Below are 144,179 nucleotides of genomic sequence, written 5' to 3'. Positions count from 1 at the left end.
AAAGTCACCCGTGATAGGCTACGTGACGATTTACGTAGCCTATCACGGCTGACTTTGCAAATCTAGCCGTGATAGGCTACGTTAATCGTCACATAGCCTATCACAGGGGCGTTTTTTTTTCTTTTCTTTTCTTGGAATGGCGGCGGCGGCAGCCGGTCAAAAGACCGGCTGCCGCTCCCCCCCCGGACAAACACCCGCCGAACCGCCGGCCGGACCCACCGCCGGGAGGGACATTCGCCAAAGGTAAGTCCCGTCCCGGGGGGGGGGGGTGCGGCGGGTGCGGAGAATTTCTCCCCGAAACTTGTTCGGGGGGCCGAACACGTTGGCGCTCGGCCCCCCGAAGTTTCTCCGCCAACCCTAAGCAGAGTACCATAAAACAATGAGGCCAGGTAAGCTATCAGAACAAAGAAGCCTCATTCCAGACTGTAAATATGCAGGAAAAACAAGCTCGCAAGACAGGACGATATCAAACAAACCTGTTTGTGTCAAAAACATACCTGTAACATGTCAAAGCAAGCAAAAATATTTAGATAAGTATGTTGTGACGCGCATTAATTGCGATAAGAAGCTTCAAAATTTGACAGTCTTATTTAGGAACATAGGAAGCTGCCTTATACTAAGTCAGACCCTTGGCCCATCTAGCCCAGCATTGTCGACACTGACTGGCAGCAGCGGCTCTCCAGGGTTTCAGGCAGGATTCTTTCCAAGCCCTACCTGGAGAAGCTGGGGATCGAACCTGGGACCTTCTGCATGCAAAGCAGGTGCTCCGTCACACTGAGCTATGGCCTCATTTAGACATATGAAAATTTAAAGTAGAAAGTTTATCTTTAAAATTCTTAAATAAAAAATATAAATTGTAGTAAAAATAGTTTGGACATATTTTATAGCTTCCAAAAAAAGTATATAAGGGAAACTCAGGACACGCAACCGTAGAAGCTATCCTTTAGGATCAGCTTTCCCTAATGTGTTGCCCATAGAATCAACCTGGTAAGCTTGATATTCTCATTGAGAACTAGCAAATGTACTTGAGCCTGCTTAGAAGCCTTGTTTTAAAATCATGTTAAAAGTTTCATGTGTTTGCATAAGCTCTTACATTCAGTACTGTTATGCTAATACTTTGTAGTAAAAAGACAAAGACAAATCTTGTCTGAAAGAGTGTTTCTTAAGAAACAGAATTCTGTATCACCCATATCAAGAGCAAAGTATTGAGTTTACTCTTACTTTTAAGAGAAATCTGGCTGTATACAGAGGAAACAAATAAGCAGTGGTTGCTAACGTACTGACAGTATAGTTTAAGAGAATCTGCCACGGTCAGTTAAAATATTGTTCAAAAATGCATTATATTAGGAAAATTGCGTACAAATTGCATAGAAAAATGCAGGCTTAAAAAACATTCTCGAAGTTCAGGATGAAGCGTAAGACTGGAAAAACTGAAAACTGAGAGAAATTGATCGATCTGTCCATCTCTGGTGGAGGGTAGGGATGCCTGGGGAATTCAAACTTTGGACTGCCCTGATCCACACCTCTCAGGTCTAATGTACGCAGGGCCGGCCCTACCATGATGCAGACTGATGTGCCCACATCAGATGGTGGAGCAGGACGAGTAGTCAATTGTACCACTCCCCCCCACCCCCCACGAAGGCCCGCCACCCTGCCACCGCCAACGGGTGCTCCAGAGAGCACCACCAGCTGCTTTCCCACTGTGGCATTTGCCAAAGGGAGAACATGAATGGCGGGGCTCTCTGGAGCAGCCAGCCACCCTCCCATTGTGTGTGCCTGACTTTCCCTTACTGGTGGGCCCTGGGAGATTGTATGCCCAAATCTCAAGAGACCTGTCCAAACTCTTGTGAGAGTGCAATCTCACGAGAGTTCGAGCACGTTCTCTCAGGATGTGTCCAAGCTCTTGTGAGAGCCCCGCAGCCAGGGAGGGCATGAGGTGGCAAGGTAAGTTGGGCCGGGGCGGAGTGTACAGATCAGATCTTGGCTATCCACATAGCTATTTGTGTTTCTTGGATCATTGCGACACCATTCTCAGCTCCAAAAAGCCTCTCAAAATATGTTTAGAAATGTATATTTTGAAACACGGTTTGCCTATGCTTCTGTAAATGGACTGAAGTCAGATTTGACTTTCAGCTTGGCAGATGGACCAGTCAGGGATGTCTCTTCAAACCACTGTTATTTGCTAGTACAACAGAAATAATGATGTCTCAATCATTAACAACTGGGAGATGCTAATACTGGATTTTGTATAGGTTGGAAAAAGAGTGAGAATCCCGGCTAAACAATGTATATGGTTAAAGATTCAGGTGGTGTGTGTTTTCCCTGATTTAACTGGTAGAATTAGAGCAGCTAACCCGGCTTACTTACACACCTACAGTAATTATTTTTTCAACTTGCATCTATACATATACATTCGCATCTGTCAATTGGGTGCAGATCTGTGTCCTGTTTTGCCCTCTTTTTGGATGATGCATTTCCTCTGTTTTGACAATAAGTAAGGGGCCATCCTACAAGGAAAACAGAAACACTTTTGCCTGGCACCTAAGCAACAGGAACAAGGCCTCCAGGCCTCCACTGGGAGGGCATTCCAGAGGCAAGGAGACCCCACTGTCTGAATTCAACAGGGTTTTGTTGCCATTCACTTTTGCTGAATTGCACTGCCAGGCTTTAGGGCAAGGCTGTCACTTCTCCCCGAATGAATACTTCCTTTCCCCTCCCTGCCATTCTACCCTTGCTAGTGCTTTCTTTGACTTACCTTTGTCTGGGTCTGCAGTGGGCTGCTGAGAGCACCCAGCACGGATGCACTAAGGTCCCTCCGCAATTAATTCTCCAGTTACCACTCCGTCCACCCACAAGGGCTGCCTGGAAGGCTCTGGAGTGTTGCGGGCAGCTATACCCTCCGATGATTCGGTCCCCTGTCCCTTGGTTCGCAAAGGCTGAAATAAAACACACACAAAAAGAGCAAATCACCGTAGCATCACCACTTGCTGGAAATGTCCCACTAGTGAGACAATGGTCTCCATTCAGACCATTCTAAAGCTGGCTTGGGCGGAAGGTTGATCACAGCTCTTCAGTCCCCGACTGCCTGCTGGCTTGAGACAGCAATATCTAAAGCAGGGTTTGGAGGTCCAGGGACCATTTTTGCCCAGGGACATCCTCCCGCCCCCCAATGGGCTGCAGTCTGAGGGGCAACCCGAAAAGCAAATGAAAACATGTAAGGGAAAAAAAGGCATTCATAGCTGCTATGGTGCACCAAAAGCATGACCCTTTGGCACTCCATAGCAGCTGCAGATGCCATCCCGCCCCATGTAAAATTTTTGGATGGTTTACTCCAAATTCAGCATGGGATGAAGTGGGGGGCAGTAGCAACGGCCACTGGCTGCACATTGCCTGCCCCTGATCTAAAGGAATATCTCCCATATATACAGACCCTTAGATAATCTTCGGAGGCCTTCCTCTGGGTGCCCCTGCTGAAGGAAGTCAGGTGGGTGATTACAAGAGAGAGGGCCTCCTCAGTTGTGGCTCTCCATTTATGGAATGCCCTCCCCAAAGAGGCCCACCTGGTGCCTACACTGTTATCTTTGCAACCCCAGGCAAAGCCCTTTCTTTTCTCCCAGGCATTTTAGAGACTGAGTTTTTAGAGCTTATGGCTATTTTTATATATGCTGTGCTGTTTGTTGTGCTGGACTCTACTGTATTTTATTCTTTTAACTATGGTAATCCGTCCAGAGAACATTTGTTATTGGGTAGATTAAAAATACCACAAACAAAAGGGAGAGGGCGTACCCAGGATCATATCATGTGAGACATAATTCAACCGTGAAGAGTAGTTTTCTGCTGTGGCACCCTGGCTGTGGAATGAGCTCCCTAGAGAGGTTTGCCTGGCGCCTCCATTGTACTCCTTCCGGCACCAAGCGAAAGCCTTTTTATTCTCCCAGTATGTTAGCATTTTAGCTTCCTAATCTTTTAGCTCTAGTATTTTAAATCCTGCATTGCTGCTAGGTTTTACTCTGTTATATTGTGGTTTCAAGCGTTCATATTTTATATTGTTTTATGCTGCACTTTGTGCTTTTAATTTTTGTGAACTGCCCAGATTGCTTTGGCTATTGGGCTGTATAGAAATTAATTATATTATTTATTTAATTAATAATTAATAATTTCACCAGCTCCCCCTGCTGGCTGGGATGTACTACGGGGCAACCAGGAAGAGGGCCTTCTCAGTGGCAGTGCCCTATTTGTAGGCTTGCCTGACACTAGGACTGGTGTTGGCACCTGGTCTCCTTGGGCAGCTGCCAGATCACCAGCAGGACCCAGTGCTGATACCTGCTCTGAGCCATCCGTTAAAAACAACAGCCACACAACCACACCATCACTTAGCATTGTGGGCAAACCAGGCCATTGCTCTAGCCAATTTATACATCCTCTGTAACCTGTAGGGTGTTAAGTACCATATATAAATTATCTTATAAAAATAATCTCTTGCAGCAAAATGCATATATTGTTGTCAGCCTCTTGTACATAAATCCTTCCATTGCTTGTCCAATATATTCAGGTCTTTCCCCAGCTCATTTTAATCAGCATTTTTTGCTCTTGGTGTTCCAGTAGTATAGCCCACGTTGCTAATGTTTCAGCATTAGACAAAACCCTTTTTTTCACTGCACAGGGCCTTAACATCCATGCACATGTATTTAAGACGCTGAACTGCAGACTGGAAGGTCGGCAGGTCAGCAGTTCGAGTCCCGAGTGCTGCGTGACGGAGTGAGCTCCCGTCTTCAGTCCCAGCTCCTGCCAACCTAGCAGTTCGAAAGCAAGAAATTGCAAGTAGATACATAGGTACCGCCTCGGCGGGAAAGGTAACAGCGTTCCGTGCACCTCGGTGTTCAGTCATGCCAGCCACATGACCACGGAAGCGTCTTCGGACAGCGCTGGCTCTTCGGCTTAGAAACGGGGATGAGCACTGCATCCTAGAGTCGGACACGACTGGTTGGGGACACCTTTACCTACTATGGTTAAGGAGCAACCAGCCACCACGCATAGGGTGAATTTCTATAGACTGGCGTGGTGGTGGTGGTAGAGAGAACTGACCCCCGAAGAATGGCAACGCACTGGGACCAGGATACTAAATGGAGCATCTTCTCCCATATAAGCCTTCCTGTTTGACTGGGCTTTCCTTCATACCCCGTCAACATTTGAGGTGCAACTGGCTGGAACATGGGAGAAGGCTTTTTCTTTGGCCGTGCCCAGGATTTGGAACTCCCAGCAGTGCCGGCCCTACCATTAGGCAGAGCGAGTGTCAGGGTGGACACTGAGCCCATAGAATCCCAGAGTAGTTCTGATTCTGAGGAAGAGGAGCTGCTCCTGGGAGAGGAGCGCGCTCATCTTTCCCAGGGCCAACAGCTGACAGAGATTCCTCCCACTGGCATTCCTAGCTTAGATAGCAGTCCTGGGAGTGACAGAGCGCGGGAAGCAGACTTGCTGGATGCACGACGCCGACGCAAAGAGCGGCGGCAAATGGAGGGCGCGGAAAGGAGGCGTAGTGCCCGGTTGGCACGCAAACAACGGTTGCACCCAGAGGATCCAAGGGAAAAGGGGAGGGACTCTCCCTAGCCCATACGTTCAGGGTCTACCAGTGATTCCCTTTCAAACGGGGACCAACTCTTCCAACTTAGGGCGTAGGTACTCTGCTGCTCATATCTAGTTGCTAACAGTAAAGTTGTTAAGTTGTAAAAGAGGAATAAAGCTTTGAAAAGAATCCCTTTGTCTGTGTCTGGACTTGGCTACTAGATTAGACTGAGAGAGGCCTCCAAGGAGCCCTTGACAGTGAGGTTTCCACCTCAGGCAGCTGATTTTGAGTGTCAGAAAAGGGTAGAGTGGCCACTTATGGATCACCAAAAAAGAGGAAATGCATCACCCCCAAAAGGACAAAAGATAACACAAATTTGCATAAAATTTGTAGCTGCTGATTTGTATGTACTGATGCTGTCAGGGTTCCCCTTTTTACCTGGACCCCTTCATCAACTTTTTAAGGGTCTCTTGCCTCCTTAAGAGTCCCCCCTTCCCTCTTTTCTCTTCCCCTTTCCAATAACATGGAGATGTTAGGCTGTAGATGTGGGGGGGGGGAGTTGGCACTCTAGACATGGGGCTTAATAGTTTACTGGTAAATTAAAGCAAGCAAATTACAACTAAAGGTATTTACAGAATAGAGCTGAGTGATACAAAAGGCATTAAGAGAAAATAAAAGTTGCAAAATGCAAGTTCCTTTGCCCTAGCTGTACTTGGACTTCTCCAGGCTGCTTCTTCCTGCTCCCTCTTTAGGATCTTCCCAACTCTGCTCTTACTGGCTTTCTCACTCTCTTTATATACCCTTCTCCCTCAAAACTGAAAGTACTGCTTCAGACATGAAGAAATGAAACTTAACCAGAGAAATGAAACTAGCCCTCTCAGGGAACCCCCTCCCCACAGAAAAACTGAGGCCTCTAGGTCTGATCTTTTTTCCTTGCCTTGCCTCTGTAGGCCTCAAACCTTCACAGATGCAAATTTAGAAAATTATTATAATTTAAATAGAAATATAGTAAAACCCACCATAGTGTGGAAGACTGTGACCAAGTGACCTATTTTAATCTCCCTGGCAAATCAGTCCTTGATGGGTTTTTACCTGCTATCTCTCTTTCTTTTTATCTTATTCATTTATATTTTTATTGTTATTTTAAAGTTTTATCATGCTGTAAGCCATCTTGAGCTTTTTAAAGTCAAGGTTAAAATATTTAAAAATAAATATGTTTCCCAAAGCCAAAACAGGTGCAACACAAGGAATTTTGATGTTCCAGGGATAGACTACCAGTTGGTAAAAAGGGATCGTTGGAGCATATGTATATTGCCGTTTGTCATTGGGTATCATTTTATATATCTAGCTGGTTAAATGTACAGCATGTTTATAATCTTCATCTTGTATATCATCACACCAGTCTGCCTGGTAGGCCATTATTACTTCCAGATGAGGAAATGAGGGAGTACTCCTGGGCCTTCCAGCGAGTTCCTGTCTGAGAACCCAGGTCCATAGCCTACACATGAGGTCTCCAACGTAGTCCTCATAGGCACTAATGCACCGACACACTTCTCTTGCCACCCACAAGGCTTTCTGCCCCTCCTGATTTTTATTTTATTTCTTAAGATTTTAAAAAAAAATTATGCTGGGAGGTTGGCATCCTGCAAGGTAAAGTTCTGTCCTCCAGCACCAACTTTACTTGGGTTCAAAAGAGTGTTTTTGTATTTTGGAACTCAGAACAACATCTGCCTTGTACTTAGTTTCTTGGGCAAGTTATGTTTCTTTTCATCTCACCGCTTTGCCTTCTGGGCAACGACTGTTTCGTGACCAGCCACGCATACCATGGCAGCCATTTTATGAAAGGGCAAGCCACCCAATGGCAGCCATTTTGTGAGAGCACCCAATACACTCCATCAAAATTCCAAATGTGCCCACTGAGTCAAAAGTTGGGGAACAATGTCCTAGACTCCCCCCATATAAGGCTCTCCATTTAAAATGTAGGTATATCTTTAATCCATGAACATATGAAGAGTCATTGTCAGGGTTGCCTCTGAGCATATAGAGTGTCAGAGTAGCTCAGATTCTGAGGAAGAGCTGCAACATGTGGGGGAGGAACTTTCCCAGGCTCCAGAGGCACAGCTGCATGGAGAGCCCCCCCCCCTTCACACATCCCTCGGAGTGATAGCGAACAGGGGGAGGTGAGGGAAGAACAACCTGAACTCTTAGACGGAAGACGCAGACACAGGCACAAGCAGGAAATCACAGGGGCTGAACTTTGGCGCTCTGCCCGATTGGCTCAGTGTCAACAGCTGTGCCTAGAGGTGTCACGGGAGAGGCGGAGAGCTTCCCCTCCCACCCCTTAAGTTAAGAGAGCTTGCCGCCTTTTTCCCAAACAGAGATCAACTTTCGAAGTTTCCCTTTGAAATCCTTGAAGGCTGTTTCCTTTGTAGTCTGTGACTCTCTAGCAATTTGCATCTGTATGCCTCATTAGGGTAAATGGAATTAAATCCTTGGAAATGCAGCCTCTTGTCTGAGTGTTGATTTGGCTATTGGAGTTCCCAGCCAGGCAAAAAGAGAATCCTGACAGTCATGCTGGATCAGACCAAAGGCCTATTTGGTCCAGAATTCTCTTCTCAGTGGCCAACCAGTTGTGAGAAGCCTACGAACAGGACTTGAGTGCAATAACACCTTCCCACTTCTGGTGCCCTGCAACTGGTATTGAGAGGTATGCTGCCTCTGATACTGGACGTAATATATGGATCTCATGACTAGTCGCCACTGATAGCCTCAATATCCATGTATTTGTTTAATCCCTCTTTAAAGCCACCCAAGTTGGAGGCCATCAATACATCCTGTGGTAGTGAATTCCATAGTTTGACTATACACTGTATAAGGGAGTTATTTATTGTATGTATTTCTTTAGAACATTTTTGGATCCCTCTTCATTCAATGAGTGCTTGAAGCAATGACCCACAAAAATAAAGACTTCATTTTGTCTGTCCTGAATCCCCACCTCTCAGCATCATTCTTCTCCTGTTCTCCCTGAAACTGTTTTTGTTAAGCTGCTTTTGTATCATTTATTTTATTGTGTGCTGGTTTGGTGGACGATTTATTTTTTTCTGAATTTTTGTTAAACCCATCATGGCAAACTGCCTTGATTGTCTTCAGAAAGGTGGTATGGAAATGCAATAAATATATAAATAGGCACCTTGGAGTTCCCATTGTCACAGACCTCCCACATCACTTGTAGTTTGGCCTGAAAGTTATCTGTCTGGGCTGGGGTAGCCATGTGTCCTACTTTACAGAGGACAGAGTCCAGTTTAAATATAACAAAACTCTAAAGGAGAGCAGGGAAGGTCCTTGAAATGGCCCATCACCAGTTGTTAGTCCCTGGACAGCAGAGTGAGCAGGCAGGTAGGTTACACAGGTCACCTGGTCACAGTCTTCTCCACTGTGATGAGATGTATTGTATTTCTACTTAAATTATAGTAATTACTTGCAAATGTGTATCTATACATCAATCAACGTATGCAAATGTTATGCAAATCCATGTCTTCTTTTGTCTTCTTTCTTTTGGTGATGTGCAAGTGGCCACCCTAGTCTGGGTCCAAGGCTTGTATGATATCAGAGCAGTTATGTCAATAGCAGAGGGGCTATAACACTGGGGTGGCATTAGATCCCCTGATGTTATAGCAGGCCTTGCAGCCCAGCCTAGGGTGAGATATTTGATTAGCACCAGCAAATCTCACAAGATCTGATAATGAGTGCATACATACGGGGATATTTAATAAATATATTCAAGCATGATCTACCATATAGCCTTATTCCCTGCACCCCATGGTAATGAGGTTGCATCCTAGCCTGCTCCCCGCCCCGGATTTTCTGGGCCCAGCAAAGTGTCTTCTTCCCCTTCCATGGTTGGGCCCTGATTACCAAGCATGGTTTAGGGCAAGGGGAAATGGCAACACCCATGGCTAGCAAAAAAATGGCAGAAGAGACCAGACACAACAGCTGCCACCTGCCCAAGGTAAGCATCCTGAATATCTTCAGAAATTTTGCCCCTCCCCCTGAAAAAAAACCAAACTGGAAATGGGGCATCTTTTGACAGCTCTAAAAGCCACATTGGAGGATAAATCTACCACAACTAAAGCTCAAATGAAAGAAGAAGGGGAAAAGGGACCAGCAGCCAATCTTGTCTGCTCCCCGGTGTTACTTTTGGTTACCTGCAGAGTTCATCAGAAGCAACCCAAAGACCAACAGCTTCATCATAGTTGCAAATCAACAGGAGCCCGGTCTTCTTGTCAAATTTGCTGCAGGGCAAAAGAATTGCAAGGAACACTTCATGGATGTCTGTAAGTTTAAGTCACTGATACTGGCTCCTTATCGGGCCACATGCATACCCAAACGATGATACCGAACAACATTACCACCAGTAATTTTTTATGTCAACAATTTTCCAGTAATTATTATTCATGATACATTGTCATTAATGCTTACTCTGAGTCAAGAGGAGTTATTACCACCAAAGTAAACACTTCCTTTCGGTAAGGACACGTGTGAACTTCATGGGGTCAAGGAAAGGGGTCAAGTTCAAAAGAGGAAACTATTTCTTTTCTATCAGTAATTTATTCAAGTTTTTTTAATTGGCTGTAACAATAACAATCAAATAACAGAAGGACAAAAGCAGTAATATCAATAGAGAGGAAGGACAAGACTTATATTATTTTAGTTGTTAAGTACTCAGAGAACCCTTTGAGGAGGGGCTGAAGAGCAGGATCTAAATATATACAAGAAATATGTAACTAAAATTCATGTCGGACTGTAACTCCCATCAGCCCCAGCCACCAGGCTCAGATGTCTGGGGTTGATGGGAGTTGTAGTCAGACACATTTGGCAGATGTTGGGCTGGGAAGGCTGAGATATATCATCCCTTATGGTACATAACTATGTGTTTCAGCCTGTTCTGGATGGGGTTGCATTCCCCCTGAAGGACCAGGTTTGTAGCTTGGGGGTTCTCCTACAACCATCCTTGTCACTTGAGGCTCAGGTGGCCTCAGTGGCACAGAGTGCCTTCTACCAACTTCGGTAGTTGCCCAGCTACGCCCCTATCTGGACAGAGTGCCCAACTATGCCCCTATCTGGACAGGGATAACCTGGCTTCAGTTGTCTATGGTCCAGTAACCTCCAAGTTAGATTACTGCAGTGCACTCTATGTGGGGCTGCCTTTGGAAACAGTTCAGAAGCTGCAGCTTGTGCAAAATGCAGTAGCCAGATTGATAACAGGGACCAGAAGGTCCACACATATAAGACCAACTCTGGCCTGCTTGTACTGGCTGCTTGTATGTTTCTGAGCCTGGTTCAGGGTGCTTTTTAACCTATAAAGCCTTACATGACTCTGGGCTGTAATATCTGATGGAGCACCTCTCCCAGCTCAAACATACCTGTACACTATGCTCAACATCTAAGGTCTTCCTCCAAGTGCCGACTCCAAGGGAGGCTCGGAAGACAGCAACAAGGTAGAGGGCCTTCTCTGTGGTGGCCCCCCAATTGTGGAATGATCTCCCCAATGAGGCCCGCCTGGCACCAACATTGTTATCTTTTCAGCACCAGGTTAAGGCTTTTCTCTTTTCCCAGGCATTTGGCAGCGTGTGATGAGTTTTAATTGATTCTGGATTTGTTTTATGGTTTGGCTGAGTGCTCAAAGTTGTTTTTAGATATATGTTGTCTTTGTGTATACTGTCTCTTTGTGTGTTTTTCTATTTTAAATTTTGCATACTGTATTTTTAATGTTTTAATCTTTGTAAACTGCCTAGAGTTTACAGGCTATAGGGCAGTATAGAAATGTAAATAATAATAATAATAATAATAGTACCATAACTATGAATGAGAACATGATGGGTAGGAGAAGGGCTGAGGCAGTCTGGTGGAATGGCTAGAACAGGGGTAGGCAACCCAATGCCTTCCAGATGTTTTGAAGTACAACTATTAGCCCCAGCCAACATGGCCAATGGTCAGGCGTTCTAGGAGTTGTAGTCTAAAACATCTGGAAGGCACCGTGTTGCCTACTCCTGGCTTAGAACGTTGGACGAGGGAGATCCAATTTCCAATCAACAGGGCTGTTGTGCCGTGGCAGCATAGGGATATCCCCTCCCTTCCCCAGTATGATTGCTACATATATTTTTTTACTGGCAGGGCCATTGTGCACTTATCAGCTGCACAGCAGGCAGAAATTAAACAGCTGAAGCTTTTCTTGGGCATGGAGATGGTGTGGTTGGAAAAGCATCAATGGCTGAATTAATGCCTGTTTCAAGAGCTGTGCCATGCAAAAATGGTAGCAACCTTACCACCAGGAACTTTGGGCTTGCCTGCTTTGTGAGGGGTCATCCCTGGTCTCCCCAGCCTTTAGGATCTCCAAAACAAACTACCAAGTATGCTTAGACTAGAGACTATCTGCTTTTATATATTTATATATGTTGTGTTTGTTTATATGAGCTCTAAACATCCAGCAGCAATTCACCTCTGTTGGAAGTAAGCCAAATTCCTAAAAGTCCTTCTGTGTTAGAAAAATCAAAGCCACCAAAAATGAGAGGAACACCATTAAGTACTTTAAAATAACAAAGTCCCACAATGTTTCCATAAAGTTATCCAAATGGTTGAACTGTAATTCTAGGAATTATATTACTTCTTACCTAGAGATCCACAAGTACAGTCGCCAGTGCTACCATTAATTTAATCTGGTGTGCAACAAAGAAAGCCTCTAGTACACCTCACCATAGGAAGAATACTTTTAAAAAGCTACTGGCAGCACAGAGGGCAAAGTGCCTCTTTCAGCATGACATTAGACCTTCTTGGTGCTGGCCCCCCAATTTTAGAATGATCTCTCCAGCTTAGCCTGTCTGGAGCCAACATTGTTATCTTTTCAGCAGCAGGTTAAAACTGCCCTCTTCTCTTGGGCATTTGGCAGCATATAATGAGTTTTTAATCAGGTCCTGGATTGTGTGTTTTTTATTATTTAAAAATGTTTTTAGATATATGTTGTCTCTCTGTGTGCTATCTGTTTATATGTCTTTATGTAAATGTTTTTGCACTTTGTATGATGTATTTTAATGGTTTTAATTTTTGTGACCCTCCCAGAGAGCTTCGGCTATGAGGTGGTATGGAAATATAATAAAATGAAAATGAAATGTATCTTGTGCCAGGTCACAGCAACAGTGTTATGGGCTGGAAGGGAGCAGGGCTGTTCTGAAATGGCCTCCAAATATTGCAATCCAATTTGCAAGCTGCACATTTGGGGGCATTTTCTCCAGTTTTTGAAGGGGAAGCACTCTGAAATTCACCCCTTGCCTTTTGCGCTGGTGGCCAAGGTTATTACTTAAAAACAACATTAACAACTTAGGGCACAATCCTATGCATGTTTAGAGAGAGAGAAAGTCCTACAACTCCCAGCATGCCCCAGCCAGCAACTGTGGCAGCAACGTACTTCCATTCTTGGCAGCTGGACATCTTTTCTTTCACCCCAAAATAACCCTGGACACAGCATAATTCTGGTGCATTTCAGGGAAAAAACATGGCAGCCACCACAACAAAAGACGGTGGTTCCCATTGGAGAGAAAATTCTTAAGAAGTAAAAGGGGGAAAAATATGGATAAAGCTGTTCTAACTGCCAAAAGGAAGGCAGAGCACACAGCACGCCTGCCCACACAACTGAACTCACAACCCAGTTCAGGGGTCTGAATTTGCTTTTTACACACAGATACACAGACGCACACACACATGGATTTCCTTCTTCACATGGAGCTTTTATCCTGCTATTGAGTTTTCTCACTCACGGAAGTTTGCGGGCCCTTTAGACGACATCATAAACCTCCAGGGCGTCTCCTGCACTAAATGACCTTTATTCCATTTTTTAAGAGATAGGAGATAATGAGCTATCAAATTACAGCGCTTGAGTTCCCACTATGAAAAGAGGAAAACTCACAATAAGAGGAGCTAGACCACAGCACCATCCAGTGGCTTATGAGCTGCAAACATATGGAAGACTCAGATAAGGGGGGAAAGGAGGAAGGGAAAGGAAGCGAGTCGAAAGGGCATCTGCCGTGGTCCTGCATTTAAAGCAGAAGCAGAAAGCCCCGTTTTAAATGTGGGATTTTAGGCTGGTATAGAGATGCTCTAGAAGAGAAGAGCACCCCAACCCCATCAGCTGCAATAATCCACACAAAACAACGGAGGGAGCAATCCTATGTGGAGAGGCAGCTGCCTCCGAACTCAGAGGCGACCGCCTATCCAATGCATGATGGGAGGAATGCGGAGGGGACCCTCTCGTCCGCACTCCAGCTGCCCTACCTTTGTGGCTAGATGTCCAATTCTGGCTGTCTAGCCATGGGACCTTGAAGCGTGGGGTGGGGAGGCTGGATGACACATAGGAAGCATCGTACCAGCCCTTCTGCACTCTCCGCCCCTCCCCTGCCTGCCCCTGGGAACACCCCCTTTTGCCCCGCTCCATGCTGCTCTTCCGAGCGTAGAGCCCAGGGATGATCCACACTGCCTACAAAGCAATGGGGGAGGCAGTTCTCCAGGAACCAACCTTGGAGTGCAGTCTCCGAGGCCAGTTCCTGGAAACCAACCAATCCTATGGCCATCTAGCTGCTGGCTAGCTGCCATAGGATTGTGCCCTTATTCTCTCAAATGCATTACTGGGACATAAGTGGTGCATGAAAACTGGAATAGTAACTGGAAGCAGGAAAACAACTGGGAAGAGAAATGGTTCTAGATTTTAAATAAGAGGGCACCTTTTTAATATGCCAGTTTTCAATAGAATTAAAAATGAATTCATGGCTGGGAGGTGAACTGAAATCTTCATATGCAAAATTCTGGAATTTAACATTCCAGAATTTGAAATTTAGAGTTGTACATTCTAGCACGATCCTATAGATGTTGACTTACTTATAAGTCCCATTCAGTTAAATGTGGCTTACTCCTAGGTAGGTGCATATAGGACTGGAGCCTTAGGGAAATGCTGGGAGTTGTGTGACATTTTTTCCATCTAAATATGCGTAGGATTGCATCCTAAGTGGTTATTTCTAATTTGGAATAGATTTGAACACACTCTAAGACTTGGCAGCAAGGCTGAAGCTACAACAACAAAAGTTCACTCAAATTCCCAATATTCTGATATTCATTCAGAAATTCACATTTTGAAATCTGAAATTCTTATATAGAATGGGGATAATTTAGGGTGCAATCCTGTGCATGTTTAGAGAGAAAAAAGTCCTACAACTCCCAGCATTCCCCAGCCAGCATGGCTAGCTGGGGAATGCTGGGAGTTGTAGAACTTTCTCTCTAAACATGCATAGGATTTCATCCTTAGCGATCTGGATGTACTTTACTGGGCAAATCTGAAATGAGTGATGCTGGGGGGATTCTCAAGTTATCAGGTATGTTTCCAAATCTGGACTTCAGATTGTAAAATCCCCAGCATTCGAATTCATGCAAGATTTTGCCTGTATTCACAAATCCAACTACCCTTAACCTTGAACATATTGCTGAGCCACCTTTGCCCACAACTCCCTCCTACGCTATGGTGCCTATTTATAATCCAACCCCCTATTCCAGGGATTTATTTATTTTTTTTTGAAAAACCAGTGATTTTTACAAAAGTTATTTGTCGCTGCTCTTCCACTTTAGCAAATTCACTTAGGATGCAGTCCTAGGGATGTTCAGACAGAAAAAAAAAGCTGTACAACTCCCAGCATTCCCCAGCCGGTCATGCTGGCTGGGGAATGCAGGGAGTTATAGGACTTGTTTTCTGTCTGAACATCCCTACGACTGCACCTTTAGCATCCTTCCTTCCCTCAGCCTAAGGAGCAGCATCATTATGAACCAAGGAAGAATCTCCCCTGAAGGCTGTATGACAAATAACATGAACAGGTGGAAGTGGTGAGACCATTTGCAGGCTAGCCCATTGTGATGGTGGCAGTAGCAGCAGTGCTGATGGATACAAAATTTATTTATTTAAGCAATTTATTTATTTTGCCGTTTCATCCAATAGATCCCCTAGACAGCTAACCCTTCCCTGCCTCTCTCTCGCTATCAACCTTTTCCAGCCCGGTGCCTCCAGATGTCTTGAACCACAACTCCCAGAATTCCAGATCATTGGGCATTTTGGCTAGGGATGGTGGGAGTTTAAGTTCCATCATGTGATGGAGGGTGCCAAGTTGGAGAAGGCTGCTTGCGCGGTCTCTCTCTCTCTTTCATTATTTATTTCATTTCTATACTGCTGAGGCTCTCTGGGAGGTTCGCAAAATAATAATAATAATAATAATATAAAATTAAAAAATAGAAAGCACAACATTATAAACACTATGCAACATCACATCATACTACATTATAATAAAACATAGTCTAAAAAATTTTAACATACAAAATTTAAAACAGTATAAATAGCTAAAAACAATTTTAGTACGCAATTTCAATAACAGACCTGTTCAAGAAAGCTGATGTAATGCCCCATCATATGCCATTAAATGCCTGGGAGTACATGCATTCGTGCGCCCGCGCACACACAATTGAAAACTATCAACACATTAACAAAAAAAGACCACAATGATTAATAGCACAGCCTCTTGCCCACAGACCAAATTCTAGACAAAACACTAACGGTGCAATCCTATGTCTGCTCAGATCTAAGTCTTGTTATGGTCAATGGGCATTACTGCCAGGAAAGTGGGTATAGTATTGTAGCCTCAGAGTGTATCCATATAACCTCTCACTCACCTGCAATTCTTGGTGAAGCCCCAGATGGAAGATGCCTTTATGGTGTTACCTGGAGGAGAGCAGGTGAGTAACTAGTGGGGAAGTTATCATTTAAATGCCAGGGGAGTAGGATGGCCCTGATGGATTCCCTGTCTGATGCATCACAGCTCCAGAGCCTCTGGCATGACTCAAAGCCACGGCTGTCTATCTTCTGATCTCTACTTCAACAAGAAACCCACGTTACGTGTTGAATGGGCCAACCTGCAGATGGGTCCACCCTCCACCTCTTCATCACATTATTATTTTTCTTGCAGCCTTGCCAAGGGGCATTTTCAAGTGAAGTGCTCATCACAGGGCGTCACATGCACTAAGAAGTGAATTTCCACTGTGATAACCTTTCAAAAGGAGGGGGTGGTGATGATGGAAGGGGAACATTGGAAAGTAATTCTTTGCACTCACAGAAAGATCTCTGCACCAGGGAAACTGGAAATGCAGGCTCTTCACCTCCAAAGGAAAATCAAGGGCCCTTGTGTGTCCCTCAAAAGCATGTATACAACCCACCCTCGTTGGAAGTTTCTGTTAGGCAAAGCCACTTTTAACTTCCTGCCTTGACTCGGAGTCTATATCTCCAGAACACCAGTATGGTTAGCAATGTTTGAACCAGCCCCTGCAGCTGTCCCTTTTATTGCTGCAGTTTGATCAGCAGCAATTAACAAGTGCTTGTGTTTACATCTGTGCCATGACAAGCTTCACAAGCTGATTCCTGTATATCAAACTTCTGTTGACAGGACAGTGTGGCCCTTTGGGTGTTGTTGGACTTGAATTCCAAGGCCCCTGGAATTAAATGGGATTAGGCTGCAATTCTACCTGGGAGTAAATCCCTTTGAACTCAATAGTTCTTACTTCTAAATAGACAAGCATAGGAGGATGCTGGAACATCATCCCCTATTGGGTTTGCGTAGGGATGTACAAAAGTCACCGTATTGCAGATCTGCTTTGTGGTGGTGGGGGGAGGCGCTCTGTCCCTCCTCCCGGAATCCTCGATCGGGGGGGGAGGCGCTCCGTTCCTCCCCCCGGAATCCTGCCCGGCCGGCTCCGCACCGCAGGGATTCCGCGGAGCCGCCAGCCAGCTCCACCTCCAGCCGGACATCCGGCCGCTGGGCAGCAGGGACGCAAATGGCGGCGGCCGTAGCTGCTGCCGTTTACATCCCTGTACTTAACTGTGATAGGCTATGTAAATATTTACATAGCCTATCATGGCAAAGTAAAAAAAAAACGCGTACGCAAATGGCGGCGGCTATGGCCACCACCATTTGCGTTCGCTGTTTTTAGCCGTTCTAGCCTATGTAAATATTTACATAAGCTAGAATGGCTAAAAATAGCAAATGCAAATGGCATCCGCCGTAGCTGCCGCCATTTGCGTTTGCTGCACCCAGCAGCGGCTGCCCCCACCCCTGCCGCACCTGCCACCCCCACCGCCCCCACCGCTGTACCTTCCACCCCCACCCACGCCGCTGCCACACTTGCCACCGCTCCCCCTTCCACCGCACCTTCCACCACCGCCTGCCGCCACTGCTGCACCTGCCGCCCCCACCACTGCCCCTTCCGCCGCCACCCCTTCCGCCACCCCCACCGCCCCTGCTGCCCCCGCCACCATCACCGCTGCCGCCCCTTCTGCCGCTGCACCTTCCTCCACCCCTGCCACCGCCCCTTCCCCCGCCACCGCCATGCTGCCGCCGCCGCATCCGCCGCAGGTAAGCTTTGTCCTGGGGGGCTCCATGGAGTGGGCGGGGGGGCAGGATGCCGTTCCGCCATGGATTCCAGGGGACCGAATGCCAGTGCATTCGGCCTCACTGGAATCCGTGGCAGAATTCTCCGCCATCCCTAGGTTTGCGTGACACAGAACATGGGGCCGATCTACATTTATGGGGGTTTTTGCTTCCAATGAGGCTTCACTGCCTGTCTTTCACACTACGCAGTACCCACCTTGAATTGGAACCGGAATTTCCCGCTTCCGTGCTCCCACTTTCAATACCCTGATATCCCGGTATTTCCCCTTAATGTGCTCTGATTTTCTGTCTTCGCTACCATATCTGGTCGTAGTCCCCTCCCCTGCCTGTCCATATATGGTGGTTTCTATTTCCCTTCTGTCCAATCACAGCTCTTGATGGCCCCATGTCATCTTACGGCTACTGATCACATAGCTTCCTCAGCACTCAATGTTTCCTAAGCAACAATCAAAGGGCTGGATGTGCACTTGCTTGTCTGATCTCGGAAGCTAAGCAGGGTCAGCCCCGGTCAGTAGTTGGATGGGCGACCGCCTGGGAATCAGGCTTCCTGCACTGAGCAGTGGGTTGTTCTATCCCTTCAAATGAGACTAAGTTTTACCCCCTCCTATCCCCCGCTTTGGATTTTTTTTTTTATTAAGGCGTTATCTTCGAAGAATCGTGGCTTCTCTGCGATTTTTTTTTCTAATTCAGGCATATCTTCGAAGATTCGAAAAATCTATTTGAAGCTTCAAATCTTCAAATTTTCAAATCTTCGAAGATCATGCCTGAATTAGAAAAAAAAAATCGTGGAGAAGCCACGATTCTTCAAAGATAATGCCTTTATTTAAAAAAAAAAACTGAAGCGGGGGATAGGAGGGGGTAAAACGTACTCTCATTTGAAGGGATAACCCCCGCTCAATGCAGGAAGCCTGATTCCCAGGTGGTCACCCATCCAACTACTGTCCGGGGCTGACGCTGCTTAGCTTTCGAGATCAGATAAGTCTGCACACATCCAGCCCTTTGCTTGTTGCTGAGGAAACATTGAGTGCTGAGGAAGCTATGTGATCAGTAGCTGGAAAACGACATGGGGCCTTTGAGAGCTGTGAGCGTGGTGGGCATGGAATCAGCAGAAACAGGAAGAGTTTCTGATCCTCCAATGAGAGCCTCCATCTTTAAGAGCAGGAAAACAGCACAGCACTCAAGTGTGAACCGAGCTCGCACATTCGATGAAGCATCGCAACAGGGAAAATGGGTGAGTGTGAATAATAATGTTTTAATGCTAGAGCGTTTAACCCGACAGGACACTGAATTCATTGCGATGGCAGGCACAATGTAGATCGGCCCATGGTGTGTTTTCAACCCCTCCTGAAAACATACTTGTTTCTGGTAGCTTACTCTGGTTTATCATGGGTTATCATGACGCTACTTCATTTTACAATCTCTTTTTACCGTAGTTTTGTTCTAACGCAAATCTGTACATTTCCAAGCTTGCAGTATGACTTGAGGACCAAAAGAAGAAGAAGTGTTCAACAGCATTCATTTGATCTACACTTAATCTACATTGGAAAAATGCACCTGAAAAAATGAGTACCTTTGAAAAATGCACACAGATACACTTTAATCAATGGGAAAAGAATGCATACATTTCAAAAAAGTGCACAATTGATGCATACATTTGGAAACATGTGCACCAGAATGCACTCAGATTTTCATGTGAAAAGAAAAAATGTGCACAATTGATGCGTACATGAAAAATAGGCACAAGAATACACATGGATTTTCATGGGAAAAGGGGAAAAAAGCTCGCAAACTGACACAGGCTCAACTGATACTGGCTCAAGTCAGAATGAGCTTTGAGATGGAATTCGGAGAATTTCAGCGAGTTCAAGTTTTGCTGATTCGCATATCCCTAGCTCTCACTAAGTCCCAATTCCCTGTTTGGTTAACCCAACTCTCTTGAGGATGAATGCGATACGAATGGCAAGGTACTCTGTGCATCTTAAGGTTAGTAATTTTGATGATGAGTTTTTGATGATGATGAGGGGTTGATGATGAGTTTTTGTTATTTTCAACTTTGCAAGATCAATTTGATTTGCCTGCTACAGCGGAATGACAGTACTTGCAACTGAAACATTTGTTGGTATCCAGATTCAGTCCTGCTGCTTTTACTGCTTTGGAGTCTCCTTCGCTATTGGAAATATTTATTGAAGCTGATCAGATATATCGACCTATCATTCATGTTTATAAACATTTATTATCAATGAATAAATATGATACAAGTGGTTTACAGCAGGAATGGAACAGGGAATTGGAACGTCCTGTTTTGTTTAATCAATGGACTGCCGCCTTGGCGTTTGTATCGGACATTTCAATGGATCTTCCATTACACTTTATTCAGCAAAAACTTTTGTTTCAGGTCTATTGGACACCACAACGTCTTTTTAATAAGGGCTTGTCAAATTTGGCTAACTGTTGGAGGCATAATGCAGTCAATGCTTCTTTTATTCATATGTTTTGGAAATGCCCAATGGCTGCCTCCTTTTGGGAGGAAGTTAGTATACGGATAAATTTTGTATTGGAAAGCTCTTTAATATTTACTGATGTAAATGTTCTTTTAAATTACTTGCCTGCTTCTTGGAATGTAACACATGGTCAGTGTAAATGGATTTTTCGCACCCTTTTGGTTGCTAAAAGACTGATATTATGATACTTGAAAGATAAAAGCTCACTGCCTATAACGCAATGGACTGAAGACTTAACAACACTTGAACAACATTTGAAAGGGTGGTATATAGCATAACTTGCAGATGGACTTATATGTGGATATTTGGTTTGCTTTTACTGAAGTTTATGTGTAACCTATTTTTTCCCCATTTTTTTCTCTTTCTCGACTATTGTAAAATTTGAAACAGGATTTTAGAATATGTTGTTTTATTTTTTCTATTTTTTAATTTTTCTTTTTGTTTTGTCCTTTTTTGTGGTTTTGTAATTTTTTTTGGTTAGTTTTGTTTTGTTAAGATTTACAATTAAAAAATTGAAAATAACCATAGGGTATTATTGTTGTTCAGTCGTTAAGTCGTGTCCGACTCTTCGTGACCCCATGGACCATAGCACGCCAGGCCTTCCTGTCCTCTGCTCTCTCCTGGAGTGTGCGCAAGTTCATATTCATTGCATCGGTGATGCTATCTAGCCATCTCCACCTCTGCCGTCCCCTTCTCCTTTTGCCTTCAATCTTTCCCAGCGTCAGGGTCTTTTCCAGTGACTTTTCTCTTCGCATTAGATGGCCAAAATATTTGAGCTTCAGCTTCAGTATCTGTCCTTCCAATGAGCACTCAGGGTTGATTTCCTTTAGGATTGACTGATCTGACCTCCTTGCAGTCCAGGGGACTTGTAAGAGTCTTCTCCAGCACCACAGTTCGAAAGCATCAATTCTTCAACGCTCAGCCTTCCTTAAAGTCCACCTCTCACAGCCATACGTTACTACTGGCAAAACCATAGTTTTGATTATATGGACCTTATAGGGTATTATTACCATAGTAATAATAATACTTAATAATTGTTTCTTAAATGTCGTCTAGAACTTTCTACTGAGAACTCATATCTAGCTACAGAATCAACATCAGAGACCCTCTGCCCATCGTTAGCAAGAGTACAATTGGCAGGTTGCAGGGACAGAGCCTTTTTGGTGATGGCACCACAGTTGTGGAATTCTTTCTCTGCAGAGCTCCACCAACTCCCCCTCTGTTTTTAGATGGGTTGCAAATACTTATTTTTATTCCAGGAAGCTTTTGATGACTGATTCCTACTATGCTGTTCTGTATGCTGGCTTCATGGTTTTTGATGCTGATTGATTTTAATTGTTGCTTTATCATCTATATACCAATACTGAGCCAAGTTTTTGAGTGCTCGCACTTATAGACAAAACCACTCTGCCGACGCACAAGAGGGGGGGTATCAGCAAGCTCGGAGTGACCCCAAGGTTTGCAGAAGCACGACAAATCTTTAGGGGAAAGCCTCAGAGGAGAAATTGAAACAGCCCTCCAAAACAGTCTAATGAGGACTGAGCATGCTTAGTTGGTGTGTAATGATGGCTAACTGGTGCGTGTGTGTGTGTGTGTGTGTGAGAGAGAGAGAGAGAGAGATGGAAAACCCAGGGGAGGGGGGAATCTAGTGGAGTGGCTGAAATCCTGAATCCTGAACTTCTTGTATTATTTGTTATCTGCTTTGGGAAAAAAACCTTTTCAAAAGCAGGTTATACATGAATAAATATCAGTCAATCAATAAAGAAGCAATTCCTTTGGAACTGTGTTCTGCACAGTTGCTGAATAAGAAATTATGATTGCTGCCCCAAAGCCATTCCAGTGACTCATTGTTTACCAGCATGGCTCTGTAAAGAAGACCCATGATTATTTCAGAGGAGAACCCATTCAAATGGCTTCCTGAAAGATGTGCTTCTGTGGTGATTTGCTGTATATATAGATCGACTGATTTACAAATTTCTGTGAGGTCCAACCCAAGGCTATGACTAATTTAAAGGACAGCATAAACCATGGCCTAATCTCCCATCACAGTATGGGCTGTGGCATTTCAGAGTTTGGGCAATGCCTGGGTTTGGGCGATTGCAGGGTCAAAAGAACCCATCATTGGTTCTTTCCCCACCCCCAGGTGTGCCTGTTGCATGACTGTGATTTACATAATTACCCATGATTAGGGATGTATGAACCGTGTAAAATCGCTCTGTCTGTGTTTCGTGGATTGTCAGGCACCTTTTGTTCCGTCGTCTGCTCACGGATGGATGTGATTTTTCTTCCATCATGAGGAAAAATACACAACTAATTACTTGAGAAGTTTTGTAACAGTTTGCATAATTTATCGTAGTACATAACATTTAACATTTGTTCCCCATTTCATTCAACTTTTCCTCAGCAGAAACTTGTGCATTTTCCTACGAATAAATATGCATAAACTTTGGGAAAGTGAAAAGAAAAAAAAAACATACGAAAGTCCATGAAAGTCACTCCACAGCGAATTCCATAGGTGGGATTCTTAGAAATCCGAGCTCACTTTAGTTTGTCTTGAATTTCTTCAGCATCCCTACCCACAATGCAGCACGAGTTACCGTGTCGTCTGAACCCAGCACGCAGTGGGGCGGTGGTGGCTTTGGATCCACCCTACAACCCAAGACTTGCAGTAGGGGTTCTGGGGTGAGCATGAAGCAGCTGAGCTATGCTGCACGCTGGGTTCAGACAACACGGCAACCTACACTGCACTGCGGGTAATTATGTAAACTGTGGTGTGTGCGACTGGCTTGGAAAGAATCAACAATGGGTTATTTTGCCCCTGTGATAGTCCTAACATGATCAGCAATGTGCAGCACCATTCTGGCCAACCAGAAAATACTTTGCCAATCATTGCCAAGACTTTTTATTTTATTTATTTACAATATTTATATGCCGCTCCACGTCACAAGATTTCAGAGCAGCAAACAGTGAGATAAAAGAATAAAACAGCACGTTAAAACAATCAAAACATTTTAAAAGAAACAAATTCTGAATTTAATAAACTTCAGCTGGTCGCTCAAGGAAGGCCTCTCAAAGTAACCATGTTTTCATGAGGCGCCGGATGCAACACGACATTGGCGTCTGCCTGACCACCGAAGGCAGGGAGTTCCACAGGAAGGGGGCCACCACACTGAAGGCTCTTTTCCTGGTGGATTCCAGCCAAGCCATGGGTCCAATAGCACTATTGCAGTAATAGCACCACAACGCAGATAAGAAAAGCAGTCAGAGTCTGGCCAAGGTGCTGGGTAATAGGTCACACACTCCATGGGACAGACCTATATTTAGAAATCCCTGCTGTGATGTTGCAAGGAATCTCTATGAAAAGAGAGGCAGACTTCATGGGGGCATTACTCTGGACTGATCCTTAATGCAAATGGAGGAGGAGAATGCTTTAGCTTCTGTGCAGCTGAGGATAGTGCTCTGGAGGTCAAGGACACCTTAGAGCAGTCGTTTTTCAAACCATGCTCTGGGGTACCAGGGGCTGGGTTCCTCAGAAGCTATCCAGGGGCTCTTCAATGAGAACGACAAGCTACACATGATGCTCAGATGCATTGATCTTTTTCCTGATGTGTGTGTTTGTTTACACAAAGCAGCTGCCATCCCTTTGTCTGTGAGCCATTTGAATGCTTTGATGGTGAGCATTCAAAAATGTGCCCCCCAAAATCTGCCCCAGGAGCTGCCCCTTTTCAGCATGTAAGTCCTTCGCTGAGGGAACTGCACTGGCTGCCTATTCACTACTAGGCCACGTTTAAGGTATTAGTACTAGTGTACAAAGCCCTAAACAACTTGGGACCAGGATACCTGAGAGAGCGCCTTCTTCTTTACCAACCTGCCCAGTCACTGAGGTCATCAGAGGGCACGTCCCTGGTGATTCCATGATGGACCCATGGTCCGGCTGGAGTCCACCAAGAAAAGAGCCTTCAGTGTGGTGGCCCCCTTCCTGTGGAACTCCCTGCCTTTGGGGGTAAGTCAGGCGCCAATATTGTGTTGCTTTTGGTGCCTCCTGAAGACACTGTTATTTTGAGAGGCCTTCCTTGAGTGACCAGCTGCAGTTTATTAAGTTCAGAATCTGTTTCTTTTAAAAAGTTTTCATTGTTTTAATATAGTGTTTTATTCTTTTATCTTGTTCACCACTCCAAAATCTTTGATGTGGAGCAGTATATACATATTGTAAATAAATAAAATAAATAAATCTGCACTCTGAAGTGGTATACACCACCCTTCTCCAATGTGGCACCCACCAGATGTGTTGGACGATATTTTCCCATCATTCCTAGCCAACATGGCAGGGGACCAGGTTGGGAAAGGCTGGTATAGTCCAGCCTATCATCTCAAGACTCTACCACCTCATTCTGAGGCATGTGGTAGAGCCAGCCCTGGATGTGCTTCTATACTTTTGACCAAATTTGCCTTTTCAACCCAGCCCTTAACTGTGAAGGGGGGGGGACTACTCCTACCTCTGACACCTTATACCTTTCCTATCAATTGTGGATTCAGCTCCCACAAAGACCATCCCCATAGAAAGGAAAAACCCAGATTGGATGGCCATATGTCCTACTTTACAGAGGACAGTCCTCTGTTTTGAAGGTGTTCTCTATTTGAAGGGCTGTCTGATTCAAGTCCAGGTAAAATATTTTTAAAAACCTAAGAAACGAGAGCAGCAGGAGCCTTGAAATTGCCCCTCAACCTATGGTTAGCACCTGGACAGCAGACTGAACAGGCAGGCACACAGGTCACCTATCTACAGTCTTCTCCACAATGGTGAGATGTGTTGTATTTCTCTTTAAATGATAGCAATTCTCTTCAAATGTGCATCTCACTCTATACATCAACATATGCAACTTTCATGCCAATCCATGTGCTCATTTTTGGTGATGTATTTCCTCTTTTTGTCTGAGGCACAACCACCCTAGGCACAAAGCCTGGGTTTTTTGTGAACAGGACTACATCGCAACATCTCTGACTGGGTGAGAAGACCGAGATTCAAGCAGGAACAGGATGCAGGCTGTTGCAATCTCCTCTTAAATGTAAAGTTTCTTGTATCATAGGAGGGCCTGTTAAGGTCGGCCAAGGAAGGGTTCTAGGATGAATAAGGACCTGGAAAAGAAAAGAAAAAGCCAGACCGATGGGCAGAGCATCAAGGGTGACTAAGAGTAGGCAGGGATGGCAAATCCGCCTGTATGCTTATCCAAGAAGTTTGACAACACAGGAAAGATGTAGATGTAACTGCTGTCGGCCTCCAGGCCCTATTGCCACACGCACGGAGATCGTATTGCAAGCAGTTGGCTGAGAGGGTGTGAGTAAAGCCCATAATTTCTGGGTGTGGTTGGTGGTGGCAATGGCAACAAATGTTTGGAGAATGGGAAGCATGAATATGAAAATAGCTCATGCAAGCACTCTCAGGCATGGATAGAGAATCTCGGCAGTGGGGTTATTTTCTGCCAGCGCTGCTCGGATGATTGTGGGAAGCCTTCCTTATTCAAGAAAGCCTGGTCTGTTTCAGCTGTACAGATATTGTCTGACTCCTAGAGGTCTAAAAACTTCAGAATAGCACTGCTGGATCAGACCAAAGGCTTGCCCAATTCAGCATCATCTTCAAAATGATCAAGTGTGACACAAGGTGAACTGATGTATGTGTGCAGGAGTTCCATAATTCTAACGTGTCCCACCTCCTAGTTGGTGGGGTCCCAAGACAGGGCCTTTTGTGTAGCAGCACCCAAGTTGTGGAACTCTCTTCCCAGGGAGGTTAGGTTGACTCCCTCATTATTGGCCTGCACACAGTGAGTAAAAACAATTCTGCTCTGCTGAGCTTTTACTGATTAATGTTGCTGTTTGATTCCCCGGTTTTATTGCAACATGTGTTCTTTGTCCGGTTTTATTTAGTATTGTTTGGAATTGTTGCATTTTAGGGTTTATTGTAAATTGACTCAAGCCCTCGTTAGGGTGCCCACTTCTGAATTGCCAAAAGAGAGGAAATGCATCACCAAAAAATTCAGCCCAAGGGCTGAATTCTATTTCAGAAAAGCTCTTGGCCCTACATTCTGGTGCTGGGTGGGGCCAAAGGCAAAAGGGGTGTGGCCATTTTTTAAAAAAAAATACCAGGCTATTGCTGCTTACAGCTCTTACTGCCAGTAACTATCATCATCATCATCATCATTAAATTGTATATACTGCTTTCCAAAAAGGTATCAAAGTGGTGAACATAAAATACAATGGCATAAAAACAACAATAAAAACAACAATAAAAATAAGGTAATACAAATTAATCAGCAATAAAACTACACACTCTACTGTGTGCTACATACCATAGATGGCTGGGGGCTGATCTACAATGCGCCCGCCATCGCAATGAATTCGGTGTCCTCTCGGGTTAAACGCTCTCTCATTAAAATGTGATTATCCACACTCACCCATTTTCCCCGTTGCGGTGCTTCATCGAATGCACGAGCTCGGTTCACACTTGAGCACTGTGCTGTTTTCCTGCTCTTAAAGACGGAGGCTCTCATTGGAGGAGCAGAAACTCTTCCTGTTTCTGCTGATTCCACGCCCAGCATGCTCACAGCTCTTGACGGCCCCATGTCGTCTTCCAGCTACTGATCACATAGCTTCCTCAGCACTCATTGTTTCCTCAGTAACAAGCAAAGGGCTGGATGTGTGTGCACTTGTCTGATCTTGGAAGCTAAGCAGGGTCGGCCCCAGTCAGTAGTTGGATGGGTGACCGCCTGGGAATCAGGCTTCCTGCACTGAGCAGGGGGTTGTTCTATCCCTTCAAATGAGAGTAAGTTTTACCCCCTTCTATCCCCCGCTTCAGCTGTTTGTTTGTTTTTAAATTAAGGCATTATCTTCAAAGAATCGTGGCTTCTCCATGAAATCCAAATCTTCGAATTTTTGAATCTTCGAAGATCATGCCTGAATTAGAAAAAAAAACCCACATCGCAGAGAAGCCACGATTCTTCGAAGATAACGCCTTAATTTTTTAAAAAAACCCAAAGCGGGGAGTAGAAGGGGGTAAAACTTACTCTCATTTGAAGGGGTAGAACAACCCCCTGCTCAGTGCAGGAAGCTGGATTCCCAGGCGGTGGCCCATCCAATTACTGACTGGGGCCGACCCTGCTTAGCTTCTGAGATCAGACAAGCACGTGCACATCCAGCCCTTTGCTTGTTGCTGAGGAAACATTGAGTGCTGAGGAAGCTATGCGATCAGTAGCCTGAAGATGACATGTGGCATTCGAGAGCTGTGATTGGACAGGGTGCAAGCACTGAGTCATTACTAACCTCTAGAGGGACGCCATTTTTCCTTGGCATTTTCCTGGCAGACTGTATAGTGGGGTGGTTTGCCATTGCCTTCCCCAGTCCTAACTACCTTTCCCCCAGCAAGCTCATTTTACCGACCTCAGAAGGATGGAGGGCTGAGTTGACCTGAGCCGGCTACCTGAAAACCAGCTTCCGCTGGGATCGAACTCAGGTCATGGGGAGAGTTTCGGTTGCATTACTGCTGTCTACCACTCTGCGCCACAGGAGGGAAATACAAACACTGCTGTATATGGACAGGCAGGGGGAGGGGACTACGACCAGATATGGTAGCGAAGGCGGAAAATCAGAGCACATTAAGGGGAAATACCAGGATATCAGGGTATTGAAAGCAGAAGCATGGAAGCGGGAAATTCCAGTTCCAATTCAAGGCGGCTACTGCGTAGTGTGAAAGATGGGTGGTGAAACCTCATTGGAAGCGAAAAAACCCGTAATGTAGATCGGCCTGTTGTCACACTTCAAGGAAAGCCTGTGTAAGAAGACTAACTAAAGGTGCAATCCTATGCATGTTTAGAAAGAAAAAAGTCCTACAATTCCCAGCATTCCCAGGCTGGCTAGCTGGGGCATGCTGGGTATTGTGAGACTTTTTTCCATCTAAATATGCATAGAATTGTGCCTTAAGCCTTAGGAGAGGCATTTCAACCTCTTAGAATGGGGAAAAGCCATCCAAAAAAGCCAGGAAATCAGCATATGATTGGAGTGCAGGTGAAAGGGGGCGGCGCCATCTGGCATCCCACAGAGGGCCACGTTTAGACCCCAGGTGGGCCAGATTTTGTCTGAAGGCCCCAAGTTTAATGCCCGTGATCTAATCCTATATCCCATAGTGGCCAACCACATGTCTCTGCGAAGACCACAAGCACAATACGAAGGCTATAGCCCTCGCCTGTTGTTGCTCCTCAGTACAAGAGGTACTCAGCAGGAGTGCAATTCAGGGCCAAGGGCGAGTGGGGTCCAGCCCATCTAGTCATAGAATCATAGAATCATAGAACAGTAGGGTTGGAAGGGGCCTACAGGACCATCACATTCAACCCCCTGCTCAATGCAGGGATCCAAGTCAGAGCATCCCCAACAGATGGCTGTCCAGCCTCATCTTGAATGCCTCCAGTGTGGGAGAGCCCACCACCTCCCGAGGTAATTGGTTCCATTGTCGTATTGCTCTAACAGGAAGTTTTTCCTGATGTTCAGCCGGAATCTAGCTTCCTGTAACTTGAGCCCATTATTCCGTGTCCTGCCCTCTGGGATGATCGAGAAGAGATCTTGGCCTTCCTCTCTGTGACAACCTTTCAAGTACTTGAATAGCACTATCCTATCTCCCCTCAGTCTTCTCTTTTCAAGGCTAAACATGCCCAGTTCTTTCAGTCTCTCTTCATAGGGCTTTGTTTCCAGTCCCCTGATCAACCCTCCTCTGAACCCTTTCCAGCTTGTCTGCATCCTTCTTAAAATGTGGTGCCCAGAACTGGACACAGTACTCCAGATGAGGCCTAACCAGTACTGAGTAGAGGGGAACTAATACTTCCTGGGATTTGAAAGCTACGCTTGTATTAATGCAGCCTAAAATAGCATCTGCCTTTCTTGCAGCCACATCACATTGTTGGCTCATATTCAGCTTGTGATCTACAACAATTCCAAGATCCTTCTCGCTTGTAGTGTTGTTGAACCACACATCCCCCATCTTGTAACTGTGCATTTGGTTTCTTTTTCCTAGGTGCAGAACTTGGCATTCATCCCTATTAAATTTCATTCTGTTGTTGTCTGCCCAGCGCTCCAGTCTATCAAGATCACTTTGAATTTTGTTTCTGTCTTCCAAAGTATTAGCTATCCCTCCCAATTTTGTGTCATCTGCAAATTTGATCAGCATTCCCTGCACCTCCTCCCCCAAGTCATTAATAAAAATGTTGAAGAGCACTGGGCCCAGGACTGAGCCCTGTGGCACCCCGCTCGTTACCAGTCCCCAGTTTGAGGAGATCCCATTGATAAGCACTCTTTGAGTCCCATTCTGCAGCCAACTGTGGATCCACCTGATTGTTATTTCATCTAGCCCACTTTGAGCTAGTTTGCTCATCAGGATATCATGGGGCACTTTGTCGGAAGTTTTGCTGAAGTCAAGATATATTATGTCCACAGCATACCCACAGTCCACAAGGAAGGTTACTTGATCAAAAAATGAGATCAGATTTGTCTGGCAGGATTTGTTCTTGACAAGTCCATGTTGGCTTGTTGGCATGTCATCACTGCATTGTTGTCAAGGTGCTTCCAGATGGATTGCTTTATGATCTGCTCCAGAATTTTCCGAGGGATTGATGTCAGACTGACTGGTCTGTAGTTCCCAGGTTCCTCCTTTTTACGCTTTTTGAAGATAGGAACAACATTAGCCCTCCTCCAGTCATCTGGCACTTCACCCATCCTCCATGATTCCTCAAAGACGATAGACAATGGTTCTGAGAGTTCTTCTGCCAGTTCCTTCATTACTCTAGGGTGCAGTTCATCTGGCCCTGGAGATTTGAACTCATTCAAAGTAATTAGGTGTTCCTTGACCATATGCCTCTCGATCTCAAGCTGCAATCCTGCCCCTTCAGCCTGTACTTCGCCTTTGCCAGGGGGGTCATAGACACTCTTTTAGGAGAAGATTGAGCCAAAGTAGGAACTGAGCACTTCTGCCTTTTCCTTGTCATCTGTTATCATTTTGCCATCCTTATTTAATAGCTGAACCACCATTTCTTTCCTCTGTCTTTTACTATGCATGTAGCTGAAGAAAGCCTTTTCATTGCTTTTAGCATCCCTCGCTAACCTCAGCTCGTTCTCAGCTTTAGCCTTCCTGACGCCATCCCTGCAATTCTGTGCTACCTGTCTGTACTCTTCCTTTGTTGCTTGGCCTTCTTTCCACTTCCTATATGTGTCTTTTTTTGTTTTAAGGTCATCCCTAAGCTTTTTGTGAAGCCACATTGGCTTCTTCTGTTGTCTTCCACCTTTTCTTCTTGTTGGAATTGTTTGTGATTGTGCCTTGAGATTTTCCTTTTTTAAGGACTCCCACCCATCTTGGACTCCTTTTCTCATTAGCGTCGCTTGCCATGGGACCTTACTGATCATTGTCTGAGTTTATTAAAATCAGTTTTCCTAAAATCCAGGGTACGCATTTGACTACACTCAGCTTTTGCTTCCCTTAGAACCAAGAACTCAAGTACAACATGGTTGCTTTCACCCAGAGTTCCTGTAACTGCTACTTTATCCACTAAGTCAATTTTTGTCTTGGGGTCAACAGGGTGTATTTAGGGGAAGGCAGTCTGTGTTGGAAGTGTGGGTGCAACTCAGCTAGCTTCAAACAGAAAAGAGAAAGGCTGATGTGTGTGCATGGAAAGGGAGTAGGTAGAGAGAGGACCTCCAAGCTTTCTGGAGTGTCCTCTGATCTGTGCTGACCTTCCTTCCAATGCTAAACTGATACTCCTAGGACTGCTGACCTCACTTCCTACTTCCTTCTTCTTCATGCTCTTGCCTCTCAGGGAGGAGACATCTCTTTGGGTCTCCCTCCATCTTGAGTTGGGGACCCTCCTATACAACATGTATTTCCTGCAAAAATTGCAAGCTTTCTTATTCCTTTGGCCCAGAGTTTCCAGTGTGATTTATTCAGGGTAAAATGTGCTCCTTCAGCTAGGATTCTACACTGATCAGCCCTTGTCAGGTTCTTTCTGTTCTGCCAACAGTCTGCTAGGTATCCTGGGCCCAAGTTATTTAGGGCATTGTAGGCCAACAGCAGAACCTTGAGCATGGCTCGGTAGCTAACAGGCATCCAGTGCAGTTCTTTTAACACCGGTGCAATGCGTATATAGCTAAGTGCTGCATTGAGCATCATAGTTGCTGCATTCTGCATTAGCTGCAGCTTCCGAACCAGGCATAAGAGCAGCCTCACATAAAGGGATCAGACATAGGAAGATGCTTCATGCTGAGCCAGACCATTGGTTCCTCTGGCTTAATATGTCTTATTTTAACTTTCTACTTGTGCTAGGCAATAGAAATATTTAGAAAAGGTCAATTTCAGTTTATTATTCTTTTAATCAAAAGATTATATAGTCTGAACTTGGAGATTGCATGTGGCCGTCACAACTAGTAACCACCGATAGACATCCCCCAGGAAGAGTAGAGTGGACACTGGTGACTCTGATTTTGGTGGGACTGTGATCCATTCTGGGTTTTAGTCAGAACCAGCCAGAACACTAAAGGAGCTATCCAAGGTGCTATCCTTGGATAGCTCCTTTAGAGTTCTGGCTGGTTCTGACTAAAACCCTGAATGGAGTCACAGCCCCACCGAAAATGGAGCCACCAGCCTCCACTGGAAGAGTCATCTCTCCATGGTAGAGCATATGTTTTGCATACAAGAGATCCCAGGTTCAATTTCCGGTCAGGGCTGGGAAGCGATTCTGTCTGAAACCATGGAGAGCTGCTGCCAGTCAGGTGGGGAACCTGTGCCCCCCCCAGTTCCCATCAGCCCCAGCCAGCTTGGCCAAGGGTCAGGGGTGATGGGGGTGGTAGTTCAACAATATCTGGAGGGTCACAAATTCTCCATCCCTGGTGTAAGGAATTCTAAGCCAGAGGAACCAATGGTCTGGCTCAGCATGAAGCATCTTCCTATGTCTAATCCCTTTATGTGAGGCTGCCCTTATGCCTGATTCGGAAGCTGCAGCTAATGTACAACGCAGCAGCTATGATGCTCAATGCAGCACTTAGCTATATACACATTGCACCGGTGTTACACGAACTGCACGGGCTGCCTGTTAGCTACTGAGCCATGTTCAAAGTTCTGTTGTTGCCATACAGTGCCCTAATTAGCATGGGACCAGGATATCTAGCAGACCGCCTTCTCCTAAATACACCCAGTCAGCTCTTGAGATCTTCAGAGGTGGGCTTACTGACTGCTCCATGACCAACAGAATGTCGCCATGTAATAGCATGACAACTGGCCTTCTCAGTAATGGCATCCACCCTCTGGAACACAGGCATTCTCCCTGTGGCAAGTTTCAAAACCATGTTATTTATTCATTTTAATGTATGTATATCCTGCTTTCCACCAAAGTAGCTAACACCAAAATCCCCATTAAAAACAAAATCTCTAATAAATTAAAAACACAAATAAAAACAGAGCAATAAAAGTAATGAACAGCAACAACCCTGTTCGGCAACAGACCAAGTTATATGACAAAGGCCTGCCTGAATAAAAACTTCTTTGCCTGCTAGCGGAAAGGCAATAGAAAGAGGGCCAACCTAGCCTTCCTCAGCAGGGAGTTGCAAAGCCTGGGAGTGGCCACCAAGAAGGCCCTTTTTCACACCCCCACCAAATATGCCTCCGATGGCAGCGGGACCAATGGAAGGGCCTTAGACCTTTCGAAAACATATTTGTTGACAAAGACGCTCCCTGGCTTGCAATTGACTGCTCTGTTTGACTGTTTATTGTTTCTGCTGTAGGCTTTTAATTATTGATTATTTTTATATTGTATTATGTAAACAGTTTAGAGATGTTATTATGTTAAGCAATATATGAGTATTATTTATAAAGAAAGAAACGGTAAGGATCATCTTGTGGATGCGTGTGCACAGACACACACAGGATCCCCTGCATGGTTGGAGCAGAAACTAAGCACATCTCGCAGGCAATGCCAGTTATGTTGAAAGCAGCGTACGATACCAGATACTTTGGCTTGCAAACGGTTTCAGGCACTGCTGGCTCTACACCTGTGCCCAGAAATGTGCAGGAGTGTAGCCTGGCCAGTTGCTGCCACTTCTGCAGTTCTTCCACATCGTTCCTCCCCCACTTAATCCCAGACAGACAGGAGGAGGCACAAAGAGGCCATAGGAGATGCTGCAGCAGTGGCAACAGAAAACTCCTCTTAGTCCCGGCAACTCCTCCACCACCCAATGGAGAAGTCAATCTGGGAGAGCATCTCAGTCAAGGAACTCCCTGTGAGGAAAGGCTACAATGTTGGGACTGTTTAGCTTAGAAAGGAGGCACATGAGGGGAGACGTGATAGAGGTGAACGAAGTTATGCATGGTGTGGAGAAGGGATAGGGAGACATTTTTCTCCCTCTCTCATAACACTAGGGCCCAATGGGGTCATCCCATGAAGCTCTGTTGGGAGCTTCACAACAGATAGAGATACTTATTCACATGGTACATAGTTAAACTATGGATGGCCTTAAAAGGTGGTTAGACAAATACATGGAGGATAAGCCTACCAATGGCTATTAGTTATGACTGCTATATATTTCTGCCTCCAGTATCAAAGGCTCTTGGCTTATGTACACCAGTTGCTGGGGAACATGGGCGAGAGGGTGCTGTTGCACTCAGGTCCTGCTTGTGGCTGTCCCACAGGCAGCTGGTTGGCTGTTGTGTGAACAAAATGCTAGTCTAGATCATCTGACCCAGTAGGGCTTTTTTTTTAATGTTCTCAGTTGCTCTCTTGTTCTCTCCACAACAGTACTGATTTCCCTTCAGGGAATGATGCAGTCTGTGTCGCACCGACATTGTTTATGCCAAGATGCCAACCACGCCAGCTGCTTTGGAACAGCAGTCACTCCCACTTGGCTTGTTGTTCAGGAATAGGGAGCCCAGCGCCCTCTAGATATTTTGGACTACAACTCCCATCGGCCCCAGCCAGGATGGCCAATGCGAGGGCCCCACTTGCCTGCCCCTTCTCACTTGGGGTGCAAATGGTTCTGAGTTCATATCCTATTCAAGCCCTCCCTGGCAGAATAGAATGGATTTACTTTCCAGGGAAGGGACTATAGTTCAGTGGCAGAGCACATGCTTGGCATGCAGAAAGCCCTGATTTGATCCCTGACATGTCCACTTTTTGGGAAGGCCAGGAAAGAACTCCACCTAAGTTAAGACCATGGAGACCTGTTGCTAGAGTAGATAGTACTGAGCTGGCTCACTATAAGTCAGCTCCAGATGTTCATATCTGCAAAGGAACTACAGCACCACCATGAGGTAGCAAACCAATTCAAAATCCATGCAGTGGGGATGCACCATTGCTGTTCAGTGGTGGAGCACATGCTTTGCACATCGAAGGTCCCATGTAATTTTTTTTTTTTTTAAGGAAAAATGGCATCCATAGCACTTTGGAACCTGAAAGGGGTCAAAGTGGCCTGACTGGAGTCCACCAGGAAAAAAGCCTTTTGTGTGGTGGCCCCCTTCCTATGGAATTCCCTGCCTTTGGAGGTGAGGCAGGTGCCAACATTGTATTGCTTCCGGTGCCTCCTGAAGAGACTGTTATTTCATGAGGCCTTCCTTGAGTGACCAGCTGTGGTTTATCAAAATTCAGTTTAATGAGAACTCTGTTTCTTTTTAAAACATATATGAATTACTTTAACATGGTGTTTTTATTCTTTTATCCTATCTGCTGTTCACCATTCTGAAATCTTTGGATGAGGGTAAACAAATATTGTAAGTAAGTAAATAAATAATTTAGGTGTTCCCAAAGGGTCAAATTTAGGAGCCTGAAAGGATCCAATTTAGGAGCCTGAAAAGGGTCAGATTTAGGAGCCCCCAAAAGGTTGAATTTAGGAGCTCCAAAAGGATCAAATTTAGCTAGCAAGCAAGCTAAATTTGAACTTTTTGGTGCTCTGTAGTGCTATAGACACCATTTTCCCTTATTTTTTTAAAATTGGTTTTAGGATGTCCAGCAGACTGTGGCCCACAGAGGTGTTGGGGGGGGGGTGTTGGGGGCAAAAATGGAACCTCTCAAATTTGCCCATCCATGAACTACAGACTTAGCTCCCAGAGAGAGGGAGCTCCCTGAACTTAAAGCCACGCTGCAAGTTCCACTGATCAGTTCCTAACCACTCAGCCACAGCAGTAGATATTATTAGATTTCCTGTCTCTTTAAGAGCATCTCTACACCAGCCTAAAATCCTGCATTTAAAACGGGGCTTTCTGCTTCCGTTTTAAATGCAGGATCATGACGGACTCGCTTTACATGCACTTCCTTTCCCCCCTTATCTGAGTCTTCCATACATTTTATTATACAGCCACTAGATGGCACTGTGGTCTAGCTCCTCTTATTGTGAGTTTTCCTCTTTTCATGGAGGGCTCAAGTGGAACTCAAGCACTGTAATCTGAAAGCTCATTATCTCCGATCTTTTAAAAAATGGAATAAAGGTCATTTAGTGTGGGAGACGCCATGGAGGTTGACGACATCATCTAAAGGGCTCGCAAACTTCCATGACTAACCAATCTCAATAGCAGGATAAAACTCAGTGTGAAGAAGCCCTAAATCCATTTTTAAAGCCACCATGGAGAGAGGGGAGAGGACTGAATCAGCATTGCTGTGCCAGGAAATGGTGCTGTTTTTAGTGTAAATGTTTCTCCCCTCCTGCACACGTACAGCTGCTATTTGCTCTGTTAGGGAAAACTACAGGACAAATAGCAGTTTTCATTCAAATTAGAAAAAATGGCAAAGGAAAGGGTTAAGAACATAAGAACCTAAGAAGAACCATGCTGGATCAGACCAAGGGTCCATCCAGTACAATATTCTGTTCACACAGTAGCCAACCAGCTACCCACAGGAAACCCACAAGCAGGACATGAGTGCAAAAGCACCCTTCTGCCCATGTTCCCCAGCAAATGGGGTCCATAGGCATACTGCCTCTGGTGCTGGAGGTAGCATATATCCTTCAGGACTAGTAGCCATTCATAGCCTTCTCCTCCAGGAATCTGTCTGGTACAGGGTTCAAAAAGTCCTATACCATGGTCCCAATCCAATTCTCCCCCCTTGCTCTGCAGGTTAATAATAATAATAATAATAATAGAAGAGACAGGAGATCCAATTACTGATTTCTAATGTACTCATCTAATTTGGCTTTTAGCCTATTGCGCTGTGGGTGCTTTAGCAGTTCTCAAGGCCCCGGGCTGGTGCACAGAAGTCAGACATTCTCCATCTTCCAGTTCACGGGCAGACAACCTTGTGTCCTCCTGATGTTTTGGACTGCAAATCACCAAAGCCCCAGGCAGCATGACTGATGGTCAGGGATTAGGGCAGTTGTATCCAAAACATCTGGAGAGCACCAGGTTGCCTGTCTCCACATCCAATTGTTTACTCTCCCCCTTAATCTCAAAAACATCTGTCTCTCTGTCTTTCCACGCATGACCTGAGGCTCTAATGAATCCCTCTTGTACCCACCATAACCTTTGTGGACTCCCAATTCTTGTTTTTCCAACAGTGTTTTTATTTAGAAAAAAATAGTTGCCCCCCTGCACCCCCCATCCCCACTTTTGCAAAACAATTTAACTTGCAATAACAAACCTGTGTTTCAGTACGAGAAAGGAGGGAGGACTGGTTCATGTATTAGGTTTTGCTAAAGCATGAATCACCCTGCATTTGTTACACAGAAGAGAATGTAATTAGTGATGTGGTTATGGTTGGATTTGGGGGTGGATGCCCAAGGCCCTGCTCAGCAGAATGAAGAAAAGTGCCCCCCAAATTGCAGGGCTGGCTTCCAACATTTTGAAGTAAGAGAGAACTCTCTGGAAAAGACCCTGATGCTGGGAAAGAGTGACGGCAAAAGGAGAAGGGGACGGCAGAGGATGAGATGGCTAGATAGCATCACTGATGCAATGAATATGGACCTGAGCACGCTGCGGGAGAGAGCGCAGGACAGGAAGGCCTGGCGTGCTATGGTCCATGGGGTCACGAAGAGTCGGACACGACTGAACGACTGAACAAGAAGCAATACACATTGCCTCAATCCTATGGTCCCTTGCAAGGCCTCCAAGGGGCCATGGAATAGTTTGGAGCACCCTCTCCCAGGAAGAGATTGGGTGCTCCCCTCCAGTTCCTGTGGAAACTTCTGATGTTTGTAGACAAAAAAGGGGAGCAGACTGGAGGCATGTCATTGGTGGATCCAAAACCCTCTCCTGGTCCCCAGACATATTTCCAACATGAGGGGAAATGTATGCCAGACCTGAAGCTTTAAGGAGAAAGGAGCCCCAGAACAGGAAAAGAAAGTAGGACAAAGGTCGGAGTTTCTGGAGCCTATGATGTCAGAGCTCTGCCCCCCCACATGGGTAGGAGTGCTCTGATTGCTATCTAAAGTGACCCTCCATCCACAAAAAACGTTAAGGGCTCAATGCTATGCATAGAGAGAAAAAAGCCCTACAACTCCCAGCATTCCCCAGCCAGCCATGCTGGCTGGGAATGCTGGGAGTTGTAGGGCTCCCCCCCCCCTAAACATGCATAGGATTAAACCCTTAGTCTAGAATCGAAGGGTGCTTCCAGGAAAAGGGCTCCTAGCACTACCAGTATGAAGGCATTGTGCAGCTATTCTGTTTTTTTCTTTCTTAATAGATTATCTGCCATAAGAGAAAAGACGGAACAAGAGATGGGCAAACACGGAAGCGTTATCAGTGATGTCTGGATCCCACACAAAATTCTGTGAATGGGGCAATGCGATAGTGCCACAAAAGCCTCATCTGGAAGCACCCTACATTTACCTCACTGTGTCACAGAAGATAATGTATAAAATGTGATAGAATTGCTCTATCTTATCCTAGTCGAACCTTCCCCAAATTGAGCTTGGACTGGGTAGTCCTTCAAACAGAGGATACCTTCAAATAGACGACTGTCCTCTGTAAAGTAGAACACATGACCACCCTATCTGTAGTGTTATTGTGATTAAGTAGTTTTTCAGCCCATCTTTGTCTCTGTGGTAAGTAAGAGAGGTCTCGTGTTGGTCAAATGGGACGTTTTGACCCCAACCAGCTTTAAAAGCATTTTTAACAGCTGCTTGCTTTGTTTTTGATGTGTTTGCTGCTGCATTTTAGAGTAATTGTCTCCATGTTTTTAGCTGCTCCGTTATCTCTGCTGAATTTTTGTTGCTGCATTTGAAACAGTACTTTCCAATGTCTTTTATTAACGATTTTATCATTGGTATTATTTTTACAGCTTTTATTATGTACATCACCCGGAGAACATCGGCTATAGGGCGACTTATACACTGAATAAAATAGCTAAGAGCACAGTTCTGTGCATGTGTAGACAGAAAAAAGTCCTACAACTCTGGGGCATGCTGGGATTGTTTAGGATTGTGCCCTAAACAAACAAGTAAAACCTCTGAAGCAGGTTTCCCCATTTACCAGGGACTTCACCAATCTACGTGGCAGCACTGAAGAAACTGACCCCAAGTATATTCTGACAAATATGTGTGTGTGTGTGTGTGTGTGTGTGTATTGCAAAACAATACAGAGCAGTGTATGTGAGGATGACACATACAACTTCCACTCCTTGCTAAGGGTTGAAAATCAGGATGTAGAGCACACGCACACACACACACACACACAAACAGAGAGAGAGAGAGAGAGCAAGAGAGAGGAGTGAAGCAATGCTAAGGTGTGGCCTCCACTTTGACTTTCCTGTGTCCCAAACTCACATGTAGCAGCCCAGTAACTTGTGAAGTCGTAATATTCCTGATAAAGGAAGGGTGAGGCCACCAGGAAATGGCACATGGCTGCCCTCCAGCTGCGCTCTGAGGTCAAATCCTGACACAATGCTGGCCATGCATATGAGAATCTGTCCACCCAAATGTCCATCCATTGATATTTTGAAGTGCTTAACCATACAGGTGCCATCCCTGATTGATACAAAATATTTGTCTGCAAGAACAAGTCCCTTACGTGGACATTTTAATGTTTGAGTGGATCCTGCATGCCAATGGAGACATCTGAGGATTCCGGAGTTGATGATGTAATCTTGGGTATGTGAATATGAGAGAGATACATGAAACCATTTGCTGAGGTGTTCCAGCAAAAGGACATAGGCATGAAGGCCGCGGATTAAATTTTGTATTCGTCTTCCTGTCTTGTTACATCCGGTCTGCGTATCTTGTGACCAACCAACAGTGAGGGAGGAGGGGGCTTAGCAAAGTTCCTTCTCATGGGCCCCCTCCTATGTCAGTGGGGACCCAGCCCAGTGGTAGGCTTGTCTGGTAGCAGCTGTAGGTGGCTTTGAGCTGCCATCTTATATTTCCCACAGTGCTCCCAATGTAGCATCACTATGTCAGGGGCATTGTGGGAAGTTTAGAATGGCAGCTTGGAGATTCCACCAGCTGGCATAAGGGGCTCAGGGCAGACATCAGTGCTCATAGGCACTGGCAGCTGCCAGCTGCCCACGAGAGCAGTTGGCTGATTCTGAGCATGCTCACTGAGCCAAAGTGGTTCCAGGGCATGGTCTGAAGGTGCAAGAGGGAGCCACTTGCTGAAGCTAAGTAGGTTTAGGTCTGGTTAGTGCTTGGAGGGGAGACCACCTGTAGCCATCTTGCAGAAAAGGGCAACTAAAATGATCAAGGGGCTGGAACAATGTCCCTGTGAGGGAAGATTACAGCAGCTGGGACTGTTTAGTCTGGAAAAAGGTGAGTAAGGGGAGACATGATAGAGGTGCACAAAATTATGCATGGTGTAAAGAATGTGGATAGGGAGACATTTTCTCCCTCTCTCACAATACTAGAACCCAGGGTCATCCCATGAAGCTGATGGGTGGGAGATTCAGGACAGATAAAATGAAATACTTCTTTACACAGCACATAGAATTCACTACCACAAGATGTAGTGGTGGCCACCACTCTGGATGGCTTTAAAAGGGGGTTAAACAAATTCCTGGAGGAGAAGGCTATCACTGGCTACTAGTCCTGATGGCTATATGCTACCTCCAGTATCAGAGGTGGTATGCGTATGTATACCGGTTGCTGGGGAACATGGGTGGGGGGGGCTATCACACTCGTGTCCTGCTTGTGGGTTTTCCCTGGGCAGCTGGTTGGCTACTGTGTGAGCAGAATGCTGGACTAGATGGACCCTTGGTTTGATCCAGCAGGGCTCTCCATATGTTCTTATGTTCCTATGAGTTCTACAATGGAAGAAAGGTGGGATATAAAAGAAATTAATAAATAAATAAATGTAATAAATAAAAACAATTAAGTTCAGATCACCAGGTATGTATGGAGGCCAGCCAAGTGCTTGATAACTCTATGGTTTTTGTTGTTCCAGGCAGCCAATGAAACCTGCAAACATTGAGGCTTATCAAAGCAGGCTTATCAATGAACTAGGCATGTTTTACATCCTAACCATGAGGGCATTGATTGAGAAAAAATTGTGCCTACGCCCTACTGAAATCAATGGGGCTTTAGGTTTTCACAACCAACATCCCACTCATTTCAAGGAGACTTCAGTCTCATTAACGTTTTTTCAATCAGAGCCATTATACAGAAGTAAGGCTGCATTCCTGTGCACACTTACTTGGGAGCAAATCCTATTGGACTTAGTGGGGCTTACTTCTGAGTAGACATGCTTAGGATCATGCCACCCATTTCCTCAATGAAACTGCAAAAAATAAGAGTGACAGGTGATAGCTCACACATTATAATCCAGTGTATTAGTTTAAAAAATGCATTGCTGGTTTTGCCAGTAATTGCTTACTTTTTTCTAGTGACTTACTTGCCAAATTGGCAGAACATACTGTGACTGAACGCCCACATCACCTATTAGAAAGCACAGGAATGAATGAACACCAATCATACCCAGACCACAAACAGCAAAAAAATGGAAATTAAAAAAGACAACAAAACCACACACAGAGCTCTAATCACAACGAACATAACTTGGAAAATGGCTCCGTTTTTATGCTCTGTTCCTGCTTTCACTTTTCATCGATTTGAAACTGTCGAGAGTTTGAGCATAATATCTGTTGGTGGAAATCCATGTAGGACATTGTGCATTGGAGGAGATTCACGGCTAACCAACAGGATGTAACTGAACTAGGGTGGCCATGCACTCTACTTTACAGTCCTCTATTTGAAGGGCTGTCATAGGGTGTCTTCTGTTTGAAGGATTATCCAGTTCAAGCCCAGTTTAAACAAACAAACAAACAAATAAGGGGGAGCAGCTGGGGGCTTGAAATGGCCGACAGTTGTTAGCACCTGGATAGCAGACTGAACAGGCAGGCCACATAGGTCACCTGTCACAGTCTTCTCCACTCTGGTGAGATGTGTAATATATTTCTATCGAAATTATTAGAGCTGTGCACAAATGGCCTCTCAAAATTCTCCAACCTACATGTGGGCAGGGAAACTGGGGACGGGGGGGACGGGATGACAAGTTCAATGAATTTTTCTCAGGGGAGGAAAAATTCTCCCACAGTTTCTCACAGATAGGGCTTACTGTTGGTATGGGTTGTAGCATAGGTTCTTCCTTTTTTCCTGAGGGTTTTTGGTTTATTGCACTGCTTCTGCAGGTGGCAAAAACATCAACCATGTTGAGGCTTCCACTTTTCTGAGGCAGAATTTTGAATTTCTTTTGGTGGTCTTTTTGGGCTTACCTAATCACTGCGGGGTACACATCTTTCCATTGCTCTGCAGCCTCCCAGGCCACCTGCACTTCCTGAACTGAAAAAGCCCCATGGGAAGAATTGCCTCATGAGGTCTCCCTCATTATGGCTTTAACTACAGTGTGGGAAGCCGAGGAGGCTATAGGCTGCCAGAGAGATTACTGTACAATGACAGGTAGGAGACTCATGCACACTCCTCAGCCACCTCATAAGTGAGGTAAGCCCAAGAACCCCAAACCCAACCCATGAGAATTTCTTCAAAATTTCTCCTCCTTTGAATTTGTTTTTGAAAGCAATTTATTTTCTATCAAATTGAAAAAGAATGGTCAAAAAAAATGTAGGAGAACTGTTCATCACAGCACTGGAAATTATAGTAACTTTCTTCAGATTTGCATACATTTTATGCAAATCACTGTCCTCTTTTGTCTTCTGTTTTGGCGATGCATTTCTTCTTTTTTGGTGTTTTGTACGTGGCCACCCTAAACTGAGCCAGAGGGTCCAGTTTGCAGAAGCCACACTGCCCCAGTATAATGGCATCCAAGTTCCACAGCACTAAAGCCTCACTGAATCGTCTTTGTACCCCACCATTTCTGTCTGGAGTATTGTCCCTCCACCCTTCCTCAGACATCATGCCTCAGAATACCAGTTCCTGGGAAACAACAACAAGAGAGGGTTATTGCCCTCGTGCCTTGGGCTGTTTCCCATGGAGGGCTCCCAGCACTAACAAACAGGAGGCATTGTGCAGCTAGTCTATCATTTCTTCCTTAATGGGTTTTCCGTGGTGGGAAAACCGGGGGGGGGGGGGAGGGTTATGAGCAGTGTGGGCTGGTGGTTCCAATTTCAATGGGGCAGTGATTCCATTCTGGGTTTCAGTCAGAACCAGCCAGATCTCTAAAAGCGCATGGGTCCCCAATGCTGGACCCATTGGGGGAGTAGGGTTCAGCACCTTGGATAGCTCCTTGGGGTTCTGGCTGGTTCTGACTAAAACCCAGAATGGATCACAGCCCCACTGAAATTGGAGCCACCAGCCTCCACTGGTTATGAATGGAAGACAATGACATTTGGGCTCTCCATGCCTCTTTGTCAAGATTCCCTTAGCCCCCACTTTACTTCAACGCCCAAACATACACACATGAGAGGCTTCAGTCTATAGCTATCCATTACTTCACAGGGTCATACAGATGCAAATTCTCAGACTCTCCATCTACAAAGGAATGCCTTCCGGGGATTCAAATGGGATTTGTGAGAGTTGCTCACCATTTGAAGAGGGAGGTGATCTGGCTAGCCTAACTTAGTTGGGGGAGGTCCCTCTCTTCTCGTGAAACCTCTAAGTGCAGCTTTTCACGCAAGGCCAATCAGGTAGACCGTCTAAGTTCCACCCCTGCCTTCTCTCTCTTTGCTCTGCATTTGCGTCTAGCATCTATTAGGCCATCTTCCCCAAACCCCACCTCCTTCTGTTCACTGCTTCTCATGGGGGTGGGGGGAGGGTAAGGAGGGACCCTCATGTTCAGCCATCTGGACGTTTGTAACCTGAGAAGCAGGCCTACTCATATCTGGACTAGCCTGGGAAAACACCTCCCCCATGTCTGATGGTTCTCCTTCAGAATCTGAACTGCTATCCCACTCCCTGCGCTCAGAAACACTCCTGACACATTCCATGAATAGGCAGGGCAATGGCATGATGGAAGCCTCATCTGGAAACTCCCCTGCTTGGGGACTTGCCATAAGCATCTGGTTGGCTCCTGTGAGAAACAATGCTGGACTAGATAGGACTTTGGTCTGATGCAGCAGGGCTCTTCTTACCTTCTTATCATTCTGTTTCTAAACAATTGCAGCCAGAGAGGCGAACACAGCCTTAGGATTAGAGCTGCCACAGGCTGAAGAAGGATGCTTCCCAGATACAAATATTTCTGGCACTTACAAACAACGCCAGTGTAGTGTAGTGGTGAGAGTGACGGACTGGGAGCCGGGAGATCCGGGTTCTAGTCCCCACTCGGCCATGGAAGCTCACTGGGTGACTTTGGGCCAGTCACAGACTCTCAGCCCATCCTACCTCACAGGGTTGTTGTTGTGAGGATACAACGGAGAGGAGGAGGATAATGTAAGCCACCTTGGGTTCCTTGCAAGAGGAAAAAAGGCGGGATATAAATGCAATAATAAATAATAATAAATAAATAAACGCCAAAGACCAAGAGACGTCTGGGCTCAGTTTTGTTGCCTTTCAGTATACCAGGTTCCAGCCCCCAAGTGACTCTTTGGATCAACGGAGATGTGACATCAATTGCATGAAATCTTCCGAGTGCCTATATGTGAATGTAATAGGATGGCCACTTACGAATGGACAAACAAGACGAAATGCTCCACTAAAAAAAAGAAGACAGCTATTGGCATAAAATCTGCCTACGCGAAGTGATACTTGCATGTGCTAATTGATTCCAGTTTAAAGAGCCACATGGACTGTTGCCCATCGACAGTTGTTAGTACGTGAACCACAGATTGAGCAGGCAGGCACACAGGTCACCTGGTCACAGTCTTCCAAACTATGGTGAGATGTATTATATTTCTATTTAAATTAAAATAGTAATAATTAATACTTATTAATACTTCCAAACTGGATTCTGTACATACAAATTAGCCCATGCAAAATTTCTGCAAACTGCTGTCCTCTTTTGCCCTCTTTTGTGATGCATTTCCTCTTTTTTGGTGATTCGTAAGCGGCCAGCCCAGTTCTACTTCCCAGCAAAGAGCCTGCAAGAGGAAACTGAAAAGGTGCATCTCCCCTTCCAGGTGTGTAGCAAAGAGCAGAGAGAATCTGCCAGCCAAGGGCAGTTCAGCCAGGCAAGTTCCAACAGGCGACGAAATAGCCAGAGCTGCAAAATAATCACCTGGTGATGAGGATTTATTATGACAACAGCTGCGACATTCCTCTTTCGCAGCTCTGCACATGGAGGAAGCTTTCCTGTTTGGTGCAGGTCACAAACCACTCCATTAAAAACAACCAGCTCCTGCCCTCCCCCCCCCCCCCGCCCACCAAAGAACATTTATCTGCGGTGGATAAGCATACAATAAAATCTCCATATCGCCCATAATTATCACACCGCTGCCTTAGGTGTGTGACACGCATTAGAGGTAGCAACGCCTCCACGCTGACCTGCTGGTGGGTCTGCAATTGGAGTGCTGTCACTGCATCAACAAGATGATAATTACGCCATGCAAATAACAACAACAGCTCGCTCAGCAAATCCCGCTTCCTGCACTGGAATGTTCTCTTGTAACTACTTTGAGAGAGAGAGAGAGAGAGGGACCTGTTGCCTGCCAGAGAGGCTATCATTTAGATTCTGTCTTCCAATTTTATATTCATTGGTCGGAGGATCTTACTGCTGTCTCTGCATTTGAGTGTATATCATATAGTCATCCGTCTTGTTTGGATGTTTATTCAGATATATAGACCGCTTATATCAATATATACTGTTAAGATGGTTCTTCCTTTCTTTTTTTACTCATGTTGCTGTGAACATGATTTCTCTTTTGATTTTTGTTTTTCTGTTTTTTGTTTTTTATCCATGCAAATAATTTTTAACAACCACAAAAAGATTCCGCCTTGGCTCGGAGTCCCTTTGTACTGTGGTTTCCGAGCCTCAGGCACTTAGATTCCATCTCCCAAATCAGCTGTTGTGGCTTGTTTAGATGCTTCCCGCATAGCGCCCTGTGCCCTCTGCAGGAGACGTACTTTGTTGTGTTTAAACGTTACAAAATGCATGCTTCCCCCTACCCTTCACCCAATATATGTAGCTATGGAGCGGCTTTCATACTGCCCCCCCCCCAACTCTACTGGGCAGGTCTGTGCCAGTATGGTTGCCACAGTTTTGTCTAACCCTGCTGCTGTGCCTTTAACAGCAGCCTGACACACATACATTTAGCCAATGAGGTTTTTTCTTAGCCAGTGATGTGGTTAGAGAAGAGCCACCTGGTCAATTTGTTCTGTGTCAAGCTGCTGTTAACAGCACAAGACCAAGACAACCTTGTGTTACTTGAAAGTTTACACTGATGGTTTTAAAAACGATGTCCCAAGGAACTTCCTTGGAAGCTTATCAGAGTTTCCACAATGAGGTCAGTGATGACAGACAAAGCTTCCTCAATATTACCACTCCTTCAGCACTCGCGCTGGAACACTGGATGTGTTCTCTAAGGGTGCTTTTATTGTGCAGTTGCCCTGTCTCTTTCACAGAATATTACAAAGGGGTTCCGACGATGGCATCTTCCATTTGTCACCCTCCTGTGTTTTCCCACCGCTTCTTCCCTCTTTTTTTTTTTGCCAGAGGAAATCTGTTGAAGAGGGAAAGCTAGAACTGTGCAGCTGCACAATGCATTTTGACTGCTGGCATCAGGAGCTGTCTGTCTGGAGGCCCCCTAAGTCTTCTTCTATGCAAGGATAAGCAGTTGGGGAAAGGGCCTTTTCAATGGTGGCTCCCCCATTTGTGGGATGCTCTCCTCAGAGATGCCTACTTGTCCCCAAATCTTATATCTTTCCCCACTGCCAGGCGAGTTACCTTGTTACTTGCCCTATTATAATATCTTGTAGATCTTCTTTAATGGTGCTGATGTGTTTTTCTCTTGCTTTAACGTTTTTAATAATATTGATTGCTGTTTTGTATATATTTTTAAATGTTTTAATTGTAAGTTGCCCTGGAAATAGTGAAACTGAGGGCTTTTCTAGATGAGGCTTTTACTGTTCACTTGGCATAACTCAGTTGCAGAGCTTAAGGGTGCAGTCCTATGCAGGTTTAGACAGAAAAAAGTCCAGCAACTCCCAGCATTCCCCAGCCAGCCTGGCTGGGGAATGCTGGGAGTTGTAGGACTTTTTTCTGTCTAAACCTGCATAGGATTGCGCCCTAAAGGGTCTTTAGACAGCTTCATCCCCCTCTTATGTTTCTCCTGTCATTTCTGACTGCTTTCCCGGTTTGTTTTTCCCTGAACAGGAAAAATCTGGTACTGGGGGGATCATGAAACCAAACCGACCACATCCACCAGTCTAGTTACACCATTCCGCTTTGTTCCACTGTGTGTTGGGGGAGTGATTGCAGTGCCAACAGTGATGTGTGCAGTGGGAATGTTCCCTTGCCACCCTCCTTCATTCCAAATGACCAAAGCTGGTCAGCAAATAAGAATGGGGAGGAACCCCCTGAGCAGTTCAAAGCACCCTCCCATTCATCAACATCGGTGCCAGCAAAATGGAAAAATGGACACTGAAAGTTGCACAGTCCCATGATACATGTATAAGAGGAAGGCGTGGGGACGGATGAGGCAGCCATCGCAGGTATTGCTTTGTCCTTGTGGAGGAAGGCTTAGCTTAAGAAGAACATAAGAAGAGCCATGCTGGATCAGACCAAGGTGGTTTCTCCATGAGTGATTTACTCCAAGCTGGCTGCGTTTGGAGGTTGTTAGGGATACAGGACATCGTGACCATCCAGCAGCCCGACCTTATCACGGAAAAAGCAGATTTTCTGAGATCACTTAAAGTCAGATTCTTTTCCTTAAGTCAGGTTCTTGGCAGTATAGTCACTGTGTGCCCCAACCCCTGCCTTGACCTCAGGTGTGCTAGCCCTGCCCAGGGCTGTGCCTTTCACCATGACCCCAGTCAAGGGGTGTTTCCTGTCTCCCGCCCCTGTGTTTCCCAGCACAAACCAATTAGTGTCTACTCAGAAGGAACTCCCCTTGTGCTCAATGAGGCTTGTCCCCTGAATGCGCACATCAGAATTTACAGAGATCCCCCTCAATTGACGTGGCGCAGTTTAAAGCCCAATTCCCTAAAGGCTGTAAAGTGTGATCTCAAGGCTCCGATTCTCTGTTGTTTGGTTTATTGCCTTAGGAAGTAACTACCTCACACCTTCGTTATAGGGATCCTGCGCAGCGTTGGGTTAGAAAGGGGGCTGGTTTCCCATCCTGTGTGTGTGTCCCCCAGTCTTTCCCAGCACAAGCATATGTGTGTCTACTCAGAAGTAACTCTCATTGAGCTCAATGAGGCTTGTCCTCAAAATGCACACTCCAGGGAGTCACGGAGATGCCCATGAATCGAAATAATGCATTTAGGAGCCTCAATGTTGAAGCTTCAATTGATCCAGCAGGGCAGCTAGAACATTGTGTTCCTTCTTTACTGATTGTTTATTTAATGAAGTAAATAATGCATGGGAGAGGAAAGAGAGAGAGAAGGAGATTGCTTTGCAGGGAGAACACACTGTTCTTTTAATGATTGTCACTTTAAGAAAGTACTTCATGCAGGAGCAAGGAGGGGAGATAGAGAGGAGTGATTTTTATCGAGATAAAAGGTGTTTCCCGTTTCCCAGTACAAACATATGTGTCTACTGAGGCTTGTTTCTGAAATGCAGGTGCATCTGGAGCTTCAGGGGAAAGGGGAAAGGGGGGAGGGAGAGTGGGGGGAAAGCCTCTCTTGTTGGTTGAGCAGCCCCTGCCAGTCAGATGACGTTCACTCCGACTCCCGACCCCACCCAGAAGTATGTTCTGTGAAGCAATTTTTACTGGTGTGGAGCCCTTGCTTGTGGAGCCCTGCATGGACCAAAGTGCAGCAAAGCTGAATCCTTTTTTAAAAAATCCAGTACTCCTCCATTAGCTTCTCCTTCCATTGTTGTGGAAACACCCCCCAAGGGTCCATCTAGTCCAGTATTCTGTTCACAGAGTGGCCAAGTAGCTGCCCACAGGAAACACACAAGCAGGACATGAGTGCAACAGCACTCTCCCACCCATGTTCCACAGCAATGGGTGTGCACTGGCGTACTGCCACTGATACTGGAGGTGGCACATAGCCATTAGGACTAGTAGCCATTGATAGCCTTCTCCTCCAGGAATTTGTCTAATGCCCTTTTAAAGCCACCCAAATTGGTGGCCATCACTCTGTCTTGTGGTAGCGAATTCCATAGTTTAACTATGCACTGTGTGAAGAAGTCTTTTCTTTTATCTCTCTGAATCTCCCACCAAACAACTTCATGGGATGACTAGGGATGGCGGAGAATTTCTCCCCGAATCTTCGGGAGGCCGAGCGCCGACGCATTCGGCCCCCCGAAGTTGGTTGGGAAATTCTCCGCCGGCCCCCCGACCCCCCCGGGACGGGACTTACCTTCGGCGAATGTCCCTCTCGGCGGCGGGTCCCGGCGGTGGTTCAGCGGCATTTCGTCCTGGGCGGGGGCGGGGGCCGGTCTCCCGACCGGCCGCTGCCGCCACCATTGCAAAAAAAAAAAAGTAAAGTAAAAAAAAAAACACCCGTGATAGGCTACGTGACGATTTACGTAGCCTATCACGGCTAGATTTCCAAAGTCAGCCGTGATAGGCTACGTAAATCGTCATGTAGCCTATCATGGGTGACTTTGAAAAGAAAAAAAAAGCGCGTACGCAAATGGCGGCGCCCATGGGGCGCCGCCGTTTGCATTCCTTATTTTGGCACGTCTAGTCTACGTAAAGATTTACGTAGACTACGGCGAAAATAAGGGCATGCTATTTGCGTTGCCCTTATTTTCGCCGTAGTCTACGTAAATCTTTACGTAGACTAGACGTGCCAAAATAAGGAACGCAAATGACAGTGCCCTATGGGCGCTGCCATTTGCGTACGCTTTTTTTCCCCCCCAAAGTCACCCGTGATAGGCTACGTGACGATTTATGTAGCCTATCACGGCTGACTTTGGAAATCTAGCCATGATAGGCTACGTAAATCATCACGTAGCCTATCACAGGGTCTTTTTTTTTTTTTACTTTTTGTTTCACGGATGGGGAGACCGGGCGCTTCTCCCCGGCCTGAATTTCGGCCGGGCGAGGCGGGGTGCCTCCCCCCCCGGCCGGAATTTCGGCTGGGCAAGGCAGGACGCCTCCCCCCCCTCGCCTGAACTTCGGGGGGAGAAGCGAAGCGCCTCCCCCCCCACCGTGAAGCCAAGCTGCGAAAACCCCACCCCCTAGGGATGACCCCACATTCTAGTATTGTGAGATATGGAGAAAAATGTCTCCCTATCCACATTCTCCACACCATGCATAATTTTGTACACCTCTATCATGTCTCCCCTTACCCTATCAGGGTGTTAGCTGAGAGCCAAAAGAAGACAGAGACACACACCCCCTCCTTTTTCTCTTTCTCTGTGTACTCTTTTTATCTCCCTCCCTGCTCCCGTTCCATAGTTTAACTATGCACTTTTGAGCAGACTGAAAGAATATGCAAGGGGGGTGTTGTGGGGCCAACTTGTCCTCTACATGTTCTGGCCATGCCAGAAGGGGTGGGGGAGGAAAATGGTGGCCAACTGTAAAGAGGATGCATGAGGAAAAGCAGAGAGGTGGGAAATCCAGGCTCCCGGTAGAAATGCTGCAGCGTACGAAGGCCAAGAGGCAAATGACACAAGGATATACTTCCTCAAATCTTTATTTTGCAAACAAGTGTTAGGGTGGGAGGGGATGCAAGATTGTATTCCACAGAGATGCTAAGCCGAAGCCATCGTCTGCTGCAGCCAATTGATGTAGTTGCAGACCCTGACAAAGACACTGGGACTTTCCACCTGGGAGCATTCTTCAAAACCCCAGGAAGTGATGCCCTGCAGTTCATTATCACAGACGAGTGGTGAGCCTGGATCGCCCTGCAGAGACATTACAAGAATACCATTATGGAGTAACCGAAGCCATAAGATTCTTTTCCAGTCTGAAGAGAAGCATTTGCGGGGTGGGGTTGCGTTTTTCTTCCTTTTTGTTTTTGGCCAGCATTACATTCCCTAGGGTTGCAACTTTTTTTTTCTGAAAGGCTATTGTGCATTTAACAGCAGCATAAGAGGCAGAATCAAAAAGTAAAGCTTTTCCTATTAATGCATCTTCAGGCCAGGAGAAGGCTCACCTGCTGATTTATGCCTGTTATGGAGCAGTTAAGCAGAGCACGGCAACCCAGCTAGAATCTTTGCAATGCCAAGCTAGCCCTTCATTTGGTCTTGTTGTACTATCCTATAATCATGATGCACAGAAAATAGAGTTGTCATGATTTTCTAGGAGGGCCCTTGCATGGAAGGCAGAAATTCAACAGGGTAAGGTTTCCTCAAGTACGGAGATGCAGTGATGGGGAAATCATCACTTGTTGAATTTTCAGGGAGCTGTTAAAGGTGCAGGAGAGCCTAGCCATTAAAAAATAGTACAAACCTAGTAGGAACTGAGACATTAATGTGTACAATGTGGTTGTAAATTCATGTATTATACAACCCTTGGGGTTTAGCATAGAATAAACTAAGGCTGGATATTGATGGTACACTTACATCACTCTAATACTGAACACAGGTGAAGAGTACCAATACAAATGGAGCCAAAATGGGCCACTGAGAAACAAGAGGGACCTATCAGCTTGCTTGGGTGAATCTTGAGGTATGCAGAAGTACAAAACATTTAAAAGGAGGAGCAGACCAATGAGAACTGAGCATACTCAGTGGCTTCCAGGAACCATGGACAGGAAAGGCAAAGGCTGTGCAAAGTTGCCAGGAATTGTTGCGGGGGGAGGGGAGCAGATACTGCAACTCTTTGTTTTAGGTCCCACATCTTAATCATTTTTACCAGTGATGCCAAGAATTACAGAAACTCCTGTATCTACAAACTGAATAGTTAGGTAAATTAGAACTCGCATTCAGTTTTGAGATGTATCTTGGCTTTCTGTATTTTCAGCAATAACCTTTGGAATATGGTTGCCAATTTTTCAAAGTTCAACTGTGACTGTGCCATAAAAAGCAGGTGGATGTGCAGAAACTAGCAGGTGAACATATTTATCTCCATGCAATGAAAAGCTTCACCTCCTGATTTCTGCTGTACCTCAAGCTGCTGTTTAAAAGGCATAGGAGTAAGACAGGCCGGGGTTTTCTACCCATTTGGCAACCCCAAATCCAGAAGATTCCTTTCCTTCAGCACAGCCCTATGCATAGGACTTACTCCCAAGTAAATGCGTGTGAGATTGTACTTTCAGTGTCACTTGAGAACACCCCAGACCTTTTAGATCCCTTCCAATTTTAATTCCATGTTAATGAGCACAAAATGCTAGCAAGTTAAAGAAAGAAAATAAAATCTGGCATGAAAAATAATAAGACAACATCTGAGCAGAAAACATAGTGCCCTGGTTCGCACAATTGCAGCGTGGTTTATAAGCCATGGTGGCTTGTTAACCACCCTGTGCATTCCAGTCGCATGCCAAGGGGATTAGCATAATTACCCTCTGCAGTGTGGCTTGTTGTTTCTTGTGAACCTGGCCTGGGTGGCTTGTTGCTGTGTGTTACAAGCCATCCAGAACCCTACAACAGCCCATGGATTCTGGGTGGCTTGTTACCTACGGCTTATTTCCCCAGCCGCAATCATGAGAACCGGGTCACTGTATAAAGAAAGAAGATGGAAACGGCTTCCATTAGCAGAGAGAGATTCATTTTGGTGCATAAGGCTGTGAACTTTTTTTCTGGCACTAGAGGAAGAGCTTCACCTGCTGAATTTCTGTCTGTCATGTAACTGTTAACGGCAGCCCTACTTCCCAAGAGACCTGCACTAGTGTTCTGGTGCTGAAGATGGGGATGGGGGTGACAGCTTGGTGACTGGTGGGGAGAGGAAGCATGACTTGGAGCCAAGCATGCAGCAAACTTAGCAATGGCTCTCCCAGGAGCCCTAGTGGTAGGTGCCATTTTTCCTTCTAGCAGTCCCTGAAGTGATGGCAATGAACTCTGATCTCCATCTGATTGGCTACATGACAACTACATGATGATGTCGCACCATCAGGAAGCCAATCAGGGCGACGGCAATGTTTCCTGCCCTAATTCTAGTTGCTGGGTATAAATATTGCTGGGTATATTGCTGGGTATAAATCTTAATATTGGGTATAAATCAAATATTTACTGGGTATATACTGGGTATAAATCAAATATTGCTGGGTATAAATCTAGTTGCTGGGTATAAACATTGGCACTTCCCAACTGTTGGAACGCTAGGGAGAGCCATGGGCAGAACCATGAAAGCAACACATGGCGGCAGTGAAAAATGTGAGCTGAGGGGGCGACTTTTTTCACTGAGGAAGTTCTTGAAAGAGCGTTCGGCTTAGCTCTAGCAGACAGGGCGCTGCAGAGGATTAATGGTGCACAACACACCCATGGTGAGTAGCAGAAAGCGACCACTAGGTGGCAATGCAATAGCTGCTTTTAGCCACTACATTTCAAGGTAGTATCCTTGAAACCAATCTCCTCTCCCACTCCTCACATAAAAAGGGAATTGTTTAGCCAGAACATTGAAACTGCTTTCATTCAGCCATTTAACGTATTGTCCGCTTTGGCCCTGAGACCCTGGAGAGCTGTCAGTCAGAGCAGACAATACCAGGTTAGATAGACAAATTGTCTAACTTACACTAAGGCAGCTTCCTGTCTTCACATGTGCCACTGTTTTCAATCTCTCCCTCTAAAAGCAAACGCAGGACTGGAGCCAAAAGAGGGCCATTGAGAATAAGAGGGAGGAGTTTAAATTTAATCCTTTTAAGTAACTTTCATTTAGAAAGAGAGAGAGAATAAGAGGGAGGTATCAGTATACTCAGGGAGAACCTCAAGGTTTGCAGAAGAACAACCCTGCCCCCTCTCCATTTTGAAACTTAAAAGTATCAACTTTCCTCCCTGCCCCACAAAACAGTCTAATGGGGACTATGTTCAGTAGCCTCCAGGATCCATGGGACATTGTCAGTTGGAAAAGAAAAACAGGAAAGTGAGGAGGGGGCATAGAATGGCCTGGCTGAGCCCCTTACAGGGCTCCTTCACACGGAGTTTTTATCCTGCGACTGAGATTGCTCCTTCATGGACGTTTGCAGGCTCTTTACATGACGCAGTGATCATCCCAGGCATCTCCTCCATTAAATGCCCTTTGTTCCATTTTTAAATAGATTGCAGATAATGGGCTATCAAATTACCCTGTTGTGTTTGTTTTAGTACCCTCCGTTAAAAGAGTTAAAAGTGTCAAGAAGAGGAGCGAGATCAATGAAAGATAATGGAAGACTTAGATAAGGGGGAGGAGGGGAGGGGAGGGGAGGGGAGGGGGGGAGGCAGCACATGTAAAGGGAGTTTGTTGTGATCCTGCTTTTAAAACGGAAGCAGAAAGCCCCATTTTAAATGCAGGATTTTAGGCTGCTGTAGAAATGCCCACAGCTTTCCTGGAGGAGGATGTGGCTGGCTGGAACCATGAACAGGAGCATTCCTCTTAGAAGGTGAGATACACTACAACATTTTGTACACTCTCTACTTCCAGCTTTCAGTCATGTGCATGAGCAGAGAATCTCTACTAACAAAATGATAATCTGACAATGCGCACATTGTATGTTTTCTCTTTTCGGCTGGAGAGGGTGGTGGGAATAGTCAGTCGCGCTTGCCTTACCTGGCAGGAATCGGAGCCACCTTGCTTTACAGTGGCGCATAACATGTGCCTCAGTTGGACTGTGGGATAGACATTCAAGCATTCCTGGTCAGTCACGGTGGTGATGTTTCCACAGTATAGGACATCTGGCAGAGACTCTAACGGTAATGAAGTGAGGGAGGGAAGAAAGAATGACGATGTTTTTTAAGGACTGCTCGGGTTTTTAAAATGCTTTGAGAACTCGCGGTGTCTCTCTTTGCATGCTCCCCTCCCCCTAAAGGTTGTCTCCTGCTCTCTTGGGACTGATTCTCATGGTGTCAGCTAGATAAACCCTCACCTCGTATAATGCAATGGATTGAGGACTTAACAATGCTTTCAACATTTGAACGGGTGATCTATAGACGCCATTTGCAAGTGGATACTTACTTATATGGATATTTTATGTGCTTTTGTTGAAGTTTATGTATAATTCTTAGAAAGCCATATTTTCATTTGATACCCAAGTATTGAAACTGATAGATTCAAATTTATGTAGCTATGTTTTTCCCCTCTTTTTGTTGTTGTTGAAATTTCACAATAAATAATTAATTTAGAAAAATCATGGTGTCAGCTCCAGATTTTGGGGGGACCCTTGGACAAGATGCATTCAGTGGGTCCCCTCCCTGAGTGCCTCCCTTCTTGCCACAGTTGCATTTGTTTGCCCTAGTGGCCACCCTGCCATCAGGAGTTCACCTCCCACTCCCCATCTAGTGTGTATCCACCCAGCCTCCTTAATTAACTCCTGAACATGGTGCTAAGGATGGGAGCACAGGAAGCTGTTCTATTCCTGGTCAGACTCTTTGTTCATCTTGCTCCCTATCATCTACCCTGTGTGACTACCTAGGGAGGTAGTGGGCTCTCCCATACTGGAGGCATTCAAGATGAAGCTAGACAGCCATCTGTCAGGGATGCTTTGACATGGATTCCTGCATTGAGCAGGGAGTTGGACTTGATGGTCCCATAGGTCCCTTCCAACCCTACTATTCTATGATTCTATGATTCTATGATTCTGTGACTAGCAGCCATTCTGCCAGGTCCTTCCCATCACCTCCTACATGATTCTGCCGACAAGATATGCCATTGAACCTGTCACCTTCGACGTGCAAAGGGTGCATTGAGCTACAGTCTCATCTCAGGATAAAGTGTTGTTGGCCACACTTTTAGTTTTTAATGGAAAGGTTGCCAAGTTTTCAACCAGCTTCTGTTGCTATGTCTTTTAAAAGCAGCTTCACCTGCACATTAGGTTAAATGGTGTGGGAACAGAAGTCTGTTGAAAAGGTGGCAGCCCTATTTGATCAGCTTTCAAGCATCCACATTGCAGCCCATCCTTAATTTCTTCCTTTTCTCTCTGTCATCTGCACCTCCATTTCCTTCTTGGGGTTTCAGCCTCCTTACCTTTCTGCAGAATGGTAGTTCCCCAGCCAACAAGCACACAGTAGCTGCCAGGAGAGACGCAGTTACTCGGCAAGGCGAGTGGCCTGACATTCTTGTTGATGAGGACAGGGGTGAGGAGTTTGACCAACATGATGTCATTATCCTTGGTGTAGCTGTCATAAAAGGGGTGCCGGATGGCCTTGGTTGCAAACTTGAACTGCTCTGTCGATTCCAAGTGCCACAGACTGTGTTCTCCGAAGGTCGCAAAGAGAATGCTGAAGCACAAGGAGCAGAACATAAAGGGCAAAGACACACCCAGCAGTGCAGTGGTAAAAGTCAAAGTGCAGGAGCTCATCATGGCAGCCCCCATAGCCACGCCCCCAGGAGAATCTATAGCCATGCCCCCGGGAGATATAGATAAGATACAGTGGTGAGAAAAAGTTTGTGAACCCTAACCCTCTTCTCCCAGGCATTTGGCAGCATATGATAAATTCTGATTGATCCTGGAATGTCTTATGGTTATGGTTGCTTGCTTGTGATTGCTTGTTTGAAATGGTTTTAGGTGTTTCTTTTGTGTATATTGTCTGTTCATGTGGGTTTTTTTATGTAAATGATTTTTAATCTCTGTATATTGTGTTTTTAATGTTTTTAATCTTTGTAAACCACCCAGAGAGCTCCAGCTATTGGGCGGTATAGAAATGAATGAATGAATAAATAAATAAATAAAGATAGTTATGGAAATTCCACAGTTTCATCATGATAGCCTGAGTGAATCAAAACCAGTCCTTTTCTAACCATCCAAAGGGTTTATATTAGCCAATTCCGTGAAATTAAAAAAAATGTATAAATTAGGCAAACAATGAATACTTAAGAGTCAGGATATGTGCAAAAGTAAGTGAACCCCTGGTTGCGTCAGCTCAGTTAAAGGAAATAATTAGAATCAAGTGTTTAAGTAATTAGGTAGATCTTCAGGGGTGAGTTTGGGAGGCCCCACCCTATAAAAGGGTCAGAAACTTTGCAAGATTGGTCTTCACTACGTGGTTGTGTGGAAACACGTCATGCCACAATCAAAAGACTCTCTGAGGACCTCAGAAATGCTGTTATTGCTGCTCATCAGTCTAGAAAGGGTTGCAAAACCATTTCTAAGGATTTGGGGCTCCACCACTCCTCTGTCAGACAGATAGTCTACAAATGGAGAAGGTTCAAAACCACAGCCACTCTATACCCAGGACAGAGAGAGAGAGAGAGAGAGAGAGAGAGAGAGAGAGAGAGACTGCTTTTCTATTTATTTATACACAAAACAACCTACATTCTGGTTAAAAACTCTATCATAAAACACAAACAACCAAAAACCAACCAACCAACCAGCCAGCCACTAATAAAATCTTACAATCAATGGAGGATGTCTACAGTCATATGCATAGTTACTTGGGACTACACTCCATTGAGCATAGTAGTGCTGAATTTTGACTGCATGGGTTGAACTTGTAAAACAAAAGCTTTAATGAAAGATCAGAGAGCTGAAATGCAGCCTTTAGCGTTTAATTGGAAATTCAAACCAACTTGCAAAGAAGTGTTTAAGCTACTAGTGTGAAGTAGGAACTCCATCAAAGCAAAGAAGTCTCCAGCCTCTGCTTGAATATTTTTCTCATTCTCTGGACTTCCCCATGTTAATCCATCACAAACAGTTGTAAAATGTGAAAGCCTTGTTATCGTGTCATTCACTTGCCAGAGCAAGGAGGGTCCGTCAGTTACCCTGGTGCTCCAGCAGATGACGTAATTGCTCACATTCTCAAAAAATGTCCTGGAGCTACACTTCCCAACATTCCTTCTCCACTAAACCACTAGACACACCTAAAGGTTTTAGAACAGCAGGGTTGCTCTGGACATGTCCTTGCCGCATGCTGTTCAAATGTATTTGTTCTTCTTCAAGATGAAAGTTCAAAGAGTTCTGCAAGTTTCAAGCAAAAGCTAACTATGCACAGCACTGACTGGCTAGTGACCCACAGCATCACAAAGTAACTCCAAATATACAAAAAAGCCAGGAAATCACCAAATGGTTGGTGGTCGGGAGGAAAAGGGCGGGGCCAGGGGAAAGGGCCATAGCTACATGGGAATCACCAGAGGGTCAGATTGGGAACTTTGGAGGGCCGGGTTTGGTTCTCTACCCCTGTCCTAAGTGGATACAGCCCCTGCATCCTGCAGGCACACATACCGACCCGTGTAGCATTGGGCAGCAGTGACCAGCCACTGTTTGTGGATCAGAGTGCCCGTGCAGTGGAACTTAAAGTCGTCAAAAAGTGCTACTGTCCAGGGCTGGGAGTGTTCAACGCATTGGAAGCCCCTGAGCATCCTGGGTCCAGTCTGTGCAGCTGCTGTCAAGAGAAAGGATGGGTGTTAGGTGTAGCAAAGGGCTGGAGGAAAGCGAGGAAACACTCTTTCAAGCTGTGCTGGCAGGCATGGGTGCATTTCCACCCAACCAGAGCAGAGTCACCGGGCAAAAGGGGTGCCCACTGTCAGGGCTGGCATCAGGGATTGGCACTGCTGGGCACCTGTCAAGAACCACACTGCCAAAAATGCCTAGAGCAGCCTTTCCCCAACCTGGTGCCCTCCAGATGTTTTGGGCTATGACTCCCAGCATTCCTGAGCATTGGCTGTACTGGCTGGGGCTGATGGGAGCTGATGTCCAAAACATCTGGAGAGTACCAGGGTGGAGGAACACAGCCTGAGAGCTGCTCTGGCACCTGCTGTTTTTCCTGTCTGCTGTCCACCTGCCCTCTCTGAACGAGCGAGGGGTGAGCAGGAAACTCCATGTACTGTATCCTCTCTCTAGGGTGGGCTGGACACTTCAGCACTGCCAAAAAAGAAAATGCATGATTGAAATGGAAGGTGCTGTTTGCATAAAAACTGGGATATGCTAATGGACGGGTATAGATGCAAAATTAGAAATAACAACTATCATTTCAATGGAAATACAATATATCTCACCATAGTGGGGAAGTGTGACTAGGTCTGCCTACTGTCCAGGTGCTAAGGGTGGAGGGGCAGCTTCAAGGCCCCTTCCTGCTCTCCCTTCTGAGGGTGCTTTATCTTTAAACTGGACTTGGACCAGATGGCTCTTCAAATAGAGGACTGTCCTCTGGAAAGGAGGACATGTGACCACCAAGTTTGGGTAACGACACACCTACGGGAAGTAGTGACGATTGGGTTTAGGGATGGCAAAGAAATCAATTTGTTGGGTGGAGATTGGCGTGTTTCCCTAGGTTCGGCCTCCTGGACTGGTTCCTGCTGCGGCACGACTCGGTCAGCAGTGAATTGGGCCAGTTCATGGATTTTCTGGACATTTTGTACATTTTCCCCCACCACCACAGGTTCTGCAATTTACACAAATTTCTGAGCAATTTGCAGACTTACCTGTGAAATGTGTGCAAATTACAGCCAAATTGCGCAGACTCAGACATAATTTGTGCAAATTTCTCAGAAATTTGCACAAATTAGTCCAAAATCTGCACAAATTGCTCAGAAGTGTGCAGAAATTGCAGAACCTGCAGAAAAAAAATGCACATCCCCCCCCCCCGAGTTCAGGAAAAAGCCCTCAGCTCAGCTTGCAAATGCAAATCAAGTCATACATGCTGCAGAACTCTTGTCAAGTAAAAAAAGAACCAGATTTCCCAGCGATGGACATTCCTAACTGAGCCTAGGAAAAAAGGCAAGCAGATGGGCAGAGGCAACAGCAATGAGGAGAAGCTGGGCTCACAGAGGACCTCTTACCCAAGGGCCCACCAAAACCTGAAACTGGCACCAGTGATGAATAGTATGGCCAAAGTCTCTCAACCTGGGGAGGTATCACTCTCTAGCCAAACTTTCTCAGGTAGGTCTAGGTGATGATTCATGCCACGTCTTTGGTTGGTTCCCAGGCGCATATAACCTCTCTTCTTGCTATAACTGTAGCCTTTTCAGGTAAAGTAATCATTGCCTTTGCTTCCCCAGGGAGTAAGCAAACAAAAAACACCTCCCTGTAAGTAGAAAACTTGCACAACAGAGAGAGGGCTAAACTTGAAATGTTGTCCTTGATGTGTTACTTTTCTTCTTGCATGGTGTTTTCATGACAATGAGCATTCAAAAATGGTATGTCCTACCTGTAGTCTGAAATGGTACAGCCCATTCTACTACCTCATACTGCTGCTTGTGTATCATTCCCTCTATTTCTGATGTTCAGGCATGAGTGCCAATGCATATATAGCCAATACAGCACTATCCATGCATAAGAGGCAGTTTCAGCAGACACGAGGGAATTTTGAGGTTTGAAGAAGTACAAAAACAATCTTTAGAAAAAAACCCCAAGGCCCAAAGACTAGTGAGTGTGCTCTGTGCTCATGGAATGCTAACTAACTGTTAGGGGAGAGTGAATGGAAGACTGGCTGGGAGGGGGAAATGGAGTGGTGTATCGTGGAGAAAGGTGTGGCTGGCTGATTGGAATGATAATCAGACCACTTCACATTACAACATTTTGTTGCAGGGCACATTTGTACCAGGAGTTACTCTTTATCCTTTGCTTACTCATTCTGCATTCCATTCTTGGGTGTCAAGTACCATATTTCTCCCTTGGTTGGAAGGGCATTATAATAATAATAATCCTCCTAGAACTCCTCATCTCTTCTACCCAGACGAACCTAACCCTACAAGCCTATCCACTCTCCAGCACTAGCCCCTCATATACCACCTGCATGGGATCTTACCTGCACAGATCAGAAGCACAGCTATTGCTAGAAGGCCCATGCCTGCCATGGAAACAGTCGGCAAGAGAGAACTGCAGGGTCAACTGGCTCTAGAAATTTTCTGAAGGATTGAAAGGAGAAGGGCCATTGGCAACTTGATCATGAGACTCCACAAGCTTTCGATCACCGACTACAAGAAAGATTTCCAGACTTTGCCACAGTGGGCTTCCTCATGCCAAGAGATACCTGCCCCCAGACTTCCCAAATGTAAGATGGACAGTTCAGCTCACATAGTGTGGTGTAGTGATTAGAGTGTTGGACTGGGACTCAGGAGATCCGGGTTCTAGTCTCCAGTCAGCCATGGAAGCTCACTGGGTGACTTTGGGCCAGTCACTGAATGTCACCCTCACAGGGTTGTTGTGAGGATAAAGTGGAAACAAGGAGGACCTTGTCAACTCCCTTTGGTTCCTTGCAAGAGGAAAAAAAGTGGGATATAAATGTAATAACAAATAAATATAAAAATAAATAAAACCTACTATTTACTTTAGCTAAAGCTCGAGATGAACAAGATTGTTAAAAACTGTAACCCTATTCGCACTTACCTGGGAATAAATCCTGTTGAACTGCACAGGACTTGCTTTCAAACAGACTTGTGTAGGATTGTGCTGTGAGAGAGTTTAAAAGGGGTTGAGAGAGGCTTTGCTTCTTATGGTGCACCCACATTTCTTTTGTCGCCCTATGGTTCTGGTCAAATGGGCAGGGTCAGCTACCGGTTTGATGAGGCCCTCCACAAAGCACACTCTGGGGGTCCCCCCTCCTACATGGGTAGGCTCCTGGGTGAGGGCTTACCTGCCCTGATGTAGCATCGCTCCGGGGCATTGTGGGAAATTATTTCACAATGCCGTGGAGGAACATTACCATCCATGGGCCCTCAAACACCTGGACTACCTTTGTCAATGGTTCGATCTACAAAAAGCAGCCGGTGAAACTTGGCATGGCATGATGAGAATACAGTGTGATCACTTGCTAACTCCTGCAGATCAAACTGCTGTTAAAAGTGTGTCATGGGGTGGAAAGTTCAAAAGCTGGTAACCCTACAACAGGGGTGGACAACTTCCGGAGGTCTGGGGGCCATTTTCACCCCCTGGACCACCACCGTAGGCCACAGTATGCAGAGTGATGTGCAGTTCATGGGGCACCCCCCAAAAAAAAGGGGGGAAAGAAAGGCCCAAATTAACTTCTCTGTAACGTGACAGGGTGCTACAACAGGTAAATTTAGCTTGGTTGCAAGCTAAAGTTAACCCTTTGGGAGGTATGGAACGGCTACAGAGAGCTGAAAGGGCCAAATTAGCTTGCAAATGGATGACATTTTTAATTTTTATTTTATTTTAGGTGAGCATGGGGTGACGGCAGGGACTGTGGCTGTGTGTTGCCCACCCCTGCCCTACAAGAACAAAAAACCCTAGCATCTCTCTCCAGCCTGAAGGGCAAGAAAAGCCAAGGAATGGGGAGGCAGGAAGGCTGCATGGAAACACATCATTCTTTAAGTGAGGTATGAGTAGGGATGTCCGAGAAATCCATTTGGGGGGTGGAATGTGATGGATTTTCCTAAGTTTGACTCCCCAGACTTTGGGCCAGTTCCTGCTGTGGCGCCTAATTCAGTCTGCAGTGAGTCAGGCCAGTTCGTGGATTTTCTGGGCATTTTGTGCATTTCCCCCCACAGGTCCCGTAAATTCTGATTACTCTGAGCAATTTGCACAAATTTCTGAGCAAATTGTGCAAATTACTTGGGAATATGCACAGATTGCGGAACCTGTGGGGGGGAGGGAATGCACAAAAAAAGTTCCTGGAGTTCGGGGAAAAGCTCGCAACTCAGCCTGCAAATGCAAATCAAGTTGTACATGCTGTGGAACTCCATCAAGTCAAAAAAGAACCAGACTTCCCAGTGATGGACATCCCTAAGTATGACCATATGCAAGGAAAGATCGAGCACCAATATAATTAATACTTGTGTAGAAGAGGAAATCAACAGATGCCACCTTTTCACCCCTGCACAGCAAACCTATGGGCCAATCCACGTAGGTGTCAATCCATGGGCCAGTTCACACATAACAATAACCCAATTTTTTTAAAAAAATTGTGGGTTGCCGTGAACAAGGCCATGTGCTGGTGCAAGCTTTCCGATCACTCCTGCTGCAAGAAATAGCAGCTAAACAACCCATGAACCTTCTGTCCATGATTTGTTTAGCATGATAGGAGGCCAGAGAAAACCCCCAGAGAACAAACCATTTCTTAAAAATTCTGGCTTGACATTACATGAGAACCAGGTGTATCACTGCTAAAACTCCATTCTCTTCCTTTGCATCTGATTGTCTTTAGGGATGAACGGTTTGTGTAAAATCTGTTCTGTGTTTTGCGGATGGTCAGGTACCTTTTGTTCCACTGTCTGCCCACCAACGGAATCGGATTTTTTTTGTTTCCAGATTTGCGCAAATTTGCACATGCAAAAATGTGCAAACTCCCCCAAATGCACATTTTCATGCTTCAGCTTATGGGAAAGATGCATATTTTTGTGTGCGGGGGTTAATTTTGCATAATTTTCAATGACAATATTTGCACAAAATTTGGGAAAGTTAGAAAACCGGTCTGCAAGTCCACAGAATCCACCCAACAGGGGAAACGCTGATCCGCTGCGGAATCCATAAGTTGGATCCATGAAAATTCGAACTCATTTGGTTCCATTGTGGATTCCTCTGACATCCCCAATCATCTTTGGAATATTGGAGGCTGCCTTTGGGGCCAACAGTGAAAGAGGATGTTTGGCCAGCACCAGACTGACAGATGACCAGACTGCTAATAGGTTTTCCTCAAACCATAGGAAACTGCCTCATATCAAGTCAGTCTATTGGTCCATTTAGCCCAGTATTGCCTCCTTTGATGGGCAGTGGCTCTCCAGGGACTCAGGTAGAGATGCTTATCACCTGCTTCCTGAGATCCTTTGAACTGAAGATGAACTTGGGACTTTCTGCAAACAAAGCATATTGTGCTTAGGGATGTACGAAAGTCACTTACCTTTTGCGGATTATGTTGATGGTGGGGGGGGAGGCACTCCGTCCCTCCCCCCAGAATCCTGGCCATCTGGCTGTGCTCCGCAGGGATTCTGCGGAGCCGCTGGCTGGCTCCGCCAGCAGCCGGACATCCGGCCGCTGGCTAGCAGGGATGCAAATGGCAGCAGCCGTGGCCGCCACTGTTTGCGTCCCTGCAGTCAGCCGTGATAGGCTACATAAATGTTTACGTAGCCTATCACGGCTGACTTTAAAAAACAACAACAATGCACGTACGCAAATGGCGGCGGCCACGGCCACTGCCATTTGCGTTCCTTATTTTGGCACGTCTTAGTCTACGTCAAGATTTATGTAGACTAAGACGGCGAAAATAAGGGGAACACAAATAGCGTAGCGGACGTGACGCTATTTGCATTCCCCTTATTTTCACCGTCTTAGCCTATGTAAATCTTGACGTAGACTAAGATGTGCTAAAATAAGGAACGCAAATGGCGGTGGCCGTGGCTGCCGCCATTTGCGTACGGGCGTTGTTGTTGTTTTAAGTCAGCTGTGATAGTTTTTTTTTTAAACCTAGCCATGATAGGCTACGTAAATCTTTACGTAGCCTATCACGTCTTTTTTTTTAAAAAAACTGGAAATGGTGGCGGCAGCAGCTGGTCAGAAGACCGGCTGCTGCCGCCGCCAAACCACCACTGCAGCCGCCGCTGCCGCCGCCGCCGCCAGGAAGATCCGCCCCAGGTAAGTCTCGTCCTGGGGGGGGCGGGGGGGCAGACCGTTCCACCACCGATTTTGGGGGGCTGAATGCGCTGGCATTCGGCCTCCCTGAGATCCGTGGCGGAATTCTCTGACATCCCTAATTGTGCTCTATCCACTGAACTATGCCCCCTCTGCAAGGACAGTGGCAGGCAGGGGCAGGGAGAGTTGGTGTTAGTTACCCCATTGATGCTTAAGGATGTTGGAGAAATCTGCAACAAATTCAAATGCGCACGGATTTCTATGAATCTAACCTCTGGATTCCGCAGTGGACTGGCTTTTTCTGAGTCACATGCATTCTGTTGACTTGACTGGTTTTTCAGTTTTGGGGTGGGATTTGCACTAATGCACACTTATGCTAATGTGCACTTGCGCTAATGCAAATTAGCCAAAGTAGAATGAAATTCTGGTTAAAAAAATCCAATTCTGTCACTGCGTGGACGATGGAACAAAATACGCCTGGCAATCCATGAAACACTGACGAAACAGGTTTAACAAAAAACATACATCCCTACTGACGCTCCAGATAAGCAAACAAGATAAGCAGACAATAAGAGCTTTGTCATTCTGATTCCTTTCAAGATGTTCTGGAAGGCAGGCAATCAAACCACTCCTACCCATTGCCACCACATCACCTAGGAGGCTGACCTTATGTTTTAGAATTACTACCATAGACCCATTTTGCAGAATTAGGGCTGAATCCACCATGTCATTTGGCACTTGAAGTAAAAAATCCAATGCCCTCCACTCCAGCATCTGGTCCATCCCCTAGCCTAGGGCGAAGGCTGCCCTAACCAATAACACATACTATACATAAATAAAAGGGACCCTTGGGGCACCTTACAAACTAACAGCTGTAATGTTAGCATGTAATGCGTGAGCTTCTGTGAATAATTCTGCTGGTCTTCAAAGGTGCCCTGTGTGCCTCATTTTTGTTCTTGCTGAAACAGGCAAACATGTTTACCCCTCCAGAATTGGTCATATCATACATCAGAGATAGACAACTTATGGCTGTCCAGATGTTGCTGGACTACAGCTCCTATCATCCTTCACCAATGGCTAAGCTGGCTAGGGCTGATGTTGAGAGGTTGTTGTAGTCCAACAACCTCTCAAGGACCACACACTCCCCACCCCTGTTGTACATAAACAATCATATGTGTATTGATATGCATTCGATCATTTGCATGCATAAATATTATAATGCCCAACCCCACTAGCCTGAAAGAAGATGTAAATCCATCAGTCACCTGAAGTCTTTCTCTGGGATTTTGCTTCGAAGGAGGCCTTGCCAGTCACAGGTACATCCACCCAGTGCCAAGGATGGAGCCAGGAGAGAGATACTATTGTGCTGGTCCCAAGAGCTGAAGAGGAAACCATTTGGAAGACGGTCGCACCTCCCTTACCGGCTGGACTCAGCTTTAGGACAAGCGGCATGAACCCGCCCACTGTATAATGCCCATTGCACTGTTCAAAGACCAACCCATCTCTTTCTTCGATAAATACACACTCCCTTGATTTTAACTAGCTGCCAGTCACCCATCTCGAGAGCAGTGAAGATTGGTGCCTGAAACATCTGGAGCCTCTAGGACACCACTCCCTCTCCTCTTCCATTGTTAAACTTGCATGCTCATCTCAGTAATGCCACACACTAAGTTGGTGACCCATTTTTATTTGGGATGTCGTTGCTGCTTGGGCCAAACTCACAAAGCGGGATTAATGACACTAGTCTCATGTCACAGATATGCCCTGAGTGAAGACGCTCCCAATTTACTGCCCATCCCTCACATAAAGCATAACCAATTATTGGCATTTGGGGTGAAACCAGAGACTATGGATGGAGAGGCAGCCAACACCCTACCATGGAAATTAAGATGAAAAGTGTCACCTCCTGATCTTGCCAGATCATGCCGTAATTAACTGCAGAATGGGGCGAGGTCATTTATTCTCTGGTCAGCTGGTCATCTTGTGTAACACGAAACCCTGTGAAGTAAGTTGGGCTGAAAGTCTGTGACTGGCCCAAAGTCACCCGATGTCAGGAGTGCTTCTGAGCACAGGGAGTGGGAGAGTAGTTCAGATTCTGAAGAAGAACCACCAGACATGGGGGAGGTATGTTCCCAGGCTAGTCCAGACATGGCTAGGCAGGCTCCTCAGGTTTCAAAGGTCCAGCTGGAGGAGGAAGGTCCCTCTTCACTCCCCACCCCGTGAGAGACAGCGAACAGGGAGAGGTGGGGTTTGGGGAGTCTGAATTAATAGATGCAAGACACAGATGCAGAACCAAGAGGGAGAAGGCCGGGGCAGAACTTAAAAGGTCTACTCAATTGGCCCTGCATGAACAGCGGCACTTAGAAGCCGAGAGAGAGAGAGAGAGAGAGCTCACCCCACCACTTAAGTTAGGCCAGTGAGACCACCTTGGCAACTTCTTCGTAGCTACCTTTTGAACCCCCTGAAGGCATTTCCTTGCAGACTGAGAGTCACTGAGAATTTGTGTCTGTATGACCCTCTGTGGTAATGGATTAAAAGCTGTAGATTGAAGCCTCTTGTCTGTGTTTGATTCGGTGTTTGAAGTTCATTGTGGGTAAAAGGAATCTGACATCCAATGAGCTTCCATGGCAGAGTGGGGACTAGAACCCTGATCGCTCCCAGTCCAACACTCTCACCATTACACCACTCTGGCTCTCCTTACCTGAACCTTGAGATTGTCTTCAGAGGCCCTGCTCTGAGTGTCCTGCCAAAAGAAGTGAGGCGGCTGACCACTAGGACAGCAGTTGGGAACCTCAAGCCTGGGAATCAAACCTGGCCTTCTGGTGTTCCCCAGATGGCAGCACCACTTTCTTCTGGCCCTACCCCTTTTCCTCAGCCACCAGTGCTTGGTGAGTTCTCTGCTTTCAGGCAGTTTGTTTCCCCATTGTAAAAGGTTGAAATGCCTCTCCTAAGACTTCATTACAGACAATAAGAGCATTAAGCTAAAATATGTTTTAAGAGCTTTAAGCTTTAGTAAGAGCTTTAAGCTAAAAAAAGCTTCACAACTTCGAAGCTTCGAAGATCATGCCTCAATTAGGAAAAAAAAAACATCGCGGAGAAGCCCCGATTCTGCAAGGATAATGCCTGAATTTAAAAAAAAACATCTGGAGCGGGGGATAGGAGGGGGTAAACTTAGTCTCATTTGAGGGGACACTACAACCCCCTGCTCAGTGCAGGAAGCCTGATTCCCAGGCGGTCGCCCATCCAACTACTGACTGGGGCCGACCCCGCTTAGCATCCAAGATCAGACAAGCGTGCTCAGGAAAACAGCAGGAAAACAGCACAGCGCTCGAGTGTGAACCGAGCTTGCACGTTCAATGAAGCACCGCAATGGGGAAAGTGGGTGAGTGTGAATAATTACATTTAATGCGAGAGCGTTTAACCCGACGGGACACCGAATTCATTGCGATGGCGGGTACAATGTAGATCGGCCCTATGTTTCGCAGATTGTCAGGCATTTCGTCGTCCACTCATTAACAGAATCAGATTATTATTATCTTTACCAGAATTTCATTCTACTTGTGCAAGTACCTTTTAGTGCAATCCCCCACCCCCTGCCAAAAAAGTGAAAAGCTGGTCTGCACATCCGTGGAATCCACATGGCTCCGAAAAAGCTGATCCGCTGTGGAATCCACAGGTCGGATTCACAGAAATCACTCATTTGAATCCGTTGCGGGTTTCTCTGACATCCCCACCCCTGAGCTAGGGAGAAGGTCTTTTCAGAGTAGTGGGTGACCACTAGGGAGACGTCCTTTTTGGTAGTGACCAGTTACCGACCAGCCTCACCAAAGAGGTTTGCCTGGCACCATCTTTATGGTCATTTCAGTGCCAGGTGTCCTTTTTTTATTTACTCAGGCCTTTTAAATAATGTATAGTTTAAGACTGTCATCTTAAAATCCATGTTGTAATTGTGTTTTGGTTTTAATCACTTTTAGGTTTTCTTATATATTGTATTTTAATCTTGCTTTGGTTTTGCAAGCTGCCCAGAGAACTTGTGTTATGGGGCAGCTATGTCACTAAAGTAAATTAACACATAAAATATCCATTTCCAGCATGTTGTCCCTGATTATGGCTTGGTTTTCAGTGTTGAATTTGATGTGACACCGGCAAACCACAGATAGGAGCCTCTGCTGTTTTTAAAGGGTTAATAGCCACTGGGAGAGGGATTTCGATTGAGACCTCAGCATTGGTGAAGGGTGGGTTATTCCTTTGTGCACACCATTTCCCTGTTTAAAGTGGCCGCCCTGATGCTTATATTTGCCCCATGGGAGGACATATGGTGGAGATGTGCATTTTCCTCTACAAAGGAAATAGCAGTTTCCAGAGTGGGGAGAGGTGTAGGTCAGAAAAGGGGGAAACATTAAACCTCCCTCCAACACCACCAATCTGCTTAGGATGGCCATTTATGAATTGCCAGAAAAGAGGAAATGCATACCCCCCCCAAAAAAAAGGGGGGACAAAAGAGGACAGCAGTTTGCATAAAACTTCCATATCCTAATGTATATGTATAGATGCAGAGCTAGAAATAATTATTAAGATTTAAATAGAAATACAGTACATCTCACCATAGTGGCGATGATTGTGACCAGTAATCTGTGTGTCTGCCTGTTCAGGGGGTCACTGCTGATCAGAATTCTTGTGGTTCTTTAAGCCAAAATTGGGCAGGACAGCCTTTCAAATAGAGCAGGGGTGGGGAAACTCAGGCCCAGGGGCCAAATCCGGCCTGCCGGGGTTCCTCGTAGGGCTATGTCCCCTACTCCTGACCTCACCCCCTTTCCCTCAACCATTGGGTGGTTTCCTGGCTTTTGTACTGTTTTCCCCCCATTCTAAAAGGTAGAAATAGCTCTTCTACAGCTTAGTTAGTGGCAGTAAGAGTGTTAAGCTACAATATGCTGTTTTGTTTTGTTTTTTGTATTTTTGGCCCCATCCCTTTGCTTTCAGTCCCGCCTGCCACTGGAATGTGGCGCCTGAGAGCTCCTCTAAAATTGAATTTGGACCTTGAAAGAGGTTCCTCCACCCCTGAAATAGAGGGTGCCTTCAAACAGAGGACTGTCCTCCATAAAAGAGGACACGTGGCCACCCCACATAACCCACAGCTAATCACAGATTCCCCCTGGTCTTATTTATTTATTTATTTATTGCATTTATATCCCACCTTTTTCCTTCTTGCAAGGAACCCAAGGCAGAGTATATAATCCTCCTCCTCCTCTCCATTTTATCTTCACAACAACAACCCTGTGAGGTGGGTTGTGCTGAGAGTCTGTGATGGGCCCAAAGACACCCAGTGAGCTTCCACGGCCGAGTGCGGACTAGAACCCGGATCTCCCAGCTCCCAGTCCAACATTCTCACCACTACATCACACTGGTCTCATTTGGGGCTGAGAAATAAGCTTATATTGGCTTGGATCATATGGTGAAACAAAAGCAGAACAAGGTTAATGTCAGGAGTAGAGATGTAAACTTTCTAGAAATTGTGGGGCAGGGGAGGGGAACTTTGGCTAACTGAGGGGCAACTGTGTTAAGCCAGTTGCATCAAATACAGCGAGGAGACTTGTAGTGTTGCCATGTGCTTAAAATAATCCTTTGTCTGTATTGTCATGCAGTGTGATAAAGAACAGCATGTTAATCAGCTCACATAGTTAATGTCTATGATGCCACCCAACAACTGTTTACAATCCCCCCCCGCCTCCCCAAACCAGGTGTATATGTACTAGTAACTGAGGAAACACTCCATGCATCTGTTGAAGTGGGCTGAAGTCCATAAAAGCTTATGCCATCATAAACGTGGTAGGCTGTGTTTCCACCAGCGATTTACTCCAACCTGGCTGCGCGGTGAGGTATCTGTGTTTCCATGACGTCATGGCCATTCAGCCCCAGCGCCGCATTTTATCGCTGAAAAACCACTTCTTCTGAGACTGCTTTTAGTCTCACTTTTCCAGCTTACCGCAGCTCCATTACTGACCTGTTTCCACAATTGCACTGGGTCCGGTATCATAGTCCTGCCCATGGGGCGTGTAGCCCAGCCTTTGTGGGTGTGTTGGGCTGGATCTACACTTACCACCTTTTTTCGCTTCCAATGAGGTTTCACCACCCACCTTTCACACTACGCAGTAGCTGCCTCAAATTGGAACCAGAATTTCCCACTTCCGTGCTCCCACTTTCAATACCCTAATATCCCAGTATCTCCCCTTAATGTGCTCTGATTTTCTGCCTTCGCTACCATATCTAGTCATAGTCCCCTCCCCCACCTGTCCATATACAGCGGTGTTTGTATTTCCCTCCTGTCCAATCACAGCTCTCGACGGCCCCACGTCTTCTTCCGGCTACTGATTGCATAGCTTCTTCAGCAGCCCCCATTTCTTCAGCAACAGCAAAAGGCTGGATGTGCGAGCGCTTGTCTGATCTCAGAAGCTAAGCGGGGTCGGTCCTGGTCAGTGCTGGGATGGGAGACCGCCTGGGAATCAGGCTTCCTGCACTTAGCAGGGGGTTGTTCTATCCCTTCAAATGAGATTAAGTTTTAGCCCATCCTATCCCCCACTCAGGATGTTTGTTTGTTTTTAATTAAGGTGTTATCCTCATAGAATCAGGGCTTCTCTGTGATGTTTTTTTTTTCTAATTGAGGCATGATCTTTGAAGATTTGAAGTTGTGAAGCTTCACAACCTCGAATCTTTGAAGATCAGGCCTGAATTAGAAAAAAAAACATCGCGGAGAAGCCCCGATTCTATGAGAATAATGCCTTAATTTTTTTAAAAAAACATCCGGAGCGTGGGATAGGAGGGGGTAAAACTTAGTCTCATTTGAAGGGATAGAACAACCCTCTGCTCAGTGCAGGAAGCCTGATTCCCAGGCGGTCGCCCATCCAACTACTGACCGGGGCCGACCCCGCTTAGTATCTGAGATCAGACAAGCGCGTGCAGGAAAACAGCACAGCGCTCAAGTGTGAACCGAGCTTGCACACTCGATGAAGCACTGCAACGGGGAAAATGGGTGAGTGTGAATAATCACGTTTTAATGCGAGAGCGTTTAACCCGATGAATTCATTGTGATGGCGGGCACAATGTAGATTGGCCCATGCTCTGACCTCAGTGACCCAACCCTTTCCCTCCCTGTTTTCCAGAAGTTTCATCGCTGTTTTGGAGCAGGATGCCGAGGGACCAACATTTAAAACATTATTGAAAATAAGCACTAGAACACAGCCCATGACCCCAGTCAAGGGGTGTTTTCTTCCATTGTGCTGAATGAGGCTTGCCCTCTCAGTGACCACAGAAATGACAGAGAAGCCCCTCAACTGACACCGCACATATCAAAGCCCTCAATTCTTGAAATGCAATTAAGTGCGATCTGGAAGCTTCGGTCCATTGCCTTAGGACATAACTCATTCACAGCTTCTATATAGAGATCCTCTGTGTGAAAATGGGGACTGGTTTCAGTTTATTTCCAACAACAACCCATTAGTGTCTCCTCAGAAGTAACTCCCATGTGGTGGATGAGGCTGAGATTCCCCCTCAATTGAAATGGCACACTTTTAAGCCCAGTTCCTTAAATGCCATTGCCTTAGGACGTAACTCATTCACAGCTTCCATATAGAGATCCTGTGTGTTAAAATGGGGGCTGGTTTCACTCTCTTTCCCACAACAAACTCATTACTGTCTCCTCAGAAGTAACTCCCCTTGTGGTCAATGAGTTCCTCTGGGTTAAAATGGGGGCTAGTTTCCCTCTTTGTGTTCTCCCCCCCCTTTCCTAGCACAAGCATATGTGTGTCTACTCAGAAGTAACTCCCATTGTGCTCAATGAGGCTTGCTCCTGAAATGCAGGTGTATCTGAACTTTCAAGGGAAAGGAGAACGGGGGGGGGGGGGGCTCTCTTCACAGCAAAGCTGATTCCTTTTTAAAAATCCCACACTCCTCCACTGGCTTCTCCTTCCATTGTCCTGGAAACATGGCCGAGGAGGCAGGAACAGTGAAGTTGTGTGAGGGAGAGGGGGAGATGATCCTGGAAGGAGCAGTCAGGCAGAGATGACAAGATACACACACAAGCACCCATCTTAGGGGTAAGAAAGGAAGCATAAAGGGGTGTGGGATGCTCCAGACACAGCACTGTTATTTTTCGCTCCTTTTCTAAAGCAAAACAAAAGAGCTGGGAAGGCAGGGAGGAGACTGGCTGCAACACTTTGCTTTTTCATCCCTTCGTTAATGCACAGTTGCAGCTTAAATCATCGTTTTAGGGTCAAGAAAGTAGGTTTAATGGGGTGAGGGATGGTCCAGACACAGCACTTTGATTTTTTGCCCCTTTGTTAATGCACAATTGTGGTTTAAATCCCTGTTTTAGGGGCAACAAGGAAGGTTTAAAGAGGGGGAATGCTCCAGACACAGCGCTTTGATTTTTCGCTCCTTCTCTAAAGCAAAACAAAAGGGCTGGGAAGGCAAGGAGGAGACTGGCCAGAGTGGGAAACTTCAGCTGGGCAGAGGGGGCAAGAGAGGGTGGAATCGGAAAGAGGATGGGGTGGGAAAACAGACCCAACCCACTCCAAAAAGACTCCACCCAGCCATCAAGAGAATAACACGATTAGCGCTCCATGGAAACAGCGCAGACCCCCACAGTACAACAATGATAAACCAGGTGTTTTAAGACAGCAGTCCCCAACCTTTTTGGCACCAGGGACTGGTCTCGTGGAAGACAATTTTAATTTTTCCACTGACGGGTTTTTTTTTCCCACTGGCGGACTTCCGGCCACTGGGACGCAAATGGTGTCTGCATAGCAGACATCATTTGCGTCCCTATTCTTTGCAGTAATCGGCTATGTAAAGATTTACATGGCCTATTACTTGAAGAACAGGGATGCCATTTGCGTCCCAGGGCCAGAAGTCTGTTAGTGGCTGGAGCCGGCTGGCAGCTCTGCGGACTCGCCATAGAGTGGAGCCGGCTGGGGCCGGCAAGGATTCTGGGGGGGGGGATGGATCACCTTCCCCCCTCCCCCTGCAGACCCCTGTGGCCCCCCGTGGACCCAAGGTGAGGAGGTTTCACACACCCCTGTGGCCCGGTTGCTAGCAGGCCACGGACTGCGACCGGTCCGCGGCCCAGGGGTTGGGGACCCCTGTTTCAGAACATGGAAACACGTGCGAGAGAAGATGCGACTGGGGAAACATTGCAACAAAGTTGGACAGGAAGTGAAGCCGATAGCGTGGAAACACACCCTTAGTTTTTAAGGTGCCAAAAGACTCATTATTATTTTTATTTTTAGACATAAAGAGACATTTGGGGCAAACTGAAACATAAGCAAGACTTGTTTTCTTATCAGTTCTTAACTTACTTTACTAATTTAAGTACATAAAATGTATTTTGTACAACTTAGCAAATACAATTGTATTGTTTGCTATATTTTTAAAGTTTAGGGTATAAATGTCTTTGTGTTATTCAAAGAATAATCACAAATATAGCCAGTGTTAGGGGTGGAACTGCAAGTTGCTGCACCCTAAGGTACCAAACGTACCTTGACTTTTGTCAGCAGGGAAAACAGAGATTAAAATCAACATTTGTAGTAAACAAAAACAACTTTTCTCATTTGGGTTAAGAAACAGTCCCCTCACCACAATAGGTATTTTCCAGAAATGCATGAGACTTTTAAAAAAGAAACCTGCGACACTTTGGGCATGGCCAGCCCAAGTCATTTGCTGCCTGAGGTGAAAGAGAAGATGGCGCCTCCTCCAATTTCCTATGCAAAAAAGCTGATTGGACTGTTGGCTGAATCTTTCTTCAACCCTGGCAATGGGACAGCATCCTTCACCATACATGAAGGCAGTATGCTAGCTTTGGGGGGGGGGGTGCAGGGCAGGCCATGTCGCCCACAGCTCTCTCCTCCTACACCTTGCTGCCATCTCCTAGCATCTGCCACCTGAGGTGACTGCCTCACTCTGCCTAATGGTAGGGCCTGCCCTTCCATGAGGCAACAGCAGGACGACTGTATACATGATCACAAGCAACAGCTCCTTTTTCAAACTGTTTCCAATTCTTTTTTAAAAAAAGTAATGTCCCTCTGAAGCCTAAAAGAAACGAATTTGAGTTGTAGATGTCTACAATATGTAGTGGGGAAGGACGGTAGGTCAGCGGCAGAGTGTATACTTTCACAAATTGGAACCTTTTGCATGCGATGTCCTCTTTAAAATGTGGGCCCCTGAACTGGACACAGTACTCCAGGACTGAGTAGTGCACAATAGAGTAGAACTATGATTCCAGTGCTTTGTGAGAACGCTGGGGGCAGCAGGGTGGGGAGGGAAATTATGTATTTATTTAACAACATTTGCTAAACAGATTCTGGAGCAGTGAACCTAAAAGGTAAAATAATAAAAAGAATTAAAACACCATATTAAAATTGTTCTTTTAAAAACAAAATACCAATAAAAACTGTGGCTGGTCAGTTATGGAATGTTTCCTGGAAAAGAGCTGTTTTCAGGAGATGCCTGAAGCAGCACAGGGTTGGCGCCTGCCTGACCTCCAGGGGGAGTGACTTCCAAAGAAAAGGTGCTACCACACTGAAGCCTTCTGGTGGCCTCCAATCAGGCCATAGATCCCTATGGAACCACCAGGAGCATGCACTTTGATGACCTAAGTGACCCAAAGGGCCGGAGCCTCCAGAAATCCAGTTTGATCATAAGAGAGAGCATCTGTCATTAGATTGTTAAGGCTTTAATCCTAAACATATGTATTAGGGAAAAGGTCTGTTTTTATCTCAGTGTCAGTTGCTTCTGAGTAAACTGGCTTAGGACTGTGCTGCACAACGATGTGATGTATATGTGTATGTAATGGATAGATATTTCTGGATGTGGTTCAACTGACACACTTCCCACCAAGGAGTCCTGGAGATTGTAGTTCTGTTAAGGCGCAGCACACCTTGAACTTCCCAACATTTTGCACAAATCAGCCAGAAATCTTCCCATTACAAAAAGGAGATGTTCCAAGTTCCCACAAAACAAGATTCATGTTGCTGAGAGCTGGTAAAATGGGAGAGGGTTAGTGAACAGCTCACATGCTTTGGGGTGGTTTCAGAGGCCAGCAGAAGACTCGGTGATCAAAACCACCCTTTATTATTTCACATTTTTTCATAGCACCGGGGAAGTGGCAAAAGCGCCACAGAAGGGTCAAACCAACTTGTGGGAGTCCAGTAAACAACAAACAAGTTCCCCCTCCCCTCAGAGTTCATTCTGGATTGCTGCAAGACTATGAGTTGTTTCTGATAGTGTCTCGGATCCATCCCACGTATTTGCAGACATTCACATAGACACCTGGTTTATTCGGTTGTGCGCATATCTGGGGCCCCCAGGATACAATCCCTTGCAGCTCCCCGTTGCAGACAAGGGGGCCACCTGAATCTCCCTGCAGGAAAAGCAAAATGTGATCATTTCTGCATATCCACTCCTGCACCGAGGGCTACTTTGTGAGATAAATTAAATTGAAAGAAAGACAGACAGACAGACTTCCCCAAGGCCACAAGCAGGGCCAGCATCAAGGGTAGGCATGGTTGGGCACCTGCCAAGGGCCCCGCATCCCAGCAGGGGCCCACTGACAAGAGCCTCCTGGAGTTGCTCCTCCTTTTCACCATTGCAACCTGCTTGTTCACCCACCTTTTGCTGTGGCCCAGACAACAGCAGTGGTGAGAAGGAGGAGCAGGAGATGCCACGGCCTCCTTGCTCCCTGGTTCTCTGCCTGTCAAGCAAGCCAGTGGTAGCAATGATGAGATAGAGGATGAAGAGCAAGAGCAGCTGGTGACAATGGCAATGAGAAGGTAGACTCAATGAGGGAGGGGGCCCAGGGAGGGTGTCTTGCCCAAGGGCCCTCAAAAACCTGGTACTCAACTCACCTGGCAAGCATCTGTGCCTCCCTCCATCCTGCCAGCACAGACCATGTTCTCGTTGACATAACTGCGATAGATGTTTTGGCAAACATTGTGACTGACAACTGTGATGTTTGCACAATGCAAAACATCTGGGAAATTTACTGGAAAGAAAACCACAGTGTTTAGAAAAGGCACCTAATAGTAGAAAGTAGACAGAGTGACATTTCACCTGCCCCCTCAGTACTAGAACCCAGGGCCATCCAATGAAACTGACTGGCAGGAGATTCAGGACAGACAAGAGGAAGTAATTCTCCACCCTGTCCATAATTAACTTAGTCCAAGGATTTAAATTTGCTTCCAAAAGATTAATTTATTTAATCAGTGAGATTAACAATTCATCTTGATTAGTTAGATTAACAATTAGTCTAGATGGACCTTTTAACAATCAATTAATTAATCAAATTATAATCAAAATTAACCAATTAACAATTAATCTAACAATTAATCTAAATGGCTTTGGTTTGGTCCAGGAGGTCTTTCCTTATGTTATTAGCACACCATCACTGTAATCATCTTATTTACCCAGTCATGTCTGCCTTGTTCTCTTTTGTGAATTTACATTATCTTGAAATATCCCAAACAGATTACACAAGCAGAAACTGGGGCTCATCTCCACCATTTACTTTCTTAGGAAACCCCCAGAAATCTTTCATCTGAAATCTCCTGCACCCAAACTGCAATGAAGGACGAGTTGTTTTTTTCAAGTGATACCAGAAGCTGACAATAGTTTTTTAAGATAATGGAAAGAGATTTGAAAGTGGGGCTTTTAAATTTAGAAAGTAACCGCACAATCTTATACATGTCTACTCAGAATAAAGTCCCACTGAGTTCAATCAAGATTTCTCCCAGGTAAGTCAGTATAGGATTGCAGCCAAAATTGCAGTGTAGATGATGTAGAAATGCATAGTGAAATTCTGTGGGTACTGTCTACTCAAAAGTAAGTCCTTTTGAGTTCAGTAGGGCTTACTCCCAGGTAAGTGTGTACAGGATTGCAGCCAAAGACTGGGTAGAGAGAACGTTTTCCCACTTGCCTTGTAAGATTAGAACTTGGGCTTATTTTATTAAATATGGCATGATTGTATTTTACATATAAATCAGAGACATACACAGCAATATTTGTCAAAACCTTTCCTCAGATTATGGAAAAGAGACCCTGAGCATTTCTACACAAGGTTTTTATTGCACACTCTTGATTGGTCACTCACGGAAGTTTGCAGATCCTTTACATGACGTCTCAAATTTCAGGGCTTCTCCCACACTTTCTGACCTTTATCCCAGTTTTTAAAGAGATCAGGGATAATGCAGTAATAAATGTCATTCCCCTTTAGTGGCCATGAGAAATTGCACAGTTCCACTATATCACAGCACCATCTAGTGGCTGTATAATGAAACAGATAAAAGAAGTCATGGGAAAAAAGCACATGTTAGCTTGTGGAAGGAGCTGATCTTAATCCTGCAAAGAATCTGGAAGCAGAAGCCCCATTAAGTTGTGTTTAATTAAGCCTGGTGTGGAGAAGCCCTAAATATAATTTGTTCTTATAAAGAACCATGAAGAAAATCTCCAAACAGCCAGTGGATTCCACCTATATTTTTGTCTGTAAAGTTAAGGGGAGGGGGGAATGTACTACCCTCTGTCAATAACTACATTTAAATTCAATGTATTTTTTTCTTTGTTTGTTAGTCTTTGTATTTGGGAAATTAATAAAAATTAAGAAGAAAGAAAGAAAGAAAGAAAAGAACTTGGGCACAAACGACATGTGGGGCATCTCTACACTGAAGAAAAAGAAACCCCAGTCCTACCATTGTGGAGTCTTTCCACGTTTACTGTGGGCTCCCAGACGGCGACCACATGATTGCTGAGAGGGGAAGTTTTTAATTTTCAATGTTCCATAGATCTTAATGAAACAGTGCCATCTAGTGGCTGTTTAATAGCACAACAATGAATGTCCACAGTAGGAAAAATCTGGGATATTTAAATGCGTCATTGGGTGTTTCTACATTAAGCAAAAAACTCGCAAAAATCCACATCCTTTCTGGAGTGTCCTGCTTTCGGTTTCTTTGCAGGATTAGGAAGGGCTCCTTTACACAGCAGACATGTGGTTTGAATGGAGGGAGTGCCTCCCTCCCTCCCTGGCATGTGTGCAAAAGAGTGATGGGTGCTGGTGGGTTCTTGTTTCCGTAGCTTAACTTCTGCTGTACTCTTTTCTCGCAGCCCCCAGGAAACCTTTGACTTCTGAGTAGACATAAAATGTAAGATTGTGCCATAAGTCTGCAACCTTCTGCACACTTATGTGGGAATAAACCCCATTGAACTCAATGGGACTTACTTCTGAGTAGACATAAGATCACCTTTCAGTCTGCAACCCTCGGCACACTTACTTGGGAGGAAGCCCCACTGAACTTAATGGGGTTCTCTGAATCAACAGAGGACGTTGCTTCTGAGCTTGGTGGGGTGGGGGATCAGATGTGTCTCCCTTCATTGAAGGGAGGCATTTTACCCTCTTCTCCCTCCAACTGAGAAACGTGCGCAAGCATTTACATGGCAGACACCTGGGAATAGGGATGTACGAAAGTCCCTTACCTTTTACGAAAGTTGATTCGCGGTGGGGGGGAGGCGCCCCATCCCTCCCCCCTGAAATTCTGGCCGGGGGGGAGGCGCCCCATCCCTCCCCCCCAAAATTCTGGCCGGCGGGGAGGCACCCCGTCCCTCCCGCTGCGAATCTTGTCCTGCCGGGACTGCAAATGGCGGCGGCCATAGCCACCGCCGTTTGCGTCCCAGCAGTCAGCCATGATAGGCTACGTAAATGTTTACGTAGCCTATCACGGCTGAGTAAAAAAAAAAAAAACCCTGCGCGTACGCAAATGGCAGCACCCATGGGCGCCGCCATTTGCGTTCCTTATTTTGGCACGTGTAGTCTACGTAAACATTTACGTAGACTATGGCGAAAATAAGGGGAACACAAATAGTGTAGATGCTATGCTATTTGCGTTCCCCTTATTTTTGCCGTAGTCTACGTAAATGTTTACGTAGACTACACATGCCAAAATAAAGAACGCAAATGGCGGCGCCCATGGGCGCCGCCATTTGCATACGCGCTGGGTTTTTTTGTTTTTTTTTAACTCAGCCGTGATAGGCTACGTAAACATTTACATAGCCTATCACGATATTTTTTTTAAATCTAGCCGTGATAGGCTACGTAAATGTTTACGTAGCCTATCACTTTTTTTTTTTTTAACTTGGAAATGGCGGCAGCGGCAGCCGGTCGGAAGACCGCCGAACCGCCACCGGAGCTGCCGCCACCAGGGACATTCGCACAAGGTAAATCCCATCCCGGGGGGGGGGGGGGACAGACCATTTCGCCACCGATTTCGGGGGGCCGAATGCGCTGGCATTCGGCCTCCCCGAGATTTGTGGGGAAATTCTCTGACATCCCTACCTGGGAATCAAGGAAAGTCCTTCCTAAGCAAGGCTTGAGCAGAGGCAGGAGTTGGCGGGCGATTCTTGCCCTCGTGCCTGTCAAATCTGCTCCTGCACGCCCCGCTCCCATCCTCAATGCCTTTGTCATCCTGACTGCGCGTGCCCCCAACAACTGAAAATAAATGTCCATAGCAGGCAGGCAGAGCGGTTTCTCCCGCTATTGGAGAATTTAATGTGGAGGTCATGGCACTCCTGTTCTGTGGGCTGGAAAAAAATACTACTTTTTTGTGTTTGGGGAAAATACTAGATAGGCTGGAGGAAATGGAGGGTATACACCCTGGAGGGTAATAGCATCATCTAAAGAGCCCACAGACTTCCATGACAGAGCCATCTCAACAGCAGGATAAAAGCTCCGTGTGATAAACCCCATTGTCTCCGGATCTTTTTAACATGGAATAACCGGGAAATACTGCTGGATGTGCCCTGGAGGTTGATGACATCGTGAAAAGGACCTGCAAACTTCCATGAGTGACCCACCATAAGCGCACGATAAAGGCCTCATGTGATGGCGCCCGTGATGTGAAGAACACATTTTATATGTTTCAACAAACCTTGGGGGCTTGTTGTTGTACCCCATCCCGAAACAAGGCACTTGGATCCAGGCACAGGGCAGCTTGTTGGCAAGCGGAGGATTTTGACATTGTTGTTTAACCAGACTGGGGTCAGTAGCTTGACAAGCATGATGTCGTTGTTCTTGGTCTGAGGGTCATAGCGGGGATGCACAATGACTTTTGACGCCAGTTTTAGCTGTTCAGTCCAGTCCACATGCTTAAGGTCGTGCTCCCCAAGGCGTACGGGAAAAGGACTAGGAAGGAACAAACACCCAAGCAATCAGTCTCTGCTGGGAAACCTGCCTGGTAGCATGGCTGGCAACTTTTTTTCAGGATTTGCTCTTGTGCTTTTAACCGCATACCAATGCACAGATATTTAGCAGGTGAAGTCTTTCCCAGCCTGAAGTACTAGTTATTTTAAAATGATAATGCTTTAATTTACAGGAAGAGAAAGCTTTAATTTCTGCTGTTGTTAAAAGCACAGGAGCAGCCTCAGTTTAAAAATTTGGCAACTGGAAGGGTAGTGAAAGGAGATGCAGTTCAGTGCAAACTTTCTTTTGTTTCTTTTTAGTTTAATCATTGAGATAAGTACAAAAGGGAAAAATCCATATAGCTGTAAAGTCTCACCACTTTTTAAAAAAATCATGTTTATTACAGTCTTTCAAAAATACAAAGCTGTAATAAAGACAACTGTAAAAAAAAAAAACTCCCCCCGAAACCCTGACACATTCCATCACTTTTAGGACACAATCCTATGCATGTTTAGACAGAAAAAAAACCTCCCAGCATGCCCCAGACAGTATGGCTGGCTGGGGCATGCTGGGAATTGTAGGACTTTTTTCTGTCTAAACATGCACAGGATTACACACTTAAGGCCATTTTCATGACACCTAACAGTCCGATCCTACCATGTGTACACCACCATGCAGGATAGTGTACACCACCTTTCCTCCGCATGCAGGATGGAAAGTGGAAGCAACAAGACATTCACATGCGGGATCACATATTATGGTCTCATATGGGATTTATATTATTGACCAGATGGAAATGCCTGCTATGTTGACATTCAGTAATGTGTGGTCTTGAGTTTCGTCTACACATATTTCTATATTATATTATTATCCCACATTTTTCCCAATACTGGGACTCAAGGCAGCTTTACAACATTAAAACCTATACAGTTAAAACATTTAAATAGAAATATACAAAAGTTAAAAATATAATTAAATCATCAATAATAGTAAAATTGTATAAAAATATCAGAATTTTAAAAACAACAACAATATAAACAATAGTACCCATCCATCATATGTCTCACAGGTCCAGACTATCTGCCCCCAAAGGCCCGCCAGAAAAAAGGTTTCGCCTGCCTCTGGAAACATACCAAGGAGGGTTCCACTCTCGCCTCCCTGGAAAGGGAATTCCAGAGCCCACCCACCCACCCACAAATCATAGAATCACAGATTTGGAGGTGGCCTTGTAGGCCATCTAATTCAACCCCTTCCTCAGTTCAGGAAATCCAGAACTAAAACATCACCAGCTGATGACTGTCCTGCCTCTACATGAAGACCTCCAATATGGAAGAGTCCACCACCTCTCTAGGTAATCACTTCCTTTGTCAAACTGCTCTTACCATCATGATGTTTCTCCTAATGTTCAACTGAAAACTACCCTCCTATAACTTACGCCCATTTGATCTAGTCCTGCCCTCTGAGGCAGCAGAGAACATGTCTTTGCCCTCTCCGGTGTGGCAGCCCTTCAGGTATTTGAAGAGTGCTATCATGTCCCACCTCAGTCTTCTGTTCTCCAGGCTAAATATACTTGGTTCTTTCAATGTTTCTTCATAGGATTTGTTTCCTATACCATTGCCCATCTCCGTTGCCATCTGCCAAACTGTTTCCAGTTTGTCTACACCCTACTTAATGTGCTGTACCCAGAACTGAACACACAATGGAACATAGGAAGCTGCCCTATACTGAGTCAGACCCTGGGTCCATCTAGCCCAGTATTGTCAACTCTGACTGGCAGCAATTCTCCAGGGTTTCAGGCAGGATTCTCTTTGCCTTACCTGGAGAAGCTGGGGACTGAACCTGAGACCTTCTGCATGCAAAGCAACTGCTCTGCTACTGAGCTATGGGCCCACCTCAATACAAATGTGTAAGTAAACATACACACACACACACCCTGCCCAGTCCCTGCTCATGTACACTTACGTTTTCATTTTACAATGGGCAGCACTGAGCACCCAGGACCTGTTGATCAGGGTCCCTCCACAATTCAGCCTGAAGCCAGAAAAAAGCGCAGCCTGCCATGGTTGGGAATTGCGGGGACAAGGCTTTCCACCAGGTATCCGTTCTCCTGCTCCAGTGGCTGGAAGAGCATAAACCAGAAATAAACACTGTTAGAAGGGTTACAGGCAAAAGCCCTGTTGCCACAAACCAAAGAACATAATTGTCTGTGATGATGTTACAGTTTAGTTGAGGAACAGACAAAGGGCTACTTACACCCAAGGACTACTTTACAAGCTTCTTTAAAAAGAAAAGAAAAATGGAGGTACCAGCTGCAACACAAGAAAACATACATATTTCAGGGCAAAGAAGGGTCAAAGTGCATTGGGGGCAGTGCTGGCTCCAGGTGGTTGAGGGCTCTTGGGCAAGACACCCTCACTGGGCCCCCTCCCTCAGTGAGTCTATCTTCTCACCGCCATTCTCAGCAGCTGCTCTTGCTCTTCATCCTCTGTCTCATTATTGCTCCCACTTAGAATCATAGAATAGCAGGGTTGGAAGGGGCCTACAAGGCCATCGAGTCCAACCCCCTGCTCAATGCAGGAATCCAAGTCAGAGCATCGCCAACAGATGGCTGTCCAGCCTCGTCTTGAATGCCTCCAGTGTGGGAAAGCCCACCACCTCCCTAGGTCATTGGTTCCATTGCCGTATTGCTCTAACAGTCAGGAAGTTTTTCCTGATGTTCAGCCGGAATCTGGCTTCCTGTCACTTGAGCCCATTATTCCGTGTCCTGCACTCTGGGATGATAGAGAAGAGATCCTGGCCTTCCTCTCTGTGACAACCTTTCAAGTACTTGAAGAGCGCTATCCTATCTCCCCTCAGGCTTCTCTTCTCAAGGCTAAACCGAGAGCCAGAGAGCATGTAGGCAAGGGCATCTACAGCTTCTGCCTACCACCACCACTGTCTGGGCCAGAGCAAGAGACAGGTGAACCAGCAGCTTCAATGATGAAGAGAAAGAGCAAGTCCTGGGGGCTCTTGTCAGTGGGCCCAACCTGGAGTGTGGGCCCTTGGCAGGTGCCTGACCATGCCCGCACTTCACACCAGCCCTGATTGAGGCAGCGGGGAGCTTTGTTCCCCATGTTAGATTTTTGAAAGAAAAAATAGTATATTTCATAGTATATTTCATAGTATATTTCATAGTATATTTCACTTGCTCTTTAGATAGAGGACTATCTTTTGTGAAGTAGGACACATGGCCAGCTTAGTCCTCCATTTGAAGGGCTGTACACTCCAAGTCAGGTTTAAAGATAAAGGACCATAAAGAGGGAGAGCAAGAAGTTGCCCATCCACAATTAGCACCTTGACAATGGATTGTGCAGCAGATACGAGCTGTGGATGGGGAACTTCAAGGTTTCCTGCTGCTCTCCCTTCTTAAGGTTCTTTATCTTTAAACCTGACTTGGACTGGACACACCTTCAAATAAAGGATGCCTCCAAATGGAGGACTGTCCTCTCTAAAGTAGGACACATGCCCAGACTGTATATAAGCCAGGCCTAACTTTCTAGCCATCATTTCTGTTGTCACTATCCCTGCCTGGTGCTGTCAAACTTTCCTGCCTAGTTAGTCTGAAAAAACAAATACATTAAGAAATATTTTATGTTTTTTACCTGTACAAGAGGGTATTCCTAAGAGTAAGTGGCTATCTCAAACAGCTGAGTTTTGGTGTCATGGAAGGCAACAATTTCTTAGTTATTACATTTGTTATTATTGTCTTTTTCCCTCCAGGGATGGCGCTGGGATGCTGGTGCGATATTCTGCCTCAAGTGCCAAAATAACTGGACCGTCCTTGCATCTTCACTTGGGGGTAGGATTTTTATTCTGCCTCAGGCAGCAAAAGGTCTCAGGTTGGCTCTGGATTTGCCCCTCACAAACTAACACTCAAACAGATTCACCGCACCTCAAAAAAACCCACATGCTATGCCCGCCCAAGACCTTACCAGAAGACACCAGGAACAAAATGGCAGCTAGCAACTCCAGGAAAATAGATGACATGGTGGTTGTGAGGTAATTCTTTCCTATAGGAAATGAGATTATATGGCAATCATTCCTTTGTTCTAAGTTCCAGAGACAAGGATGAAACAGTGGGAGAAAGGGGGAGAATTAGAGAGACTGGGGTCTCCAAAGAACTCTCCAAAGTGGTACTTCTTTCTTACCTCCACCCACACAAAATAACAGTGGAATCAGTTTTCAAAGAGAGCCAATCTCCCCATTACACAGAATGAGGTAGTAGACTGAGATGGCAGGATGCTGGACTGCACTATTTCAGACCGCAGACAGAGGCCCTATTTTTGATTGATCCTATACAACAAGGGTGGGCTATTTGTGGCCCTCCAGATGTTTTGGCCTGCCCTAGCCAGCATAGCCAATGGTGAGGGATGATGGGAGTTGTAGGCCAAAACATCTGGAGGGCTACAAGTTGCCCACCCCTGCTATACATAAAAAGCTGCCTACTTAGTAAGCTAGCACATTGCAGAGAAAGGTTTATTGGAGTCTCCTCTCTCCTGGATATCTACATTACTATAAGCAAAAACATTTTTATGAGGACAGAGCATTCAAAACTATAATACACACACACACACACACAACACACACACACTTTGAAGTGATACAGTTCATCAGTTTATCACATCATTCTGCATAATGTGTAGAAAGTGTAGAGTTCCTAATTAACTTGAAGAGGACTAAAATCTGTTCCGTTCCGTTCAGTTGTTATTTCTGATCTTTATCTTGTGATTGAGATAGAAATTATGTCTGCTCATTTTGCTGGTGGAGAAGCCAGGATCTAGACCTGATAAATCAACAATTGCAGGAGAGAACACCGCCCGCCCCCATGCCCAGCGCTAACAACACACACTTCAGGTTGAATCCATCCATGCCATTCTTATCATCCAACATAAACAACTTTTAAATAAATCCCAATCGCACAGAAAGCCATCAGAGCTATAGACCCAATAGCCAAGAGATCCCTGTGGTCCACAGAGTGCAAGCAGAAAGCAGAAACCTGTCTCTAGTTGAGTCTCCTGAAGGCAGCTCCTGTCTGAGAGGTTATGCTGGGGAGACCCTCCTTAGCAGGAAGCAGCAATTTATGGCCTGCCCAAATCTGTCAGATTTATAAGCCAAAACTGCAGATATCCAAGATTAGCCAGCAGGAACAATAAATCAGGGTGTCAGCTGTCAAGGCTGAGATCTCCTGTCAGCCAACTCCCTCTGCCTCCAGAGGAGATTGCAAGAGGGATGCCCCAGAGAGACTGCACTCACTCCTCCTTTCCCCAAGAAATAATGCACCTTTCATAATGCATATTAAGGGCTCTGAAAGCCATCCGCAAGAAAGCAACAGAAACATAGGGATTTCTTACCCCCAAGCCTGCCGGAATCCTACACACTGTCTCCCTGTCCCCTCTTGGCTTTTATTTCGAGTCCTGCCCCGGATTAGCTGAGCTGTGGTTTATCAGGAAGTACTTGTTAACACCCCCACCTTAAGTGACTAGGACCAAATCCAGCTTGTTCAAACTTCCTGATGATATAACAGGCGATTGTCAGAGAAGGAGGAAGATGTCAGCCAAAAGCTGCCATGTTGAGGGCCGAGTCACACAACCACCTCTCCACTCATCACTGTTCCTTCCTTGCACACATGGTCTGAATCATGTTTGTCCCTACCATCATCCACAGGTTGGTTTGCAGCAAGTCATCCCAATGTGGTTTGAAAGCAGAGCCAGCCCTCCCATGATGAGGCAAGGTGAGCTGGTTTGCCTCAGGTAGCATATTCTGGATGCCATGACTGATGTCTCCATTTATTCATCTGTATCCCTATAGAGATTTTCCTTGCACATCTGACCCGCTGTCACATTAGGGCAGCCTACTTTACAGAGGAGAGTCCTCTATTTGCAGATGGCCTTTATTTGAAGGCCTTCCCCATCCAGACCTAGTTTGAAGACAAAGAACCATAAGAAGGGAGAGCAGAGGCCTTGAAGGTGTCCATCAACAGTTAGCACCTGGGCAGCAGACCGAGCGGACACAGAGGCCACCTGGTCATAGTCTTTCCTACCAGGGCTGGTGTCAAGGGTAGGCATGGTTGGGCACTTGCCAAGGGCCTGCACCCCAGCAGGGGCCCCATGGATTTGTTCACCTGCTCTTGCTCTGGCCCAGACAATGGTTGTGTTGAAAAGAAGCAGTAGATGCCACTGCCTGCTTTCTCACTGGCTCTCTGTCTGCCAAACAAGGAAGTGGTAGCAATGTTGAGAATGAGAAGAGCCAGCAGCTGGTGACAATGGCAGTGACAAGGTAGACTCACTGAGGGTGGGGGCCCAGTGAGAGTGTCTTGCCCAAGAGCCCTTAAAAGCTTGGAGCTGGCACTCTTCCCCACTGTGGTGAGAAGTATTATATTTCCATTTAAATTATAGTTTGTTTATTTGTTTAAAGCATGTTTACCCAGCTCTTCCGCGAAGAATAACTTCCAAAATGGATTACAAAGATTAGATATCAGACAGTGTCTGCCTGAGGCACAGGCTTGCAATCTAACAGACATGACACAAAAGAAAAAGGGATTAGGATGGAGAAGGAGAAATGCCAACTCAGTAGTAGTGATTTCCAAATTTGCATCTATGCATATAAACTAGCATATGAAAAAGTGATGCAACTCTGCGTCCTGTTTCGGCCTCCCTTTTGGTGATGCATTTCCTCTATTTTAGAGATTCCTAAGTGGCTACCTTCATCATGTTTAAATCAGTCCTAAATCAGGGTCATTAGGGGTGATGCATTTTCCAAGCTGCACACGCAAAGTAGTTACTAACTTGTATACAATCCAGATGACGTCCTCCAAGAAAGTATTCTTGGTGTAGGGAAATTGAATACACTCCAACCACTAACTCTAGCTCAGAAGTGGGCAACCTATGGCCCTCCAGCATGAACAACCCCATGTGCAATGAACCTAAGAACCTAAGAAGAGCCATACTGGATCAGACCAAGAATCCCTCTAGTCCAGCATCCTGCTCACACAGTGGCCAACCAGTTGCCAACCAGGAACCCACAAGCAGGATACAAGTGCAACAGCACCCTCCCACCTATGTTCCCCAGCAACTGGTGTACATAGGCATACTGTCTCTGATACTGGAGGTAGCATAGAGCCATCAGGACTAGTAGCCATTGATAGCTTTTTCCTCCAGGAATTTGACCAAACCCCTTTTAAAGTCATCCAATTGGTGGCTATCACTACGTCTTGAATTCCATAGTTCGACTATGCGCTGTGTGAAGTCCTTCCTTTTATCTGTCCTGAATCTCCCACCAATCAGCTTGTTGGGATGACCCCAAGTTCTAGTATTATGATAGAGGGAGAAAAATGTCTCCCTATCCACATTCTCCACACCATGCATAATGACTTGTTAGTTTTTTAAAAAATTATCTAGAAAGGCCTTTGGGATCACCCTCATGCCATATGTCAAAAGGGGCATTCCCTCCATCAAGGGGAACATGTTATTTCTTGCTACTGTTGGAGGAATTAATTGTTTCCTTACAGAAAGCTAAACCCACAATAGCGGTCTACAAAAGTCTTCTGGAATGCAGTAAGGTAGATGTTCCAAGGTCAGAGATGAATGGAATAAGGAACTGGAATGCTCTATACAGTTTAATCAATGGAAAGTTGCCTTAGCTTCCATATGTACTATTTCTGTAGATTTAAAATGGAGATTGATTCAACAAAAAATGATATTTTGTGTATATTGGACCCCACAGAGGCTTGCTGAGAAGAAGCTGGCTAGTGGTGCCAGATGCTGGCAATGTAACGAAGACAATGCCTCATTGAGGCATATGAAGTGGGCATGTCCTACAGTGACTTCTTTGTGGTTGGAAGTCATTGCTCATATACATTTTGTTCTTGAAAAGCCTGTCATAATAGCGGATGTACATGCACTTTTAAATTACATCCCTATGCTATGGGGATTAACAGATGGACAGCAGAAGTGGGTTCTGAGAGTTGCAAAGAGATTTATTTCAAGATTGGAAGGAAAAACACCCACCACCTATCAGTCAGCGAACTGAAGATCTTACTGCTCTTGCTACATTTGAATGTACTTCCTACAACCATCAAAGCTGTATGGATGCTTACTGAGATATATGGACTGCTTATATTAATGTATATATTTGCAGTGGAAATGTTAATCCTTTTTCTCCCTCTCCATGTGTGTTCTTTCTTTCTTTTCCCAATAGGTAATTATTATTGTATATTGATATGTTCCATGATATTATTTTTTCCCTCCTTGCCCCTTCCTTCCTTCCTTCCTTGGTTTGGTTGTTGTTGTTATCACTGTGTTGCAAATAAAAAGATCTTATTTTTTTTTAAAAATCCCACTACTTTCATCTGAAAAGAACAACTTGACACCATAAATGTAGCAATTATAAACTTCATTGATCCCTGTTACCTCACAGGATGATTATAGTCCCTTCTTACAGGACCAGAGACACTTCTTAGGTTACTATGTAAGTATTCACAGGATAAGGCAGTATGGCATGGTATAATGCTAGTAAGTACTTACAGGACCCAGACCAATGTCTGTGGGTAATAGAGGTAAGTATCTGCAGGACCAGGATGGAGGTTCACTGAGTGATGCTGAATGCTAATGGTGATATGGATAAGAACCTGCAGTACCAGAAAGGTTGCACATCATTGTGTAAGCCTTTGTAAGTAGTTGTAGGGTCAGGATGAGCAGTTATGGAGTTTGTTGCAAAAATGGCTAAGTCTTTTCACATCAACTCCTTTTTGTATCTGTCTGTTGGTTGCTTCTCTGTGCTAGAAGGTTTCTCCTACTGTTCTCAGCAGCTAGTCATCTGTTTCAGCTCTTTGTCTTTTAGTGAGCCAGCAGGTGCTGGGGCAGCCTTACTAGGGCCACTGGTTATGATTCAAGGGAGAAGTACACAACTGTGCATAAGCCAGTGAAGAGGTTGGTAATTTATTACCGCCAGCAACCCACCAGTGCTTTGGGATTCTCTGTTATTTTAGTTCAATTGCAATTTCTCAGCTAAAGGATGAAAATGCTGTCACAGACTGCAGAAAATCTATAAATTGTCTAATGCATTATGTTGGAGATGTGGTCAGGATTTTGCAGAGTTTAGAGATATATGGTGGACCTGCAAAAATATAAGTGGGGTGTTTTTTTTGACAAATGTAATTATGAACGTAGAAAAAGTACAGGGTATAAATTGTCCTTGGATCCAGTGGTTTTATTATTAGGTAAGATAGATGGATTGGTAGCAAGTACAAATGAACAGATGACTGCAAATGTGTTGGCTCTAATAGCCAAAAAGAAGAAGAAGAAAAGAAATACCATCTTTAAGGGAATGAGAAGATAATATTTGGCACAGAGTATTAATGCGTAAAATCTCATATTATAAAAAAAATGTGGGAGGGTCAAGTTACAAAAATGGGGGAATAGGCATTAAAAGCGCAAACACGGATCAACATAAGCAAGTATAAAGTGATGCGGCCTGAGCTGGCAATGACCAAGAAACAGATATTTGGGTTGTGAATTGCTCAATCCAGTGTGAAAAAGCCAAACTCCATGTTGGGGATCATTAGGAAAGGAATCGAAAATAAAACTGCTGGTATCATCACGCCTACATATAAATCTATGGTTCAACCACACTTCGAATACTGTGTGAAATTCTGGTCACTGCACCTCAAAAAGAATATTGTTGCGCTGGAAAAGGTGCAGAAAAGAGCAGCTAAATACCCTGTGAGGAAGGATTACAATGGCGGGGCTTTTTAGCCTAGAAGAAGGAAGAGTAAGGGGGAGGGATACGTTAGAGGTGTATAAAAGTATGCATGATGTTCAGGAAGTGGGTAGGAACACAGGAAGCTGCTCTACTGGGTCAGACCCATGGTCCATTTAAGCCAGTATTGTCAACACTGATTGGCAGCGGCTTTTCAGGGTTTCGGGCAGGAATTTTTCTAGCCCTACCTAGAGATTGAGCCTGGGGCCTTCTGCTTATAAAGTAGGTGCTGTACCACTGAGTTATGGTCCTTCCCTAACTCTTCATACTAGAACCCAGTGGGGTCATCTAATGAATCTGATTGGGGGGAGATTCAGGATAGATAAAAGTAAGTTCTTCACACAGTGCAATGTCATTTGCTACAAGATGTAGTCTGGGTCACAATTTTACTGGGACTGCTGAAAAGAAGGAACGGGCTTCCTTTGTTTTATTTATCACATTTTTATCTCGCTTATCCTTCAAGTAGCTCTCAGGAGGGTGGACTTGGCTATCTTTCCTCCCCCCACTCCTAGTTTATTCTCGCAACCACACTGTGAGGTAGGTTAGGGTGAGAGATTGCATTTGGCCCAAGATTACAGGCATTTGAACTCGGGTCTCTCCCAGTTTGGGGCTAAAAACTCTAACTCTTACACCACACTGGATGAAGACCAAGTGGCAACCAGATGGGACATGTGCCTTGAATAGCTGCACAACCAAGAGAATTTTTGCAGATGCAGCTTCTCCCACAGGTAGAGCAGGAGGACATTTATATCCCCACCTCCTTTCCTCTTGCAAGGAACCCATGGTGACTTAAATGGTCCTCCTCCTCTCCATTTTATCCTCACAACAACCCTGTGAGGTAGATTAGGTTGAAAGTCAGTGACTGACCCCAAAGTCACCCGGTGAGCTTCATGGAAGAGTAGGGGCTAGAACCCAGCTCTCTTGAGTCCCAGTCCAACAGTCCATTACACCACACTGGCTTTTTCTGTGTACCAAAATGCATACATTAGGAGAAATATGTATCAAAAGGTTTGTGTGTTTTTGTCCAACCCCCCCCCCCTTTTATTAGTTTGCAAATTTCTCTGTAAACAGGACTGAAAGAACCTGTGGTTAAATTATCGCGTGGGAGAAAATGAAACTGACAAGAGTCACCCATTCTTAGATCCCACCAGGTTGGTAGGTGGCAAAGCGCGCCAAGTGCTCTGAAAGGCGAACTTGGCACGCACAGCCAAAAAGCCCATGGAGCGCTGGAGGCCGTGAAACAACCCAAATGAATCACACAATGTCAGGAGCTGGAGTATGCGACTCAAAGGAGCTTGCCAGGCAATGGAACAGAGCAGCTTTTTGGATGCTTTGTTGTTGTTGTTGTTGTTGTTGTTGTTGTTCAGTCGTGTCCGACTCTTCGTGACCCCATGGACCATAGCACGCCAGGCCTTCCTGTCCTGCACTCTCTCCCGGAGTGCGCTCAAATTAATATTCATTGCATCGGTGATGCTATCTAGCCATCTCATCCTCTGCAGTCCCCTTCTCCTTTTGCCTTCAGTCTTTCCCAGCATCAGGGTCTTTTCCAGAGAGTTTTCTCTTCGCCTTAGGTGGCCAAAATATTGGAGCTTCAGCTTCAGTATCTGTCCTTCCAATGAGCGCTTATTTAGAGGGGCACACCTGCCGTACCGGGACAAATTTCAAATCCACACCATGCTTGCCTTTGTCGACCCTGCCCGTCGGTGATCCTGCCACGGTCCTTGCCTGTGCAATCAATTATTGCAATTATTTTTTAAACAAAAAATTGTGGATTTAGAGCTTTGGAGCAGTGAAAATTTACACCCACACGGTGCCAGCTCCATGTTTTTTTTTTGGGGGGGGCTTGGGCAAGACACCCTCATTGGGCCCCCTCCCCCAGTGAGCCTACCTTCTCACTGCCATTGTCACCAGCTGCTGGTGTGCCTCATCCTCTTTCTCAACACTGCTACCACTTCTTGGCTTGACAGGCAGACAGCCAGTGAGAAAGCAGGCAGTCACTGGCATCTCCTGCTCCTCCTTCTCTCCACCACCATTGTCTGGGCCAGAGTAAGAGACAGAGGAACAAGCAGGATGCAGTGGTGAAGAGGCAGAGCAACTCCAGGGAGGCTCTTGCCAGCGGGCCCCTGCTGGGGTGTGGGCCCTCTGCAGGTGCCCAGCCGTGCCTGTCTTAGATGCTGGGAGCAAGATCTCGTGCTGCTGCCTGAGGAAGGAGGTTGTGCTGCCACCCTCTTGTCTCCCTCCACTCTGCCCCTGGCCCTGGCTGCAACAACAGTTTGCTGTGGTGTGTGTAATTTTTACCAATATGCAGCTGGGGAGTGAACGCTTACAGTGCGGGTTGTGAACCTGTTTCAGCCTGAGGGCTGAATTTCATTTCCAAGAAACACTCAGGAGTCCTGTTCCCATGGTGGGCAGGGCCAAAGTTAAAAGGAGTGGGCCAAAAATGCTCGCATATTTTAGCTTAAAACTCTTACTTGGCCAGTAACCAAGCCTGAGGATAGGGGTGAACAGAAAAAAGATCTCCAGATGTTCTGGACTTCAACTCCAGCATTCCTGACCATTGGCCATGCTGACAGGGGCTTCTGGGAGTTGAAGGCCAAAACATCTGGAGATCTACCTTCTGCCCATCCCTGCCTTAGGAGATGCATTTCCACCTTTTAGAATGGGGGTGTGGGAAACTGCACAAGGGGCAGGAAACCATCAAACAATCGGTGGTTGTGTGAAAGGGGTTTGGGCTGGGGTAGGGGGCATGGCCTTCTGGGAAACCCCAGGGGGCCAGATTTGGATCCCTAGAGGGCCTGATTTGGCCCCCAAGCCTGAGGTTCTGAACACCTTGCTTAAACCTTCCCATGACTGCAGTGGTGATCACCCACCTACACCACCCCACAGGCCCAGTATTTCATGTCCAAAAGCCTATGACATTGTTAAGGTAACATGTAGCTTGGCCCCCAGCAGAGGCCTTTTTCTTCATCAACTGCTACCTGATCCTTTTCACTGGAGAGGCCAAGAATTGAACCTGGGACCTTCTGTGTGCAACGCATATGCTCTGCCTTTCTGAGCCAGAGCTCCCACAGGCCCATGGCTCATTCAAGTGCCAGGGCAGAAAGTACGGCTCTAAAATGAATCCCAAAATTGGGGCCACAGACACGAGGCAATCTGGGGCTGGGGTCTGTGGGGTTCAAGAATATCCCAGGCTCTGTCCTGGAATTCTCCCCTTTCATTAAAAGGTCTGTATCCCTTTTACTTATGGAGATTTCAGGGAAAGCAGGCAATGGGAATTTTGCCTACAGATTTCCATTTCCCTCACATATCTTTTTGAGCCACCCCTAATTTCCTAGCATGCCCTCAGTGCTCTGTGGCAGGCTCTTCTCGCATGCATACTTTGACAAGGTGTCAACTTCATGCCTACATTCCAAACCATAATTAAATAAAAACTGGAAGCAATTTTCAGAAACTGGTGTGTTCGCCTTGTCAGTTTGAAGCAGCAGTGTCATAATTCGAAATTAGCTCTACTTGGAAACTGTTTAACCTCCCCATGCTGCACATTGACTGTAGGGAAGTGTTAGAATATGAAATTTGTAAGACGGTGGGTGGTGGCTGTCATCAGACATTTTCACAATAAATAATCCAAAGGGGAAAAAAATTGGGGTGAAAGAGAGCAGCACAATGTTGAGAAATCAAGTTAGGTTAGGAAATGGTCGATGCGTACGGTTCAGCCTAGGGATGGGTGAGAGTTTCATTTGGTTCATTTAAAACAAAACAAAAAGACCATGCCCAAATCTACACATCTCTTCATACCTGGGACAGAAAGAACTTTAGATTTTTAAGGGGGGGGGAAAGGAATATGTTTTGAGAGAGTGAAACTGACAGATTTCCAGACAGAGGGGTCTGAGTGCTTAGCTCTTAAAAGTCAGGATTTGCATCCCACTGCATTCAACCACGTTTGTGGTGCTAAATTGGGGCAGCCACCCCCTTTTTTTTCTGAGGGGCTCTTCATCTTGAACACTGCCTTAAACTGGGGCCTGGCCAAGGCCCACCCACTGAACAGATTCAAGGATACCAATATGACTCAAGTCCACTTGTGTGAAAGAATGATGTATTGATGGAAAATGGATGCAGAGAAAGCAAAAGAAAGCGTACACTCCCCTTACCTCTTGGTTCAGTCACTTTGGTTCCCAGGGGAGTGACGGGGCACCGTTCCTCGGGGCTGGTTATCTGAGCAGGTGGTGCACTTTCCCCCTTTCAGACGAGAACAGGTAGCAGGCCAATTTGCTCAGGGTTTTGTAGGGCAAGCCTCACTAAGAACACCGTCAAAAAGTGCACACGCGTTCCCCCCCCCCCTTTACCAAGACCTTTCTCTCTTGGCAGCAAAGTACGTTTCTCATAGTACAGAGAGAAGCATCCCTTATCATCAGTCAGAGGGTACACAGGGTGAAGAGCAACTACTGTGCATTGTTTTAGCTTCTGTTAGAAGCAAAAAGCGTAGCTTTCACCGTATGTGAATACAGCTATGAGAACCCATTCTAAAATCATGAAAATTGCCAACTCTCTAGCAAATCAGTGTATTTATGCTATTAAACTCTGCATTAAATACTGCCAATGTCTGGGTAAATTCACTTCTGATTGCCCACCATTCTTCTGAAACCAAATCCAGTACAAACTCCTACATGGCAAGCAGGAACAACATGGTCTTCTCGATGTTGAGAACAGCTGTACCTATTGAACTTGGCCAGTGCAAATGGGTGAGAATTTCCTTTGCTTCATTGTTTGATAAGAACTGACCCAAAATTGCAAATGACTTCCAGTGTGGGACAAAGCAAAACTCACTGATATGTCCATCCATAGTTCAGCCACATATTCTTTTGGGGATGTTCAGCTTTTATACCCCCCTTTTCTGGCTATTTCTTATGGCAGCCTTCCCCAACCAGGCCTCCTTCAGATATGTAGGTCTACAACTTCCACCAACCCCGGCCAGCATGGCCACTGGTTATGCTGGTTGGGGATGCTGAGTCACAGCATGCCAGGCGCTTTCTAATCTACCCATAAGTGCTCCTAGCCTGAGTTCTCCACAGAGAGGAACTAGGGGCTTCTCCACACGTGGTTTTTATCCTGTGATGGAGGTTGGTTACTCACAGAAGTTTATGGGTCTTTTACATGACATCGTCAACCTCCAGGGCCTCTCCACATGGTTTCTGACCATTTCCACATCTTAATTTGAAACAGAAATAATGAGCTAATAAAAAAGAAGCACTTTGAATCAAATTGAATTTGTCTGTGTAAAGAGGAAGTGGTGCTATAACAACAGCACCATCTAGTGGCTGAATAATGAAACATATAGAACTTGCAGATAAATGGGGAAAAGGGAGGGGGAGGGAAATGCATGTAAAGGGCCAAGCTTAATCCCGCAAAGAATCCGGAAGCAGAAGCCCTGGTAAAATTATGAGATAAAAAGCCTCTGTATGGAGAAGCTCTAGATGTTCAGTGGCCAACACAGGTTTGGGAACCCAGGCTGCTGTTTCGCTGGTGCAAACCAGCACAGGTGGGGGACAATTTGGAGGGAAGAAACCATGGCCAGGCATGCCCACCTGTGGAGCACAGCAATACCTGGTCCGGTGGTGCAGCTAGGTAATTTGAGACCCTGGATTTCAGGTGCAATCCTATGCATGTTTCGACAGAAAAAAAAAAAAGTCCTACAACACCCAGTGTAGCTGGCTGGGGAATGCTGGGAGTTGTAGGACTTTTTTCTGTCTAAATATGCATGGGATTGCGCCCTTAATGATCTTACGGTGACCCCTTTGGATGGCCATGTGTTTTACTTTGGCTGTGAAGCACAAAACTAATATTTCTCCCCTCCCCTTTGCAGGTTAATTTAAGTCAACACACCATCATGACTACAAGATTAAAAGGGAGTTTGCTTCTGCTGCCCTGATGCTGAACACATTTCCTGGGGGACAAGCACCATTTTGTGGTCGAATAGGATGAGATGGGTCATGACCAATGCTAGTCTAACTGCAGTCCCATTCATTTCAGTGGCTTTCCTCTAACCCATTGGACTCACACTGGATTCAACCCTATGTAGTTACAGTGAAAATAATAGCATGGGCATCTGGAACCGTGTACATGCCCACAGTCAGCTGCTCCCTAACTCTAGAATATTTATAAATAGGGAAGAAAGGATGCTGTGGCTTTACCAGTTTGCCTTTTCCTGTGGCTTTACCAGCTTGGCTCTACCACTGGCTTTACCAGTTTGAAGCTGAGTGCACACTCACCCACTCCTTTCCCCTTTTGGAGCCAGACAGTGGGCACAGGCTGCATAGACTGAGTGTACAGAGACTGTACAGAGACAGAGGGCACCGACTATAGAGACAAACAGCAAACAGATCCAGGGTGAAAAGAAGCGCTGGCTCACTGTGGTAAAATGAAGTTCTTTGCTACCAGGAGGGTTTGGGAGCTGCCGGCAGCGCCCCAGCACCCTGCCAGGGCCCACCAGTGCTGATGTCTGTCCTGGGCCCCCATACCTGACCTGTCTTCAGGACCTGGATTTACTGACAGGATGGCCATGTATGCATCACCAAAAAAGAGGACAAAAGAGGGCACAGATTTGCGTAAACATGTGCACATGGTAATTTATTGTCAGGGTTGGATCGGAGCCCAGAGAGCCCCAAAGCAGTTCTGATTCTGAGGAAGAGATAGAAACTGTGGGAGAGGAACCCGCGTACTGTTCAGAGGAGCAGCCAGGGGGAGAGCCCCTCCCAGTACACATTCCTGAGAGTGATAGTGACCCTGGCAGGGAGAGGGAGACACGACAGCAGTTTCTGGATGCTAGGCACCGGCACAGCGTCAAGCGGGAGATGGCGGGCGCTGAGAGGAGGCGCTCAGCCTGCTTGGCGTGACAGCAACAGCGGCGCCCTGATGCCCCACGGGAAAAGGGTGGACTCTCTTCTCCTAGCCCATAGGTACAGAGGTTTCCCGCCTTCCCCTTCAAATGGAGATCAACTGATTCCTAAGGTTAGAACCCCCGAGTAGGCAGCTCTCTTAAGTCTCACTCGTAGGATCAAGCAATTAGCATCTGTAAGCATCATGGGAATAAAGCCTTGGAAAAGAGCCCTATTGTCTGCATGTTGATTCTGGCTACCTGAGGATTTCAGAAGGTGGCACGGGCGACCTCCTGACATTTATATGCCAGGTGCTAATTTAAGAATAATGGCTAATGTTTAAATAGAAATATAGTCCATCTCACCATTGTGGGGAAGACTGTAACCAGGTGACCTGTGTGCCCACTCAGTCTGCTGTCCAGGTGCTAGCTGTGGATGAGCAACTTCAAGGCCCCTTCCTGCTGCTCCCCCTTGTTAGGGTTCTTTATCTTTAAATCGGACAGCCCTTTCAACAGAGGACACCTTCAAATAGATGACTGTCCTCTGTCAGCCCTTCCAATAAAGGAATGTCCTCTGTAAAATAGGACACATGGCCACCCTACTTAAGTGCAGCATTGCGCAGCTGGGAAGCTGCCATGTAAAATTACCCACAATGCCCCCATGTGACACTAAGGGCATTGTGGGTGATTACAGTGGTGGGCAGCTCCCAGCCACCCACCACAGATTGTGGCACTGCGGCTGCATCCAACCACCAATAGGCCCACAAGGAGGTACTGATGTTGGCATACCAGGGCACTTTGCTGGTACCAATGTTGGCAAACCAGGGCACAGGGCTGGCTCAAACCTGGAGATAACCCTGGAATCCATCTCAGTAGGGTATGGATTGCTCCAATTTATCATTATACAAGTTGGTTCCCTGCAAACACAGTTCGTGGAGAGAAATCAAATCTAACTAAAGGTTTCACTTAAGTAAAGGTGTACAGAGACTTTTAAACATTATTTTGATAAATTTAACAGCTGGAGACTTCCTTTCTGAGCAATAACTAAACTTTGACTGGGTTACTTTTAACTGTAGGTGTTTCTTAACCCCTTCAACATTTGTTTACAGGCCATATGTTACTGCCATATCATTGCTCTTTGACCTGCACCCGTGTTTATAAAGGTATACAGAGACTTTTTTGTGTTCACATTTCACTTTGTTCCAATTTGCAATTAATTATGTTTGTTTAATTATACTTGACATTTTTTGATACTAAAAATTAAACTTTATAGTACACTGTTATACAAGATAGCCTAATTCTTTTTTAAAAAAGAGTTATAGACATAAACTCCCGACTTTGGATGATAGTGAAAACTTGTTATTTGTGGAATCTGCATGTCATGAGCTTTCCAGTGAAATATGTTTCATGAGAATCGGTGAATGGGAAGCCATTCAGAAAGGGATGACCAACTAACTCATGACTTTGAATTATATATATAAGATATTGGCATTAGGGTTTATCTGTGCAGGGATCTAATTACAATCACCCCCCAAATGTGTAGGCTCTATAGCACAATATGTACCATGCATTTCTGCAGAGTAGAGAAATCTGCAAAGGATCATTCTGCAAAGGATCCCTGTGCAGATGGGATCTGGAACTCACGGATGCTGGGTGTAACGAAAGCAGGGCCAATGTACACGATCCAAACCACTCCCCATGCATACAATTTGCGCAAATCAAATGTCTGGGTGGAACTTTTGAGTGATAGGCTATTCAAGTGATAGGCTATTCACCATCTTCACCCCTCCAGGTACTACAACAGCCCATTGTTGCACAGGTCATGAATGAACCACCACCACCCCTTCCAGTAGCCGGATGCTAATACATTGGCCATTCCTGGAAAACAACAAAGGCAACGTAGGGCCTCATCCCAGAAGCTACCAGCTGTTTCCTTATCTGCAGCCCACAGTGGCATAGAGAGATTGCACAGTGGTGAAACTTGCAGGTATTACCTATGACCCATACCGAAAGGCTTCAGAGAGATTACCTTACGCCTGCATTCTTAGAGGATTTCACACAATTGCCTACATATCTGAAGGCATACGCATGCAGTGCCTCACTTGCCACAGAGAAAGGATGTGAGCATGGGATGTGCACCTCCTCAGGACAGGGTGGACACTTACGCATCACCAAAAATGAGGAACTGCTTCCCCAAAAAAGGAGGAGGAAAGAATGTGCGTATTTGCATGAAATGGGCATATACTTATTTATAGGTATAGACTGAAATTTAGAAAGAATTACTGTCATAGAAATACACAGCATGTCTGACCATAGTGGGGAGGACAATGCCCAGGTGACCTGTGTGCAGGCTTGTTCAGTCTTCTACCCAGGAGCTCGCTGTGGAGAGCAACTTCAAGGCCCCTGCTCTGCTCTCCCTGGTTAAGGTAATTTGTCTTTAAAGTGGACTTGGACTGGACAGCCCTTCAAACAGAGGATAGTCCTCTGTAACATTGGACATATGGCTGCCCTACATCAGGGGTAGGAGACGCTATGAATGATTCACATCCACATCTTGTAATAACACATTCACAGATTATTGCCTTGATACCCAGAGGCAAAGAGCACATTACACCTCTGGTTTTTATCTCTGTAATATCCAAAGCCACCCTTCGACAGCTATCGCTCACTCTTCCACCCTTCTTCACAAATGAAGTGCCTCTCTGTCCGGAACGGCTGGATCTGTGCATAGCACCCCCACGTGGTGAACAGAGCTCTAGTGTGCTCCTGTATCCTTGGTTGGTCTTTGGTCCTGATTTCTGGCCTTCTTGACTTTGCCACCTGATTTGCCCTGTGGCTGAGACTTACTCTTTGAACTTAACTATTATGATTTATTAGTTAATTTAAAATATTAACTAATAAATAATAGTCAGGATCCAATTTTTAAATTATCTGCTGGTTTCCTGGAACTTAACACACGGTCAGCACAAATGGATGCGCTGTGCCTTATTGGCAGTTAAAAGACTAATGTTACAACTTTGGAAGGTTAAGGTCTTCCAATTGCTCACCTCCTATAATGCAGTGAATTGAAGGCCTTACGTTTAAACATTTAAGTATTTGAATGGGTGGTGTCTAGATGCCAACTGTGAATGGATAGTTATTTGGATATTTGGTGTTCTTTTGTTGAGGGATGTATAGTTCTTAGAAAGCCATATTTTCATATGTATATTTCATATGCATGCGTTGAAACTAATATATTCAAATTTCGGTAGCTACAATTTTTCCTTTCCTCTTTTTTGTTCTGTGCTGTTTTGTTTAAATTTTACAATAAAAAAATTAAAATTAAAACTGCAAAGTGCTTAATATAATAAAATCTCTTACATTCAAAAAATTACAGTTAAAAGTTCAGATATAATACAATATAGCACTAAACCAAGTCATCTTACAACAACAAAGGTAAGATAAAAACAATAAAAAGAGACAGTAAACTGTAAAATGGACTGGATCAATGGAAAGTCAGTGTAAACCAGTACATTTTCAGGAGGCAGATTGGGACCACAGCAGAGGAGGGTTTAAGCACATTTTCCCTCATTTTCATTCTGAAATTCCACACACACATCACGGGGCGGTGGGGGAGAGAAGAAGTGAAAATGGCTCCACTGGAAAAATCTACATTCTGGTTTGCATGGACAGCCACGGATACAGGAGGCTCTCAACTTCAAACAGTCACATTCCACGTGGGTGACAAATGCCATGAGGGATGGGGGGCTGGAGTGTTCCTTCTCTTCATCTGTTGATTTTAATCCTTTTTGAACACATGAATAGGGCTTGAGTTACTGCCGACTAGGGATCCTAGTAGCCTAATTGGAAGGAAAGTGGCTTTTTGTTCCTTCTATTATTAAATAATTAGGAGTCCAAATCTTTTGCAAATCTACTGCAAATGATCCAGCAAACTTATCAGTAGATCCAAATCTACTTTTTGCCCACCTTTGCACTGCATGAGAGGAAAGGGGAAGAATCTGCCTGCTGATTCCTCCCCAAATGTCATGTGCCCATTTGGCCCCGCCTCCTCAACATCTGCACATTCATCTCTGTACATCGGTAGGGAGCACCACTTTGCTGACATCACACTATAATGCATGGATGTCTGTGAGAGAGCCAGCAGATGCTGTCTTGCCATCTTCTGTGCATTTATCATACACATGAGGGAAGAAATGAAGAGGGCTAAAATTAGCACTAGATCAGGGGCAGGCAACCCAGTGCCTTCCAAATGTTCAGGGCCACAAATCCCATAATCCTTGACCATGGGCCATGTTGACTAGGGTGATGGGGGTTGTAGTCCAAAACATCTGGACGGCACAAGCCTGCCTATCCCTACATTCTTTTAAAATTTGCTCATCTTATTTAAGAAAATGGTAGTGTAAGGCTTATTGCTTGAAATCTACTGGGCTGATTTTCCTCATTTTTGTTTTAAACTGAAGCTTGAGCAGTGTAGATGTGCAGAAAATTTTGAAAGTTCAAACAAGTTCAGAGCTCAAGTTTCAATAGCAATTAATTTCCTCTGTGTGAAATAGACAGGGCAGCCCCTCCACCAGCAGGATGACTGACAGCCCTGCTGTCAGTATGGCCTGAAGGTGGGCCCCAAGCGCAGCTGAGGAGTTAGGCGATTGCTGCCAGCAGGGAGGGGGAGGGGGATGGAGGTGGCCAATCAGGGTGCATGGGGGAGGGGCCATGCCACATGCAAATTTCAGAGGGGGGATTCACTATGCATGAGCCACATTTGCATTATTCATCAGCCCCCCTCTGGTGAGGGGACTGAGGGGCAAAAAAGCAGGAAAGGAGCAAGACTACTAGCACTCATGGCAACATGGGCTTTACACTAGTTTGAGAGAGATGGGGTGAAATCCTAGAATCCCTGTTTCCTAGAAGATAAACCTCACACTAGTGGAACTCCATAACTCAGTGGTAGAGCACATGCTTTGCATGAAGAAGGTCCCAGATTCAGTCCCTGGCATCTCTAGGTAGGACTAGGAAGGAATCCTGCCTGAAACCTTGGAGAGCTGCTGCCAGTCAGTGTTGACAATACTGGGCTAGATGGACCAAGGCTCTGATTCAGCATAAGGCAGCTTCCTGTGCTCCTGCCCATCATGAGAGGTGGTTGATTCTCTGGCCCAGGCCAGTATCTAAAACCCTTTTTCCACCTCTGCTACACTGGAGGAAATGGAAGGAGATAACCACAAGCCAATCTCTGCCTGTCCTCCTGCCCTGGGGGAGAGAACAATATGCAATAATACGCCCTTTACTGCATTTATTCTGAGGTGCCTCCCTCTTGCTCCAAGCACCATCCTGACTGTAACTTATTTCCTGGACACCAAGGAGATGATGTGGTTGCAACCAGCAAATATGTTATTATTAAGAGACGAGCAGAAAAATCGCCTCCAGCAGCAGACTCATTCTGGGAACTGAAAGCTAGTTTCATCCAGAGCAATCAAAAGGTTGATTGCCCATCTATGCCACCCATTGCACCCCACACTGAGTGCAGGTTCTGCCCTCTCTGACTTCTTGTGTTGCCCAAGTAGCTGTGGCTGTACAATCCTCACCTCTTTGTCAGATGGGGCGGGTCACTAAGCCATCTGCCATACTTGTTAGTTATGCTACTTTTTCCCCTCTGTTTTTGCACTGGGCTTTTGGTGGGGTTCAGATGGGCTTATTCAGTGCATCTGATTGCTTCATGCCACACAGCGCCTGTGTGTAGCTTGCAATGGCACCACAGTCCATCTGCATGGAGCCAACACACACATGCAAATAACTCCTGTGGTATGGCCCTGCTAGGACTGTACCACTGGACAATGAAAGGGGAGGGGTGTGTGTGTGTGTGTGTGTGTGTGACATGTTTGAATTGTGTCCTGTGTATAATCAAACATATAAAAAGCATGTCAGGCAGCACCTTAGAGGGGAAGGACATGCTAGGACATGCTAGATTTCTATAAGCAAGACATTCTTTACCCAGGAAAACATGTAAATATGAGTCTCCTGCTTGTCTGAATTGGCCCTTGAAGGCCAAGCTTCACATTCAGTGAAGTCATGTAGTGGACTCCTTTCTGGATTGTGGCACTTCAGACTGCAGGCTGGGGTTCAGATGTCTGAATGCTCCCCCGATATAGATATGTAAAGCCTGTATGTAGAAAACTAACACCTGAAATAGAAAGGTTCTAGCCTTGATACACTCCTTTTCTATGTGCATGGAGCCTTTTCCATGCAGAAGCATTAACAATATGACTCCCCCATCTATATTGGTGCAATCCTAAAAGAACTCTACCACATAATTTTTCTGAATGTGCAGAGTAGATTTCCCAAAGAAAAATGTCTGAGTTAGCAGAGGGGATGCTTACTTTGCACACAAGCAAAGTATATGATCCTGTATGGATCATATGGAATCAAGCTTATATAATAGAGGCTTATAGTCCTCAGCTCCCACTTAGGGTTGCAGCTGGTATCTCAGCAATCAACACACAGCAGGCTTAAGTATTTACAAATCAAACTTTACTGAATAGCATGAGAAAACCCGATTACAATAAACTTAAAATGAAGATTTCAAGTCTACAGTGGGAATTACCAGCAGCTGGGATTGCCTGTGAAATAGATTTCTCTTGGTGCTGAAAACTGTGGGTTCAAAGGAGTTGGTTAGTGTGTTGGGGCTCAGACCCCACCTTTGCCTTGTATTCAATCCTTCGGGCAGGTTACTTATCATTTGCCACACCTCCCATGGCAGCCATTTTGTGGTGGTGCCCAGGGCAGTTTCTCAAATTGCCAAATGTGCCCATGGCCCCGAAAGGTTGCCTACTCCTGTTCTAAAGGAATAACAGACACAAAGAAAATAATAATGGAGAATTAAGACACAGAAGAACAATTGGGAATAGCATCAATTAGAAGGAAAACATTGCTCCTTCTAATTGCAAACTCAGGTGGGATTTTAGGCAAAACAGGACCACTGAGAAACAAGAAGGGGATATCAGCACCGTTCCGAAAACCCCAAGGTTTTCAGACAGAGAGAGAGAGAGAGAGATTGAAAAACCTAAGGGACAGCACACACACCCCAGCCCAGCATGCTCAGTAGCCATTGAATGTAGAGTGAGTTGCAAAAGAAGAACATAAAGGGTGGTTGGAGGGAATGAGTGGCTAGAACTCTGAACAGGAGCATCCTTTTAAGAGAGAGGATAAGCAGTAATGTTTTGTTACAGGTCCCAGTTGTTTAGGCTACATCCAATACAGATAAAAATGAAAGTATTTTTGATAGTCTCTTTTAGATTCAGCTGGTTGAGCAATGAGATGCTATTTATAGGGGTTTGAGGACCCTTGGGCAAGACACCTCACTGGGCCCCTCCCTCAGTGAGTCTACCTTGTCACTGGCATTGTCACCAGCTGCTCTTGTTCCTCAGCCTCTTTCTCACCATTGCTACCACTGGCTTGCTTGACAGGCAGACAGCCTGGGAGCAACCAGGCCATGGCATCTCCTGCTCCTCCTTCTCACCACCTCCATTGCCTGGGCCAGAGCGAGAGGCAAGTGAACAAGATGAAAAGGAGGAGCAAGTCCAGGGAGTTATTGTCAGTGGGCCCCTGCTGGGGTGTGGGCCCTGAGCAGGTGGCCAACCATGCCTACCCTTGATGCCAGCCATGTATAGGAGCATAGGAAGCTGTCTTAGATGAAGTCAGACTATTTGTTCATTTCGCCCAGGACTGCCTGCTTTGACTGACAGTTGGTTTATTTATTTATTTATTTATTTCATTCCATTTCATTTCATTTCTATACTTCCCAATAGCCGGAGCTCTCTGGGTGGTTCACAAAAATTAAAACCAAAGAGCACAGAATAAAACAATACAAAATATATAAAACATTAAAACCACAGTAAACAATACAACCAGAATAAAACCAGAACAAAACCTAGCAGCAATGCAGGGATTTAAAATACAGATTTAAAACAGCAAAGCTAAAAGTCTAAAGAGCTAATATGTTAAAATGCCTGGGAAAATAAAAAGGTCTTCACCTGGCGCCAGAAAGAATACAACGTTGGTGCCAGGTGAACCTCACTAGGGAGCTCATTCCACAGCCGGGGTGCCACAGCAGAGAAAGCCCTCCTCCTAGTAGCCACCCGCCTCACTTCCTTTGGCAGGTGCTCATGGAGAAGGGCCTCTGAAGATGATCTTAAGGTCCCGGCAGGCACATATGGGAGGAGACGATCCTTGGTTTCCAGGGTCTCAGGCAGAGAGAGGTAATGGCCAGGCTTCAGAGGTTACAGCTCCGCCTCTGCGCTATGGTCACTCTTTTTACTATTTATTATGGTAGTTTAGACCCGTTCAAGTTAAAATATACAGCAAGTATACAAATATCGAGACACAGGCCACAATTTCTTCAGCTTAACTAATACAGTCAAACAACTTGGCTCTTGTTCACATGGAAATGAGAAAGAAATTAGCCACCTGTTCAGTGACATGTGGGATCTTACCAAGGGACTGTTGATTACCAGTCTTTCATCTGGATGGCCTGGGAAGTTGGTCAGAAGAGGATAAATTATGTGGCGTCTCAAATCAGAGTAAAAATTACAGTATAAATGTACATGTATCAAAGTTTCAGGGACTCCTGCTCAGGGACACGATCTCTTTTGAAGTGGTATTTTCAGAAATCTTCCCTGGAGCCCTACTTTGTGAGTATAAATGCTCTAGGAGCTTGTACATTCCTATGGGATGTCAAATAAGAAGGTGAGATACCATAACTGGGCAGAATCCCACAGGCCATTGGAGAACAAGTTCTGTTAGCCAGAGAGTACAAATCCTGCCTTTCAATATCATATAATCTCTGGATCAGAAGTTTGGAGGCTTGTTGTTGCTCAAGCATTAGAAGGGATTCAAACGAAATACCAATTGAGTTATTGTAAAATTATATGGGACCGTTTACTAGAATGTGAGTCTGCTAGCACAGAATATACAAAACTAGATGCTGGTGAAGAAAAATGCAGACATAACCAAAATTTTAGTGCCAGGGCCCACGCTCTAGTTTCGACAAATCCTACACCTGTTTCCAAACACATGGTTGCATATCCTACACAATTAGGTACCCCCAATACGACACGAGAAAAATGCTTGGACTTTTTCCAGAGCAGAATTTGTCAACTCGATCCATACAGGAATACCGTATCATAACTGATTCAGTGACTTAGTTCTGAAAACTCTGAGGGCTGGGGAATACTCTGACCACCTTGGGGGTAATAAAAATGAACAACAGCAAATGCACTGCAATTTGCAGAATTGAGTGCATTTTTGCATTGCAAGTTCCATTTAAAATTATATCGGAAAGAAAGCCTGAGGTACTTAAATTCTTTAATCTGTTCCAAAGTATTCCCCTTTAATGTCCAGTGAAACTTTTCCCATGACTTACAGAAAACCATAATTTTAGATTTTGCAAAATTTATCATCAATGAGTTTTTATTACAATACTCTGAGAAGGCCTGTAATAGTTGTTCCAAGCCCAGTTGGGTTAGTGGTAATATCACAGCATCATCTGCTTATTACAACGTCTCCCCACTATGGCCTCTCTCCTGTATATTGATATTGTTCTTACCAAGCACTATTCAGATCATTCTGCAAAGAGGGGAAAACATTTTGCTGTGGCCTGGATAAAATCTGAAGGCTTCATACTCCTTTGCCAAAGGGTGAGCTTTTACCAAGTCAGCACAACTGAATTCCCCCCTCCCCCCCATGTGGGTTGTTTTTCCAAGTCTGGGCGCCAACTTGTGCTGCAGTGAATGGGGAAAGGGACGCACCCATGTGCATCATCAATCAGACAATTGGCACTGTCCAGCCAACCAGTTCAACGAAGAAGTCTTTTTGAAGGTGATTTCTGAAGCATCAGCAACAGCAACATGAGAACATAAGAAGGGCCTTGCTGGATCAGACCGAACTCCTATCTAGTCCAGCGTTCTGTTCCCGCAGTGGCCAGCCAGATGCCCAGGGCAAGCCTACAAATAGGACATTGGCACAGTAGCATCCTTCTGCCTGTGTTCCCAGCAGTGGGTATTGAGAGGCATAATGCCTCTGATACGGGAGGTAACATATAGCCATTATATGTTACCTCCAGTATCAATGGATACTGGAGGTTTGATAGGTTTAACCTTCATGAACTGTTTAATCCCCTTTCAAAGCCATCCAAATTGGTGGCCATTGCTAGACCTTGTTGTAGGAAATTCCATCATTTAACTATGAACTGTGTGAAGAAGTCCTTCCTTTTATCTGTGTTGAATCTCCCACTATTCAGCTTCATGGGATGATCCTGGGTTATAGTATCATGAGAGACTTTTTCAACACCATGCATCATGTTATACACCTCTATCATCTCCCTCCTTATGTGGCTTTTTTCTAAACTAAAGACAGAGCACGAAACGTTGTAAACTTTCTCCATACAGGAGTTGCTCCAGCCCCTTGATGGGTTTGATTGCCGTTTTCTGCACCTTTTCCAGCTCTACAATATCAGGTATGGTGACTAGGGACTTCTCTACACCAGTGTTTGATCCCGCACCTTTACTGGGGCTTCTGCTTCCAGATTTTTTCCAGGATTAAGATTGGCTCCTTTACACATGCTTACACATACTTTTTTCGGGGATTTCTTTTCTCTGCAAGTTCTACATGTTTCATTATACAGCCACTAGATGGCACTACAGTATAGCGGAATTGCACAATTACATGCAGCCCTTGTCATGCTTCTAGAAAAAGTCTGGAATTTCCCCATTCTTAAAAAAAAACAAACAACAAACAGGATAAAAGTTCTAAAGCATGAGAAAGGCCCTGGAGGTAGAAGGTGTCGTGTGAAAAACCTGCAAACTTCTGTGAGTGACCAATCACGAGCGCACAATAAAAGCCTCATGTAGAGATGCCCTAGAACTGTATACAGTATTCCAACAGGGATGGGTGAAGCTGTCAATTTCACTTTCTCCCACATTTGGATTTTTTTAAATCTTAAGTTCTTTCTCTGCAGAATATGAAGAATTTTGTGAATTTTGGCAAATTTTTATCAAAACTGAACTGAAATGAAATTCTCACTCAACTGTACCAGCCAAATTCAATAGGTACAGCTATTCCCAGTAGGGAGATGACCATAATGTACCTGCCTGCCATATAGCTGTTAAAGAAGAGGTGCCTGTCAGAAAAGAAGAGGCAACTGTGTGTTCAGTCGCTCAGTCATGTCCGACTCTTCATGACCCCATGGACCATAGCACGCCAGGCCTTCCTGTCCTGCGCTCTCTCCCGGAGTGTGCTCAAGTCCATATTCATTGCATTGGTGATGCTATCTAGCCATCTCATCCTCTGCCGTCCCCTTCTCCTTTTGCCTTCAATCTTTCCCAGCATCAGGGTCTTTTCCAGGGAGTTTTCTCTTTGCATTAGGTGGCCAAAATATTTGAGCTTCAGCTTCAGTATCTGTCCTTCCAATGAGCACTCAGGGTTGATTTCCTTTAGGATGGATTGATTTGACCTCCTTGCAGTCCAGGGAACTCGTAAGAGTCTTCTCCAGCACCACAGTTCGAAAGCATTGATTCTTCAGTGCTCAGCCTTCCTTATAGTCCAGCTCTCACAGCCATACGCTGCTACTGGGAAAACCATCACTTTGATGATACGAACCTTTGTTGGCAAGGTGATGTCTCTGCTTCTTACTATGCTGTCTAGGTTTGCCATAGCTTTCCTCCCAAGGAGCAAGCGTCTTTTAATGTCATGGCTACAGTCACCGTCTGCAGTGATCTTGGAGCCCGAGAAAATAAAATCTGTCACTGCTTCCATTTCTTCCCCTTCTATATGCCAGGAAGTGATGGGGCCAGATGCCATGATCTTCATTTTTTTAATGTTGAGTTTCAAACCAGCTTTTGCACTCTCCTCTTTCACTCTCAACAAGAGGCTCTTTAGATCCTCTTCGCTTTCTGCCATTAGGGTGGTATTGTCTCCATATCTGAGGTTGTTGATAATTCTCCTGGCAGTCTTAATTCCGACCTGTGATTCATCCAACACGGCATTTCTCATGATGTACTCTGCATATAAGTTAAATAAGCAGGGTGACAATATACAGCCTTGTCGTACTCCTTTCCCAATTTTGAACCACTCGGTTGTTCCATGTCCGGTTCTTACTGTTGCTTCTTGACCCTCGTACAGGTTTCTCAGGAGACAGGTAAGGTGGTCTGGTACTCCCATCTCTTTCAGAATTTGCCACAGTTTGTTGTGATCCACACAATCAAAGGCTTTAGCGTAGTCAATGAAGCAGAAATAGACGTTTTTCTGGAATTCTCTTGCTTTCTCCATGATGCAGCGAATGTTGGCGATTTGATCTCTAGTTCCTCTGCCTCTTTGAAACCCAGCTTGTACTTCCGGTAGTTCTCAGTTCACATACTGCTGAAGCCTAGCTTGTAGGATTTTGAGCATAACCTTGCTGGCATGTGAAATGAGCGCAATTGTATGGTAGTTTGAACACTCTTTGGCATTGACCTTCTCTGGAATTGGTATGTAAACTGACCTTTTCCAGTCTTGCGGCCATTGTTGAGTCTTCCAAATTTGTTGGCATATTGAGTGCAGCACTTTAACAGCATCATCTTTTAGGATCTTAAATAGCTCAGCTGGAAGACTATCATCTCCGTTAGCTTTGTTGTTACTAATGCTTCCGAAGGCCCACTTGACTTCACTCTCTAGGATGTCCGGCTCAAATTCAGTGACCACACTGTCATGGCTATCAGGGACATTAAGATCTTTCCTGTATAGTTCTTCTGTGTATTCTTTCCACCTCTTCTTAATCTCATCTGCTTCTGTTAGGTCCCTGCCTTCTTTGTCCTTTATCATGCCCATCTTTGCATAAAACATTCCCTTGAGATCTCCGATTTTCTTGAAGAGATCTCTAGTCTTTCCCATTCTGTTGTTTTCCTCCATTTCTTTGCATTGTTCATTTAAGAAGGCCTTCTTGTCTCTCCTTGCTATTCTCTGGAACTCTGCATTCAATTGGATATATCTTCCCCTTTCTCCCTTGCTTTTCGCTTCCCTTCTTTCCTCAGCTACTTGTAAAGCCTCATCAGAAAGCCACTTTGCTTTCTTGCATTTCTTTTTCTTTGGGATTGATTGAGTCGCTGCCTCCTGAACAACGTTACGGACCTCCGTCCATAGTTCCTCAGGCACTCTGTCTATCAGGTTTAATCCCTGAAATCTATTCCTCACCTCCACTGTATATTCATAAGGGATATGATTGAGGTCATACCTGAATGATTTAGTGGTTTTCCCTACGTTCGTCAATTTCAGCTGAAATTTTGCAAGAAGCAGCTCATGATCTGAGCCACAGTCAGCTCCAGGTCTTGTTTTTACTGACCGTATAGAGCTTCTCCATCTTTGGCTGCAAAGTACATAATCAATCTGATTTTGATATTGATCATCTGGTGATGTCCATATATAGAGTCAACTCTTATGCTGTTGGAAAAGAGTGTTTGCTATGATCAGCGTGTTCCTTTGGCAAAACTCTATTAGCCTTTGTCCTGCTTCATTTTGTACACCAAGGCCATGTTTGCCTGTTATCCTGGTGATTTCTTGACTTCCTACTTCAGCATTCCAATCCCCTATGATGAAGAGGACATCTTTTTTTGGTGTTAGTTCTAGAAGGTGTTGTAGGTCTTCATAGAACCGATCAACCTCAGCTTCTTCGGCCTCAGTGGTTGGGGCATAGACTTGAATTACTGTGATGTTGAATGGTTTGCCTTGGATTCGTACTGAGATCATTCTGTCATTTTTGAGATTGTACCCCAGTACTGCTTTTCCCACCCTTTTGTTGACTATGAGTGCTACTCCATTTCTTCTAAGGGATTCTTGCCCACAGTAATAGATATAATGGTCACCTGAATTAAATTCGCCCATGCCTGTCCATTTTAGTTCGCTGATTCCCAAGATGTCGATGTTCAATCTTGTCATCTCATGTTTGACCACCTCCAGCTTACCTTGATTCATTGATCTGACATTCCAGGTTCCTAAACCATATTGTTCTTTACAGCATTGGACTTCCTTTTCACCACCAGACACATCCACAGCTGAGTGTCCTTTCGGCTTTGGCCCAGCCGCTTCACTCTTTCTGGCGCTACTTGGAAATTCCCTCTGCTCTTCCCCAGTAGTATATTGGACACCTTCCGACCTGAGGGGCTCATCTTCTGGCGTCATCTCTTTTAGCCTTGTGATACGTTCCATGGGGTTTTCTTGGCCAGAATACTGGAGTGGGTTGCCATTTCCTTCTCCAGTGGACCACATTTTGTCAGAAGTCTCCGCCATGACCTGTCCATCTTGGGTGGCCCTGCACGGCAGAGCTTATGGCTTCACTGAGTTATGCAAGCCCCTTCGCCACAACAAGGCAGTGATCCATGAAGGGGGAGGCAACTATAATTAAGCACTAACATGGTTGAACACACAGGGATTCAAAGCCAGACTTTTAATAGCAAAGAACTCAAAACCCTGGGTATGGATGAACACATCTGTCTGTTTCGGTTTCTCCCACATTTGAATTTTTACAATTTCAAGTTCTTTTTGTCCCGAATATGGAGAACTTTGTGAATTTTGGTAAATTCTTATCAAAACCGAAGTGAAAGAAAATTCACACTCATCCATATATTCCAAGTGTGGTACATGTACTGTGTGCAGTTAGTGCCCTCTAATGGACTGGAGAAGAATGACTGAATCGTTGATCATATAAAAGGCATATAAACAAATTATTTGGCCTTATATCCAGTTGGAACCACTTTCATGAAACATGATCTGCTCACAAAACAAGACAGTTCTTTGTGGGGGGTGGAATACTTTATCCCCATTCTGATTCCTTTCGTGTGGCTTATCATTAGGGATGGGACTGGAAGAAAAGGGTCAGGACACTCTGTCAATTTATTTATTTATTTAATAGATTTATACACCGCTGACTATCTCTAAGCGGTTTATAAATCAGATACATTAGAACACATTATGACATCCAGCAAATTGAAATATCTAAAAGCAATCTCACTTAAAGAATGGTACAACAGAGTATGGCAGAGTGCTTTATTAGAAAATTTGAAAATAATATTAAATTAGCAAAAAGACAAAGAAAAAAGGACAGTTTTGTGGAATAATGGTACAATTTTACTGTTTATACAAATTAAGAGAAACGATGGAGTGTTTCCTCTTACTACAAAACTCTGTGGTTATCATAGAACACAAGAAGGTACTATACGTGATTAGAATAACAAATAAAAAGGTATATGTATTAACAGATTGTAATGAGTGTTTCCAAACATAAAAACTCACAGTGAAAGTTTAGTTTAGGTTATGTATTTATTCTTAAGAATAAAGAACACACATCTTTTCATTATCAATAGCACAGATAACTTGAAAATTGTTGTTCAATTTATTATGCATTTGTTGAACAAAGTTGTACAGATAGATAATGTACATGTATTGTAATGGAAATGACATAAAGAACAGTTAAAATCTAAAAAAACCCTCCTATGATGTACATTAAATTACAATTACCTATACAGAATAATTGCTAAAAACATTTATATAAAACATTAATAGCAACATTAAAACCAGTGCAATACCATAATTAGCAAACTGGGCAGCACATTCACTCAGAGAAGACGTGGGAGAAGAGATGAGTCTTTAACTGGTGCTTAAAGCATGCTACAGTTGGCACCACCCGAGCACCAGTGGGGAGGTCATTCCAAACGGTGGGTGCCAACACAGAGAAGGCCCCCTTCTGTATTGCTGCAAGATGGCAATCTGCAGACCATGGTACAACCAGCAAGACCTCCTCTGATGATCTCAACGACCTCACAGGTATGTACTGGGGAAGGCCGGGCTGTTCTGATCATGACTGACTGTGCCCCCATACAAAGTGCCCTCTCCCTACACACCCCTTTCATGGATGTTGTAATTTTCATGGCTGTTGTATATATTATATTTCTCCTAGTCGAGTACTGGGACAGGGTGGGGCGAGGAATGACAGTTACAACTGTGAGACAGCAGTTTGCAGGGCTGGCCCAAGACATTTTGCAGCCTGAGGCAAAGGACAAGATGCCCCCTCCCCAATCCATGTACACTGGCAGTTGAATTTTTCTTCAACATTGCCAATAGAATCATAGAATAGTAGGGTTGGAAGGGGCCTACAAGGCCATCGAGTCCAACCCCCAAAATAGGATAGTGTCTTCCACCACAAGTACTGGCGGGCAGCAGGCTAGTTTAGGGTATGCACACAGTTCTGTCCTCCAACAGAGGCAAACAGCCAGGGACAACAGAGGGAATGGCCCAGAAAGTTCAGGAGGCAGCCACCGCTGGCCCCCAGTATCTGCTGCCTCAGGCAATAGTTTCACTCCACCTAATGGTAGAGCTGGCTCTGGCGATATGGGATGGTGAAAATCTAGGCTTGTCTGTGCACTCTTCAGTTAAGCACAAGAGGGGCAGCTTAAGGAGGACCACTCCTTTGTGTTTTTCAAGGCTGAAACCCTACGCACACTTAGTTTCGTGTAAGTATAATTGAACTCAGTGAGACTTACCTCTGAGTAAACGTGGACAAGATCTAAGACCGAGCTGTGTGTAAGCCATCAGGGGCTGTGAACCAGAATGTGTTGTTCTGGGATACCCACTTGAGAGGTGCATCTTGTACCTACACAAACTTGGCTATTAGGGGCCATCTCTCAGGGTCTGTGGTTGGGTTTCCGTTCTCCTCCTAGGCTTTCTCTTCTCTTCCACTTTCTTCTCATAAAGCTCTGGGGGAAGGATTGTACAACTACCTGTGAAGTTTTAAAACTGGTTTTTGTGTTTTTTTTTTAAGATGCAAAACAACCCCAAGAATTGGGATTATTTGTGTATTATCGGTGAGGGTACGGGTGCTAGCCAATAGATGCCCACCACGGTCAGCATCTATTCTACAGTTCGGAATGAATCATGCTGAAAACTTGCAGAACTGGTTTTTCCAGAGATTGGCCCACAACAGAAGAAAATGTATGTCAGTTCAGAGCAGAGCAACAACACTATAAAACCAACTCCACCCCCTTGGATGGTTCGTCTGAGTTCACTTTGGTTTTGGTCAGGCCGTTTTCATCCCTTCCTATCACTTGTTTACTTTCTTTTTGATACATTTTTGTATCACTTTGCTTCTGCTGTCTGTCTTCTGCCTGTGAACCAAACTGGCCCCTTCCTAAAACTCTAGAGGTTCAAAGCTGTTCCTTTCACACAGAACAGTAGAAGACAAAGGGGGATTTCCCTCAAACCCCCTCAGGTGTCCTCTCAACATGAGGTCATATGAGGATGTCCTTTCCAGCTCACAAATGGGCCAGCCAAATCCTTCCACAGGACTCTGTCCAGGGTTCTGACAGGCTCTGCCTTGCCTGAACACAACCCTGGCTAACTGGACGTGACTTTGCCGTAGCTGCTGTAACTTTGCCTTGTCAGACATGACTCTGACCTTCCTGATATGACCTAGCCTTACTGGATTTGACTCTGCCCTAGTAATAGGACCCTCTGCTGCTTTCCCTGTGAGCCTTGAGCTGTGACAGGACAAGACATCGTCTAGTGGAGAAGCCCTATGTACACATGGGCCCTTCACAGGGCATGTGAAGTTGTCCCCCCCCACACACACACACAAGAGTGAATTGTAGCAGGTGCAGCTAGTGATGGCAGAGTGTTATGGGGGCGGGGTTCCTTTTCTCCAGGAGCCCTATCATCTGATGGCTTGCCTCCTGGATTCTCCTCATGGTTCAGATGTTCTCCCTTTCAGTGCAATCCTATGCATACCTACTCAGAGGTTAAGTCCGCTTGAGCTCGAAGGGACGTACCCCCAGGGAAGCATGTCTATGATCGCAGCCATAACACTTAATTCAATTCACGTCTAATTTTGACCCATTGCTTCTGCTGTGCTCCGTCGACAGGGTGAACAATCTGCATTACACACCTCCCAGCTTACTTCATGCCTTTAAAATGATTTATAGGCACTCCTATATAATCCACTCCAACCATTGGTGTCCTTATTAAAACACTGTTAACGACCGCGTCCAAAGAGTCGCAACATGTCAACTGATGCCTCAAGAATGTTGTCATTCCATAGGTTCCCTCTCTATATATATAATGGCAGGGCCATTTCACTCTTAAATTAAAGCAAACAAGGACAATTCTCCATGGATGATACACAGAAAAATAAGTGTTAATTATACAGCAATGCGCTTAGCGAGGCTAGCATTTTAATTGCGATGTATTTTTATTATCGTAGGCACCTCCAAGCTATGCAAGTGCATTGGAAGGGTGGAATATCAATCTTTCACATAGATAGACAGACAGACAGACAGACAGAGGTTCCCCATGTGTCAAGAATACTCTTTCATCAGCCCATTCCTTTATTGTCTGGACATCCTGAACCAAACCCATCTAGGATGGGAGGGTGTGGACCTGAGAGATGGGTGGCGAGTGATAATGACAGATCAGGAGGCGTCCCCCCAGCCAGTAAATGCTGCATGCCACCCGAGGGCAGCCACCGTTGGGCGCAGGTTAGGTTAAAAGCATGTGGCATGGGGAAAGGCCAGCCGTGAGTCAACTGGGATCAGAGAGCTGGGCTACTTGCAAGGCAAGAAACTGCTGGAAAGCTGCACCAAGAGAGGTCTGTGCCTGTCTGGTAAGAGCAGGGTGGGTGTTCCAGAGGGGCTAATTTGTAAAATGTGAAGTCAGAGCTGGTGTCCATATCAGGCATACTTGGGCAGCTGCAAGGGCCCCAGCATCTTAGGAGGGCCCACTGCTGATGTCTGCCTTGGGTCCCGCACTTTTTTTCCGGGCCAGGCAGTGGAATTAGCCACTTCTTAAATTTTCCACAGGGCCCCTGATCTAGCGTCCCTCTGGGGCATTGTGGGAAATGAAGAGGCTGGCTTCCCCCAGATGCCAGCACTGTGTAAGAGCACAGCCACCATCAGGGCTCACAACCACCACCAGAGGACACATTGCTCAGACCTGGAGCTGATCCTTGGTAATGTGCTGGGGACATGGATATGAAGTGTGGGGGACATCACATCCTGTGACTTGGAACATTTTCCCCCTCACTCCAGATGTGTGTGGGAGGGAGGACAGGTTGTGGTTGTTTAGTGGTATGGGACTCTGCACATGCTCGGAGCCACTTTCTTATGACTTTGTGCAGCCTGGCTATGCTTAAGGGATGGGAGAACCAGGGAAGCCACGATTCTCTGAACTCCACTTCATAGCACAGGTCATTTCAATCCTGTTCTCCTTTGCAACCTGTTTCTCTTTTCGAACAGGAAAACTGCACATTTCAAATGGGAAAAGTGTGCATTTTTGTTCACATTTTTCAAAAGTACGCAATTTCCACCATTGACTAAAGCGTGAAAATGTGTTGCTGTTTTTTGTTTGTTTAAAGTGCATATCTTTTCAAAATATGCATTTTTAATGCAATTGCACATTCAGGAATTTGTGAACTTTTTAAAGAAAAAAAAATAAGCTCCCAAACACAATTGCAAGCAGGTCACATTCGAAAGATTTGTTAACTGAAGCAAAATTCTTGTACAACCAATGAAGACTATACCCAAGGACTATCAAGGTAGGGATGTACAATTCCTGAGGGACTTCATTTGACAGGGCTGTAGCTGCAACGGGGCCTAGCAGCCTCAGGGGTATTTCAGGCTGAGATTTCCTGCAACCACTTCCCCACTCAGTGGGTTGCCAGAGGAGGGACAAATTCCTCTTGCCAGAGGTCTGAACTGATCACTTGCAGGAGGGCTTCTGAAATTAAGCTGAGGACTGCGTGAAATTAGGCTAAAGGCCCAGTGGAGGCTGGTGGCTCCAATGTCAGTGGGGCACTTTGGATAGCTCCTTTAGACTTCTGACTGGTTCTGATTCAAACCCAAAGAGCAAGGGCCATTGGGGCTGCAGGTTGCCCAATCCTGCTCTAGATGTTGCCAGAACCACACCGCAGGGAGAATTTCCTATCTGCCACTGACCAAAGGGTTTGCAAGGAAAGAGCTAATGCTGAGTCCTCCCATAGTGTGGTGCAGCAGTAGCCCACTGACTCAGTTGCTACTCGGGTGAATTCTGCATCAAAACAGCCAGATCTGTCACTCCTCATTCAGGCAGAGAGGTGTGATGTCATGTGTGCTTCCACTGGCCCTGTTGCTTCTTATAAGCATACAAAGCTGCCTTCCACTGAGTCAAACCTTTGGTCCAGGCCCAGCTTAAGCAGTTGACATCTGCGGGCAGCTGCTAAGGCCCCGGGATGTTGTCGGAATCCGTCCAGGGTGTGGAGTTTGCCGAGCTTTCATCAGCGCAGCCCCCCCCCCCCAGACTTCGGCTCATTTCCTGTGAGGTGGCCCGACTCGGTCTGCATCGAGACGGGCCAGTTTGCGGATTTTACGTTTTTAAAAAAATATATGTAAATTGAAATTGTCACAAATTTCGGACACGTTTTGCATAATTTGTGCAAATTGCAGTGGTAATTTGTGCAAATTGCAGCTGAAATTTGTGCACATTACACGAATTGCAGCTGAAATCTGTGCAATTACAGCTGCAATTTGTGCGAATTTCATTTTACGTAAATAAATTTAAAAATGGAAAACATTCCTGGAAAAACCCGTGGCTTGGCTCACAAATACAAGCTGAGTCAGGGACGCCCTGGAAATCCAGCGAGCCCCAAAAGGGACTGATTTCCCAGTGACTAGGGCCTTACCACCCTAGCAGGACCCACCAATGATGTCTGCTCTTGGGTCTCCTCCCCCTCACACACTTTTCTAAAATGGTGGTTAAACTCAGCCACCCAGTGCTGCAAGCCACCTGACACCTTCAGGGGACACTTTGCCCTGGGCACCCTCAAAGCTACAGCTGTCCTTGCCTTGATCTACCAGGCCCAGAATGATCTCCTCCGAGTGGCAATGGTTCTACTGAGATCAATCTCTCAGGTAGATCTCTCCCATACCCTGGGGATGCCAGCCAGGGAATGAACCAGGAACCTTCTGCATGCAAAGCCCCTGTTCTTCCACTGTGCTGTGGCCCTTCACCTCTTAGGAACTGCTGCCTTGCAAACTCCTGCTTTAGAGTTGGTTTTCAAGGGGCCGGCCGGCCTTGTCATGGTCCCCGGCTGTGCCACGTTCCAGCTGAATGCGTGGCCTCAAATACAAACCTGCACACCCCAGTACTTTTAGCGATATTAATTAGCGGTGGATCCTGGAACTCTTGGGTCATACGCTGCAGCTGCCGTAGAAGGCCAAATGCATCCGAGTCCAAGGTGCGCAGAGTCTCTGAGTCCAAAAAGCATCATTTTTGGTAACAAATGTTTCACCTCCTCCTTCAGCAGGAACATTCCTAGAGGAATCCCCAGCCACATACTGCGCTCTGCCTGCCGCCATGACACGCATAAAGCAGTTCGTCCTTGCATTGCTCCTAATGTCTGCTGGTAAGTGTAAAGGAAAGCGCTATATGTGCATCATATGACTATGTCAATTTCAACTGAGCCCTTTTCTCTTTTTGTTTTCAAAAAGACCCAAGCGTGGACTCGCAGTGCCTCACATTTCCTCAAGCGGGAGGGCGTTCCAGGGGGCAGAATTTGCATGGTCAGGTCCCTTGTGAGGACTAGAAACTTGTAAGAGTTTTTGCAATACCTGTTCATTTACCATCATACACACTGAGTGTGGGGGAGCAGGGCAGTTCCCAGATAATCACCAGGTTGCGTGCTGTTTTTATTCTGTTGTTGCTGTGTTTTAATTGTATTTTAATGCATTGTTTACGGCTTGGGTCTTATCTGAAAGACCGTATTCTCCCTTATGAGCCTACTCCTGCCCTGAGATCTTCAGGGGAAGCTCTTCTCGCCATCCCGCCATCATCACAGGCACACCTGGTGGGAACGCGGGAGAGGGCCTTCTCGGTGGCTGCCCCAAGGATCTGGAACTCCCTTCCCAGGGAGGCGAGAGTGGCACCCTCCTTGATATGTTTTCTCAGGCATGCAAAAACTTTTTTGTTCCAGCAGGCCTTTGGGGATAACTAGTCTGGACCTGGGAAAATGTGATGTATGGATACCATTTTTGTTGTTCTGGTTGTCTTTTAATGTTTTAATATCTTTACAATTTTAATATTGATGATTTAATTATATTTTTAACTCTTACACAGTTCTATTTATATTTCTATTTATAGGTTTTAATTGTAGCAGTTTTAACGTTGTAAGGCCGCCTTGAGTCCCAGTATTGGGAAAAAGGCGGGATATAAATATAATAATAATAAATAATAATAATAATAATTGTTTGATTATTGTTTTAATCAAGTTTTATTTATGGTTGTAAGCTGCCTTGAGTGCCATTTTTCTTAGTAGAAAGGCAGAGTACAAATCAAACTCATCATCATCGTCAACTGCTAACACAGCATTAATCCTCTCAAAAGCAAACAGCACACGTTAGGAGCCACCCATGCGCTCAAATTTGCCACCTGCAAAATTCAAACTTCTCTCTCTTCCCCTGGCTACATTACAAATCTACACTGTTCCTTTTCAATCCCCTACCCGAGCAGTAGCTAGTAGCCACCAGCCATCCAAAACCATTCATGTGTTCTTTTAAGCAATGGTCTTTTAGGTATCAATGCCTACTGAGAAAGTACCTTTAATCACTGGTGAAGAAGCCAAGAGGAAATGTCATCTCCCTTGAGAGTCATCACACAATTTCTGTGTCAATTTAAAGTGAGCATCCCATGATCTTTTTTTTGGCTTTCAAAATACCAGATAAGGAATTCCAGCAGGTAATGATGGACTGGAGTAGAATCATAGAATCATAGAATAGTAGGGTTGGAAGGGTCCTACAAGGCCATCGAGTCCAACCCCCTGCTCAGTGCAGGAATCCAACTCAGAGCATCCCTGACAAATGGCTGTCCAGCCTTGTCTTGAAGGCCTCCAGTGTGGGAGAGCCCACCACCTCCCCGGGTAATTGGTTCCATTGTCGTGTTGCTCTAACAGTCAGGAAGTTTTTCCTGATGTTCAGCCAGAATCTGGCTTCCTGTAACTTGAGCCCATTATTCCGTGTCCTGCACTCTGGGATGATCAAGAAGAGATCCTGGCCTTCTTCTCTGTGACAACCCTTCAAGTACTTGAAGAGTGCTATCATATCTCCCCTCAGTCTTCTCTTCTCAAGGCTAAACATGCCCAGTCTCTCTTCATAGGGCTTTGTTTCCAGTCCCCTGATCATCTTTGTTGCCCTCCTCTGAACCCTCTCCAGTTTGTCTGCATCCTTCTTAAAGTGTGGTGCCCAGAACTGCACACAGTACTCCAGATGAGGCCTAACCAGTGCTGAGTAGAGGGGAACTAGTACTTCCCGGGATTTGGAAGCTATGCTTCTACTAATGCAGCCCAAAAGAGCATTGGCCTTTTTTGCAGCCACATCACATTGTTGGCTCATATTCAGCTTGTGATCGACAACAATTCCAAGATCCTTCTCGCTTGTAGTGTGGTTGAGCCACGTATCCCCCATCTTGTAACTGTGCATTTGGTTTCTTTTTCCTAGGTGCAGAACTTGGCATTTATCCCTATTCAATGTCATTCTGTTGTTTTCTGCCCAGCGCTCCAGTCTATCCAGATCACTTTGAATTTTGTTTCTGTCTTCCAAAGTATTAGCTATCCCGCCCAATTTTGTGTCATCTGCAAATTTGATCAGCATTCCCTGCACCTCCTCCTCCAAGTCATTAATAAAAATGTTGAAGAGCGCTGGGCCCAGGACTGAGCCCTGCGGTACCCCACTCGTTACCTCTCCCCAGTTTGAGAAGGTCCCATTGATAAGCACTCTTTGAGTCCGATTCTGTAGCCAACTGTGGATCCACCAAATCGTTGTTTCATCTAGCCCACTTTGAGCTAGTTTGCTCATCAGGATATCATGGGGCACTTTGTCGAAAGCTTTGCTGAAGTCGAGGTATATGATGTCTACAGCATTCCCACGGTCTACAAGGGAGGTTACTTGATCAAAAAATGAGATCAGATTTGTCTGGCAGGACTTGTTTTTGACAAATCCATGTTGGCTTCGAGCAGTCACGGCATTGTTGTCAAGGTGCTTCCAGATAGATTCCTTTATCATCTGCTCCAGAATTTTCCCAGGGATTGATGTCAGACTGACTGGTCTGTAGTTCCAGGTTCCTCGTTTTTACCCTTTTTGAAGTTAGGGACAACATTAGCCCTCCTCCAGTCATCTGGCACTTCCCCTGTCCTCCATGATTTCTCAAAGAGAATAGACAGCGGTTCTGAGAGTTCTTCTGCCAGTTCCTTTATTACTCTAGGATGCAGTTCATCTGGCCCTGGAGATTTGAACTTCCTTGACCATATGCCTCTCCATCTCAAGCTGCAATCCTGCCCCTTCAGCCTGTACTTCGCCTTTGCCAGGGGGATCATAGACCCTCTTTTGGGAGAAGACTGAGCCAAAGTAGGAATTGAGCACCTCTGCCTTTTCTTTGTCATCTGTTTTCGTTTTGCCATCCTTATTTAATAGCTGAACCACCATTTCTTTCCTCTGCCTTTTACTGTGCACGTAGCTGAAGAAAGCCTTTTTGTTGTTTTTAGCATCCCTTGCTAACCTCAGCTCATTCTCAGCTTTAGCCTTCCTGACGCCATCCCTGCAATTCTGTGCCCCCTGCCTGTACTCTTCCTTTGTTGCTTGGCATTCTTTCCACTTCCTATATGTGTCCTTTTTTGTTTTCAGGTCATCCCTAAGCTTTTTGTGAAGCCACATTGGCTTCTTCTGTTGTCTTCCACCTTTTCTTCTTGTTGGAATTGTTTGTGATTGTGCCTTGAGAATTTCCTTTTTTAAAAGCTCCCACCCATCTTGGACTCCTTTTCTCGTTAGTGTCGCTTGCCATGGGACCTTACTGATCATTGTTCTGAGTTTATTAAAATCAGCTTTCCTAAAATCCAGGGTACGCGTTTGACTACACTCAGCTTTTGCTTCCCTTAGAACCAAGAACTCAAGTACAACATGGTCGCTTTCCCCCAGAGTTCCTGTAACTGCTACTTTATCCACTAAGTCATCTCTGTTGGTTAGGATCAAGTCAAGGATAGCCGATCCTCTAGTTCCTTCCTCTACTTTCTGTAGGAGGAAGTTATCCACCACACAAGACAGGAATTTCCTGGAGGGGCCATGTTTTGCAGAATTTGTCTCCCAACAAATATCGGGGAAATTGAAGTCCCCCATTACTACTACATCATGCTTCCTTGAAACATTGGCTATTTGCTCTTCAAAAGTTTCATCCTTTTCTTCTCCTTGATTGGGTGGCCGGTAGTAGACTCCGACCACCAGGTTCCTTTTATTCTTTGCTCCATTTATTTTGATCCAGATGCTCTCGATGAGGCTACCAAGCTCCTCCTCCTGTATTTCTGTGCAGAGATACGTATTTTTCACATACAGTGCAACCCCACCTTCCTTTCTGTTCCTCCTGTTCTTTTCGAACAAGTTATATCCTTCAATTGCTGTATTCCAGTCATGAGAGTCATCCCACCAAGTCTCAGTTATACCTATCAGGTCATAATTTCCCTCTTGTATTAAGAGTTCAAGTTCGTTCTGTTTGTTTCCCATACTTTGGGCATTAGTATATAGACATCGAAGACCATGTGCTTCATAGTCTGGCTTTCTTCCTACATGTGTCTGAAGACTATTACTGGGCGCTATCAGAGCTGTTCTCTCCGTTGCAGTGCATGCGCCTACATCCATTGTTACCCCCAACGTTACATCTCCCTTCCCCATAGCATTCAGTTTAAAGCCCTCCTGATGAAGTTCTTCATGCTGTGGCCAAACACATTCTTCCCAGCCTTTGTGAGGTGCAACCCGTCCCTAGCCAACAGCCCATCTTCCAGGAAGTATAGCCCGTGGTCCCAGAATCCAAATCTCTCTCGTCGGCACCACCTTCGTAGCCAGTCATTCACCTGGAGTATTTTTCATTCCCTTTCTATCCCTCTTCTAACTACTGGAAGGATGGATGAGAAAACTATCTGGGCCCCAAAGTTCTTGAGTTTCCTTCCCAAAGCTTCAAAGTCTGACATGATCTCTTCGTAGCTCCGCTTGGCGGTATCATTTGTTCCCACATGGATGAGAAGAAAGGGATACCTGTCAGTGGGCTTTATGAGTGCAGGCAACCTTTCAGTCACGTCTCTAATCTGTCCTCCCGGGAGACAACATACCTGGCGAGTCCACGGGTCTTCGCGACATACTTGGGTCTCAATCCCACGCAGCAAGGAGTCTCCCACTACTACCACTCTTCTCTTCTTCTTCTTGTAGGCCTGGCTTTCATCGCCTCTGTTTGACTGACCTTCAGCCTCTTGCTCACTCTCATGCAGGTTCCCCTGTGATTCTTCCTCTGCAGGCTGTCCTCCAGTCTCATCTGCAAGTACCTGGAATCGGTTCCACAGCTCCACTGCTTCCACTGGTGCAGAGTGGCGTCTAGTTCTTCTTCTCCTAACTGTCAGCCTTTTCCAAGGAGTATCCTCTACTCCATTTTTCTTCACCTCAGCATTTCCCACTGCCTCATCTTGCTGTTGCTCTTCAAGCTTCTGGTCTTCCCTTTGCTGCTGTAGTTCCCCCATTCTGTCCAAGAACTCTTCGTGTTCTCTTATTCCCAGGAGGGTCGACAGTCGCCGCTCCAGTCCACTTACTTTTTCTTCCAGCAGCGTGATCAACTTGCACTTGTTGCAGGTGTAGGCCATGTTGTTCTCAGGCAAGAAAACAAACATTGCACACACCTTGCAGGTCACCACCATTGGAGAGGCTTGTCCTTCCATAGCCTCTTTTCCCTTTTTGTGTCTAGCTCTGTGATTGTTCTAGACTAGCCTGTGCCTGCTCCTCTACTCAGTAGAGGTTAAAAGCAGAGTCCCACTGGTGTGAAAGTGTGTGTTACAAGACAAATAAATGGAAAAAAGTTAGTTAAAAAAAATGAAAAAAAATGTTAGGGGCCTCCCCCTTGACCTCCCCTGCCGAACTCCCCTGGCCAACTCCTGTTTGCTCCCCCTGTGCGCTCGCTAGATGAGAAGTTCCTTTTCCCAGGCGTAAGATCTAAAGAGTGGCCCCTTCTTTTGTCTCCTTCTTTACCTGTTTCCCTTATACAGCAAGAGCATCCTGGAACCAGCATCTGCCAAATGCTCAACAGCTACTGGACACATGGAGACAGGGCACAGAAGATGGGTAAAAGGCAGGATGGGAGGGAAGCCTGATAATGAGCATCTCTACACCAGCCTAAAATCCGACATTTAAAATGGGGCTTTCTGCTTCCGTTTTAAATGCAGGATGACGACAGACTCCCTTGACACATGCTTCCTTTCCCCCCTTATCTGAGTCTTCCATATGTTTCATTATACAGCTGCTAGATGGTGCTGTAGACTAGCTCCTCTTATTGTGGGTTTTCCTCTTTTCACGGAGGGAACCCAAGTGGAACTCAAGTGCTGTAATTTGATAGCTCATTATCTCCGATCTTTTACAAAATGGGCTAAAGGTCATTTCGCACGGGAGATGCTCTGAAGGTTGACGACATCATCTAAAGGACCCGCAAACTTCTGTGAGTAACCAATCTCGGTAGCAGGATAAAAGCTCCGTGTGAAGAAGCCCATTGTCTACTTCTCAGGCTTGAGGATTTCAGAAAACCTTCTTTGATAATATGCTGGCCGACATCTTTTGCAGTGCGCACCCAAGATGATGAGGGAAGGATCATCGGAGGTTATCCCTGCCTCCCCCACTCTCAGTACTGGCAAGCCTATCTGATGGGCAACTACATTTGCGGGGGAGTTTTGATTGATCCATCCTGGGTGGTCACTGCCGCACACTGCTTTGGCGGGTGAGTCTGAGTATATGCTCAAAAGCCTCAAACTGAGCCTATGAAGCAGCCTTGAGTCAGATCGCTGGTCCTTCTACACCAGACCAGCATTGTTGATGTTGACTGGAAGTGAGGTTTCTGCCAAGAGGTCTTTCCAAGACCTGCTACAACCCTAAGATTCCATTAACTAGAAATACTAGGGATTGAACTTGGGACTTCCTGCACACAAAGGACATGCTTAGGCACTGAGCTATGACCTCCACTCAAACAGGGAAGAGGTGGAAGTTCTCAAGAGGTTTAGATGATGATCATCTTCATGCTCAAGATCTAATCAATCACCATATCTGGACTGGGCGCGGGAAAGCATAAGGTGGCCATGTGCTCCACTCTTCACAGAACAGTCCTCTGTTTGATGCCCTGTCAGTGGACTGTCCGGTCTTTGAAAGGGTCCTCTGTTTAAAGGGCTGTCCAGTCCAAACCCTGGTTAAAGGTAAAGAACCATAAGATGGTAGGATGGCTTTGTATCCTACTGTGTGGAGGGGAGTCCTCTGTTTGAAGGACTGTCCATTCCAAGTCCAGTTAGAGGCAATATGCTGGGGAACATGGGCAGGAGGGTTCTGTTACTCTTGTGTCCTGCTTGTGGGATCCTGGTCTGGTTTTCCACTGTGTAAACAGAATGCTGGTTAAGATGGAACCTTGATCTGATCCAGCATAGCTCTTCTTATGTTCTTATGTTCAGTTTAAAGATAAAACACCATAAGAAGCAGGCCCGGTGCAAGGCCTGAGGTGAGAGAGAAAACATGCTGCTGCTGCTGCATTGTGCTGCCACACTTCCACCCCTTGCTGCGTCCCCCACCCCTGTCCCATGCCCCCATTACCTTTGCCACAAGCATGTTGGCTTTATGGAGAGCCACAGGGCCAGAAGAAGTGGCCACAAGTCTTGTGAGACCTTGTGGTATTCTTGCAAGAACTCCATGGCCACTTCTTCCATTTGTGCATGATGAGGCAAGGAGAGGGCGGGCGGCTGCTCCAGAGAGCCCTGTTGGCTGCTCTTTCACTGCAGCAAATGCCATGGTGGGAAAGTGGTTGGCGGGCCTCTCCAGAGCACCCACTGGAGGTGGTGTTGGGGAGGGGAATGGTGCAATTTGCCACTCCTTCTGTTCCACCACCTGATGGGGGTGCCTCACCCTCCTTCATGGGTGGGCTGGTCCTGACAGGAAGAGGAGCATCAGCCTTGAAGTTGCCCATCAACAATACCAGGACAGAAGACATAGGCACACAGATCACCTGGTCACCTGGTCTTCCCTACTATGGTGAGATGTATTGCATTTCTATTTAAATGACAGTAATTATTTCTAAATCTGTAGCTATGCATAAAAATTAGCACAGGCTCATTTCATGCACATCTGTGCCCTCATTTGTCCTCTTTGTTGGTGACGTGTAAGTGGCCATCCTGGAGAGCCATTTTCCACTAGGTGACATAAATTTCTTTTGCCTTCCTACGCAGCAGGTGTGTTGGTTCACCTGCTTAAGACATCTCATTCCAGGGCTAGACTTAACCATGAAGCAATGCAATTGAGTCACTTCAGTCAGCATATTCCATGGGGTGGCATCATCTTCCTGCCTCCAGTATTCAACTGGAGAATGTCATTGTAAAAAGGGAGGGGCATTTCAGTTCCTGGCAGGGAAGTGTCATTTTGACTTCCTGTGTCAGATGCAAAAAAAATATGTACGGCAGTGTCTGAACTGTTTTGCTAAATGGTTCCTTGGGCCAAACTAGCATCTCTAGCATCTTCTTCACTAAATGCTCTCTGCCTCCACCATACTTCAGCCTGGATGAAGGAAACTAATATGCAGTGGAGTAAATGTGGAGTGTGGGTTTGATTAAATGAGTGGAAATTCCAACCTGTAGAAATGGGAGATAGATTTTTTAAAAAAAATTAGTGTGTGTGAGGACCAACTTGATAAGACACTAGGAGGTCTGCAGTCGGGCATCTGAGAGGTGGTCACTCAGAAGATGGAGTTGCCTTGTTCTTTGTTGCCCCAGAGGGCAGGATTAGAACAAAAGAGTGGAAATGGCAGGGAAGCAGATTTTAGGAGAAACTTCCTAAGGGTAAGAGCTGTTTGACAGTGGAACAGACTGCCTCAGGAAGTGGTGGGCTCTCCTTTACAGGAGGCATTTAAACAGAAGCTGGGTGGCCATCTGTCAGGGATCTTGTAGTTGCAAGACTCCTGCAAGGAGCAAGGCTGGGTGGATCCTGTCAGGGATCCTGCAGTTGCAAGACTCCTGCAAGGAGCAAGGCTGGGTAGAACCTGTCAGGGAGTTTCAAGACTCCTGCAAGGAGCAAGGCTGGGTAGAACATGTCAGGGATCCTGAAGTTGCAAGACTCTTGCAATGGGCAAGGCTGGGTAGAATCTGTCAGGGATCCTGCAGTTGCAAGACCCTTGCAATGAGCAAGGCTGGGTAGAATCTGTCAGGGATCCTGCAATTGCAAGACTCCTGCAATGAGCAAGGGTAGGTGGACAGATCAGAATCTGCCAGCAGATCTCTGGATAATTTGCAGTAGATCAGCAAGGATTTCTAACTCTCAGCAACGGTTGAGTGACTCCCACTTCCCAATTATACTGCCGAAATAAAGGAAATTTGGGGCAACCTGGAAGTGGATTTTTGAGGGTGGAAGGACCATGACCTCAGTGCAGTTCTGGTATAAGATAAATTCCTGGACTCAGAATTCTTTAGTGCCAAATGTATGCCTTTCATACCTGTCCCTGTTTTCCAGTAAATGCAACAAGCCTGAGGTCTGCCCACCTCTGGTCACTAGATGACCTCCAAGGCCTCGTCCAAGAGGTTTTTTTGTGTTTAGTTCAAAACAGCTGTGCGGGAGGGCATATTGCAATGACAGAAGAAAGTGGGCTGACTTACTCTTCCCCATCACTTCAAGATATGGCCATTCTCCTCTGGATACCAGTTGAGGCAGACAGACAAACGCTGCCATCTTGTGGATAGATCTTACATTACAAATCATTATAAGTGATTGAACAAGGGTGGTTCAGCGCATTTCTAAATTGTAAACTATTGTTTGAAACATTTCATAGAACCATTGTGAACTCTCAGCTTCCTACAAACCGGATCCGTTGTTTCACAGTGGCTTTCAAAAGCAGCAGGGCTGGTCCAAGATATTTTACAGCCTGAAGCAAAGGACAAGATGGCGCCCCTTCCTAGTCCACATCCAGAAGCCGACTGGACTGGTAGTTGAATCTTATTTCAACACTGGGGACAGGACAGCATCCTTGCTACATCTGAGGGCAGCAGACTATCTTAGGGGCAGACTGCCTGGCACACACAGCTCTGTCCTCCAACTGCTCTGCGTCCCCCAGCATCTGCTACTTGAGGGTGCTACCTCACTCTGCCTACCAGTAGAGCTGGCCCTGCAAAGCCACCATTTTTAGTTCCTGTATTATGGGAATTGTCTTCTTCAGGATTCTGGGGATGTCCTTTTATTCTCTCTTCCTGCAATTTCCACTGGGGCAGGGAGCAGTTGACAGGAATGAAGCCTCCCAAAGGCAATTATTAACTAGATATAAGCCCAAGTTTTCTCATCTAATTTTCATGCATGAGACTTAACATTGGTCATGTGTTAAATTAAGCTCCAATCAGGGTGCCACATATGCATCACCCCTGCCCCACCCCCCGGGTGGGGAAGTAGATCAGGAAGGCCAGCATCTCTTCTCGATCATCCCAGAGTGCAGGACACGGAATAATGGGCTGAAGTTACAGGAAGCCAGATGCCAGCTGAACATCAGGAGAACCTTCCTGACTGTTAGAGCAATACGACAATAGAACCAATTACCTCAGGAAGTGGTGGGCTCTCCCACACTGGAGGCATTCCAGACGAGGCTGGACAACCATCTGTCGGGGATGCTTTGACTTGGATTCCTGCACTGAGCAGGGGTTTGGGCTCGATGATCTTGTAGGCCCCTTCCAATCTTACTATTCTATGATCACCAAAAAAGGAGAAATACATCACCAAAAAAGTGGACAAAAATTTATATAGCGTTTGCATATTATGGTATTATTATTATTTTATTTTATTAAATGTATGTGTCACTTCCCACCACAAAGAGTAGTCTCAAGGAGACTTACACACACAATACAGAAATCCATGATTAATGTAACAGGAAGAATAAGGGAAAAAATCAAACCAAGCAAAACAAAAACAAACAAACCCTAAATCAATATAACTCACAATCAGCACAATCAAACAAATAAAAGTAAGTACCATAAAAACATAATCTAAAAACAATGCAATATGACAACTGTTCACCTACAAATACACAAAATCTTCCCCTGCTCACAGCCCAGAATGAACATCACAAAGCAGCTCACAACACTTGGGCCCTAACTAATACCCAAATGCCTGGGGAAATGAGGACGTGCTGAAAAGATAACAGGGTCGGCACCAGAACAGCTTCCTGGGGTGGGGTGGGCAGGAGCAGAGTATCCATAAACATGGGGAAAGGCCCATTCCGGAACTGAGCTTCTCCTGGAGGGAACACACTGGGAAGGGCTTCTACAGCTAACCTCAGAGCCTGGCTAAGTTCATACAGGGAGTGGTGGTCCTTGAGGTATTTGGGTCTTGAGCCACATAGGGCTTTATAGGTTACAACTAGCACTCTGAATTTGGTCCGAAACACATTGCTAATTTATAATTATAGAAGCCAATTTAGAAATAACAACCATCATTTAAATAGAAAATTAATACACGTCACAGTAAGCGGGAAGACTGGGACCAGGTGACCTGTGTGCCCGCTGCTTAGTCTACTCTTCGGGCGCTAATTGTGGATGGACAGCTTTGAGGGCCTTGCTGCTCTCCCCTTTTATGGTTCTTTACCTTTAAACTGGGCTTGGACTGGACCAGTAGAGGACATCTTGAAATAACGGGCTGTCCTCTGAACAAAACAGGCCAGCCTTGCTGCTGACGTAACTATAAAACTTGCATTGGCTGAGACGTACATTTGAAATTTCTTCCGAATTCTTGTGGACACAATTTATTATTTTATTTTATTTATTGCATTTATATCCTGCCTTTTTTCCTCTTGCAAGGAACCCAAAGCAGCTTACATTGTCCTCCTCCTCTCCATTTTATCCTCACAACAACAACCCTGTGAGGTAGGTTGGGCTGAGAGTGTGTGACTGGCCCAAAGTCACCCAGTGAGCTTCCATGGCGGAGCGGGGACTAGACTTGAGAGAGGCAATTCTTTGGGCTGTATCACACACCACCCAGCAATAAATCTGGGTTTGCCACTCAGTGCCAAATTAGCCGGGAAGGGGGCAACCAAGTTCACTTTAGCAAAGGGTTGGCAACTCTACAAACATATATTAATTAGCTCTAAATGGGCTAGGACCTGGCGATGTTAGGGACCATCTTTTCCCTTATAAGCCTGCCTAGACTTTTAAGAACAGCCACAGAGGCCCTTCTGTCTGTGCCATCATCTTGGGCCTCTTGGCAAATAAGCATGAAGACAGGACCTTTTCAGTAGTGGCCCCGCAGCTCTAGAAGACCCCGTTGGTGGAGATCCACTAGGTCCTCTCTTTGACTCCTATTGCTCATCAGTTAAAAACTTGCCTTTTTCAACAGGCTTTCAGTGCTTAATTTGATCGCTGCTTAGCTTCTGTGTTTTAAACTGCTGCTTTTAGTTTAATCATTGGAATGTTTCTGATGTGTTGTGAAACTGTGCTGAGTACTCTACAAGCAGAAGAGCAATAATTAATTGCTTGATTGGTGACTTGGTTGTGAGTAAGCAGGGGAGAATGTGTTCAGTGATGCTGTCTGTATCCATTTATTTATTTATTTAATTTATACCCCACCTTTCTTTCATCATGGAACTCAAGGTGGCTACATGTGGCTCTCAGGTGGTCTCCCCTCCAAGCACTGACCAGATCCAAACCTGCTTAGCTGAAACAAGGTGGCTGCCTCATGTGCCTTCAGACTGTGCCCTGGGACCTACTTTCCTACTTTCAACCTACTTTCCCGTTCTCCTCTTGCCTAGCAACATTATCGTGCGCCTGGGGAAACACAACTTGAATGCCTGGGAGGAAGGGCAACAGGTCCGGAGGGTGGTCCGGTACATCCGCCATCCTCAATATGATGCCCGCACCTTCAACAATGACATCATGTTGCTGAAGCTGCAGAACCCTGTTGCTGTCAGCCAGACGATACGGCCTCTGAAATTACCTTCAGGCTGCTCTGTCCCTGGGACAACATGCCTTGTATCCGGGTGGGGCACCATCACCACTCCCCAAGGTACCCGTGTGAGAGAATGCCCTCTCCTCTTCTCTTTTGCTCACCTGTTTTCAATTGTATTTTTTAATGTTGTTTTTATTTTACATTTTAATGAAGTACTTCTAATTTGTATTTTAGTGTTAGCTGCCTTGAACACCATTTTTGGGGTGAAAAGGCAAGATAAAAATTAAAATAACAACAACAACATCATAAACAACAACAAATAAATATAATACATTATTATTACTAATAATAAATAAAACAACAATATCATCATCAGACATCACTACATTATAGGCATTGTGAATTTTGCCATTTGAGTAGTTATTAAACAGGGAAGGGGGGCATATTTTTTTACAGCAACGTTCCCGAGCGTCCTGCAGTGTGGGGACGTCAGGATTATCACCCGAGAGCAGTGTGCAGCCTCTTATCCACAGCACATCACAGACAGTATGGTGTGTGCTGGCGTTCCAGAAGGTGGAGTGGACTCCTGCCAGGTATGAGGGAAGCATGACTTTGCTACTAAAGTGGCTTCATGGGAAGCTTCCGCCACCTGCTTTTGCACATTCAGATTCTACCCCCCACCCCTTGCAAGGCAGCCCTACCATTAGGCAGAGTGAAGCAGCTGCCTTAGGCAGTTGATTGTCGATGCCATGTAAGGGCAGCAAAGTGTTATTTATTTAATTTATGATTATTGTATTTTTTACTGCTGGGGTGAGGCGCTTGTGGGTTTTTCTGCCTCAGGTGCTGTCAGGTCCCTTGGTCCTCTCCCTTCACAATCACACACTCCAGGATACCAGGCTTCGGGCTCACTACTTTATTAGTTAACGACCATGTTCTTTACAAATGCAAATCCTCAGAGATTCTCAGGCTACAAAGGAGAACAGCTACTTCACACAATTACAAATATCAATAGCAGAGCCAAGTGGGAATTAGAGACATTGCCAGCAGTTTGAAACAAGAACTTGCCAGCCAGAATAACTTGGGGGGGGGATGCCCCTCCCTTACAATTGTGCCCCCCTACGTAGGCTATCATGCATAGCCAACCGGGTGGAACATCCGAGCTCCGCCTCTAACTTTTCCCGCTTTGCTCTGCGCTGGACTCTAGCATCCTCCAAGTCACACCCCGCACTCTCCTCCTCCGCCGAGACCTGCGTTCTCATGGAGGAGGAAAGGGGGGGCTTCAAGTCGAGCCTTCTGTGTGCCAAGGTCCTGAGAAGAATGCCTATCCATATCTGAGCTCGCTAGGGAGGAAACCTCCCCTGGTTCTGGCTGTTACCATTCTGAGTCTGAGCTGCTAACTATCTCCACATGCTCAGAATCATTCCTGACAGGTGCAAAAATAACGTCCCTAGCCTTGAGTACTATGCACCTTGCTGTGGGTGGGGTGGGGTGGGGTAGGGGGGCAGCATTTGCTGCTCTGCCTCAGGCAGTAAAATGACTTGGACCAGCCTTGCCCCTGCCCATTCTTCTGCAGCTTCTCTTCCCCCTTTCTTTTCCCCTCCCCCTGCCTTGTTTCATGCATGTTTCTTTCAAATTTACCTTCCCCTCTTTTATTCACAGCCTATGCTTGCACATACAGTGCCTCTGAATTAGGGATATCAGAGAATTTCTCCACGAATCTCCGGGAGGCCAAATGCCAATGCATTCGGCCCCCCGAAATTGGTGGAGAAACGGTCTGCCCCCCCCCCCGCCACCCCCCGGGATGGGACTTACCTTTGGCGAATGTCCCTCGCGGCAGCGGCTCGCAGCGGCGGTTTGGCGGCAGTTTGGCGGCGGTTTGGCGGCGGCCGGTCTTCCGACCGGCTGCTGCTGCCGCCATTTCCAAGTAAAAAACAACAACAACAACAAACGTGATAGGCTACGTAAAGATTTACATAGCCTATCACGGCTAGATTTTCAAAAAACACCGTGATAGGCTAGGTAAATCCTTACGTAGCCTATCACGGCTGACTTTGGGGGGGGGGAAGCGTGTATGCAAATGGCGGCGCCCATGGGCACTGGCATTTGCATTCCTTATTTGGGCACGTGTAGTCTATTTAAACATTTACGTAGACTATGGCGAAAATAAGGGCAACGCTATTTGCGTTGCCCTTATTTTCGCCGTAGTCTACGTAAATGTTTACGTAGACTACACATGCCCAAATAAGGAACACAAATGGCGGCGCCCATGGGCGCCGCCATTTGCGTACGCGCTTCCCCCCCCCCCAAAGTCAGCCGTGATAGGCTATGTAAGGATTTACCTAGCCTATCACAGCTGACTGCAGGGATGCAAACGGCGGCGGCTACGGCCGCCGCCATTTGCATCCCGGCAGGAGACGAGATTCGCGGCTGAGGAGACGGGGCGCTCCCCCCCGGCCAGAATTTCGGCAGGGAGGGATGGGGCGCCTCCCCCCCGGCCAGAATTTCGGCAGGGAGGGACGGGGCGCCTCCTCCCCGGCCAGAATTTCGCCAGGGAGGGACGGGGTGCCTCCCCACCGCCAAGAATTTCGGGGGGAGAAAGGGAGCACCTCCCCCCCACTGCGAAGCAAGCTGCGGGACCAGGTAAGGGACTTTCGTCCACCCCTACTCTGAATAGCCATCCATGACTTACAAAGAACATCTGGGCACAATCCTATGGCCACTAGACAGTGGCTAGATGGCCATAGGATTGTTCGGTTTCTGGGAACCAACCTTGGAGCCGGTGCTCCGAGGTCAGTTCCTGGAAAACTGCCTCCCTGCTCCCTCCCCCACATAGGTGGCGCAGAACATCCCCAGCTCCGTGCTCGGATGAGCAGTGCAGAGCGGGGCGAAAGAGGGCACTCCCAGAGGCGGGAGGTGGGGAAGTGTCAGTACGACACTTCCTATGCTTTGTCTGGCCTCCCCCCCCCGCCCACCTGAAGTCCCATGGCTAGACAGCTGAAATCGGCCATCTAGCTGCAAATGCAGGGAAGCTGGGGTGTGGAGGAGATCCCCTCTGTACTCCACCTGCCCTGCACTGGTAGGCAGCCCCCTATTCCCATTGGATTGCTCCCTTAAGGTACCATGGAGCATGCTGGCTGGGGCATGCTGGGAGTTTTAGGCCTTTTTTCTGTCTAAACATGCATAGGGTTGCGCCCATAACTATCTGTTGTCAAATGCCTCACCTGACCACCCAGGGCTGATAGATGAAGGCAGAAATTTGTGTCCGAATGGTGCAGCAAGACTTTTTCAAGTGCTGGTCCTATTGCAGGGGTGGGGAACCTCAGGACCAGGAGCCAAATGCGGCCCTCTGAGTGTCCCAATTTTGCCCTTCCCTAGATGGTCACTCCTCCTCCCCCCCCACCACTGATGGCTTCCTAATTTCCAGGCTTTTGCACAGCTGTTCCCCATTCTAAAAGGTTGAAACACCTATCCTAAGGCTTTGTTACTGGCACTCAGAACTTGAAGCTAAAATATGCTCGTATTGGGAGTGCTTTGGCCCTGCCCTTTGTGCCTTGGGCCCTGCCCATCGCTGAAATACGGCCCCCAAGAACTTCTCCATGATTGAATTCCACCCTCAGGCTGAAAGAGGTTCCCCCAACTGCCCATGTGTGTGTGTGTGTGTGCGTGCGTGTGCCTGGTGGTGGTGGTGGTGGTGGGTCAGTGAGGAACACACACAGTATTTTGGACTCTGCTTCGGGCAGCAAAATGTCTTGAGCCAGCATTGTGACCAGCCATTTGTTTCTCAGTCAAATCAAGAAGACAGGCTCATCCATGCTTATCAAGACAACCAAACTCATAATGCCATTATCATTATTATTATTATTATTATTATTATTATTTTGTGGGCAAATACATTCAGATTAGCAAGCTACACAGACAGCTACTTTGATCTGAACGTGATTAGGGGGTGAAACCTAAGTCATACCCTTAGGCATATGTGTGTCAGATGAGATTAGCTACAGTCGCTTTACATTATGTATAAAAGTCAATCCTTCTGCAGCAGTGGAGAACAAGGAATAAAGAACAAGCAGCAGCAACTGCTTCCGTGGCATCTTGTGGGTAGCAGGCTGCACTAGCGGATTTTAGAAACTGCTTCTGTGGCATCTTGTGGATGGCAGCCTGCACTAGCGGATTTTAGAAACTGCTTCCGTGGCACCTTGTGGGTGGCAGGCTGCACTAGCGGATTTTAGAAACTGCTTCCATGGCACCTTGTGGGTGGCAGGCTGCACTAGCGGATTTTAGAAACTGCTTCCGTGGCATCTTGTGGGTGGCAGGCTGCACTAGCGGATTTTAGAAACTGCTTCTGTGGCACCTTGTGGGTGGCAGGCTGCACTAGCGGATTTTGGAAACTGCTTCCGTGGCATCTTGTGGGTGGCAGGCTGCACTAGCGGATTTTGGAAACTGCTTCCGTGGCACCTTGTGGGTGGCAGGCTGCACTAGCGGATTTTGGAAACTGCTTCCGTGGCACCTTGTGGGTGGCAGGCTGCACTAGCGGATTTTGGAAACTGCTTCCGTGGCACCTTGTGGGTGGCAGGCTGCACTAGCGGATTTTGGAAACTGCTTCCGTGGCACCTTGTGGGTGGCAGGCTGCACTAGCGGATTTTAGAAACTGCTTCTGTGGCATCTTGTGGGTGGCAGGCTGCACTAGCGGATTTTAAAAACTGCTTCCGTGGCACCTTGTGGGTGGCAGGCTGCACTAGCAGATTTTAGAAACTGTTATTCCAAATTTGTGTGCATATCCTACCACCTTGAAAACACCATTTGTGGTACGAGATGCCACAAATACGTGCATTTGCTGTGTGACATACAAATTCAGCTCAAGAAATGACAGAATGTTCAGAATTTCAGCGTGTTGTATGTACCAGCACAGTTGCTAGAACTCCTGTCACAGGAAACAACAGAGAATGCTGCTGACCAACTGGGTAAGATTTGTAGGATATGTGCAGGATTCTGCAAAATCAGTACATGAACTCCATTTTTTTTTAAAAAAACAACAAAGTGCAAAATTCAGCTTCCTAAATATCTCCGCTTCCATTTCGCAAGAGTTTCTAGACCTCATTGCTGAAAAGCTTGTGAGCAAAGTCTTGTAGATCCCCCCACCCCACCTTCAATCCCCTCCGTAGTTCTTTGCCTTTCCCACGATTAGCAAAATCCGAAGAAAATATGCAAACTAGCAGCATGTTTGTTAATTAGCTTATTTTGCACAATGTATACAGGTTGCAGAAGACATAGTACAGGGTTTGAATTAACTTGGTGCAGAATTGATTTTAGCTGGATACAGGCCGAAATGGATATGCTCCAGTACTAATTAGAAGCTGGGAACAGGTTTTGTGCTAGTCAGGCTGCATCTGAAGCACTGTGTCGAGTTCTGGGTGCCACATTTTAAGCAGGACAGTGACAAACTAGAGCACAGCCAGAGGAGGGCAACCGCCAACCAGGAGGGTCAGGGGTCTGGTCTGGAAGCTAATTCTAATGAGGAATGGCTGGGCATGTTTAGCTTGGTGGAGATTAAGAGGAGACATGATAGTGGTCTTCAACTATCAGAACAGCTATCACACAGAAGATGAAACAGACTTACTTTGTGTGTTTCAAGGTGGGTCTAGAACCAATGGGTGAAAATTGACATGCAGTGCCAGCTCCAGGTTTTGGAGGGCCCTTGGACAAGACCCCCACAATGGCCCCCCTCCCTCAGTGAATCTACCTTCTCACTGCCATTGTCACCAGCTGCAATTGCTCCTTGTACTCTTTCTCATCACTGCTACCACTTGCTTGCTTGCCAGGCAAGCAGGCAGGCAAAGAACCAGTGAGCAAGTAGACAGTGGCATCTACTGCTCCTCCTTCTCACCAACATCATGGTCTGGGCCAGAATGAGAGGCAGTGAACAAGAAGATTGTAAGAGTGGAGAGAAGGAGTGGCTCCAGGGGGCCGCCAGTGGGCCCCTGCTGGGGAGTGGGCCCCTGGCAGGAGCCCAACCATGCCTACCCTTGGCGCCGGCCCTGATGACAGAGAAGCAGATTTTGGCTAAACATTAGAAGAAAAGTCCTAACAGTAAGACCTGTTTGACAGTGAAACAAATTGCCTTGGGAGGTAGTGGGCTTTCCTTCACTTGGGGTATTTAAGGAGGGGCTGGAAGATCTCCCTTCTCCCCCCCCCACTTCAAAACAAAGCCCTGGTCTCCACCTACCTGCCTGCCCTCTTTAAGAATATCTCTGGCAAACAAAGATGGTAGACAACTGGAGGCTAGTGTTTCACTTTGAAGAATTCCTGGCCATCGGGGGGGGGGGGGATAAATTTTAAAATACAGTTAAATAAATCACAGGGATCAACAGGGCACTTCATGTGCAAAGGGGGGGGGTCTGCAGGCACCACATTTACTATACATTTACCTGGGAGCAAGCACTACTACAGCTTAATTTTGAGTAGACATTTGTAGGATTGCGCTGTTAGTTCACTAATTGGTTAGACAAGACAGTTTAAAAAACGTCTAATTGACTAAAAACGTGTCCCCAATTAATCAGGCGGGAGATTTTAAAATATCTATTATTTTTAATACAATGGCTTATTTTAGAGGGGAAAGCACCATCCTAAAAGAGGCATCCCATCTTCTCTCACACACACACAGAAGGGAATGCCTCTTCTAAGAGGATGCTTGCTATGACACATTTGTGCACCATCTAAGGGATAGGGAACCCCTAGCCAGATTTTAGTTACATATATACATAAAGGTGTTTGAGATATAAGCAGCATGAGAAAAAACAGGTATTTTATCCATCAAATGCATATGGCTGGCCATGCTTAAGGTCAGTACCACGGTTGCAGCAAAGTGCCCACGCTGTCACAATGCTGCCCCCAAGAGGCCAGGTGGACATAATGCAATGTTAGGAGCTGTGCTGTTTTCTGCAGGGTGACTCTGGAGGACCTCTGGTCTGCAATCAGCACTTGGAAGGGATTGTCTCCTGGGGCATGGAGAAATGTGCCCAGGCCAAGCGGCCTGGGGTTTACACCAGAGTATGTAACTTTGTGGCATGGATCCAGGAAGTCATGTGGACGAACTGACCCTGAGGACAGAGCTGGTCTTACCCATGTTGACATTCCAGCAAATAATAAACAATTACTAAATTTTTGTTGTCTGTTTCCTATTCCATGAAACCTGTAAACGCAATCTATGGATGCATTACAGCTGGTGGTGGGTAGATCAGTAGGACGACTGCCTCTGTTTGTAGCAGTAGAGGCTGGTGGCTCCGATGTCAGTGGGGTGGTGAGTCTGCTCTGGGTTTTAGTCAGAACCAATCAGAACTCTAAAGGTACAGCACATTCCTCAGCATTGTCTTATGTTGGCAATTTAGCAGCTGGCTCGAGGTGGTGGGACTTGCAGTTGAACAAGATATGGAAGACTCCTGTCTTAAAGAGTCTGTGGGACAGAGGCTACAACCCTACGTACACTTAACCCGCCAACCTCAGTGGGACTTCGTTCTCAGAAGACATGAAGCAGCTGGAAGCAGCCTGCCATATGCCTGTAAGGAAGATGGGATGCTTTTAGCAACCTCTCTGGGTACAGCGGTCTCTCTGCATTTGTCTGACTCCCTTCATGCTTGACACCTTGGATAGCTCCTTTAGAGCTCTGACTGGTTCTGGCTGAACCCGGAGCAGATTCACCGCCCCACTGACATCAGAGCCACCAGCTTCCACTGATGTGTAGTACAGAAATAGAGGCACAATTAAAGATAGCTTACTTTGATGCTGTTTGTTCCTCTGTCTCAGAAACAATGATATCAAAGCAGGGGTTGGACTCGATGGTCTTGTAGGCCCCTTCCAACCCTACTATTCTACTATTCTATGGAAGCAAACATTTAAAGCAGGGGTAAACAATCTCAGGCCCATGGCAAAATATGGCCCTTTCGGAGTCACATTCTGGCCCTTCGGGGTTCCACAGTTTATTTTATTTTAATTAATTAATTACATTTATATCCTGCCTTTTTTCCTCTTGCAAGGAACCCAAGGTGGCGTACATAATCCTCCTCCTCTCCATTTTATCCTCAAAACAACAGCCAGGTAAGAGTTTAAAAAGCAACAACAGACTATTCAAAAGTATTAAGATTTGTTGGTTTGTTACATTTATATCCCACCCTTTTTCCTCCTTAAGGAACCCAAGGTGGCATACATAATCCTCCTCCATTTTATCCTCACAACAAGAACCCTGTGAGGTAGGTTGGGCTGAGAGTCTGTGACTGGCCCAAAGTCACCCAGTGAGCTTCATGGCCAAGTGGGGACTAGAACCCGGATCTCCCAACTCCCACTCTCTCGCCACTACACAACAGTTGGCCGTGTGTCCTTCCCAAGCACCGATTATTTGCTGGTTTCCTGGCTGTTGTGCAGTTCTCTCCCCCACCCCCAATTCTAAAACACTGAAAAGCCTCTCCTGAGGCTTCATTACTGGCAGTAAGAGATTTAAGTTAAAATATCCTGGTATGTTTGGCCCTACCCCTTTTGCCTTTGCCCCCCCCCGAATATGGCCCCCCAAAGCTTCTCTGAAATGAAATTTGGCCCCCGGGCTGAAAGAGGTTCTTGCTCCCCTGATTTAAAGCCCCATCAGCAACCTCTGGAATGAATCACAACCCACCCAGGCATCTCCAGGGCTTTGTTGAAACTGCATTTGAGTTGGTTAAAGGGCACTCACGTGCATGATCATGTAGAAGGTTTATTTCTAACACTGTCAAAAGGGGGAACTACCCTTTCACTCCACTGTGAGGAACATTTTGGTTAAAGGAACAGCAAAGAGAAGGCAACCTTTATGAAGGTGCCTGAAATGGCCTCGAAAAAGGGACCCTGAGCCATTGCTGAAGCATGCTCTGAGTTTAAACCCGCCCTTCCTGCAGTACGAGCAGTTTATTTCCTTTTTATTTATTATTACATTTATATCCCACCTTTTTTTCCCCCTCTTGCAAGGAACCCAAGGCAACCATCCTCCTCTCCATTTCATCCTCACAACAACCCTGTGAGGTAGGTTAGGCCGAGAGTCAGTGACAGGCCCAAAGTCACCCAGTGAGCTTCACAGCTGAGTGGGGACTAGAACCCGGATCTCCCAAGTCCCAGTCCAACACTCTAATCCTAGCTCTTTTAAAATGCAACGTTTTAGCTCTTCCTAACACTAGGACTCGGGACAAATTTCAGGATATAATAAATTAAGCACTCTACTGCTGTTTAAAACCATTTTCTGCCAGCCTGGCTCACTTCTGTTATTTGAGCCAAGTCAGCGAAAGCCACTTCAAGCAGCCGAGCATTGCAAAGGTGGAGGGGGGGGGGCTTTGCTTCCCTCCCCCACACACTTTTTTAAATGTAAAGAACAGACACCACACACACGTGCGCGCACACACACACCCTCTCCTGCTTTAAGAGAGAATGGGCAGTCTTGTGAACTGTGAACAGCTGCCCTGTCAGGTCTGGTTTAGCACTGAGATACTTGCTTCTCCTGCTAGCAATCCCTTGTGGATGTCCCTCGGATGCAAATGACCATTATTCAGTTTTAACCCCAAAGAGCAAACTTCCTTGCTGCTTTACTAGTATCTTCTGTTGCAGGCAAGTGCACAGATGAGCTTGTACAATCTGTAAATGTCTCCTGCTGCTTTTCCATTTGCCTGCTGCTAGGTTCTAGGTTCCAGATTTCTCTTTCTTTCTTTCTTTCTTTCTTTCTTTCTTATACACACAGAGCAAAGCTTGTGCCCACCTTGCAACAGGAAAGACTAGTCAGCCAAGTATCTTCCTTCCTTCCACGCTTTCCTTTAATAACAGAAACGCCTTACACAAACAAACTGCATATTCCAGAGGGGCATCTGGAAATAGCCTGTTGCAGAAAAGGGAGTGGAAGTGCTTTAGGGCACAATCCTATGTTATGTTTAGACAGAAAAATAGTCCTACAACTCCCAGCACCCCTTCAGCCAGCCATGCTGTCTGGGGCATGCTTGGAATTATAGGACTTTCTCTGGTCTAAATATGCATAGGGTTGTGCCCTTGATGAATCCTATGCACCCTTACCTGGGAATATGTCCCACCGCGTTCACCGAGGCTCACTTCTGAGCAGACAAGTACAGAATTGCATGAAATGTACATGCCTGAGCAGGCATGTACAGGACTGTATGAAATTTTGTGTGCCAGCCACACACAGTCCACTTGGTCAAATGCATCCTACCAAGTGGGTTCTGGCTGAAAAAAGCTACTGCTGTGTTGCAATAAATGTGTTAGTCTTAGGGGTGTACGAACCCCACTTACCAGTCCGCTGTGTGGTCCGCGGGAGGGGGGAGAGGCGATCCGTCCCTCCCTCCCTCCGGAATCCTCCCCGGCCAGCTCTACTCCGTGGCAAGTCCGTGGAGCCACCGACTGGACCTGTCCGCAACCGGACTTCCGTCCACTGCCGGGCTGAAGATGCAAATGGCGTCCGGCATAGCGGACGCCATTTGATTCCCTGCCCTATGCTGTGATAGGCTATGTAAATATTTACGTAGCCAATCACAAATATTTACGTAGCCAATCATGGCAAAGGGCAGGGACGCAAATTGCATCCGCTACGCTGGACGCCATTTGTGTCTGCAACGCAGCAGCGGACGACTGCGGACTGAGGAGGACGGACCTGGACCTGCCAGCGGCAGGTAGGGTCCGTCCCGACCGGACTTCATGGGGTGTGGGGGGGGCAGTCCGTCCTCATACGGCCCTTATAAAAATCTATGGTGTGACCACACTTCCAATACTGTATACACTTCTGGTCACCACACCTAAAAAAGGTATTGTAGCGCAGAAAAGGGTAGCTATAATGATCAAGGGGCTGGAGCAGCTCCTCTATGAGCTGCTCCAACAGCTGGGACTGTTTAGTTTCGAAGAAGGGCAAGTAAGGGGAGACATGATAGAGGTGTACAAAATTATGCATGGTGTGGAGAATGTGGATAGGGAGACATTTTTCTGCCTCTCTCAAAATACTAGAACCTGCGGTCATCCCATGAAGCTGAGAGGTGGGAGATTCAGGACAGACAGGAGGATTTCTTCATACCACACACAGTTAAGCCATGGAATTCACAACCACATGATGTAGCAATGGCCACCACTTTGGATGGCTTTAAAAGATTAGACAGATTCCTGAAGGAAAAGGCTATCAATGGCTATATGCAACCTCCAGTATCAGAGGCAGTATGCCTACATAAACCAGTTGCTGGGAAACGTGACCAGAAGGGTGCTGTTGCACTCATGTCCTGATTGTGGGTTCCTGGTCGACAGCTGGTGGGCCACTGTGTGAAGAAATGCTGGACTAGATGGGCCCTTGACCTGATTCAGCAGGGCTCTTCTTCTGTTCACCCTGCTGCATGGCAGGGATGGGCCTGCCTTCCACCCAACGTCCCCAGCTGTTTCCCAATCAAAATCATCAGCCAGGCTGCTGTTTGCCCCATGGAGGAACAAAAATCTAATATTTGTGTTCACTGTTTTGGAATGTTCAGTATTTCAGCAGTGGCTACATTGTTGGACTGGGAGCCGGGAGATCCAGGTCTAGCCCCCACTCGGCCATGGAAGCTCACTGGAAGACTTTGGGCCAGTCACAAACTCTCAGCCCAACCTACCTCATAGGGTTCTTGTTGTGAGGATAAAATGGAGGAGGATTATGTATGCCACCTTGGGTTCCTTAAGGAGGAAAAAGGGTGGGATATAAATGTAACAAACCAACAAATCTTAATACTTTTGAATAGTCTGTTGTTGCTTTTTAAACTCTTACCGTTTCTGAAAATTCATGTTTCGGGGTGGAAAAATGCACATTTCCCTAAATTTACTTTCCCACATAATAGCTTTAAGGCAGATGGGCAACCCATTGCTCCAGGCCTAATGACATGCAGCTCTCTGCAAGCAATCAGTTCAGACACCTGGCACGAGCGATCTTTGCCTCTCCCAGCAGCCCACTGGGCAGAGAGGGAGAGAGAAGAGGGTGGCAGAAAAAGAGAAAAGGTGACCCCAACCATTTTTGGCTCTGGCACTGCCCACACCTGGCTTTGACAAATATCTCTCCACACAAGGGACAAGTTCAGACAGTTGTTGGCATTTTCATTTCCTTGCCAAGGGCAAGTTCAAACAGAACTGCTTTTAGGGATCAGGTAGATATGGAGTAGCTGCATTCCTTCACCCTTTGTTTGGGAACCCAGTGATCTTACTACACAGTTTACTGGCCAGGGAAGGGGAGGGAGCTAGTAGTCATCCCCCACAGCTTGAGAAGAGCTACTAGTAGATGAAATTATACCTGGAAACAGAGCTTCTCTCATTCCTGAAACATGTTGTCCCCATTTGAGACAGCAGAAGCTGCAAACAAAATGGTGTCAAAGTGAAGAGCGGCACATGTTGAAAGGTAAATAGGAAAGTGGGTGGAAGACGAAGGTAAAAGGGAAGAGCAGAACCAAACTTTAGGGATGGATTTTCTGGACTTACATTGTGACACTGAGCCAGGAGCAGCAGAAACCCCTTTGTGGACATACTCTCAGGTATAGTCACTGGGAACAAGTGACATGCAGTAGCTAGCATGGCAGGCTAGAAGCAGGAAGACCAAGGTTCAAATCCCCACCCAACCATAACACTTGCTGAACCAGTCACTGTCCCTCAGTCCAACCTACCTTGCAGGTCTGTTGTGAGGATAAAAG

At 45.8% G+C, this 144,179-nt stretch overlaps 3 protein-coding genes across 3 annotated transcripts in view; 1 reads left to right on the top strand and 2 right to left on the bottom strand.

Moving 5' to 3' along the window:
* LOC146337942 (kallikrein-14-like) overlaps positions 1-9,811 on the bottom strand; it is a 14,654-nt gene extending 4,843 nt beyond the window's left edge. Inside the window, exons 1-2 of the mRNA XM_084814388.1 lie at positions 9,769-9,811; positions 2,756-2,936 (exon numbers count right to left, since the gene is read on the bottom strand). Coding sequence (XP_084670514.1) covers positions 2,756-2,936; positions 9,769-9,811 — 224 coding nt within the window. The remainder of the gene's footprint in view (positions 1-2,755; positions 2,937-9,768) is intronic.
* A 43,929-nt stretch (positions 9,812-53,740) lies between these two features.
* LOC146337941 (serine protease 1-like) lies at positions 53,741-84,846 on the bottom strand. The gene is made up of 9 exons (XM_084816347.1): positions 84,792-84,846; positions 82,783-82,939; positions 80,570-80,823; positions 76,505-76,641; positions 75,866-76,020; positions 58,214-58,342; positions 56,114-56,367; positions 54,701-54,837; positions 53,741-53,758 (listed from the first exon to the last, which is right to left on the bottom strand). Exons 1-9 carry the CDS (start codon positions 84,844-84,846, stop codon positions 53,741-53,743), a joined length of 1,296 nt encoding a protein of 431 aa, XP_084672473.1.
* On the top strand, positions 84,845-138,615 carry LOC146337940 (kallikrein-14-like). Its single transcript, XM_084816346.1, has 8 exons — positions 84,845-84,858; positions 116,350-116,498; positions 118,289-118,434; positions 124,590-124,665; positions 125,158-125,311; positions 131,342-131,595; positions 131,935-132,071; positions 138,421-138,615. Exons 1-8 carry the CDS (start codon positions 84,845-84,847, stop codon positions 138,571-138,573), a joined length of 1,083 nt encoding a protein of 360 aa, XP_084672472.1. The 3' UTR covers positions 138,574-138,615.
* The last annotated feature ends 5,564 nt before the right edge of the window (positions 138,616-144,179 follow it).

Source organism: Heloderma suspectum, chromosome 10, assembly GCF_057233095.1.
Source record: "Heloderma suspectum isolate Gila_16-S chromosome 10, 16-S_ref, whole genome shotgun sequence".
NCBI lineage: Eukaryota > Metazoa > Chordata > Lepidosauria > Squamata > Helodermatidae > Heloderma > Heloderma suspectum.
Note: the sequence above shows the minus strand (reverse complement) of the source record. Positions and strands in the feature narration are given on the sequence as shown.

Bases quoted from the DNA above. Each gene is read 5' to 3' on its own strand.
- LOC146337940 (XM_084816346.1), top strand. The intron at 118,435-124,589 runs GTAGATCTCTCC...TCCCTTATACAG, and splicing joins TACTGAGATCAATCTCTCAG to CAAGAGCATCCTGGAACCAG. The intron at 124,666-125,157 runs GTAAAAGGCAGG...CATCTTTTGCAG, and splicing joins AGACAGGGCACAGAAGATGG to TGCGCACCCAAGATGATGAG.
- LOC146337941 (XM_084816347.1), bottom strand. From the start codon at position 84,846: ATGTCATCTATTTTCCTGGAGTTGCTAGCTGCCATTTTGTTCCTGGTG. The intron at 80,824-82,782 runs GTAAGTGTACAT...GTTCCTTCCTAG, and splicing joins GCCCATTGTAAAATGAAAAC to TCCTTTTCCCGTACGCCTTG. The intron at 54,838-56,113 runs GTAAGGAGGCTG...CATTACCGTTAG, and splicing joins AACTACCATTCTGCAGAAAG to AGTCTCTGCCAGATGTCCTA.